The sequence below is a fragment of the Corvus hawaiiensis genome, chromosome 1, assembly GCF_020740725.1.
Source record: "Corvus hawaiiensis isolate bCorHaw1 chromosome 1, bCorHaw1.pri.cur, whole genome shotgun sequence".
Classification (NCBI taxonomy): Eukaryota; Metazoa; Chordata; class Aves; order Passeriformes; family Corvidae; genus Corvus; species Corvus hawaiiensis.
Window position 1 is genome coordinate 93,516,868 of NC_063213.1, and position 131,780 is coordinate 93,648,647.

The 131,780-nt window shown below is 61.4% G+C and overlaps 10 protein-coding genes across 14 annotated transcripts in view; 4 read left to right on the top strand and 6 right to left on the bottom strand.

Moving 5' to 3' along the window:
* Nucleotides 1-1,247: 1,247 nt before the first annotated feature.
* Nucleotides 1,248-5,531, bottom strand: LOC125330881 (somatotropin-like). The gene is made up of 5 exons (XM_048314632.1): nt 5,425-5,531; nt 4,363-4,526; nt 3,603-3,719; nt 3,095-3,256; nt 1,248-1,501 (listed from the first exon to the last, which is right to left on the bottom strand). The coding sequence occupies exons 1-5, from the start codon at nt 5,432-5,434 to the stop codon at nt 1,301-1,303; spliced, it is 654 nt and encodes a 217-aa protein (XP_048170589.1). The 5' UTR covers nt 5,435-5,531; the 3' UTR covers nt 1,248-1,300.
* Nucleotides 5,532-8,251: 2,720 nt separating this feature from the next.
* CD79B (CD79b molecule) lies at nt 8,252-14,812 on the bottom strand. The gene is made up of 6 exons (XM_048314644.1): nt 14,648-14,812; nt 12,827-12,868; nt 11,655-11,963; nt 11,018-11,136; nt 10,699-10,740; nt 8,252-10,374 (listed from the first exon to the last, which is right to left on the bottom strand). Exons 1-6 carry the CDS (start codon nt 14,712-14,714, stop codon nt 10,276-10,278), a joined length of 678 nt encoding a protein of 225 aa, XP_048170601.1. The 5' UTR covers nt 14,715-14,812; the 3' UTR covers nt 8,252-10,275.
* A 2,571-nt stretch (nt 14,813-17,383) lies between these two features.
* SCN4A (sodium voltage-gated channel alpha subunit 4) lies at nt 17,384-60,280 on the bottom strand. The gene is made up of 26 exons (XM_048314655.1): nt 60,204-60,280; nt 50,707-51,005; nt 50,300-50,418; nt 49,264-49,353; nt 48,495-48,623; nt 48,305-48,396; nt 46,428-46,757; nt 44,729-44,792; nt 43,995-44,136; nt 43,026-43,238; nt 40,883-41,038; nt 40,536-40,659; nt 39,158-39,396; nt 37,326-37,499; nt 36,682-37,038; nt 32,977-33,408; nt 28,496-28,625; nt 28,025-28,179; nt 26,699-26,872; nt 25,927-26,049; nt 25,416-25,694; nt 24,152-24,205; nt 22,556-22,693; nt 21,901-22,005; nt 20,956-21,226; nt 17,384-20,523 (listed from the first exon to the last, which is right to left on the bottom strand). Exons 2-26 carry the CDS (start codon nt 50,968-50,970, stop codon nt 19,334-19,336), a joined length of 5,544 nt encoding a protein of 1,847 aa, XP_048170612.1. The 5' UTR covers nt 50,971-51,005; nt 60,204-60,280; the 3' UTR covers nt 17,384-19,333.
* A 4,383-nt stretch (nt 60,281-64,663) lies between these two features.
* LOC125330909 (vasoactive intestinal polypeptide receptor 1-like) lies at nt 64,664-75,341 on the bottom strand. The gene is made up of 13 exons (XM_048314663.1): nt 75,204-75,341; nt 73,310-73,415; nt 70,402-70,509; nt 69,007-69,116; nt 68,725-68,822; nt 68,127-68,259; nt 67,378-67,531; nt 66,813-66,873; nt 66,413-66,479; nt 66,217-66,308; nt 65,893-66,022; nt 65,588-65,629; nt 64,664-65,404 (listed from the first exon to the last, which is right to left on the bottom strand). The coding sequence occupies exons 1-13, from the start codon at nt 75,270-75,272 to the stop codon at nt 65,312-65,314; spliced, it is 1,263 nt and encodes a 420-aa protein (XP_048170620.1). The 5' UTR covers nt 75,273-75,341; the 3' UTR covers nt 64,664-65,311.
* A 6,397-nt stretch (nt 75,342-81,738) lies between these two features.
* On the top strand, nt 81,739-86,353 carry PRR29 (proline rich 29). The gene is made up of 6 exons (XM_048322919.1): nt 81,739-81,856; nt 82,239-82,356; nt 84,253-84,368; nt 85,123-85,259; nt 85,386-85,453; nt 85,998-86,353. Exons 1-6 carry the CDS (start codon nt 81,779-81,781, stop codon nt 86,027-86,029), a joined length of 549 nt encoding a protein of 182 aa, XP_048178876.1. The 5' UTR covers nt 81,739-81,778; the 3' UTR covers nt 86,030-86,353.
* A 2,212-nt stretch (nt 86,354-88,565) lies between these two features.
* Nucleotides 88,566-96,018, top strand: AGPAT1 (1-acylglycerol-3-phosphate O-acyltransferase 1). The gene is made up of 6 exons (XM_048314673.1): nt 88,566-89,224; nt 93,065-93,198; nt 93,874-94,049; nt 94,187-94,282; nt 94,865-94,937; nt 95,118-96,018. The coding sequence occupies exons 1-6, from the start codon at nt 89,043-89,045 to the stop codon at nt 95,345-95,347; spliced, it is 891 nt and encodes a 296-aa protein (XP_048170630.1). The 5' UTR covers nt 88,566-89,042; the 3' UTR covers nt 95,348-96,018.
* Nucleotides 96,019-99,854: 3,836 nt separating this feature from the next.
* Nucleotides 99,855-112,037, top strand: LOC125330928 (alpha-2-macroglobulin-like protein 1). The gene is made up of 36 exons (XM_048314685.1): nt 99,855-100,067; nt 100,420-100,609; nt 100,955-101,117; nt 101,351-101,403; nt 102,032-102,052; nt 102,173-102,326; nt 102,451-102,535; nt 102,624-102,729; nt 102,850-102,964; nt 103,537-103,646; nt 103,759-103,923; nt 104,054-104,281; nt 104,597-104,654; nt 104,901-105,046; nt 105,237-105,386; nt 105,557-105,664; nt 105,886-105,973; nt 106,175-106,334; nt 106,484-106,709; nt 106,856-106,982; nt 107,201-107,322; nt 107,489-107,540; nt 107,734-107,808; nt 107,965-108,141; nt 108,250-108,331; nt 108,424-108,580; nt 108,689-108,763; nt 108,947-109,103; nt 109,544-109,761; nt 109,840-110,055; nt 110,126-110,244; nt 110,337-110,427; nt 110,559-110,627; nt 110,717-110,819; nt 110,977-111,018; nt 111,426-112,037. Exons 1-36 carry the CDS (start codon nt 100,000-100,002, stop codon nt 111,440-111,442), a joined length of 4,293 nt encoding a protein of 1,430 aa, XP_048170642.1. The 5' UTR covers nt 99,855-99,999; the 3' UTR covers nt 111,443-112,037.
* On the bottom strand, nt 112,026-120,412 carry FTSJ3 (FtsJ RNA 2'-O-methyltransferase 3). Of its 3 annotated transcripts, none has more exons than XM_048314698.1 (22): nt 120,309-120,412; nt 119,700-119,826; nt 119,518-119,623; nt 119,311-119,357; nt 119,076-119,155; nt 118,856-118,955; nt 118,374-118,568; nt 117,365-117,480; nt 116,749-116,853; nt 116,573-116,673; nt 116,386-116,466; nt 116,157-116,309; nt 115,819-115,954; nt 115,201-115,397; nt 114,984-115,110; nt 114,632-114,725; nt 114,216-114,372; nt 114,051-114,127; nt 113,711-113,807; nt 113,439-113,622; nt 113,077-113,171; nt 112,026-112,856 (listed from the first exon to the last, which is right to left on the bottom strand). In XM_048314698.1, the coding sequence occupies exons 2-22, from the start codon at nt 119,764-119,766 to the stop codon at nt 112,667-112,669; spliced, it is 2,505 nt and encodes an 834-aa protein (XP_048170655.1). In that variant the 5' UTR covers nt 119,767-119,826; nt 120,309-120,412; the 3' UTR covers nt 112,026-112,666. The 3 variants fall into 3 exon arrangements, with proteins under 3 accessions (XP_048170655.1, XP_048170666.1, XP_048170662.1); XM_048314709.1 differs by having other exon boundaries at nt 120,291-120,309; XM_048314705.1 differs by lacking the exon at nt 120,309-120,412 and having other exon boundaries at nt 119,700-119,969.
* A 266-nt stretch (nt 120,413-120,678) lies between these two features.
* Nucleotides 120,679-124,109, top strand: PSMC5 (proteasome 26S subunit, ATPase 5). Of its 2 annotated transcripts, XM_048314737.1 has the most exons (12): nt 120,679-120,785; nt 121,257-121,328; nt 121,819-121,888; nt 122,081-122,178; nt 122,347-122,403; nt 122,474-122,704; nt 122,784-122,910; nt 122,990-123,180; nt 123,259-123,357; nt 123,454-123,564; nt 123,638-123,724; nt 124,000-124,109. In XM_048314737.1, exons 1-12 carry the CDS (start codon nt 120,747-120,749, stop codon nt 124,051-124,053), a joined length of 1,236 nt encoding a protein of 411 aa, XP_048170694.1. In that variant the 5' UTR covers nt 120,679-120,746; the 3' UTR covers nt 124,054-124,109. The 2 variants fall into 2 exon arrangements, with proteins under 2 accessions (XP_048170694.1, XP_048170696.1); XM_048314739.1 differs by lacking the exons at nt 120,679-120,785; nt 121,819-121,888 and having other exon boundaries at nt 121,264-121,328.
* A 97-nt stretch (nt 124,110-124,206) lies between these two features.
* Nucleotides 124,207-131,780, bottom strand: part of SMARCD2 (SWI/SNF related, matrix associated, actin dependent regulator of chromatin, subfamily d, member 2) — a 16,137-nt gene continuing 8,563 nt past the window's right edge. For both annotated transcript variants that reach the window (XM_048314725.1, XM_048314719.1), the window contains exons 3-13: nt 130,147-130,189; nt 129,591-129,713; nt 129,143-129,262; nt 128,711-128,806; nt 127,855-127,956; nt 127,150-127,311; nt 126,911-127,008; nt 126,248-126,383; nt 126,033-126,155; nt 125,310-125,411; nt 124,207-125,216 (exon numbers count right to left, since the gene is read on the bottom strand). In XM_048314725.1, the coding sequence (XP_048170682.1) occupies nt 125,163-125,216; nt 125,310-125,411; nt 126,033-126,155; nt 126,248-126,383; nt 126,911-127,008; nt 127,150-127,311; nt 127,855-127,956; nt 128,711-128,806; nt 129,143-129,262; nt 129,591-129,713; nt 130,147-130,189 (1,159 nt within the window). In that variant the 3' untranslated portion in view covers nt 124,207-125,162. The remainder of the gene's footprint in view (nt 125,217-125,309; nt 125,412-126,032; nt 126,156-126,247; nt 126,384-126,910; nt 127,009-127,149; nt 127,312-127,854; nt 127,957-128,710; nt 128,807-129,142; nt 129,263-129,590; nt 129,714-130,146; nt 130,190-131,780) is intronic.

Sequence of the window (131,780 nt, forward strand, 5' to 3'; positions counted from 1 at the left end):
CCATTCCCTGGGGAGCCTGGGCAGTGCCCAGGGCTGGCTCACGGCAGGACCAGCTCCAGAGAAGCCAAGGCCACCCTGGACTTGGCTCCTTCCAAGCAGACAAGAAAATGCAACCCCTCCATTTTGTGGGACAGATGGAAGCACCTCAGGGTCTCAGTAAATGACACTGCGAGAGCAAGCAGTGATGGAGCTGAGCTCTGGGACTGAGCTACAACAACTGAGGGGATTTGGGGATGCCTCTCTGTGCCCTCATTTCAGCTCCTTTAATAACAAAACAGGACCCTGCCAGGCCAGGGCTTCCCTTGCTGTCAGCTTTTCCCCCCTTGCCATGAGGTTTGTGTTGAGAAGTGCCTGTACCTGCTCAGGCGAGCAGGCTCTGGGCACAAAACTGCCCAGGGAAGCTGTGGTGTTCCCAAACTCAGTGACAGGAAAATCCTCTGCTCAAGGCTGGCTCGTGCCAAGGCTGGCCCCAGCACCCACCTCGTGAGCACCACCAACCAAGAAAGACCATCTTGGACTCAGCTCCTTCCAAATTCACCTCCCAGCTCCAGATCCACCCTCCTCAGACCCCAAATCCCCTTTCCCAGCCCCAAATCTGCCACCCAGTCCCAAATCTACCCCAAAATCCCTCCCAAGCCACAAATTCACTCTCTTCAGTCCCAACTCTGCCCCAGCCTTAAATCCAAGCCATAATTCATCCTTCCAGCCCCAAATCTGCTTTCCAGCCCCAAATCCATTCCCAAATCCCCCCCAGCTGCAAATCCACCCTCACAGCCCCAAACCCTCATCCTCCAGTTCCAAATCCACCACCCAGTCCCAAATCTACCCCCAAATCCCCCCCAAAGCTGCAAATCCACTCCCCTCAGCCCCAATTGTGCCCCCCCCATCCACCCCATAGCCCCAACTCTATCCCCAAATCCAACCTCCCAGCCCCAAATCCTCATCCCCCGGTCCCAAATCCTCTGCCCAGCCCCTAATCCACCCCAAATTCCTCGCAGCTTCAAATTCAATCAAATTCTCAGACCCAAATCCCCCCTCCCCAGCCCCAAATACACCTCCCAGCCCCAAACCCTCACCCTCCAGCCCCAAATCCCCCTCCCCATGCCCCGAATCCTCATCCCCCGGTCCCAAATCCTCAGCCCCCAGCCTCAAATCCACCCCCAGCCCCAAATCCCCCCATGCCCTGGCGGCACCTCACCCCTCCCACCCCCTCGAACATCCCGTCTCCCCCAAAAGCCAGACTCATGTGGGCAGTAGCGGGTTTTATTCTCCAGTTTTCTCTCGCCAGAGCGGGGCGGGCTCAGAGGGCGCAGTTCCCCTCCCCGTAGCGCCGGCACCTCATCACCTTCAGGTAGGTCTCCACCTTGTGCAGGTCCTTTTTGAAGCACGCCAGCAGCCCGTAGTTCTTGAGCAGCGCGTCCTCGCCGCGCAGGTGGAGCTCGAATTTCTCGTAGGTGGGTCTGAGCACCTGCGCGCCCCGCGGGCCCTGCTCCTCCAGCTCCTGCGGGACAACGGGGACATTCCGGGAGAGGCGGGCCCGGGCAGGGGCAGCTCCCAGGGATAAACCTCCCGCCGAGCTCTGGGAGAGGTCAGGGGGATTCCCCGCCGCTCTTGAATGGGATTTCAGGGGTGGTTTTGGAGGCACAGGTGGAGGGGGTGCCGCGGGTGATGCTGCGCTGGGTGTGCCAGGGACACACGCGGGGCTGCGGGGAGGGAGGAGTGTCCGGGGGGGATTAGAATAAAGGCAAGATCGCAGGGTGTCTGTGCAGCCCCTCCAGCCAAGGAGATGGGCAAGTGCACAAATAATTCTCTCTTCCCCGACTTTCCCAAAGCTCTGAGCCAGCCCCACATCTCCAGCTGGAGAACTTGAATCAGCCTCTCGCCCTGCTGTGCTCAGCAACAGAATGGTTTTGGTGGAGTAAAAAGTGTCATAAATGGGTGAAATAGGAAGATCTGTGTCGTTTCTGCGTGTGGCTTCCCAGTGCCCAAGCACACATGGAATGGAGAGCAAAATCTGCAGTGGTCCTGACTCCTTTGGTGCTTTCTCCAGCACAGAAGGTCTGTGTTTGCTCACAGGGCCTCACTTGCAGGGTTACTGAACTGCTAGGTGATGATACAAATACTGTCCAGGCTCATTTCTCACAGTTCAGCTTCAGGGTGATGCTGGCAGATAAACTTACAGAATAAGCATAACTGAAGGGTGTCCTGGCAGATAATGGGCAACTTAATTTAAAACAACAAACGCAAAATTAAGAAGACCTTAAAAGGGCTTATAGAGGAGAGGGAGAGTGACTTTTTACATGGACAGATTGTGACAAGACAAGGGGGAATGGTTTTAAACTAAAGGAGGGGAGATTCAGGTTAAGCCTCAGGAAGAAATTCCCCCCTGTGAGGGTGGGCAGGCCCTGGCACAGGGTGCCCAGAGCAGCTGTGGCTGCCCCTGGATCCCTGGCAGTGTCCCAGGCCAGGCTGGATGGGGCTTGGAGCAGCCTGGGACAGTGGGAGGTGTCCCTGCCCATGGCAGGGGTGGCACTGGGTGGGCTTTAAGGTCCCTTCCCACCCAATCCATTCTGGGATTCTCTGACAAGATCTTCCTTGGAGAGATCGCCCTCCAGCCCTCAGCTCCCTGGGTGTTGTATTAATGGAAGGGGGAAACATCAGAGCAAGTCCTTCCCTGCACAAAAATGTGTTTGTAAAATGTTGTGAGGTTGCAAACCTTGCAAAATTTGCCCTGTTTCAAAGTACTTTGCCTGGAGATGAAACAAATATTGAGCTGCTGCTTGTCTGGTGGATTCCAGCAACTGGGAATTCTTTGGTGCTGGGTTTGGAAAGATTTTGGATCGGTAAGGTTGCGATTCCTGGTGGGTTCTGCTCCCTGAAGGGCTGTGGCAGTGCTGGTGACACCTGTCCTGTGTCCTGCCCTCCCCAGTGATGGGACCTGTGCACTGGGGGGTCATGATCTTGTTATCTAAAGGGAAGCCAGGTCCAAAGGATGCCCTGTGGAAGGCGGGGAGATTTCTCATGGTCTGTGGATCCCTGAGGGTGCCCCGTGCCTGGGAGATCTCTGTTATTCCACAATCATGCCGGGACTTACCCTCATCAGAGCTTGGATCCCTTCTTCCAGGTCCTTTAGCTTTTCATACACCCTGTCTGAGGTGCCAAAAACCAGGTTGTTTGTGAACACCTTGCTCAGGTACTGCACCGGGGTCAGCCAGGACTGGATGAGAACCAGGGAAAACCGGAGAAGCTCCATGTCCTGAAATTGAGGCAGGAAGGGGTCAAAGGTGAGTAGGTGTGGTGTTTGGTCAAGTGTCCTGCTCCTTCTGGAGCAGCCCGGAGTGACCCAGAGGGGGACACTGCTCCTGCAGCTTCGGTTTGCGGGCTGAGGGCACCCCCAGCCCCATGTCCTGTGCAGACAGCAGTGTTCCCATCCTGCAGCTGGAAATATGATCTGTGGCATAGCCCAGAGGAGTCTGCAGGGTTTAAATAGCAAAGAAGAGAAAGGAGGGCAGAAACACTGAAGGTCTCACAGGTGGAAGCCCTCTGATCCTGCAGTAGGGACTCTTCAAACAGGACTGTGCCTGCCCCAGGTCAGAACTCACCGATTTCTGCTGGGCATCCTCCTTCCCTGTGGGAGCAGGGATGGTTTCCGAGTAGCAATAGGCTACCTGGGAGTTTTTGTTGGTGTGCCTTTGGTCCTCTGGGATGTAGCTGCGTTCCTGTGGAGACATCCCAGATACACTCAGGTCTGCTGCCCATGGACTGGAGAAGAGCACAGAGAATTCCCAAGCTGAATTCCTGCACCATTCCTCTTAGCAAGGAATAAATGGGAGACAGGAGGTGCCTCTGGCCAGGGTGGAGAGCTGGGAAACAGGAGTTTGTGTGTTGGCACAACAGCTGCCCTGAAGGTCTCCCTCTGCCCAGGGCAAGGTGCTGGGCACAGAACACACCTAGGACAGGCTCTCCCAAGGAGGAGATGATCCCCAGGGACAGCCCGTGCCAAAGGGACAGCCCGTGCCAGCTCCTGGGCAGCAGCAGACACTTGGTGGCTTTAAGCTCTCAGACCCTCCCAGGGACAGAGGTGACCAACACAGGGAAGTCCTGCAAAATATCTGTGCCACCTCCCAGCTGCTCCTGTGCAGGGTCTGGACGCAGGTGGGAATGGCCCCAAGGAGGAGTCAGAGGGGGGACAGAGAGGTGACAGTGTCCAGGCTGCTGGGACACAACCTGCCCTATCCTGTTAAGATTCTTTCTCCTCCCTGAGAGGTGGCAAAGACACCAACAGCTGGGAATTCTCTGGGATTCCACAGTCCTGGAGCCATCAGGCAAACAGAGGAGGTGGCCTGAGGCCACAGCACTCACAAACTCCTTGTAGGTCTCGGCAGCCAGGAGGTGAAGGTGCTGAGCCCTCAGCACAGCGTTGGCAAACAGGCTGGAGAGGGGCATGGCCGGGAAGGTGGCAGCTGGCTGTGGCCACTGCAGGCCCAGGGTGATCACGGCAATGGCCAGAGGAGAGAGCCAGGACCCTGCAAAGTGGAGAGGAAAGTGTTGGGAGTCCCTGGGGACTGTTCTGAGGACAAGGTGGCACCTGGGGATTCATTCCCAGCCTGTTCTGCCCATGCTGGATCCACGCTCACCTTCCCTGGTGCCCTGTTGGACACTATGGGTGAGCTCTGCCCTCCCCAAAATCGAGGGAGACCCTTTCACTGGACCTGCCCTCGCGGCTGGGGCTGCTCCCAGTGTGACCAGCAGCGTCTTCCTGGCTGGAATTGTGGTTGCTCTGTGAAAACCAAGGGGTGTCCCTGTGGTTTTCCCTGACACATTCATGTTTTCCCCTAGGCCTTGTCCCTGCCCTCTCTGGGACAAGAGCTGGTGGCATCACCTGTCCTGTGACCAGCTGCTTTTGATCCCTGGGTCACACCTTTAGGATTTGGGGATCTTGGTCAAGCCTCAAGGTTTTCAGCCCGTGACATCCAACACAGGTGCCTCCTGTGCTCACACAGACCACAAAGCTCATCTCAAACAAAGAGCCTTAGGAGGGGGAATGCCCCGGAGCCTGTAGGACTTGGACATAAGCATTAGACATCATCCTCATCCCTGTCTGAAGCTTGGAATATGAGTTTTAATATCCCTGCCAATATTTATAATAATACAATTATTTGTAATAATAACTATTATAACTGGGGCTTGATCTTCAAGCTCTTCACACTCTCCTTACCCACTTTAGGTTAAAGATTAATTCATGGATTAAAGTCACACTGGAGGGAAATGTTTTCTTTTTCATGGATTTAGAAGTTGCCATATTTTAATTTAGGGATGGCAAGGAGTGTGTGCAGCCCACCACAGAACCAGCCCGTCATCATCATCTCCTGTCACCCTACACACCCAGCACTGGGAATCCCTTAAAACGGAAATAAAAAATACCTGGAGCCATTTCTGCTGGTGAGTTGCTCAGGTGTGGCTTGGTTGTGAATGTTTCCTCCTTTCACCTGGTGAAGGAAACTGTGGAGCCCCCCTTATATAGCAGGGGGTCTGTTTAAAATGGATCTGTTTAAAATGGATCTGTGTGTCCATGCTCACAACAACAGCTCTGCACTTTCCCCCTGCATAAATGCACAAGTGCTCACGGTGGTGCTACCTCATCACAGGCACTTTCACAGATGTGCAGCTTGGGGAGCTTTGTTTGCCTCGGGCTGAGACCAGTGCTCCGTGATTTCGCCATATTCTCCTGTTTATTGCAATTAAAAGTTTCCTCATCACGGCAAGACCCATCCCAGATCAGATCATGGTGGAATTGGTTGTGTCCTCCTGATGTTGCTGCCTGGCTCTTCAGCCTTGGCCCGCAGTTCACGGGGCTGACCGGCCAGCTCGGGACATTTCTGGCTCAAAGCAAGTGGCAAGTGGCACCAGGAGAGGTTTGGGTTGGATATTAAGGAGAAGTTCTTCCTGAAAGGGTGTCCAGCCCTGGCACAGCTGCCCAGGGCAGTGGTGGAGTCCCCATCCCTGAAGGGATTTAAAAGCTGTGTGGATGTGGCACGTGGGGACATGGGGCAGTGGTGGCCTCGGCAGTGCTGGGAATGGTTGGACTGATGATCTCAGAAACCTTTTCTAACCTAAAGGATTCCATAATTCTGTGATGTTTTACTCTCTGTTGTTCATGGGGATAGAGCTGGCTGGATGTCGTCAGATGAATCCCCTTTCTGCCAAGGAATTGCTTCCAATTTCTCCCAAAATGTCAGAAGTTCAGCAAACACTTTAGGGGAGCTGGTTTGTCACAGGTGTGACAAGGAGCTCCTGCCCTGGGGCTGGTTTGGATTCCAACCTGCCCAGTGCAAATCCAGAGCTCAGGGAGCTTTCTCTGATCCTCAGCTCGACAAGGCTGTGGGAAAACCTGGTCACGAGCATCTTCCTGCTGCTGCCTGAGATGCAAACGTGAAATACCATGGGATTAAGGAGGGGGATGGTGTGGAAAGGAGATAGGAAGGATGGGGAAGAGGACATGGGGAAGAGAATCAGAGAATCACGGAGTGGTTTGGGTTGGAAAGGACCTTAAAGCCCACCCAGTGCCACCCCTGCCATGGGCAGGGACACCTCCCACTGTCCCAGGCTGCTCCCAGCCCCGGCCAAGCTGACCTTGGATGAGAGAGGACACAGCCCATCCATCCCTGCTTTTGAGAAAAACAAGACAGAACCTGGGATGGGCGGCTCTAGGGAGTACTTAAAGGACTTTTGCTCCCCATAAAGCCCCCCCTCCCCCCGCCACTGCTTTGGCCTTTGTCTGGTGTTCAGGGACTGTCCCGTGTCGGGAGGTCATTTGGCTCCCCCAGGCCCCGCGTTTGCTGTGTGTGGCTCCGGTTTCCATGCAGCAGCATCACCCCCGGAGCGGCTGGAGCTGCTGGAGCCGAGGGTGGAGAGCTGCTCCATAAACATGAGGGAGAGCGGGGCTGTTCCGAGAAGCCCCCGGGTGTTGCTGCTGGAGACGCGGTGGTGTCACAGGGAAATGTCAGTGCCGGCAGCAGAGGGAACAGCGGGTCCTGCCGCTATCAGGTGTCCCGTCACCCCGGAGCGGCAACATCTGGGCGTGTTTTTGTGTTTTCTACTCCAGGTCGTGTTTAGATCTGCCAGCACTGGTGAGGGACGAGCCGAGCCGCAGCTCGCAGCCCAGCCCTGGGTGGCGGTGCTGTGTCACCGCAGCTCCTGCGTGTCCTGCGCAGCTCCGGCGGTGACAGCGGTGCTAAATCCACATAATTTGTGCCGCAGCCAGCACGGGAGGGGCCGGGCTGATCCGGGCCGGGCTCCCCGAGGCTGGGTTTGTCCCCGGCGCTGTCTGGGCAGTCAGTGAGGCAGAAGCGGCGCGGGCAGCGCGTGATGAGCGCCGGGCGGGCACAGCCGCGGGCACAGCCGCGGTTGCATAAGCGGCTCTCAAACCTCAGCCGGGCCATCTTCTGGCTCTCCAATTCCTGCATTTCCAACCCAGAGCATCCCATCTAAAGCAGCGTCACACGCCGTGATTTCCACATTCCTTGGAAGAGGAAGAAAACCTTCAGTTCTCTTCAGGATGGTCCCGTGTCCACCCACCTTTCCCTTGCATTTAAACAAGAGAAACAGCTTTTCCTGGAGGCACCGTGCGCTCCCGGCATCCTGGTGATCCCCAGCCGGGGGGAGTCCCGACCGAGGAGCTGCTGCTGGCCCACAGCCCGGCTCTGCAGAGGGTTCAGGGTGTTGGGGGTTATCTCTCCTAACTCACTGCTCCGAGGGGAAATTCCATTTCAGCTTTACGAGGGTTATTTACCGGAGCTGGAACTGCCGGGTTTCACTGAACTCATGTGGAAAGATGAGGCTGAACCGCCAGGTTCAGTTCCCCAGGACTGCAACCCTGCCTGAGCACCCCAATGGGAAACAGGGATTTTCCCTCCCTACAATTCCCTGCAAGGAGGTTGCAGCCGGGGGGGGGGGGCGATCTCTTCTCCCAAGAACAAGAGGAAGCAGCTGGGCCAGGGGAGGTTTGGGTTGGATATGAGGGAAAATTCCTTCCCTGAAAGGGTGTCCAGGCCTGGCACAGCTGCCCAGGGCAGGGGTGGAGTCCCCATCCCCGGGGGGATTTAAAAGCCCTGTGGATGTGGCACCTGGGGACAGGGGTCAGTGGTGGCCTCGGCAGTGCTGGGGGACACAATGATCTTGGAGGGCTTTTCCAACCTGAGTAATCCCATGATTCTGTGACAGGAATCAGGACAAAATACAGAGCCTGGACTGTAAATCTTGGTATATTTATTTACATTAAATGTGTTTTAAACACAGGCCACTCTCAGTATAGAATGAGACCAAACCCCATCTCCAGGCTGCTTAGAAACTACTCCAAGCATTTCAAATAAACCAACAACAGTACAGAAATATTTATTTACTTCTGGCATTTTAAAGGAAGCCAAAGCCCTGGGCTGAGGGAGCAGCAAAGCAGGACTGGGTTCACCAAAACTGCTTTTGACACCAGGGGTTCCTCACCAGGTGCAAACAGCAAATTTTCTCTATTTTTTGTATCATTCTGTTCAGTCACTTAAGTGAGCTGTTTACACAGATCTGAGGAGTCTGTTGGGAGCTGGGAAGGCCAGAAAAAATTTCCCTCTTCCATTTGGAAACTGAAAACAAGGAATGCAGGGATGAGCTCTGCTAGTCTTAAAATCTTGGCAAACGTGGAAACCAGGAACAGCCAGTTCTTTTCTCTCTGTGTGAATGCTCCTTTTTTTAATTAACCAATTTTATAAGTAAAATATGCCTGAATTACTTATATATATATGTGGCAGAACTAATTTGGGGTAGTTTTATTGAACTAGTAAAAATCAATTTTAAAATGCTGGTTTTGTGCAGTTTAAACTGAATCCCAGTTTTCCACCAAGGTAAACAAGAACCATCCTGTTACTTCTGAAAAGCCCTTTTTGCTTAGAATTTTACCCTTCTCTGGCTGTTTTTGTGGGGCAGAGCAGTTGCAGGAGCTGCTTGGAGCCCAAAATGTCATGAACCATCAGGGCACAGAAGCCTTGGGCTCTCTGAGAGGGGACAGTTTAGCCACAATGCCCTTGTCACCTTTGTCCAGCCAAGCCCCCAACCCCACTGTGCCCCCCCAGCCCTGGTTTGGGTGCCCAGCTGGCCCCGAGCCCACCACCCTCAGCTGCTGCTGCCACACCAAGATAATTTAATTACAAACCCAGTCTCCAGATGTTTTTGAGCTTCTCCTTCGAGACCAGATGTAGCTGAGAGTGGAGCTGCTGGCCCTGGGCCTCATTCTCCTGCTTTGGATCCTGGTGATTGTCTCATCCCAAGCTGATGTTTTGGGACTGTGGAGGTCCCCCTCAGGAGCCTCATGTCTGCTCTTGGTTTTCCATCCTTGCCCGCCCTCAGGGGGAAGTTTGAAGGGGTGAAGTTTGGTTTCTAGCTGAGCTGGACCCTCTAAAAGCTGCTCGTCATTCCCAAGAAATCAGCACCAGGGTTATGGGACACCCCTGGAAGGGGCATGGCAGGATGGAGCAGGATGAGGATTTACCCATTACCTTTATTAGGGCTTCGAAAGCAGTTGGAGGTTTGTGTCCCACAATTTCCAACTTTCCCCGATGTTCTGAGGCCACAGTGTCCCTCACCATGGGGTGACCTTGTGACAGGGGCCAGCTCTTGCCTGGGGAGCAGCAAGCCTTTGGGCGAGACCTTTCTCCCCAGCTTTTCCGTAGTCTTTGGAGAAAAAGAGGTGCTTTTGGAGGATCCTCCACCTCCACCTCTGCCAGCTGGGCCTGTGTACACATCCGTGGCTTTGACAGCTGAAGAGTGGCCCCAAATCCGCTTCTCACAACACCCACACGGTGCTGCTGGCAGCGTCCTTGCAGTGCCTGGTCCTGTCCTTCCCGGGGTGGTGGGCTTGGAGGAGACCCCTCATTCCCAGTCCTTCCATGGCATTGACCAGGCTGGAGCTCAGTGCTGGGCGTGGGGCTGCTCAGGCTGTGGGACCAGCTCGCTACTGGGGGGATCACAGGTGGCTCCTAATTGCTACAGAGGTTTAGGGGTTGGTCAGCGGGGCAGGGACAGCGACAGCCGGGGCGGGGCAGCCTCGGGTACACAGCCCGGACACGTGAGCGCCCCAGGGCAGCAGGGTCCCAGCCCTGAGCTGGGCTGTGCAGGTGTTGGCAGCCTGGGACAGCAGCCCGGGATCCAGGCAGAGCCGTGCTCCGGGGGATCCGTCCCCACGGGGGCTGGCAGGGTGCTGGCAGGGCCTGGCAGAGGGCGCAGGACCCCTCACTCTTCACCTGGGTGCTCCCCCACTGTCCACTTGGCCTTCACGTCCCGGAAAGGAGTGATGTCCTCGTAGGTGGCCATCTGCTCCACCTCCAGCCCCTGCAGCAACCACAAGGAGGGTGAGACACGGGAGGAGGCTCCAGCCACAGCACATCCCTTGGGACACCCAGCTGGGGACCCTCCCAGGCTGTTCCCCCTGAGGCTGGAGCAGCTTCTGACAGGGAGAGGGGATGGAGAGCTTGGATGTTGGATGTGCACGGGGTGCTCCTTGGGGCAGCTCGTCACAGCTGATGGGTAACTCGGGAGGAAGGTGCCCAGATCCTCCTCCCAAGGAGGGGGCCCCAGCAGACACACCCAGCAAGGGCACCACCCCTGTGTCAAGGCTTGCGGTGACGTTAGGGAGGTCCTGCTGTCATTAATTACCTCATAGGTGTGGTCCTCCTCCGGGCTTTTCTTCTCTTCACCCTACAGAGAGGACAGTCACAGGTTGGTGTCAGCGCCCACCAGGATCCCCTGTTCCCAGCCTTGGTCCTCCAGGCCAGGTCCCACCGCTTCCACAGGCAAATCCATGGAGTCCCACACAGCGTCTGAGATGGTTTTTTCCCCACTTCAGACATGCACGTTCCCACCCACAACCCCAACCCCATCCCATGCCCAGGACTGGCGTGCCTGGGATGCACTGTGGGACACTGCTGTGAGTGCATCTGGGGACATCCCCTCTGCTGCAGGCACTGCCACTGACCTTATCTAGGAAGATGAGGATGGGGATGCTGATGAAGATGATGAGCAGGATGGACTGGATGATGATGATGGCGTCTTTCAGCGTGTTCCTGTTCTGGACCTGCTTGATGCTGCTGGTACCTGGCAGCGACAGCACAGGGAGAGCCCAGGTGTCACCTCTGTGCCAGGCTGCAGGGAGAGGGACGAGCTCGCCACGGCCAGAGTGTGTCACCAAGGGGCGATCTGGGGACCAGGGTGACCTGTCCTCTGCACTGGGAGAGACCAGAGCCCTGCAGCTGCCCCCAGGATTGGCATCAGGGATCAGCTCTGGGGTGGGACACCTTGGACAGCACCCAGCAGTCACCAGGAGCAGGACAAACCAGATTTGTTGGAAGAACATGTCCCTGGGGGGTGTTTTTTGCAGGATGGACATGCCAGGGCAGACCCAGGGAGGTTCTCCTGCTCCTTGGGGCCAGCAGTGAGGAACAGAACCTCTGTAGTGCCATGGAGCACCCACAGCTGGGTCTGAGAGGGTCCCACCAGCACAGGGAGGGGAGGGGGTGTGGGAGCACCATATGGGGTTCATATGGAGGGGAAAATGGGAGAGGAGGAGAAAAAGCATCTCCTGGCGCGCAGGAGGACGGGGAGCTGCCGCTCACCCATGACCCGCAGCTCTGTCCCACATGAGTGCAGCTCCTCCTTCTTCTCCAGGTCCTTCCTGTCACACACGTAGATCCCGTTGTCCTCGTAGGTGGCCCTGAAGAGGGTGAGGTTGATGGAGCTGTTTGTCCTCTCGATGCTGTAGCTGGGCGTGCTCTGATCCAGCACAGAGAAGTCATTCCTGTCCTCTGCTGTCTTGTACCACTTCATGGTCTGGGGCTCCTGGGAGTAGCAGATGAAGTGGACGGGCATGTTCTTCCTGATGGCCACGTACCGCGGGTTCTGGTGCACCGGGGGACACCTGTCACCTGCAGGGGACAGGGCTGTCACTGCGGCCACCCCCATGAGAGCCCCCCCAGCACCTCCCAAACAAAGAGCTTCCCATTTCCATGCTGCTTTTGAGCATCCAGCTTGGTTTTGGTGAATTATCCTCATCCCAGGCTCCCCAGGAAATGGTCCCAGCCCCGAGGCTGCCAGAGCTGCAGGAGCGCTGGGACAGCGCTGCCAGGGATGCCCAGGGTGGGGTTGTTGGGGGGTCTGGGCAGGGCCAGGCTGGGACTGGCTGATCCCGGGGGTCCCTTCCAATCAGGATATTCCAGGATTCTATAAAATCTGAGGCTTTTGGTGGAAGTCTGCTTTTAATGGAAACTCCAATTTTCCGTGGGAGTAGCTTCGCTCCAGTACTTCTGCCCTGCTTCCACCCCTCTCTGGGCACATTTAGTTAATCCCAGCTCCAAAATTACAGATGGTGGAATCCCAGCTGGTTTCTCTCTTGCTTCCACTTTTTTTTTTTTTTTGCCTTTTGCTCTATTTTGTATTTTTTTGGCCATGTTTTAGTCCCAGGGTGGTGACTTTGAGAGCCTGTTTGAGTTGCAGAGGTCACCCCTAGAGCACTGTGGGTGGCACAAGGACAATGGCACAAGTGCTGTGGCACAAGCCCAGTGCTGGTCCCAGCTTGGGACCCATGCAGAGGGAAAACCTGTTGGTGCTCAGGAAAGACACAGAGCCAGCCTTGCAGAGGGAGAGGAAGGTGCAGGGTTGGGGATGTCACAGCCTGGGAATGGCCTCTGTGTGGGGCAGGGCCTGTGGGTGGTGGGACAGCGGCTCTGAGGGGACAGGAGGGACCCTGGGGGACACAGGCAGGGGAAGAGCCCAGCAGATCTGAGGGTACCTGTGTTGTTCCTGGTGTTGTCCTTCTCTGCTGAGGTCCCACCTGCAAGACAGGAGAAGGGCCCTGAGATCGTGGCCAGGAGCCCACGAGGGTGTCCCCAGGGGGATGGACATGCCCTGGGCCCTTCGTGCCCACTCCACCTGGGACGGAGCTCTGAGGAGCAGCAACGCAGCCCTGCTCAGAGGGCCTGGGGCAGTGCAGATTTGGGTACAAACCCTTCTGTTTCCATCCTGTCTCCTGAAAGTTTTCCAGGTTGTTTCCTGGTTGATACCCCAGGGAAACCTGCTCTCTATAATGTCCCTGAGGCTGCCGCCTCTCGGGAAGGCTCCAGATACTCCCAGCTCTGCATTTCCATTCTCTGAACCAACCAGAAACCCTTCCCTGCTGGCATTTCCTGGGCTCGGAGCCCTGCAATGGCCAGGGGCTCACAGATCCTGGGGCCACGCAGCCCCCTGGGACAAGGGCTGTGTGTTGGTGCTGTGGGACATGCACTGCAGGAAGCGGGGTGAGGTGGGGACCCCCCCAGCACCCACGGGTGCCCTGCCTGCAGCTCCAGTGCCCCTGGGCCTGGTTCCTCTTGCTGCAGCTGGGCAGGAAGCCCCAGCCCTGTTTACTGCCCCGCTTGAGCGCCCAGCTCCCTCCTCTCGATGGAGATTCACCAAACCTCCCCTGCAAACCTCCCCCTCCCCAGGAGGAGAAGAAGGAACAGAAAAAGAAGAAGAAGAAGAAGAAGAAGAAGAAGAAAGGTTCAATTCCCCAGCCTGTGGTTGTGCCACCCTCCTGCAGATCCCTGGGACTTCCTGGCTTGGACAGGGGCTCCTCTCATTTCCCCAGAGCCACTTCCAGGTCCCTGCTGCCCTGTTCACCTTCGGCACTGACAACTCTGCAGGCAAATCCTCCCCTCCAGCCCCGTTCCATTTTTTTCCAGGATGGGAGATGCCCTTTGTCCTGGCTGTGCATGGGGTGTGTGTCCCTGTCACCCGCAGTGCCACCAGCCAGGTTCTCTTGGTGTTTCTAAAGGAGGACCAGGCTGGTCCCTCACACCCCTCCAAGTCAGGAGTTCCACTGCAGCCACAGGTGGGCTGAACTTCCCCCGTCCTCCCCTGAAGTCGTCATGAGAGCCAAGTTCAAACCCTGCAGCCTCTAATCCATGCTGGACTTGTGTGGCCACTACAGAAACCCTTTAAATGCCCTTTGTCCCGTGGGCACACGTTTCCCTCCGAGAGCGGGATCTTCTGCAGGTTCTCGTGGCTGTCCCTGCACCAGGCAAGAGGAGCTGGAAGGGGATGGGAGCCACGTCCTGGGTTTTGCTGCTGCTTCTCCAAGGGGAACAGCGCAGGGATGTTCACACAGACCCCACAAATCACCCTAAAAGCCTTTTTCCTCCCATTTCTCCTCCGCTTGTGGGCACTGAACCCCACAGAGCAGAGATGTGGCTTGGCCATGGCCTCAGCGATGTGCCAGCCCCATCCCCAGGCCTCTGAGAGCAATAAATGGTTAAAAAAACCTCAACAACCCTTCTTTCCTGCCACCTGCAGCCCCAGCCACGCCGGCGCTGCAGCCGCTCGGCCAAAGCCACCTGCCTGCCCCAGAACGCACCCCGAGGGAAGCAAAACCCAGACCCCGGGCAGGCACTGGGCTCCGAGCCCTGCGTGCCCTGCTGGGCTCCCCGGGAGCCTCCCAGCACAGAGCAGGGCTGGGAGAGACCAGCACAAAGCTTAAAATTAATGGCCCGAGAGGCAGAGCTGGGGCAAGCCCCCGAGCAGGGGACACAGCCCGGGGCATTGTCCTGGCTCCGTGCAAACCCCGTTTGGTGCCTACCTGTGAGCAGAGCCAGCAGCCCGAGGGTCACCGGGAGCAGCCAGAGCCTCGTGCCCACATCAGCCATATTTCAGTGCCCGGGGCAGGGAAACATCCACGCTTTGCTTCTGCAGAAACAGCGGCTGCTCCCACTGCCCTGGCCCAGTGCCTAAAAACGGCAGAGCTGCTGCTCTGTGCACGGCCCCTTTCCTGCTCATGTAAATCCTCCCCGCCGGGGACTTTCCCTCGGGGCTGGTTTTGAATGCGGTGCAGACGCTGGGGCGGCCGTGCCTGAGGGCTGGGCACCATCCAGCCCCGGGTCCCCGGGCACTGGCCATCCTCCTGTCCCTGGGCACCATCCAGCCACGGGTCCCCGGGCACTGGCCATCCTCCTGTCCCTGGGCACCATCCAGCCACGGGTCCCCGGGCACTGGCCATCCTCCTGTCCCTGGGCACCATCCAGCCACGGGTCCCCGGGCACTGTCCATGCTCACATCCCTGGGCACTGTCCAGCCTGTGTCCCTGGGCTTCATCCATCCCCATGTCCCCGGGCACTGTCCATGCTCACATCCCTGGGCACTGTCCACCCTCGTGTCCCCGGGCACTGTCCATGCTCACATCCCTGGGCACCATCCACCCTCGTGTCCCCAGGCTGTGCTCCCTGTCGTGCCAACATTCCCTGGAGGTGGCCAGGACGGGTGTGGATCTGCAGCGGAGCTGGGGGTGAGCCCATCTGCAGAGCAGGGGATGCCAAAGCTGGGCTGAGCATGGGATGTGCCCAGGATTGGTGCTGCCTGGCCACATCCCTGTGGGGACAGGATGGGGGTGACACCCCCAGGGTGTCCCCCCAGCTCCACAGGTCCCCCCCAGGGTGTTTGGCCTGAAGGGGATGGGCAGGGATTGATGCTGGCCCCGTAGCCAAGGGTTGCAGCAGGGATGGGATAAGAATAGGGGATGTTTGTGGGGTTGCTTGTTATGGGGTGCAGCGGGATGGGTCCCCCAGCTCCCATCCCTGCAGCCCAGGGACTCCAGAAATCTAAAATCACAGAAGTGTGAATCAATCACAAAATCATTATGGTTTGAAAAGGCCTTGAGGATCGCCAGCCCAGCAGCACCACCATGATCACCACTAACCCAGGGCCTCAAGTGCCTCATCCACACGTGTTCTGAGCGCTTCCAGGGAGAAGACGAGAGGGGGAAATGGCCAAAATAAGGAGCCCCTTGAGTGCCAGCCATGCCCATCCGTGTTCCACGCCCCATTTGCCACTTCCAAGAGCCTTCTCCATGAAACCCGTGGGCCAGCCAGGCCCCAGGGAAGCGCAAGGAGCCCCCCAAGGTGAGCTCTGGTGCAGAAACAGAAACAGTTTCCCCCAGGCCCTGCCCCCCTGGCTGGGCTCGTTACCAGCTGGGGGTGAGCACTGAACTGTAACTCCAGTGAAAAACACCTTTGGGTACTTCTGCCAGTCGTGTTGGTCCCCAGAGCCCAGTGCCACTGCCCGGGGCCTCCCCAAACCTTCATCTTCTGCAAGCTGGGTGGGTTTTTGCCAGTTCTGAGCATGTGATGGGTGCCGGGAACCAGCCCCAGCCTGACTTTGCATGCAAAGGGACAGGAAGCCAGACAAATAAAGTTTTCCAGAGAAAAAACGGCTCCATCAGGGAAAGATGATGGGAGAGGTGCCTTCTCCTGGTGCTGTACAGGATCCCTGCTGCCACCACCCCTGGGTCTGGCTGGAGGAGCAGAGCCTGGCCCTGGTATCCCAGCAGGGCAAAGGGAAGGGATGCCCACGTGCTTGGCAGGCTTTGCAGGGGTTTTTATCAGGCTCTGGGGCTGCAGATGGGAGCTGGGATGCTGGAGGTGCCCTGTGGGGTAAAACCAGGAGTGGGGCACAGACTGAAGAGGGTTTGCAGTGACAGTGGCCAAATCACCCCCTGAGCTGCCCGTGGGCTCCTTGGCACCCTTGAAAGGCTCAGAGGGGCTCGGTGTCCCCTAAGGCCCCTGTGCTTACAGCACCCATGATGTGGGGTGTAGGGGGACCCACGGGGAGTGTCCCATCTCCCCACGCCTCTTCCCCTGGGCCACTGTGGCTCCACAGCTCCCAGAGCAGAGTCACAGCCGGCAGCAGCGCCTTCCCCACCGTCCCCAGCCCATCCCTATGCATTGGGGTTTGGGTTTCACCCACAGGTGGGTGGGCTCTGCCCCTGCAGCCCCTGCGTGGCACAGGCTGCTCTGCACCTGGATTACGCCAGACCTGGGACGAGCTGTTCCAGCAGCAACAAAAACAGTGGCGAGGCCGAGCCGTGGCCCCTGGGGACGTCAGTGGGGCCCAGGGGCGGCTCCTCGCTGACGCAGAACCTGCTTCACCCACCCTGTCCTCTCCCAGTGATGTTCACCTGCTCCCACGTGGCTGTTGGGGTGGGGTTGGAGCCTGGTGTGGGGCAGCCTGGGGGGATTGAACCTCCTCCAAACCCTCCTCTGTCCTTGGGGGAGCCCACAGCAGCATCTCCTGTGGCTCCTGGAGTCTACGAGCACCGAGGGCTCCAGGGGATGGGAACATGAGCAGAGCAGAAGCTCTGGGAGCTGGGTTGGAGGTCCCAAGGGACAGCCCTGGGGGCCTCCTGTGCAGGATGAGATCCCCAGGCCCTGCTGAGGTTGACAGGTCCAAGGCCAAGCACAGGGAGCAAAGGGAAGGGGTGTTCACCCCTCCCAGTGCAGGGAAAACATTTCCCCCCCAGCACACCCAGTATCGTAATAACAGATCATTTACAGTTGTTTATTGTAAGAAATGTACAAAGAAAAACAGCTTTAGCTCACACAAACCCTGCTCTGGGGCATTTCCCCATCCCCGACGACACAAACGTAGAAGCAGCATCAATTGTGAACCACGATCCGGGCAGGGACTGCTGTGCCAGGGATGCTTCCCATGGAAACACCAGCGACAGCAGCTCCAGCTCCTGCTCCAGGGAGCACCGACATGGAAATGAGAGCACAAGGGCACGGGACGAGCTGAGCATCCCCAGCTCTGCCACCTGGCTGGCGGCTCATGGCTCCGAGCCAAGCTCAGCACCTCTCCTGGCCAGCCTGGCCACGGGGCATCCGTGACAGCAGCGCCCAAAGCAGCCCGGGAAGAGAAGAGAATCATCAGAGTACAAAAAGACGGAGCCTTTGGCTTCAGGAACAGCCCTTGTTTGAACTGGAAGAGGTTTTGGTTCGTTTGTTTTGATCTCAAGAGTGGGGGAGTTTCCCTTTTGAAGGCAGAAAGTGGTCAGAGGTGAACTTGGGGCCTTTTGCATGTTTTTCACAGAATCACAGAATGGGTTGGGTTGGAAGGACCTTAAAGCTCATCCATTCCACCCCCTGCCAAGGGCAGAGACATCTTCCACTGTCCCAGGCTGCTCCAAGCCCCGTCCAGCCTGGCCTTGGACACTGCCAGGGATCCAGGGGCAGCCATGGCTGTGCCAGGACCCTTTTCCTTGATTTACTTTCCTTTCGCTCACCTGTGTGAAGAACAGCAAGTCCCTTTTCCCCCTGGGAAAATGCTCCTCTGCCTGGAGGTTTCCTGGTGAGGACCTTCCTGGCCCGTCCCGAACGTGCCACAGGGGCCTCTCCACAGCCCCAGCCTAGGGAAAGATGCTCTGCCTGAGGATTTTGGGATTCACACCCCAATGGGGTCGTTTATTACATGGAGCCACCTGGGGCTTGGGTGGGATTTAGGGGACCCCTAAAGCAGCTCGTGGAAAAGATCGTTCAAACATCTGCTCCGATCCTTTGGGGTCCATCTCATTAATTAATACTAATGAAGAGGACATTGGGAACGCCAACCAAGAGCGCTCCAGTGGGACCATTCCTCTTGCAACAGGGCTAGAAAAAAAAAACCCTTGAGAGTTTTGTCCCTGGGACTGGGGATTCTTGGAGGACGTTTTCCAAACCCTACCTTTGCTTTCCTGCCACAAACCCTGGATGGAAACGGGAAAACAGAGTAAAACCTGACTATAAATAGTGTTTACATTCGTCCTGCAGAGACCTGAATGATTTCTGGTTTCAATGCATATTCAGAGACCTTGAAAACCTGATATTTAACCCTGAGAACAAACCTGCAGATGCTTTGCTTTGGCTTTGCAAACCAATTTTTAAGACAGAATTGCACTTTCTCTTGTACGTAACAAAAAATAATCATCAAGCTTATTCAGAGGTTCAAAAGAAAGGTGCTACTTTAAGACTTTGAAGATTTTTGTTCACAAAACCTTGTGTTTTCCGTAATTATTCTTAATATTATTTCACTTGGCTCATCTCTCACTGGTTGCTTGGCTGCACTGTGGAAGAATAAAATACAGGAAAATCTCTTAACTGTGAAATAACATTAATAAATAATTACTTTAAGTGAAAGGACAACCATACTCTTCTGTTCGTGTCTGAAAAACATCGTTACCGTGATGAGATCATTTCAAAACTAACTTGTTTCTCTTTCACTGACAGCAGATTTCACATTTGAGTTCTCATAAGAAAAAGAATTAAACTCTTTGCAAGTGCAGTGGGCTTGTAAAACCCAGGATCAGGAGGAGATCCTGCTCTGAAAGTCAAGGTGGTTGCTTGAAATATCTGAAATTAGCTCAATATCTAAGATCTAAAGATCTGTGCATGGAAGAGCTTTGAACAGGAGACACAGATGAAGCCTCTTTGGGCTGGGCCAGAGGTGGAATCTCCTTGTGCTACACCAGCGACTCTTTCACCACGCGTTCCTTATCCCAAGCTCGTGCTTCCTCAGGAGCATCCTGGCGCGTCTCTGAGCTGGGAATGGGCTCGAGGCCCAAGGCAGGGGCTGTCTCCACGTCTGTCCCAGTGTTCCCATAGATCTCCTGCATTTTGGTGGCGATCAGCCCTTCCTTCTCAGGCGCGTCCTCACCCAGGGGGTCCTGGCTGTGCCTGTACATGTAGGACGCCTGCTTCACCGAGCGCCTCAGGAGGTACCTCCGGAAAGCCCTCTGGATCTTGGTAGCACAGACCTCCTCGTGTTTCCTCTTCAGGGTGGTGGTGATGGGTTCATAGGAAACCTTCGAGGGGTTGGCAGCCATGAACTTCTCCTCCATGGTGGCCTTCAGGGCATCCATCTCTCCCGAGTCTCCCAGCACTTCCTTAGTCAGGGCAAAGAGGATGTCTAGGCAGTGGATTTTGTCCCCAGCAACCATTGGTAGATCCATGGTGACGAGTTTGATCTTGTTGGGCTTGGGAATTCTGAGTGGCTCCTGCAAGGTGTCCACAAAGTCAGACAAGGTGCTGTAGGCGATGAACTGGGTGGCGTCTGGGTCAAACTTCTCCCAAGTTTCATAAAACATTTCAAAATCGTCTTCGCAGAGGGGCTCGCTGCTCTCCTCCGTGGCCACGTTGAAGTTCTCCAGGATGATGGCGATGTACATGTTCACCACGATGAGGAAGGAGATGATGATGTAGCTGCAGAAGAAGAAGATGCCGATGGAGGGGTTCCCGCAGTCTCCTTTCACAGAACTCCCGGGGTTCTCCAGCTCAGGGTCGCAGTCCGGGGGGCCGCTGTTGAGGATGGGGTTGAGGAGCCCATCCCACCCCGCTGACGTGGTGATCTGGAAGAGGCAGATCATGCTGTTCCCGAAGGTTTCGAAGTTGAAGATGTCATCGATCCCCGACTCCTTCTTGACGTAGGCAAAGTTGGACATCCCGAAGATGGAGTAGATGAACATGACGAGGAAGAGCAGGAGGCCGATGTTGAACAGGGCGGGCAGGGACATCATCAGGGCAAAGAGGAGCGTCCGGATGCCTTTGGCTCCTCGGATCAGCCGCAGCACGCGGCCGATCCTCGCCAGCCGGATGACCCTGAAGAGGGTGGGGGACACAAAGTACTTCTCGATGATGTCCGAGAGGACAATACCTGTGGAGGGATGAAGGACAGGTGAGTTTGCTGTGCCACCAGTGGGAGGTGAGGGGGAGCTGCTCTGCTCTGTCTGGGCAGACACAGGGAGGTGAGGCCACCTCTGATAGCTCCTCCAGTGACAGGGAAAACATTAAAAAATAACCTCCGAGCACAGGCCCAAGGGTTAAACTCTGGCTGCTCTGTTTCAGAGAAAGAGAACACCAAGGGAAATAACACCAAGAAGGAGCAGAGAGATCCCCAGCCCCTCACCCTGGCCTGGGGTGGCCTCACATCTGTCATGTCTCAGGGTCCTGGGGGCTTGGCCCTGCTCAAAGGGTCGGTGCAAGCAGGGTCCAGTGACAACTTGGTGGCTGTGGATTGGTGAGACCATTGCCACTCTTCATTGTCCAGTGGGATCCCTGAGGGAGTGGTGGGAGCAGCGGGACTCACCCAGGATGGAGAGGATGACCACCACGAAGTCGAAGATGTTCCAGCCCACAGTGAAGTAGTAGTAGCGCAGGGCAAACATCTTGAGCACGCACTCCCCGGTGAAGATGACGATGAAGACCAGGTTTATCTTGTAGAGGACAGAGGTTTTGAGCTCGCTCTGGTCATCTGTTTCCACCATCATGGTCACCATGTTCAGGCAAATCAGGATCATGATGGTGATGTCAAACACTTGCTTGGTAACGAAGTCGAACACCTTCCCTTGGAATTTGTTCTGCCATGAGGGACACGAGGGTGACGATGGAGCACCAGAGAAGAGGTGGGAACACATGACAGACACAGCAAAACAAAAACACAACAGAAAGAGAAGAAGGAACCATATTTGCAAGTGTGGGAAACCTCAGGGTTGTGGCCAGCACAGCCCCAAAAGTTACGGGGGGAGGATTCCCAGCACCTCTCAGGATGGAGCACCCCTGGGAATGCCACGGCCAGGAGGAGTGGGCACAGGGTGCAGTCCTTGGTAATTACACCCACAGCTGATAGGGCACAAATTAACACACGGGAAGGACCTCACTTGTGCAGGGATACAAAACCCAAAGCACAGCTGAGAGTGTTTTGGCTGGACCAGGGTCCCTTCTGGGGAGTTGAAAGCTGAGCTTTCCTAGAGCCCAACTCCCTTCCAGAGAGGAGCTGGGGGGAGCCAAACTAGGAAAAAAACCAAATTCCTGAGAAAGAAACCCCATCACTGCCCTTGCCAGCAGACCCAGGGCTAAAGAGCAGACCCAAGGGAGGTGGCTCTTGTGAAGCCCCAGCTCTTGGCTGGTTCCTGTCTGAAGAGTCACAACGGGGCAAATGGTCTTCCCTGGACCCTTCTTGTTCCCTTTGGGACAGCTGGTGGCTTGCAGTGTTCCCCGCGTGCTCCGCTCCAGGAGGATGAACCCAACGTACCGATGGCCTGGGGATGGGCTTCTGGGGTTTCTTGGATCCCAGCTTCTTCATGGCATTGTAGTATTTCTTCTGCTCTTCCGTCATGAAGATGTCTTTGCCTCCAAAGTACAAAGGGAATCACTGCTGTTAGTCTCGGGAATTCTCCTCTTCCCACCAAGCGTCTCTGAGCACGTCCCTTCGCACCAAGTATCTCCAGCCCCTCAGAGACCCTGCTGGGAGCAAGGTGTCCTCTCTGTGTCCTGCAGACCTCGCTCAGCACCACCAGTGTGCTCAGCTCTGCCCACCCTCCACCTGCTCCCTGCCCTGGGGTGTCAGTCCTGAGCTGCTGGCTTGGAAGCAGAAGTTGAGTCTCAACTTAGTCCACAGAAAAATGATCCCGGGGTGGGAAAAGAAAATAAAAGTGATGGCCCAGGCAAGAGAAAACACAGCCTCCCTTTGCTTCCTCCCTGTGCACCCATAAATTAAGTCCTCTGTAACTGCTATGACCAGGACACAAAGCCCCACATGCCGTTTGTCCAGTGCAGGAAGCCACTAATGGATAAGAATCCTGGGATCCATCCTAATCCAGGGCATGGTGGCCCTGGCCCCATCACCCCACCACTGTGCTGGCCCCCTCCAGCCTAGAGCAGCACCTCAGGGGCCAGGAAATACTCATCTTTTTCTTCTGCTGGTTGAAGTTGTCGATGATGACGCCGATGAAGAGGTTCAGGGTGAAGAAGGCACCGAAGATGATGAAGATGACAAAGTAGATGTACATGTAGAGGTTGATCTCGTACTGCGGCTGCTCTTCAATCTGGCCAGGAGAGACGGGAAAAGTGAGACTGATTCTGTCCCCAGAGGTGGTCCCCAAGCCCCCAGACAAGGGCTTGTGGTGTTTGGAGAGAGCCAGGGGGTGGCTGCTCCAAAACTTTTGGCCGTGTGTTCCCAATGAGAGCAGCCATGGGGAGGGACATCCATGTGACACCGGTTGAGGGCCAAGGACATCCTGACCCCTGATCCCACAGCATGGGCAGGGGAATGGGAAAGGATGTCCTTTGCAGTGATATTAATGAGCAAATGAGTTTCTAATCAGCTGATTATGAATCAACGGCTGAAATATATCTGAGAGGGGAAAGGAAAAGGGTGAGTCCATGGCTGTGTACATGATGTCCAGCACAGCGGGGTGGCACAACCCTGCACAATGCTCCTCATCCTGAGGAGCATCCCTTAATCCTGCTCTCTGACCAGAGACATCCCAAGGTGACCCCATTGACTTCCCCCATTTTGAGGAAAGCTCTTGGCAGAACAGGGAGGATTTTCTCCCAAACCAGCTTTGCCCCAGGTGGGGCAGAGGCCTGAAGGATTTTCAGAGGGCGATGGAAGGATGCTAAAAAAGGCAATGAAAACAACCCTTCAGGCCTGTGGGTGTGTGGGGTGACCCCCAGTGTGATTGGAGAACAGTAGGAAACCCCTCCTGCTGTGGGGACAGTTTTGGGGATGGATCAAAGTAGGAACAGCCTTTGCACAACACTCTTCAAACACCTGGGCTTTTTTAACAACTCACTGAACCCAGTGGTTGAACCCAGTGGTTGAACGCTGGCTGCTCTCTTCTCATAACCCATTACTGCTCAAGGCAAGCCAGGCACTTTCTCCAGGATGGGATGAGCTTTCCCAGCTGGAGGGGTCAGGGAGGACATCAGGTCACAGCAGAAGGAAGGATGAGCCCTCCAGGTTGGAGCAGTGGGGGCAGAGCAGGGATTTTGGCCCCTGGAATTGAAGCCGAGCAGACTCAGCCCCAGCTCTGGGGCGGGGTGGGAGCCCAGTGTGGGGCCTGGACACAGGTGACAATGACATGGGTGGCACAGGGACACGTGGCTGCCCTTTTTGAGGCCGTGCACCTCAGCAGGGGGACGTGGTGGCTGCCCAAGTGTCTGAGGCCAGGTTGGACAGAGCTTGGAGCACCCTGGGAGAGTGGAAGGTGTCACTGCCCATGGCAGGGGATGGCACTGGATGGTTTTTAGGGTCACTTCCAACACAAACCGTCCTGGGATTCCATGAGCTGATACATTTTGGGGGTTTCTCCACCCTGTAGCCCACAGCCTGGCTGAGGTCATGGGTGGGATGCAGGCAGCCGCCAGCACCACAGGGCAGAGCTAGAGGTGATGCTGTAGCCAAGGATCCGTCCCAGCCCCAGTTCTGGGACCCCGATCCCAGTCTGCCAAGGGGAATCCAACCCCTGGAATCAGCAACGTGTCCCTGCGTGTCCCCTCACCTCGCGTGAGTCCACGGCTGCGTACATGATGTCCATCCAGCCTTTGAAGGTTGCCTGTGGGAAGAGGAACGGTCGGACTTGGAGTCTTTTCCAGCATAAAGGATCCTGTGATTCTATGACAGTGGAGAAGAATGGATTTTCTGGGAGGTGTTTGGGGCTGGGAAGAAAGGGAAGGTGATGGGGGTGTGTGGGGTTTAGCTCTGAGCACTCCTGCTTCTCTGTGGGAATGGCAGGAGAGGGACATGGGTTGAACCCACAAGAAAAACGTCCCAGAAATATGGAAATTCACATGTGAATATTCATGGGCCGTTCTGGGGCTGAGGCTACCGGCAACTTCCCAAAACACCACTGCAAACCAAAAGATGAAATTGACTCTTCTCTCCCTTCTCCTCTTGACTTCAAAGTCATTTTCCCAAAGGCAGAGCTGTGCCAGGGCCAGCTGCCTCCTCTCCAGTCCCAAACTGTGCCACCTCCATAGCCCTGACTTCCATATCCTGGCTCTGGTTCTGCTGGATCCCCATCCCAGTGGGGCGGGGGACTACACCAAATATTTTACAGGGTCCTTCACAGCCTTTTGCTGCTGATTTGTTAAACAAAAGGTCTGCACATCTTGTTTCCTGAATCTGATGGAACAACAAGGCTGAAGAGGAAGCTGAATTTAGAAGCAGGGTCATCAGCTGGGGTTATTTTCCGATGCTGCAGCCACCAGTTCCCCTGGATGCGATGGGAGTAGCCCCAGCCCGCCCCATAATGGAGCTCACACCTATATTTTTATTAAAGCTGTGGTGAGCAGTTCCCCTTTGCTGCCCGGCCCAGCTGTGGGGAGTTCAGTGGAACCCGGCTGCCCACAGGGGACACGTGCGCCCTTTTTCCAGTCGTCACCCGCCCCACGCAAAGCCCCACAACCTACGGCTGGAGCAGACTGAACTTTCCAAAGGGTGCAGGGGTGACAGAGCCTCTCCTCCTGACTCCTGCACCCCGTGCTGTGCAGAGGCTGCTCTGCCGCGCCAGCCTTGGTGCTGTCTGCACCCATCTGTAGCAGTTCCCTGGTGACACCTTCCCCTCCCATCTTCTACCCTGTCTCTTTTCCTCCTTGGCTAGGAGAAAACCCCTTCCTAAGGGGTTTTTTTTTTGGTGTTAAAAACCAGCTTTGGAGCTAAGAAGCAGCTAAGAAACCCCATCCCACGTCAGCCCTGATGCTCATCCCACTGCCCTGCTAGGGCTCCACGCGTCTTGGACGGTGACACCGGATGTTGTGACGTACCACCTGCAGCAGGGACAGGTATCCCAAGCCCACGTTGTCGAAGTTGACCTTGACGTTGACCCATCTGACCTCCTTGGTGTGGAGCAGGGCCATGCAGTCGCTCTTGTTGTTGACCACGTCGATGTCGAAGAGCTCGCCTGTGGTGGTGTTGACACACCTGTAGTACTTCCCCGCGAACAGGTTCACCCCCATGATGCTGAAGATCAGCCAGAAGATGAGGCAGACCAGCAGGACGTTCATGATGGAGGGGATGGCGCCCAGCAGGGCGTTCACCACCACCTGCAAGGGGAGAAAACACCTTGGGGGCCTGGATGGGGCCTTCATGTTCCCATGCCCCAACCTTGCCCTTCCCAGCAGCACCGAGCGGGGTCAGACTGGACCAAAGGGACCTTAGCATTGATCCCACCGATCTGGAGGCCCCTGAAAACCAACTGGGATGTCCCTGGTGTAGGGGACTGCTGAAGGCTCTCATGTCCCTGTCAGGGCCAGCAGCACATGGGGACGCACTTACCCTCATGCCCTCAAACCGGGACAGGGCACGCAGGGGTCGCAGAGCCCTCAGTGTCCGCAGGGATTTGATGGCTCCCAGCTCAGAGTATCCCAGCCAGTTTGCTGTCAGGCTGATGAGGGACACCTGGAAGGAGCAGCCCAAGTGATCAGCAGCACCTCAGGTGGAAACACAACTGCAGCTCCTGCCCTTCCCTCTCTCCTGGGTCCCTCAGGCTGGTGGTCATCCTCTAGCCCCAGGACACAGACATCAAGTCCTTGGGGTCCCTGGTGACCAGACACCTCAAGGGTCACAGAATCCCAGAGTGGTTTGGGTTGGAAGGGTCCTTAAAGACCATTCAGTTCCACCCCCTGCCATGGGCAGGGACACCTTCCACTATCCCAGGCTACTCCAAGCCCCGTCCAGCCTGGCCTGGGACACTTCCAGGGATCCAGGGGCAGGGTGACACCTCTTGAGTGTGAGGGTGGAATTGATGTGGACACAGAAAGGACAGGAAGGACAGATTGCTCTGTCATGGAGCACTTGGGAGCCCTTGTGTCCCTTCACAGCTTTACTTTTCTGGTGGAACAGCAGGGACTGTTCTTGGCTTGGGTGTAAAACAGAAGAGTTTGAAAGTGGAATGAAGTGGTCCTTCCTGTCGGGACCATTATTTTAAGTAATCTTCTAAGCTCTCATTCCACAGCCACCCCTTTATCCTCCAGAATACAATCTGGGTTCGTTTACAACAGCCCCCAACGCCCCCAAGCCCCTTGGCTTGGCCCTGCTCATCACGTACATCCACAATGAGGAAATCCAGCCAGCACCAGGCATTGGTGAAGTACACCTTGAAGCCGTAGGCCACCCACTTGAGCAGCATCTCGATGACGAAGACGTAGGAGAAGACCTTGTCTGCGTATTCCAGGATGGTGCGGATCACCTTGTGCTGCTCGATGTAGATGTCCTCGAAAGCCTGCAAGGGGCATGGAGCTACGTGACAGTCATCCTTCCACGGGACCCCACAGAGCTACGGGACAGTCATCCTTCCACGGGACCTGTGGCATCCCAGGGCACACCCCCGCTGGCATCCCCCTGCTTTCCCCAGGGCTCGGGAAGCTGGGAGCCTAAGGATGGCTGGCATTTATTCATGGACCTGATCAACGTGGGGTCCAACTCCTGTTTGCAAGTCCCTGTTGGCTTTGTGGGGTTGGACCCAAAGCGAAGCTTCACTGAAGCCGAAGTCCAGCTGCAGCCAGTTCCTGGGTGTCTCAACTCAAACCCCAGGATGCCTACCCACACCTTGGGATGCTTTGGGAGGTTTGAAAATGCCCTGAGGAGTTTGGGTGAGTGCTACACCCCTGTGTTGGGTAAGCAGTCAGAGGTAGGGGCGTGGTGACCAGGTGTTGCACAGCTGGCGTAGCTCAGCTTTCAATTCCTGCACCAGCTACAACCTCAGACATCCCCAAACCACCTCAGAGCGAGCTGCAGACATGTAAAGTGCGTCTGAAAACCCTCTCAGTCCCTCTGTTCTCCTTCCCTCTCTCTTCACCTCCAAACCTGAAGAGAAGTTGGTGTTTCCTGGGTTAAATCCGGCCCAAACACTTGGCACCAGCACCAGGCCAACACACAGATGATGAATTAGGCTGATTTAATGGAACACCTGGGTTCTGAGAGGGGGCACCAGGCGCTGATGGAGGTGCTGAGCAGCAAAATAAAAACCATGAACTGCTTGTCAAGCACCTCCCAGCAGCCGGTGCTGGCGGTGGTGAAATGAGGACCCACACGAAGATGAATAAATGGTTCAGGTGGTTCATAGTTGGCATAAGAGCAGGAGTGGGGGCTGTAGGCAGTGGCATCCCCTCAAGCCCATGGACCACATGGTCCAGAGATGCTGGGGAGAGGTGACCAGGGCGTACCACGACTCCTGGAGGATGTTTAGATCCCCTCACAAGGCTGTACCTTGGTCTGACCTGAGCCAGATGGAGTTTGAAGTCAAACATCTACCCACAGCTGGGTCACTCGGCACAGGAGATGCCCAGGTCCTGGGCTCTGTCACCTCCCTGGGCTCCCCCAGGCTGGGGAGCTGCTGCAGAGCCCTTGGGACAGGGGGAAAGGTGGCACCTACCAGTGCCCCACTGCTGAGGAGGATCATGAAGACGATGAAGGTCTCGAACCAGTCATGCTCCACGATGCGGAAGCAGGTCTTCCTGAGGTTCCACCAAATCTTCCCCTTCTCACTGGTGATGTCCACGTAGAGGCAGGGAAACCTCTTCACACAGCCTGGGGACACAGGGCCTGGGGGTCACTCCTAGCCAGGGTGGTCTCACTATTCCTTCCCAGTTTTATTGGCATTTTAAACCATCCCTGGCAGAGGTTGGACCAGGATCCTACTGGGCTTAGGTGGGTGCATGAGGGGAGCTCCATGGGGACATCTCTGTGGTGGTACAGGAGGATTTGGAGTTCTGGCTGAGCTCAGGGAGCCTGGGGGTCCTTGTGCTGCAAGAATGGGCTGGCAGTGGCCCCTCCACGCCCTTTTCCCCTCTCCACACCCATCTCCCCCTGCCCACAGGGTCTCCAGCCCTGCTCTGCCCCTCACCTTCGGTGAAACATTCCTCGGGCTCGTTGCTCTCCTCGGCCGCCTCGGCCACCTCCTCCTCCTCGGGCGCGGGGGGTTTGTAATCCACTGTGCTGCACACAGACGAGGCGTTGTCGCTGGACAGGGGGTTCTGCAGAGGGACAGGAATTCAGGCTGGGCTCCAGGGCTTTGGCTGCCTCCAGCCATGCTCCTCCTCCCCCAGAGAGCCCAGCAGGACCAGGTGGGTGCTGGGACCCCCTTGTTTGGAGGATGCTCCGAGTCCCCCTCCATGGACACACAGCCCAGAAGCTGCTGAGTCATCCAGGGCTGCAAACCCTGGAGGATTGGTGGTATCTGAGCTTTGCTTTTCACCCAGGTTCAGAGGAACAGAAGGTCCCTGATCCCAGCCTTCCTCCCAGCACAGCAGCTCCATCTCGCATCCACCCGTGCCACCACCTCAGGCTGATTTTCTCACCTCCTCCTCCTCCTCTGTGTGTCCCCATCCAGGAATTGCTCTGCCAGCCCCCCTTTGGTGCAGAAACCCAAGCAGCCTCTCCTCTCTCCTCCCTCTGGCTCGGCTCGTGCCAAAGGGCCCTCAGCCCGAGGTTCACCCAAGTTCAAAACCTGCATCCCAAATACCTCTCCAGCTCCATCCTGCTCCACAGCTCCGCTTGGCTGCCTTCCCAGACACCACTCAGCAAGGCCCAGAGGGGCTGATAACAAGAGAAAACCTTGGCAAATCCCCTGGGATTCTTTTTCCTCCTTTTTTTTTTTTTTGCGTTCCGAGAAGCCCTCGTGCAGCACTAGAGGAACCAGCAGATTCCCCAGCCCTGCTTCTCCTACCTGGGAGCAGCAGGAACCAGAGGATCCTGGGTGGGTATTTCCAGCACAGGAAGGTGTTGGCTTACACGGGAAGGAGATAATCCTCCCCCCAGGCTGCTCCTGCTTTTGGTAGTGCACAAAGGAGCTGCTCCAGCCTCCAAAAACCAGGGAAAAGCCCTGGGGGTAAACTGAGGCACCGTCACTGCCTGCTGCTTCAGGGGCCACAGCCGCATCTCCGCGAGATGTTGCTTTGGGGACCTTTGGGGACATGCAGGAGAGGACACAGCAGCAGGGGTGGCACCAGCTGTCAGCTGGTGGCTCCCAAGGGCCACGGGGACCACCCTCAGTGAGGCTGGGCGGGAGGGGCAGGAGGGGCAGGGGGATTTGGGAGTCTCAGCACGGAGCCAGGCAAGCTGTGACCCCAGGGAAGGACACACCGGAGCCACCTGCCTCCAGGACAAGCCTTACAAAAGGTCAGGGTGGGGACAAACCAGTGCAACTGCCCTGGAGATGTGGGGGAATGTCCAAAAGGGCCTTGGACGGCTCATGGAATCCAGGAGTTCTGTGGGTGGAGCTCGGGGCAGGTTCTCTTGGGTGGGGACAGGGATAAAACCCATCCCTTGGGGCTCCTGAGCCGTCGCACTCCTGGAACCAGCAGGTTTGGAGGGCAATTTCCATTACACACCCGGTACAGCCTCTCCAGCCCGGCTGGGGCTTTCCCCCAATCCAGAGCTTTCCCATCCTTGGTGCTGGACGCCCTGACTCACCCCAGGACCCCACAATCCACAGCGCTGAGAATCATGGAATTGTTCAGGCTGGAAAAGCCTTCTGAGACCATCGAGTCCAGCACTGCCGAGGCCACCGCTGACCCCTGTCCCCAGGTGCCACATCCACACGGCTCTTAAACCCCTCCAGGGATGGGGACTCCACCCCTGCCCTGGGCAGCTGTGCCAGGGCTGGACACTCCTTTCAGTGAAGAAATTTTCCTTAATCTCCAACCTAAACCTCCCCTGGCCCAGCCTGAGGCCGTTCCCCCTCCTCCTGTCCCTGTTCCCTGGCAGCAGAGCCCGACCCCCCCGGCTGCCCCCTCCTGTCAGGGACTTGTGCAGAGCCACAAGGTCCCCCCTGAGCCTCCTTTGCTCCAGGCTGAGCCCCTTTCCCAGCTCCCTCAGCCCCACTGACAACACCCCTGTGCTGCACCACATCCCGGGACACATCACCCTGCCCTGCAGGGTGGGATCCCCAGGGGAAAAGCCCCTGGAAGAGCCCTGGGCCCCGGCACTGATTCTGCGGAGCCGCAGACCGGGCTGGCGCCTCCTCGCTCCTTTGAGCTGCAAAACAGAAATCCACCGCCAGATTGCGAAATTGCAGCTGCGATGATCCTGCCGCTGTCATTTCCCCGAAGAAGAGCTTTTCCTTGGAAAGGAGCTGCTCTGGAAGCGGAGAGGATTTCCCAGCGTTGTCTGAGCAGCCCGTGCGGAGAAGCCCCGGGGTTTGGGATCGTCACGGCGGGAGCGTCCCCGGAGCGGGCGCTGCGCGGGGCTCTGGCTCCATCTGGAGCTGATTCCCGGTGTGTGAACACACCCGGCTGGCACCGACTCCCCCCGGAACAGCGCAGGGCTCCCAGCAATTAGCACCTGGCTGCTAATTGTCATTTCATCTTATATATACAGGCTGGGAGAGCGGAGGATGTTCAGCCTGGAGCAGGGAAAGGTCTGGGAGAGCTTCGAGCCCCTTGCAGGGCCTAAAGGGGCTCCAGGAGAGCTGCAGAGGGACTGGGGGCAAGGCATGGAGGGACAGGACACAGGGAATGGATCCCAGTGCCAGAGGGCAGGGCTGGATGGGAGATTGGGCAGGAATTGTTCCCTGGGAAGGTGGGCAGGCCCTGGCACAGGGTGCCCAGAGCAGCTGGGGCTGCCCCTGGATCCCTGGCAGTGTCCCAGGCCAGGCTGGGAGCAGCCTGGGGCAGTGGGAGCTGTCCCTGCCATGGCAGGGGATTGGAACTGGATGGTCTTTGAGACCAATTTGTCATTCCATGACAAATCGAAGCCCATCGTTTCCCCTGCCTGGGCTGGGCCCCTGTTTTTAATGCACGCCCTTGGCTCCCACCTGAGTCAGCTTTGACTGAATTTAGGCACCAAACCTGACAGCCCCGATGGGCTGAACTGGTCTTTATGGGTTGAGAGGTGCTCTTTGCCCCCTGCATGTGCCGGGGATGGCTCTCAGAGTTTTTCCATGCAGTATTTCGGAGCTGGTGCCATCAGCTAAACCCAGCCCAGAGCTGTGCCAGGACAGGGCCAATGGCTGCACACCAAGGTTTTCCCACCTGCTGGGAAGCACTTCGTGGTGGCAGGGAGCTGAGGTCCCTGGGGACCCCATGGAGCTGGCAGGATGTGGGGTCCCCCCTGCCATTGTGGCCAGGTTGGCATTGGCATCACCTCTGCAGCGCACCCGCTGTGCTGGGCGCTGCTGCTGTGGGACTGGGGTTGTGGCAGGAAAAATTTGGGGGGAAATGCCAACGCTCAGCCCTCCTGGTGGCAACACTGAGGGAGCTGAGAGCAGCAACCCCCTGGCCCGTACCCTTGAGCAAGGTGCTCCACACGTTTGTCCCCCCTGTGGGGCTTGGCAGTGAATTCGCAGTGACGACGGCCAGCCCCACCTTTCCTCCTGTGCCCCTCCTGCACCCCAAATGCTGAAAACCCCCTCCTTTCCCAGATAACACGAGATAATTGGGGTTGTCTCCTCTGCTTGCCCCACGCTGTTCCAAGCTGGGTCCCTGTCGCTGTGCTGAGCTGTGAGGAGCCCGCAGATGGGAGGGAGGGGAGAGGCTCTGCAGTTTTGGGAGCTCTGCTTCCTTTTCCAGCTTGGAAAAGGCTCCCTGTGCAGCCCCATCCAGGTGTTCAGCAGCACCAGATGTCCCCTGGAGCTGGCAGGGCTGGTTGGGACAGAGCTTCCCAGAGTTCCCTCAGCTCCTGGGCACACGTTTGCCATCCGGTCATGACAAATCCCTGCTCAGAGCTGTCCTATTGTCCATACAAACCCCCTTCCCAGGCTGATCCTGTCCCCCTCAGCACCTCCAGCTGCCCCCTGCGTCCCCAGGACCTTGGAGTGAGCAGTAATTTCCCACCACACCATCACCCTTCTGTGTCCACTTGGGTCTTCCCAAGTTTCTTGTGCCCCTGCCACCCTCCCAGTGGACCCCAGCAGTCCCCTGGAGACCGGGCTCAGCTGTCTCAGCTTTGGATCCCACGTCCCTCGCTTCGTGTTCACCCCTGCTAAGCTCCTCCATCTGGTTCAGGCCCCCCAGGATGATGCTTTCCGAGGCTTAGCAGTGGATCCGATGATAGTGCCATCAGCAGATTTCCAGGCATCGGATTCCTCTGCAACATCTTTAACCCCAAACTGAGCACTCTGACCCTTGCACCGCCCCTGTGGTGCTGTGGGGCCCTCTGGCACTGGCAATAACCCCACAGTCTGACCCAAAACAGCCGAAGCCCTGCTCGGACCCTCCCCTCCCACTCCAGCTTACACTGGGAAATGCCAGCTTGGAAAGCCCCAAGTTTGGCCCTGTGAGGAAGTGAAAAGTGACCCAAACCAACATCATTCCTTGGACAGCGCAGCAGGAGTGGGGCAGTCCCGGTTTTGGGGTGAAACCCTTCCCTTCCCTCCACCTTCCTTACCTTGGTGGTGTCCTCAGTGTCGGACTGGGTGCTGGTCTCCTCGTAGAGGTCGGACTCCTCAGAGGCGATGGGGACCTGCACCGTCAGGTTAGGGTTGTTGATGAAGTTCATGTGGTCCAGCTCATCCATGAAGATGTGCTCCTTCCCTGTGATACCATCCAGGTACCCCGGCTTGGGCTCCGGGGCCGTGTCCACATGGTTGAGCACGGAGTTGTCCCTTTTACTGGGGTCCTGCTCTTCCTCTGGTGCCACCTTCTTGCCCTTCCAGAGCCGGCGGAGCAGCGCGAGCAGCGTGGCCTTGGCGAAGGCGATGCCGTGGGTGATGCGGCCGATGGCGATCTGCAGGTTGTTCATCTCCCCGTCGTCGTCTGACGCCGCCAGGCTGTCGGCACTGAAGGAGCTCAGCAGCAGAGCCAGGAACAGGTTTAGCACCTGGGGGGACGAAGCGAATGCCAGCCCTGAGGTCCAGCAGGTCCTGAGCCTCAGGATCTCCCTCTGGAGCTGCAGGGATCACTCGTGGCTGTGGAGAAACCCCTTCACTGAGCGTCTCACGGGCTCTGCCCTGCCCTCAGCAGCTCTGGGCACTGCAGAGGTGCCAGTCCCAGTTCTTGGAGGACATGGCCATGCTCCTCCTCAACCCCCCTGGGCTTTGACACCCTCAACCTCACCCTGGGCTCCCACGGTCCTACAGATCCCTCTGCAAGTGATGCCAGTCACGCTTTCAGCTCCTTTCAAGCTCTGCTGTGGATCCACGAGTGTGTCCCTTCCTTTGGCCTCCTGGAGCTCCAGGAATCCCATGGGGGATTCCCCAAGCCTCTGGTGCTGGGTCCAGCACCCCCAGGGCTGCAGCTCAGCTCTTGTGGCTGCCCCTGGATCCCTGGCAGTGTCCCAGGCCAGGCTGGACAGGGCTTGGAGCAAACTGGGATAGTGGAAGGTGTCCCTGCCCATGGCAGGGGGTGGATCTGGGTGGGCTTTAAGGTCCCTTCCACCCTGAAACGGTCTGGGATTTCATGATTCTGTGATTCTGTCCCTTCTCTCCCCAGGATGAAATCTCCTGCTTGTCCTCTCAGCTGCAGCTCGTCCTCTCCTCTTCCCTGCCTTTGGTAGCTCCGATGCTCAGCAAGCTCCTGAGGGTCTCCAACACCCTGGAGCCACGGAGGAGCCTCAGCCCCCACTGTGACCTGATCCCTGTCTCCCAGAAATTGCTCTGCTCCATCAGAGTGATATTTCACCTCAGCACGAGCCAGTAAATGCTCTGTGTAACCCCAAGCATGGGCTCTTGTGCTTCCCCTTCTACTTCACCATCCCGAAACGTGACTGGACCCCTCCACAGCCTCGCCAGGCACAGCTGGGGTTGCTGCCTGCCAGAAACCTGGAGCAGCTCGGGAGCCGAGGAGTGGGACAGGCACCCCCACGGAGCGGAGCAGGGACAGAGCCAGCCCACAGCTGTCGGTGTTTGTGCTGAGTTGTGCGGTGCCAGCAGCGCATCTGAGACGGGAATTAGCTGCTATCCAAGGACACTGCTGTTTTCACATGGCTCATGCCATGTGCCTTAAACCACGTCTTTAAATAAATCCCTGCGGGCCCAGCAGTTGAATGCCCTGGTTAAGCACCAGTTACAGTTCACGGGTGCCGCTGGCTCTGGCTTTGTTGGACAGGACTCTGTTACCTTGTCACCCGACTGACTTCCTCCCTTTTCCCTGAATAACCCCAAAGGAAATGCTCAAAGTGTCATCAACAGCAAAGGATGGGTCACCTTCCTGCGCAGGGGAAGCGCGGAGAAACACACACCTCCCTGCACGGGGACACTCGGGAGCCTCTGGGACGGGCTCCAGGACTCGGAAATACCTGAGGCGCGGCCAGGAGAGCCTGGCAGAGAGGAGGAGGAGGGCAGAGAGGGCTCTGGCTGTGTTTCTGCTCCGTGTTTCTCTGCTGGGCTGTAAATGGAGCCCGTGCAGGAGCTGCAGAGCTGCCCCGAGGACTGGGGTGCAGCTCAGGGATGGGGACACCCACACCTCTGGGAGGGGGACACCTGCACCTCTGGGACAGGGACACCTGCACCTCTGGAACACCGGCACCCCTGGGGTGGGGACACCTGCACCTCTGGGACACTGGCACCTCTGGGAGAGGGACACCTGCACCTCTGGGACACTGGCACCTCTGGGAGAGGGACACCTGCACCTCTGGGAGGGGGACACCGGCACCTCTGGGGCACCGGCACCTCTGGGAGGGCTATTGCTGACCCCACCAGCTGAAATTGCTGCCCCCGTGTCTTCTCCAGAGCAGTCTCCTGGAGAGGTGGATGGACTGGGCCACTCCCAAAATGAGCTCCAGACGAGGGAAAGTTCCCAGAGCCCCTTTAGGGAGGGCTTTGCACGGAGCCCCAGCTGGGGTTCCCAGTCCAAACTCCTGCGCTCCCTGCAGATGGTTCTGGAGAGGCTCCTGCTCCTTACACTCCTCACGGGTGATTTTCAGCCTGACCCAGCCTGGAAAGGTGGATCACAAACCACTGCTGACCGGTGGGAGATGGGCAGCCCGGGGGGACACGGGGCTGCTCCCCTCACCTGCCCAGCACCAGCCAGCACAGACCTGGGGCGAGGTCTGCAGCCAGGGGCTCCCCTCCAGAGCCCCAAATCCCCGGCACGAGCCAGGGGCGCCAAGCAGCACCCAAATCCCAACTTTCTGCCCTCAAAGTGGGACACTCCAAGCTGACCCGAGCCGGGGGCTGCTCTGGGTTTCTCCCCGGGCTCCTTTCACAGCCTCCCTGGGAACAGGGGTCAGCAGCTCCCGGGGACAGATAGGTTTTCAAAGCAAATTCCAAAGGGATTACACAACCCCGGCAAGTAATAGGAGCGAGCCGGCGCTTCCCTCCCCTGCCCTGCTCCTCAAGAAGGGAGAGCAGGGCCCACGCAGGCTGCAAAACAAGCTCCAGAGCTGCCAGCGAAGGGGTTACCAAGTTTAGAAAGGATTTCACGCTCGCCTGGAACCCGCGAACCTGTGGCTCAGGCAGCACAGGCAGCCAGGGGAGCGGGGAGGGCGGGGGCAGGACGGGGGTGAGGGGAGCAGGGGGTCCCACAGACACAGGGAAGGAGCTTGGGCATCACCAGAGGCCACCCCGAGCACGGTGAGGACTGGGGGGGTTGGGGACCTGCAGGAGCCTGCGGGGGGGCTGCTCCCAAAAGCAGCTGGAGCAAAGGGTGGGATGGATGGATGGATGGATGGATGGATGAGGGATGGATGGATGGATGGAGGGATGGATGGATGGATGGAGGGATGGACGGAGGGATAGATGGAGCTCTGCCTCCATCCCTCATCAGGAGAGTGGGAAGTGGAGCAGGAAAGCTGGAAAAGCCAAGTGGAGGACACAGGGCAGCTTGAAGCTGAGCTCTGTTTTATCCCAGAGTTGCTCCTGCCTCTGCCTAAAGCCCGTTGTTGTTTTCCGTGCCTCAATTTCCCCCCAGTTCCTGGTCTGGTTTCAGCTGAAGGTCCCTCAGGAATCATTTCCCCCTCTGTTTCACACAGGGCTGGCACAGCCCATCCCAAGGGCCTGTGGAGTGAGGAGAATCCCTGTGCTCCCGTCCAGCTCCCACCAGACCCTGCCCACGGGCACAGCCCTGTGGAAAAGCTGAGCTGGACAGAGCAGTTGCCACCCCACAGCCCCCTCTGTCCCTCCCCCAGCGAGGGTCCCCCAGCCCCCAGGCTCACCACGAGGTTCCCGATGACCATGACCATCATGAAGACGATGAGGCACATGGTCTGGCCGGCCACCTCCATGCAGTCCCACATGGTCTCGATCCACTCCCCGCAGAGGATGCGGAAGACAATGAGGAAGGAGTGGAAGAAGTCGTTCATGTGCCAGCGGGGCAGGGTGCAGTCCACCGAGATCTTGCACACGCACTCGATGTAGCTCTTGCCGAAGAGCTGCATCCCCACCACGGCGAAGATGAAGACGATGATGGCCAGGACCAGCGTGAGGTTGCCCAGGGCGCCCACGGAGTTGCCGATGATCTTGATGAGCATGTTGAGGGTGGGCCAGGACTTGGCCAGCTTGAAAACCCTCAGCTGCAGGGGGCAAGGAGAGAAGGGAGGTGGCTGGCAGTGTCTTTGCCACCAGGTGCCAGCAAGGCTGTGACACTGCCATTTGACCTTCCTGGGGCTGTTTGATCGAGGCAGGAGGGGTTAAACCCCCAGCTGCTCTGACTCTGACTGCCCTAAATATTTAACTTGAATCAGTGTTTGTTTTCTTTAACAGGGGTCGAGATGGTCCCTCCCAAGCTGGGCCTCCACCATGAAGGAGGCTGAAGAAGCCACCCCCACCCTGTCACCCCCCAGGTGTCCCCGGCACGCACCAGGCGGAAGGAGCGGAGCACGGAGAGCCCCTGCACGTTGGCCAAGCCCAGCTCCACCAGGCTCAGAGTGACGATGAAGCTGTCGAAGATGTTCCAGCCCTGCTGGAAATACTCGTAGGGATCCAGAGCAATGAGCTTCAGGACCATCTCCGCCGTGAAGATCCCTGTGAAGACCTGTGGGAAGCAGCACTCTTGGTCACTTGTTTGTAAACCAGGGCTGAGCTGGGGGGTGGGGTGGGCAGCATCCCTCTTTTTTGGTGTATTCCCAAAACATTTCACCCCATTAGGGCCAGTCCCAGTTGGGAACGAGCTCCCCAGATGCTGCCCAGTGTGGCTGGTGAAACCAGACTGGGAGTACTGGTGGCTGATTTCTCTGGAGGGACACAAAGGCGAGTGTTGGCAGCTGGAAATTAAAAATAAAATTTCCTTGGTAAAGAGACGCCTTTGGAATGACTGGGAAGTCACAGATGCCCAGCACTGGGAACTGGGCTGCTACTGGGACGCCCCTGTCCCTCCCTGAGCCCTGTGACAGCTGAGCTGGATTTTGCACATTGCTCCTTTCCGGGACCTCAACAGCACCTGCAGTGTTGTGTCACTGCAGAGAGGGCCCAGCCAGGTGCCAATCGGCATCTCCACTGCAATTCCACGGCACAGCACATGCAGAGGGCCTGGGGGCAGATTTGCCCTGGCTGGGGATGGTGTGGGGACACACAGGGCTGTCCCTTGCTGAGCAGGGAGGCTGCTGCTCCTGCATCCCAGGGTACGGTGCCCATGTGCCCCCAGCATGCCAGCCCACAAATGCCCCCTGTCCTGCTCCAGTATCCCAGGGGATTGTCCCCACGTGTCCCTTCCATGCCAGCCCACAGTGTCCCTGTCCTGCTGCTCCCGGCTGACTCCTACCCTTGTCCTGTACACCCTGCGGTGGCACAGGCAGGCGATGTGCGGGAATCCTGGCTCGGTGGGATCTCCTCCTCCTGCTCCCATCCCCACCTGGCCCTTCCCCAGCAGATCATTCCTCCGGGGTGCACACGCAGCCGGAATCCGCTCCTGGCTCCAAGGAAGGGCTGGAGCCGCCTCAGCCCGGCCGTGCCTTGAGCACCGGCCCATTAATCCCCTTGTATTTCCTGAATGAAACCAGAGCCGGTCCCGCCCGCCCGGGCAGCGGCGTCTGTCACTCCAGGGCTGCGCTGCCAGTGCCCGGCAGGTGCTGGGGCAGGGCAAAGCGGCAGCAGAGGAGAGGGGAGCTCTCCCATTCCTTGGGGCATTTCCCACCGCTGCCAGGGGGCTCCCGGGCTTGTCCCACCAGCAGATCCATCCAGCTCAGAGCCGTTTGTCACCAGCTCTCCGAGCAGGAGCAGCCACTAAATGCACCTATAAAATCAGGACAGCCGAGTTTGCAGCCATTCCACTGGGAAAATGCCTGGTTATTGTTAATTTTGATGCTGCATTGTTGCTTCCTGCTCAGTGGGCACCTGTTTGTTCCCACAATCCGGAGCACCCTCCGCTCTGCCCCGTGGCCTCCCAACATTTCAGGGACACCGTGGTGTCACCCAGGGCTGGCAGCAGGGGTGTGAAGCAGAGGGTGGCTCAGGATGTGCCAAGCCAGGCAGGGACTGCAGCAGGAGGGGAGCAGGGAAGGATGGATCCCAATCCCACATCAATCCCCCTGGTCGGGGCCGTCGCGCAGCCCAGCCCTGTGCAGGGTGCTGTGGGCAGAGCCCTGCGGGGCCTTGCCAGCAGCTGGGATGTTTCACACCCAGCACAGGGGATCTGCCCTCCAGGACGGGTGGTGGGGCTGCCGGGCTCGAAAGGGGAAGGATGGAGCTCCCTACCAGGTTCCCCACGCTCAGCACGTTCTCGAACTCCTCCGTCATGGGATAGTGCTCCATGGCCATGAAGAGGGTGTTGAGCACGATGCAGATGGTGATGCCCAGGTCCACGAAGGGGTCCATCACCACCAGCTTGACAAACTCCTTCAGCTTCACCCACGGAGGGCAGCAATTCCAGACCAGGAATGTGTGGGCAAATTTGTACCACCAGGGTGGGCATTTCTGGTGAGCTTCTTCCAGCTCTGAGGGCGGGAAAGGAAAAGTGTGGCATTATCTTGTCCTCACCTGGGTGGGCAAGTGCTGACCCTCAGAAGTTCTCCTGAGGCCCTGGACCGGCTCTGGACGATCTATGATGTTAATATCGTGGAATATCCTGAGCTGGAAGAGATCCACAGGGATCATTGATCCAGTTCTTGGCCCTGCACAGACCCCCCAACAACCCCACCCTGGGCATCCCTGGCAGCGCTGTCCCAGCGCTCCTGCAGCTCTGGCAGCCTCGGGGCTGGGACCATTCCCTGGGGAGCCTGGGCAGTGCCCAGCACCCTCTGGGGGAAGAACCTTTCCCTGATTTCCATCCCAAACCCCCCTGGAACAGCTCCAGCTGTTCCCTGGGTCCTGTCCCTGTCCCAGGGAGCAGAGATTGGAGCTGCTCCTTGGGAGGAGCTGAGGTCTGACCTCAGGCTCCTCTTCTCCATCTGAATAAACCAAGTGACCTCAGCTGCTCCTCATGTGGCTCCTCCAGATCCTTCATCATCTTCTCAGCCCTCCTTTGGACACTTTCTAGAAGTTTTAGGTCTTTCTTGTATTCTGGCACCCAAAAAATATGGGGGCTAAAAGGAGGAGCCTTCCCGTGCCCAGGCACAGAGATGATGCAGCCATTGCCCTCCAAACTGGAGTGGGATGGAAAGGCAGATCAGGCAGAGAACTGTGGATCCAATCCTGCTCTCAGCCTCTGGGCAGGATTTGAGGTGTCCCTGCTGCCCTGAGATTGCCAGGACACCCAAGGGAACTGCTCTGGGGTGACCAGAGGGTTTCATGCCCGTTCTCAGGGGGGACAGGGGGCATGAACTGCTGCGTTCATGGTGCTTTCTGCTGAAGCTGACCCAGCAGCTCCTGGGAAGCTGCTCAAGAGTTCCCAGTTGGCTCTGGAGACTCCTCTAATCAGCTGCCATCCCATTAATCTGTGTGAGATATTGGATTATTGCTGCCAGGCATCATCCCAGTGAGCTGGGATGAAAAGCCTTGCATGAGCATCACTGGCCCTGTACGGAGACGCCGGGGCTGGAGTCATCCCTCATATGGGGCTGGGAATTTGGGATGGCCACTGTCCCCAGCCCAGGCCCTCCAGCACTGACCAGGACCCTCAGCCAGGGGGACGTACCTTCCACAGCATTGGAGATGACGCTGATGGCACTTCCCACCCTCTTCTCCAGCCCTGGCCCTTCTTGGTTGCCCACAGTGAGGTGACTGAGGTCCGACTTCTCTGGCTCATAGGTGGGGTTGAACTGGGAGGAGAGGAGGGAGGGATGCAGAGTTTTATTCCATGCTCTGAAAGACAGAGCAGGCAGAAAACAGGGAATGGTCTGGAGACACCTCCGGGTGCAAGGTGGGGACCCCAAAAAGGCTTGTAGGACCCAACCCACGGCGAGGTGGGCACAAGCCTGTCCCCTCAGGAGGTCGGTGAGGGCGGGCACCCTCAGGGATGGCAGGGACAGAGCTGGCACCTACATCGATCACGGTGTTGGATCTCTGCAGGGTGATCTTGGGCACCACCTGCCCGTTGCAGTCCTTGGCCTTGTCCTGGTCACTGTTGAGGTCCGAGTCGTGCCCCTTTCCAGCCACGCTGCTGGGCAGGGAATCGCTGCTGGACGTGCGCTCCTGCAACTGCACAACCCCGGCCCCGTCAGCCCTGTGTCCACAGCCACGGGGACATCCCACAGTGGCCGAGGGCTCCAGAGGGTTCCTTCCATCCCTGGAAGTGTTGGATGGATGAGGCTTGGAGCAACCTGGGGTAGTGGGAGGTGTCCCATGGCAGGGGTGGGACTGGCTGAGCTTTCAGGTCCCTTCCAACCCAAACCATCCTGGGATTTCCAAGTCTTTCCCTCTCCCTCTCCCTCTCCCTGCTCCTCTCCCTCTCCCTTTCCCTTTCCCCCCTGCACTGAGCACTCCACAGCAGAGTTAGATCTGTTGGGATTTGCTCAGGGGTGGTAATTCCTAAGGCCAAAACTGAGCAAACCTTGGTTCTTCAAGCAGGAAACTCTGCCCTTTGCAATGAGCTCTCATCCAAAATGGCCAACAAGCAAAATCCTCAAGGCTCTTGCTGAAATGTGGCCTCCAGGAGTTTTGGGCTTGCACTGAATTTGAGAATGTTTGGATCAAAATCTAATTTTTTCCCCCCAAAATGCTGTATTATCACATTTCCATTGCATGTACAATTATTTATCTTTTTTTTTGTCTTTTTCTTTCCAACAGTGCTATTAAAATTTGGAGTTTATTACACCCTCTGGTAGCGCTGAGGATGCCACAGAGGAGTGGGAAATTCTCTGTTCTCACAGCACATTGCCGAAATCCTGGAAATTTTCCACCTTTCATCATGGGATATTAAATAGATCCAAGCCCCCATTTCTTGTGGGTGCTTTGCCCTCGCTCTCAGCCTCATTCTCTCGGTGTTTTCCATTTCTCTGTGTGACTCCAAAGGAAAACATCCCTTAACAAAGCCTTTGGGCGCTGCCCTGGTTGTTTTGCTCAGGGAAGGGGCCTCAGCACCAGCCTGACCCCAGCCCCAGAGTCCCCAACCCTCCGGCAGGGCTGGCTCAGACCCTTCCTGCAAACAGCAGCAGCCAGAGAAGAAGAAGCCACTTCCCAGGGGGTGTTGTGGCTCTGGACAGATAAGAACTGAGAGATAAGAGGCTCTGGAGAGAGTCAAACACTGATTTGTGTCTCTACACGTGAGGGAGGTGCTGTCCTGCCCAAGACAGAGAGATTTCCAGGGATGTCTCCTGCGGATGGTGCTGACATGGACCAAAATGGTGATGAGAGATGGAAAACGGCTGGGCTGCAGCACCAGAGGCTCTTGGCCATGTTTTTATGGGAATGTTGTACTGAAAAACATTCCCAAGGATGGGAAAGGGACGAAGGTAACATCCTGGGACCACAGTGGGACGTCTCTCGTCCAGGTTGTGCTTTGGCCGAGCAGGGTTGGAACAGATGATCCTGGAGGTCCCTTCCCACCTGGTGTTTTTGGAATCTTAGAGTGCTTTGGGTTGGAAGGGACCTGGATTGATTTCCAACCCTCCTGCAATGAGCATGGACACTTCCACCGTTCCAGGTTTCCTTGGCTCCCGTAAGGACACCAGGGCCTCCCTGGTGAGGCTCAGGGTGTCTCGAGCCCTCGGTTTTGTCTCCAAAGCCAGGGTTTGCTGATACGTTGAGCTGTGCTGCAGCTGCCCCACCTTCCCTGGATGCCTCCCTCGTGCCCTGGTGACACCGAGCTGGGCTCCTGCCAGGCCTCCTGCTGTGCTGCAGGAGATCCATTGGGACTTCTGAGGCCTTTTTTGTCCCTCGCCTCTTCCTCCTCTCAAACAACACCTCATCCTTGTGCTGCTCCTCTCTGCTGCCTCCCAGTGCTCCCTGGGCTGGGATTTGGATGTGGAAATTTGATTTTTCAGCCTTTTTTTGTCCCTACCCGTGAGAGTATCTCAGTTTTTTGATTCAGATGTGATGCCCAAAATAGTTCCTCCATTTTTTCTTTACTTGCTATTGACCAAACAGAGTTTTTCTTTGGGTTTTACACCATGCTTGTTGCTGCCCCCATTCCCTCTCCTATTCCCAAGACCCCTCCCTCATTTTGGCCCTCACCCTTCCCACCCACCTGCTTTTCCTGCTCCTCTTGCTGCTTCTTCAGCTGCTCCAGGAGCTGCTGGAATTCCTCCTCCTTCTGCTGCTCCTCCAGCATGGTGGCGTCATTCTGCTCGGCGTAAGCCATGGCCACCACGGCCAGGATGAGGTTGATGAGGTAGAAGGAGCCCAGGAAGATGACCACCACGAAGAAGATCATGTAGGTTTTCCCTGCTGCCCGCAGTGTCTGTGGGAAGAGGTGGCAGGGATGTCACAATGTCACTTTGGTGACGCTCCCAAGAGAAGGTGCCACCCCAGGACACCCTCCCGGTTGTGGCAGGAGGGAAATATTTTGCTCCTGTCTTCTCTAAGGGTTGCCCAATGGACCTTCCTGCAGGCCCTGGCACTGGGTGGGAGGCAGAGAGCAGCCTTGGTTCCCAAGGTTCCCGAGGGTTGGGAGCGATGGAGGTGGGACCAATATTCCATCACTGACTCGCTTTGCTGGGAGGGGCTGATGTCCCTCAGCCCCCACCTTCTCAGGTCTCACCTTCAGGCCAACGTGGTCCTTTTCTGACTCTGATCATCTGGGCACACCTTGCCAGAGGACAGGGGTAGCCTTAGATGTAGGATCCCTTTTACCTGGACAGCCTCTGGAGCCGGGGTCAGCTGGGGTTTTGTGGTGGACAACTCAATGGCCTTGTCCTGGTCACTGGACAAGTGACCTGGCTTCCCCTCCTTATCCCGTCCCTCGGCTCGAGCCAGAGATGCTCTGGATAATCTTTTAAATCCCTGATTTCTGTGATAGAGCTGACAGCACCCTGGGAAATACACTGCACCTTCATGTTAGGGAAGTGGATGGGACCTTCCCCATCTCCACTGACCCTGGCTGGATCCACAAACCACAGGACATGGTCCCACAAGCTTCCAGTCAGTGACTTTTTCCCTCAGGGGCAGCATGGAAACAAGAGGAATGCCTGCCCAGGGACGGAAGGGCGGTGCCTACCAGCTGGAAGAGGTTCTCCCAGTAGTCCTGGGTCATGAGGCGGAAGAGGGCCAGGAAGGCCCAGCTGAAGGTGTCGTAGCTGGTGTAGCCGTAGTTGGGGTTCCTCCCGGCCTTCATGCACTCGTAGCCCTCGGGGCACTTCCTGCCGGGGGTGGGGCAGCAGGGATGAGACCCTGGCACAGACCCGCAGCCAAACCCATCCCTGGAGAGTGGGGGGCAGCGGGGGGACCCCCCCCCTCCAGGATGAGACAAGGGGGATGCCTGGATTGATACACTCTGCCCTCACCTGATCCCTGATACCCCCCCCAGCTGATACAGGCAGGATGCTCAGACTGAGGCCCCTGAAGCTGATGAATTTGGGATGCCTGAACTGATTCCACCCGAAGCTGATGCAGTTGTGATGCCCAGACCGATACCCTCAAGCCGACACCATTGGGATGCTCTGACTGATGCCCCCTCAAGCTGATACCCTCAGGATGCTCCGACTGATAGCCCCAAAGCTGATACCGTTGGGATGCCTGAATCAATACCCCCTCAAGCTGATACCGTTGGGATGATCCAATCATTGGGATGATACCCTCGGGATGCTCCCCAAGCTGATTCATTGGGATTCCCGGACTGCAGAGCCACATTCCCACCCCAACCCTGCCCCATCCCAAGCCCCAGGGGTCCCACGAGCTGTGCCAGCTCCCTGTCCCCTCCCAGGGATCCAGAGGGAGGGGGGTCTCACTCACCCGGCGTCGCTGCTGTTCCCACAGAGCAGCGCGTCGAGGGCTCCCTCCAGGAAGTAGTAATTCCCTTTGCAGGTGGGGAAAGAGCAAGGAATAAAAACAAATAAAAAAACAAATAAGCACAAACATTGATTTCAAATTCCTGGGTGCAACTTCCTGTCAGGGAAATCCCTTGAATCCCAACCCTGCTGACTCCCAGTGTCGGGCATAGGGGTATCTACTCTCTGTTGACTTTGCTGTTTGTCTTGGCTCTGTCTCAGGGAGCTCCTGGGGTTGTTTCATCAATCCAGCCAGGTTCTTCCCAAGCCTGGAAACAGCTTTGGATCTGGCCAGGGCCAGGCTGCCTGGAAAATGGGTTAACATGAGGTCAAAGGATCAGGGCTGGCCTGTTTTCCTGGGAAATCGGGGCATTCCCAGGAAGCACCAAGCATGGGGCACTGCAGGAGTCCCAGAAGAACCTGGGAAAACTGCTCCTGCTCCCATCCCTGGTCCTTTAAGGACCAGGGGTCCTTAAAGCTCCACCTTACAGCTCCAGCACAGATCCAGAGCCACAGGAGCTGCCAAGCAGTGCCACCACAGGTCACCTGCCCCAGGGACGCAGAGGCGCACCTGGAGACACCCACACCTGGATGTGGCAGAGGGCAGCTGGATCCAGTCCTGAACATCACCCAGCACAGCCCTCCCAGGAGCCACGTGGGGGCTTCTGGAGCTTCCTGGACCCTCCCTGGCCCTGCCTGGCTTCTGCCATGAGGCTTTTCTTTATCCCGTGGGGGCTCAGGGAGGAAATATCCTGTTTGTGCAATTCCAGGTTTTTGGCCTGGCCCCAACAGCTGCTCTGCTGCATTCGTGGCCTTGGGCTGCTGCTCTTTGCACGGAGCTCATCAGATCCTATGGACTGAACTTGCCCCCTACCAAAACCTTCCTGTAATGAAGGCCAGAGCTGATTGATGGGCCAAGTAGCTCCACTGAGACCCAACCCAGCCTTCTGAGCTCTGCTGCGTGTCCTGAGATGTGGAACATCCCTGTGGAGCACCCTGACACCCTGAAGCTCTACCAGGCAGATTTGCTGAGATTTTTACATTTTCATGGAGTTTAAAAACTGAAAACTGAAGAACGACCATAAAACCCACCACACTTCGGGCAAGATTTTCAAAGAAGGGGCAGGAAAGGAGCACCTTGGAGACCTTCATGAGGACTTCATGGGTGTTGGTCCCACCTCTCCCTCCCTCCCCCGCTGTGGCTTTTGTGGTGTTGCATAAAGGGTTCACTGGGCACTGTGGTACCTGGGGAAGGATCCAGATAGTGAAAAGTGGGTTAAAAATGTCATTCCTTCATCATTTTCTCTGGTTTTCCACCCAAAGTTCCACCTGCTCCTCAAGGGTTTGGTCTCCCTGCTGTGACCACCCTGATGGGACATCAACCCTCACCAGCAAGTGAGAGAGATGGAGACACTGGTCCATCCAAACCTTCCTGTTGTGAAACCTTCTTGGAAGAGCTCAGCTTGCCCAGTTGGACCCTGTTTTCCCTGCCCAGGGGGATTTGATCTCATCTGTCCCTTCTGTGAGGGTGCATGGGCTGTTCCACCCACCAGCCTTGGCAGGAAGATCCGTGTGAGCAAGCCGCGGAGTGAGCAGGAAGAGCAGGAACCTGAGGAGCAAACCAGGGTGAGGGGCTGGAGGAGAAGGGGCTGCAGGAGCTTTACCTTCGTCGTTGATGTAGGCCTCGAAGTCAAAGGTGCTGTTGCTGGTGAAGTTCCCGGTGAAGTTCCCAGTGAATTCCCCAGTGAAGTTCTCGGTGAAGTCATCCATGAAGTTGTAGAAGGTTGAGTTGACCAAGGTGTTGTTGTCCAATCCCAAATCCTCCAGGAAGGTGATGTTGGGGGGTGGCCACCGCACACACTTCTGCCGGAGGTTGCCCATGAAGAGCTGGAGGCCGATGAGGGCGAAGACGCTCAGGCAGAAAACCGTGAGGATCATCACGTCCGAGAGCTTCTTCACCGACTGGATCAGAGCCCCCACGATCGTCTTCAGCCCTGGGGAGAGGCGTCACCACTGAGCTGAGCGCTCGTTTGTCGCTTGTGGGGAGCAGGCTGTGGTGTCCCCAGAAGGTGCTGGCTCTGGTGGGGACGGGTGTCATCACCGAGTTCAGGCCCCCAGCTCTATGCTCACATCACATCCCAGCTGTGTCCCACACATGGCTGGGCCCCCCAAAACTGTCACCCTAGGTGCTGGTGACTTCCCCATCCCAGCCTTGGGATATCCAAGCCAAAGCCACGCCAGCTGCGCAGCCATCAGTTCCTTCGGAGTTTCTTTTTTCCCTAAATGCCATGATCTGGCAATTTTTGTCCCAAACCACTGGAGTGAACCACTTTAGAGTGGAACATGGAGAAGCTCTTTGCTGGCCCAGTTGGATGATGCTGAGCACTTCTCCCAGCTCCAGAAAAGCCTCCGTGTTCCAACTGCTGTCCCTGGGTGATTGGGAGACCAGCCAGACCCTTCATCCTGATCCCTTCAAGCTGGAAAATCCCAAGTGAAGGTGACAAAGTGACATCTGCATCTCCATTAACTCATCTCTCCCCCCAACACCGCTGTTCCCTCTCCAGAGGGGGCTCATCCACAGATCCTCAGTGAGATTTTTCCATGGAGGATGGATCCTATCAGCCAAGGTCTACATGGATGATGGGCAGTGCTGGGACATCCCAATGTTGATCTTTAGAGCTTCTCTGAGCCCAGAGCTTTCTCACATGGAGATATTCTCCAAGGAAATGATTTTTAGCCCTGTCCTCCTGCCAGCTCCTCGTTCCCCAAACTATTTAGGTAAAATCCTGTTCACCAAGGGCCTGACCAAGGTCAGATATTCTAAACCAGCTTATTTTTGCCACTGCTATTTCTGCAGAGCCCTTGGGGATGTCGTTCCAGAAAGAAGCAGCAGTTTATGTTTTGCTCAGTGCAATTTTTAGCCTGTTTGATGAAGGAAAAAAACATTCAAATGTGAACCCTCACGATCTGGAGCCTGCAGGGACACCACGAGGATTTATTCACCACGAGGAATTTTCATTTTCAGTTCAATCTCAGATTTCTGTGTGCTTGCACCAGGTGTTGAAAGCAGGGTGTTGAAATGGTATCAAATGTGGAAATCAGCAATCAGAGGGATTTGATAAGGTGCTCCTCACACGAGTCTGGATGTTTTGGGTGATGTTAAACCAATACCCATTAAATATCTCAGCCTCAGCACCAGAACAGCCAACAAAACTGAGCCTGTGGCTTCAAAAATGGAGTGATTTGGTTTATCAAACCCATAAACCCACCGGGAGCACAAATTCCCCTCAATTCATCTCCAAGGAGCCTTAAAAACATCACATCTGCCTCTTCAGGGGCTGCCTGGTGAGTGCAGCTGGTTTCAAGATGTAAAATCAGCATGACCTGACCCAAAAGCCGAATTATGTGGAAAATTTATCGAATACCTCATTTCCTCTGTTTTCTCTTGGCACTGCCAAAAGAACCAGGAATTGCTGGGAACGGTGGAAATACCTGAGCTCAGGGGAAGGCACGGAAGGGAGGCCCCTTCTCTAAGTCCCACCTGGTATCACCGTGATGGTTTTCAAGGCACGGAGGACACGGAAGGTCCTGAGAGCGGAGATGTTCCCCAGGTCCACGAACTCGGTAATGTAGCTGTGGGACAGGAGAGGGAAGGGCTCCAGGGGCTCTGCCAGGAACACTCCTCGTTCCTCCAAATTTCCCTCCTGTCCTCCCCATCCCACCGGACTCACGCCATGGAGATGACCATGAAGTCCAGCCAGTTCCACGGGTCACGCAGGAATGTGAAGTCATCGATGCAGAAGCCTCTCGACAGGATCTTGATGAGAGACTCGAAGGTGTAGATCCCAGTGAAGGTGTATCTGAAACGGGACTGGTCACTCGGGGGACGCTCGCCCGGGTCCAAGGTTTTGTCCACCCCTCCCAGGGGGAATATCTTGAGGAGCTGAGTTTGGGGGCTGGTGGGTTTTTGGGGTGCTTCAGCACTGGGAGAGGTTTTCACCTCACCTCGTAAGGTGGGTTGGGACATCTTGAGGTACCAATCCCTCTGGTGACTCTGCTGCAACACCTCTGTCCCTGCTGATGTCCCACCACCCCCACGCTCTCTGTAAAGCCCTGCTGAGATCTGAATGTGCAGAACCACGGCAGAAAATGATGGATTTCCCCGGTCCTGTGGGTCGTCCATGGTCCCTGGACAGGTGGATCAGCTCAGCCTCTCCACACTGTCAGTGCTGGCCCAGCCCAGCCCAACCTGCTCTTCAGGGCTCTCCTGACACGGGCACCCCACCAGATTTTGGGCAGCTGAAATGTTCTCACTCTGCAATGCCCAGTGCAGAGCGTGGACGTCCCTTCTGAGGGCCACCAGCACCGCCCAGTGACACCTCTCCTGTTCTGAAGGGTGCCTGCATCCCCACCCCCCTCTCTCGGCCTTGGTCCTGTCCCTCGTGGGGGACATTGCCAGGCTGGGCTGTCCCCGTGGCTGGAGGAGGTCTCAGGACTCACTCCACGTTCTTGGACCATGCCGGGGGGTTGCTCAGCGTCATAAACACGCAGTTGGTTAAAATGGTGATCATGATGAACATGCTGAATAATTTAAAACCTGGTCAAGGACAAATGCTCTGCATGGTGCCTGGATCCCCCCTTCCCACGGTCAGGAAGCCAAGTGTCCCTGCTCCTCTTGTCCTGGCTGCCACCGTGGTCCCTCACCCTGCCCTGCCCCTCCTGCCGCTCTCCCGCCTCAGTCCTGTGCTCACACTTCCCTCTTTTCCTCTCTGCTCCCATGCATGGTCCCGGCCCCTTCCCTTCCTTTCTGCTTCCCTTCCCAGCTCCATGGTGCTGGCTCTGCCTCCCTTTTTGCCCCCCGTGCTCCTTCCTCTCCATCACCTTGGGATACAGCTTTCCCTTCCTGTCCAAGTCTCTCCAGACCTCAGAAACCTTCAACCTCTTTCTAGAAAGCTCTACCTCTTAGGCTGAGACCCCTCTGCCACAAAGCCTCCCTCTTTTCCTCCTCCCTCCTGGCCACGAACCCCCAGTGCCACTGGAGCTCTGCTGGGATCACTTCCCACCCACTCTGCAGTGCCCCTCGTGCTCTTGGGCTCCTTTCCTGCCTTTCCCTCTCTGTCCTGGTTCTTCTGCTTCCCTCTCCCGAAGCCTCCTTGGAGCTGCCCTGCTCACCCAGTGGGACCAGATCCCCTGACCCATAAACATCTCCCTTCCTTCCCAAGTCTCCCCAGACCTCAAAACCCTTCAACCTCTCCCTGGGAAGCTTCACCGCTTGGGCTTCTTCCCTTCTCCATCCAAACTGATTCCTCCCTTCTCCAACCAAGAGCGAGCTCTTGGTGCCACCAAGGTGCCCATCAAGCACCTACTCCTCAGACTAGAGCACTGGACAGCAGGTCCTGGCTGTGGTAGGGGCCCAGGAGGTTTCCTCACCACACCACCATGGACCCCTTCTCTTGTCCCTCTCCTGGGGCTGTTTGGACTCTGAGCACCAGGATTTGACCTGGCCGTGGAGCAGCATCCCGGAGATCAAGGATATGAATGGATGAGGACTTTGATGGCTCCTCTGCGGATGGGGTGGAAGGGCCCCAGCATGTAGAGGGCAGGGGTGGCCGAGAAGCGGAAGATGGACTTGCCCTTGTTGAGGACTATGAACGTCTGTGGAGAAAAGAGAGGAGGGGCTGGGTTAGTCCTTCTGCACCCCCCAAAACACCACGGACCAAGGGCTGCCTTCAGAGGGGAGATCTCGCTACATGTTTGGAGCTCCAAAGGCTTGGAGGTGCTCTCTGCTTTGGAAGAGAAGCAACCGCAGCAGTCTGGGGTGGTGGATCACCAGGATGGGCTCAGGTGAGCACAGTGGAAAGCACAGGAGGTCCTGCTTGGGTCTTTTGCTTGGGACTTACACCTAAGGCCAGGCCTACCACGGGCAAAGCTCTGCCCCTTTACCTTCTTGTTCTTGTAGAAAGGGTCCAGGTCCTCCAGGGGGATCCCGATGAGCTCCAGGGGTGGGTCACCATAGATGAGGGGCAGGTTCTTGCCGGCTTCCAGGTCACTGCTGGGCTTGACCTCCTCTTCCTCGGGCATCTCCACCTGCTGCCGCTTTATCCGGAGCGCCTCGGCCTCGGCCATGCGCTGCTCGATGGCGGCCAGCGAGGCCGGGGTGAAGGGGCGCAGGTTTTCGGGGCCCGGGATGTGCGGCAGGCCGGCCATCCTCTCATTCTGCTTCTGGGCCAGCCGCGCCCAGCCTGCGGGGACAAGGGGCTGAAATACCAGCCAGGGACATCTTGGGGGCATTTGGTGGCATTTGGTGGCAGGATCTCAGGGGGGTTTTAGCGAATGGGTTTGTGGCTGAAGTTCTGAGCTCGCAGGGAAGGTTATCGCGCATGGATCACAGGGCACCCCGTGTGTTCCTGCTCCTCCCAGACCCCTATTCCCATTTGGAGCTGGGAAAAGGGCTCAGCCTGGAGCAAAGGAGGCTCAGGGGGGACCTTGTGGCTCTGCACAACTCCCTGACAGGAGGGGGCAGCCGGGGGGGGTCGGGCTCTGCTGGCAGAGAACAGGGACAGGAGGAGAGGGAACGGCCTCAGGCTGGGCCGGGGGAGGTTTAGGTTGGAGATTGGCAAAATTTATTCATGGAAAAGTTGGCCAGACTTTGGAACAGGCTGCCCAGGGCAGGGGTGGAGTCCCCATCCCTGGAGGGGTTTAAGAGCCGTGTGGATGTGGCACCTGGGGACAGGGGTCAGCGGTGGCCTTGGCAGTGCTGGGAGAGCAGTTGGGCTTGATGATCCCAGAGGGCTTTTCCAACCTGAAGGATTCTCTGGTTCTGTCTGTTTTAGGGAGAGTTTTGTCCCTGCTGAACGGGGTTATTTAATGGCACAAACTGATTCACGTCACGGCAAAGCAGAGTCCGGCTCCAGCCCAACCTGTGACCGAACTGCCGCAAAACAGAGCCCGGAGCAGGTCCCCCACAGAGGGGGGGATGAACCCCAGAGGTGGGACCTCATCAAAGCAAAGAAAAGGGAATTTTGGCCCCCAGGTGTCTCTGGGTGGGGAAAATGCCCGGGCAGGGCAACAGAGGTGCCGCCAGTGCTGCTTCTCATGGAGTTACTCTGGACTCACACCCAGTTCCTGCTCCACTTGAGCAGCTCTGGGACCTTGCCCTCGATGACAGGGAGCTCAAAAAAGCCTGAAAGCCCAGGGCTGTGTCTGGCTGTATCACCCCAAATCCCACCGGGAATGCGCTGGTGCGTGGGATCGCAGAGCACCTCCAGCTGGAATGGATCCATCGGGATCACCGAGTCCAGAGGGAGCAGCTCCAGCAGCACCCACGGAGCCCATGGGGGCCCTTCCCGCCTCATCTCTGGCAGCTCTGAGGACTCACAGGAGCTCGCTGCTCTGGGCAGCCTCAGTTTCTCTGGAGATGGGGATTTGCAGAGCTGTCAGGACCAGCCCGTGCCCTGGGCCGTGCCACAGCGCTGCTGTCCCACCCTCGCTGCAGGGTCCGTGTTTTCCTGGACCCTCCCGCCCGGTGCTGCCGCTCCGGTCCCCCAGTGCTGTCCCCGCCGGCGGAGGTGGCTCTGCCTCAGCTGCCACCAGCGATCAGCGCCGGGCTCGGGTTTCTGCAGCCCCGTGACTCTGCTCATTCCTGTCCCGGCGGGAGCAGGAGGAGCAGCCCCAGCGCTGCTCCTGCCCGTGTCCCCTCTCTCTGTCGCTGGGCTGGAGCCGCCGAGCCGCTCCCAGGCCGATGGAGCAGCGCCTGGCAGCGCCAGGAGCGGGGCTGGCACCGCCGAGGGAGATGCTGCGGTGGGGCAGCACTGCCTGAGGTCACACTGCGAGGCTCAAAGGGAGTATTGTCTCTGGCACGGGAATTTTTTGTGGCTTTTTGGGGTCTTTTGCAGCTCCTGGTCCTGCTCTGACCCCTTTGGGGCTACCCAGAGAGGGTGGGATGGCTCCAGGGAGCAGCACCAATCCCATGTGCAGATCCCACACACCACAGTCCTGAAGCCACCAGCATCTCTGGGTGCTTCCCAAATTCGGAACCAAAGCCAAGCCCAGGCTCTGTGAGGGGCCCAGCCCAGCAGCCCTCTGTCCCCAGTGAGCCCAGTCCCACAGCAATGCGGGCGGGCACAGTGTGGGGCACACGGGTGGGCACAGTGGGGGCGGGCACAGTGGGGGGCACACGGCCGGGTCCCACCAGCCCAGGGGAAGGGTCCCACCCTGGCACCAGCCCCGGCCACGGGGACAGGAGGAGCAGCCCCTGCCCCTGGCCTGGCACATCCTGGCACATTTTTAGCAGCTCCTATAAATAACCCAGATCAAACTCTTTGCGCCTCCATAGGTAAAGGCAGCTCAGGCCCAGTGACAGGTGCTGCCCTGGGCACAAATCACCCACGAGGCCCCTTGGAGCTCTGGCCAGGCTCTCCAGGACCTGAGTCCTCCAAGAGTCCCTGGTTAGGGAAGATCCCTGCCCCATCAGCTTTCCTGCTGGGAAATCGATCACTTCAAATCTCTCTATGAAGCATTGATTTGTTTGCTTTTGAAATTCTGGTCCCCCAGCTAAGCTGAATGGCTCCTTTTGCTGTGACACAGGTGAGCTGCGGCTTTGGGACACTCTGCCCGTGGCATATCCTGGATGAACACCTCACCTGCCCAGTTCCTGCATCAGGAATTGCCAGCAGGGAACTGGGAGCAGCTCCTGGCTCAGGAGCTCCTGGGCTGCACTTGCAGAGAAATTCAGTTCCCCCTGATACTTTTGCTGCGCTGAGGTCACACAAAGGAATCAGGCTCCAAAATAACAGGGCTGGTTTGGGAGCTCCCCGGAGTGCGGTGTAAGGGGTTCTGGATAACCAGGACAGAGGGTGGCAGGTCCTGTCTGAGTCACCCCATCCAGGCTCTTCCTTCCTGCCCCGAAAATAACCTCCTGTGGGCTGGGGAAGAGGGGGAAGGACGTTCTTGGCTCTGGGGGACACAGGGGGGTTGGGATCTGCCCCCACCCGCCTGACCCAGGCTCCAGCCTCTCCCTCCCCAAGGCATTTCCTGGGAGATCAGCTGCAAACCTGGAGTCTCCTGTGCTCTGGGGGAGCATCTGCAACCCTGGGGTTTCCCTCGGACCCAGCCCAGAGCGATGCAGCTCTTCCCTCAGCGCACTCAGGGCTGGGCTGGTGAGGACGGGCACATCTGGGATGTCCCAAGAGCAGAGGCTGCTCCTGGGAGATCCCAGCCCCGCGGGTATCGGGAACAGCAGTGGGATGCCCTGACCGTCCAAACCCAGCTCAAGGAGCTGCTCGGAGGTGGTTCACCTGCAAACCTGCCCTGAAAAGTTCATCCTCTTGAGACACTCTGGAAAAAAAGCCGGAGAGACCAACCCGGACACGAGCCCGAGAGAGAAAACCCCGGCACGGCCCCGAGCAGGTGTAAATGAGCTTCACTCAGCGGGAGCAGCAGAGCCAGGCCGGGGCTCCTGCGGCGGGGATTAGTGGGACAAGGCACTCGTGTGACCAGGGCGGCCAAGGGGACAGGCGGTGCCAGGCGGGCACGGGGCTGGGCTCGCTCTGGAGCTGTGTGAGCTCAGCGCTCAGGAAACCAGAGCCTGGCACAGCCGCGGCCCAAAGCGGCCCAGCTCAACCCCGCAGCACCCCCTCCGTGCTCCCAGAACCTCCCCGAGGCACCGCTGCCACCCCAGCAGCGCCCAGGGCTGATGCCCGCAGGAAAACCCCTCCTCGGCACCCCGACTGTGCCCAGCAGGGCACCGGGCGGGGCAGGGAGGGGCAGCGGGGCCCGGCTGGGTCCGCAGGGTTTGGGGCTGAGTCACTGCTCAGCCTGGGAGCTCGGGGTTGTCCCCAGCGCTGCCAGGGACAGCATCCCCTCCCCTGCACATCCCCGCTCCGCCGGCAGCAGCTGCGCCTCCCGGTCCTGTCCTGGGCTGCGTTCCCGGGGCAGCAGGGCAAGGGAGGGGGGATTCTGCATCCATCCCGACATCACAGGGATGTGGAGCTGCTGGGATGGGTCCAGAGGAGGCCACGGAGCTGCTCCAGGGCTGGAGCCCCTCTGGAGTGTTCACCTGGAGAAGCTCCAGGGAGAGCTTTGAGCCCCTTGCAGGGCCTAAAGGGGCTCCAGGAGAGCTGCAGAGGGACTGGGGACAAGGCATGGAGGGACAGGACCCAGGGAATGGCTTCCCAGTGCCAGAGGGCAGGGATGGATGGGAGATTGGGCAGGAATTGTTCCCTGGGAGGGTGGGCAGGCCCTGGCACAGGGTGCCCAGAGCAGCTGGGGCTGCCCCTGGATCCCTGGCAGTGTCCCAGGCCAGGCTGGACATTGGGGCCGGGAGCAGCCTGGGACAGTGGGAGGTGTCCCTGCCCATGGCAGAGGGGTGGAATTAAATGGTTTTTAAGGTCCCTTCCGACCCAAACCATTCCATGGTTCTAAGATCTCTGAGCCATTCCATGGGTCGTGCTCTCCCAACCCTGCTGTGTGTCCATGAAAACCCCTCTCCACCCCTGCATGCATTAAACAGGCTTTTAAAACCCCCAAATTCCATGGATTAGGCTGCCAGGAAAACACAAATTTGCTCCAAACCCGGGCACTTGGTGTGGTCAGGGCACCAGGAGCCTGCAGGTGACAGGAGCTGCGCTGGGAAGCCTGAGGGCTGCAGAAAACCCTCCTGGAATGGCCCTGGGGATGCCACAGCCCAAAAAAGCCCTATGAGGTGTTTGTTTGTTTAGTTCTTACTGTATTTCCCACAAGTTTTAGGAAAAAAAGGGAGAAGATTGAAAAAATCTGACGTGAAATGGATTTTTTTATCCACAGGGGGTGGGGAACTTCACTTCAATCCTGCAGGTGGGGCAGATTCACCTCGGGTCCTGCGGTTTCCCAGGGGCGGGACAGGGCTTTGGAACTTTCAGGATTGTGGGAATTTCTCTCAGGAACTTGGACAAACACCCTCAGTCGTGCCAGACAAAATCAACCATTTTATAAACAAATTTCCATCCCTTCCTGTGCCATTTAAGAGCTCAGGGCTTCCATCCCTGGAGAAATTGCAGTCCCTTAATTCCACGCTGTAACTCCGCTACAAAAAACATTTAGAAAGATGCAGGAAATGTCCAGAATTTCCTTTTACACACAGATGGCTCTCAGGACACTGCTGAGGGATGCTGGAATTCCACCACCACGGTGCTTCTGGAGGCTCGCTGGGTTTTTGGGCTGCTTTAAAGGCAGAGGGAGGTGATTTTCACAAGAAAACAACACCATTAAGGAAATTAAGTCATCCCCAAGCCTTTTCCCACCCCATTTTAAGATAGTGGTGGGCTCAGAAGACTGAGAAAGTGAGAAAAAAAATTAATTTTTCATTTTCCAGCATCATCCTTTGAATTCCAGAGGTTTTTAAGCGCTCGGGGCTGCGTGGCTCAGACCCCTCTCACAGCGGTGGCTCCCGTGAGTGACACGTCCCCAGTGCTGGGTCCTGCCACCACCGTGGCTCTTCACCCGGCTCTGGGCGGGGGTTGTTGCTCTGCCTGCAGCGTGGCCCGAGCCGAGAGTGCCAGCAGGAATGTGGAATGTTTCTGAGCGCATCCGTCACCCCGGGGCCACCTGGAATCCACCCCCCTCCCAGCCAAAGGGATGTCTGCTGGAAGCCCTTGGGAAATTATTCCAGAGCCAGCCCAGCACTGCTGGGAGCCTTTTCCCAGCTGAGCAGGGACGCTGAGGTGCTGCAGCAGCTCCTGCTCCTCAGGTGCTACCACAGGCCCCCAGCCGAGGCCACTGTGTGTCACCCACGGGTCACCCAGGGCAGCAGCACAGCGGGGCTGGGGTGGCTGCGTGGGCTGGAGAGGGAATGGGAACAGGGGCAGGACACAGGGAATGGCTTCCCAGTGCCAGCGGGCAGGGATGGATGGGATATCGGGCAGGAATTGTTCCCTGGGAGGGTGGGCAGGCCCTGGCACAGGGTGCCCAGAGCAGCTGGGGCTGCCCCTGGATCCCTGGCAGTGTCCCAGGCCAGGCTGGACATTGGGGCTGGGAGCAGCCTGGGACAGTGCTCACCCTCCCTCTGCCTTTAAAGCAGCCCAAAAACCCAGCAAGCCTCCAGAAGCACCGTGGTGGTGGAATTCCAGCATCCCCCAGCAGTGTCCTGAGAGCCATCTGTGTGTAAAAGGAAATTCTGGACATTTCCTGCATCTTTCCAGATGGTTTTTGTAGCAGAGTTACAGCGTGGAATTAAGGGACCGCAATTTCTCCAGGGATGGAAGCCCTGAGCTCTTAAATGGCACAGGAAGGGATGGAAAGGGAAGATGTCCCTGCCCATGGAATGGGATGGGCTTGAAGGTCCTTCTAACCCAACCCATTCCCTGATCCCATGGTTTTAAGCACACAGAGAATGAATTCCCTGCCGAGGGAACGATGCTGCTCTGCTGCTCTTTTCCCATCTCGAGCAGAGGGGAGACCTCCCAGTGCTCTCCAGCCTTTTCCTGGCAGCAGCCAACTCGCTCCAGCCTCGGGCAGCTCTCTGGGACGAGGACAGCCAGCAGCTGTGCCAGCTCTGGGGGATTTCCATGGCACAGGGTGGATGCACAGTTCCCTGTGTCCCGTTCCAGCAGCACCTTCCCTGGGCTCTGCGCTGCTTTGGGTGCTCTGCACCTGCCAGAACCGGTGCTGCTCCCTCCTTGGCAAAGACTCGCCCAGCCCATCATCCTTTGGAGAGCCAAATCCTCCGTGCTGAACCTCCAAGGGGGCATCAGCCCCTCCAGGGACACCAACCCCAAAAATCCAGCCCTGCAGAGGCGGCTCCGCTCCTGCGCCGGCACCAAACCCACGCGGGAATGAATTCCCGACAGTTCCCGGGTCGCTGCTGCCCGGGAGTTCCCTGGACTCGGTGCCCCGAGGCTGTACCTGCTGTGCTCAGGGCGGGGGTGGCACACACAGCCGGGAGCTGTGAAATCCTGGGATACTCTCCCCGGCCGCAGATGGAAATAGGAGGTTGCACCATCCTGCAGCCACGCACTGACCCGTTCCCGCCTGGAGCCGGGGATGCCACCCCAGCCCCACTGCTGCTGTCCCGGCTGCGGGACAGGGCGTTGCTGGAAAGGGGACACCGGCCTGGGTGGCGGCTTGGGGTTATTTTGGGGGGGGGGGTTGGCAGTGCTGGAGGCTTGAGCAGCCAGGGAAGGGTTAAAGTGGGGACCCTGCGCTTGCCCCCTGCCCACCCTGCACTCGGGTGTCATCCAGAGCTGCGGCTCCTCCCTGCCAGCAGCTCCCATGTCAGGCTCGGAAAAGATCTGAGCCGTGCCGGGAAGGCAGCGAGGGGACAGCGAGGGGACAGCGAGGGGACAGCGTGGGGGAGGGGAGGATGGCGTGGGGCTGGAGTGACCTGCTGGGCCCCCGCAGCCCGCCAGGCTCGGGGGGCACGGGGGGCAGCGGTGCCCCCACCGCCGGGGGATGCCAGGAGCGACAGCAGCTCCCGCAGGAATCCCCAACACAGCACCAGGAGCTGCTGCTGCTCCCGTGGGATTTGCAATATTGGGAGTCCTGCAGCTTCCCGGGGCCTGAGGATGCCCCTTTTCCCACGGTAGCCTCTGGATCCCAATTCCCTGGACCGGACACCTGAACACCAGGACCGGCACGGGGCACCTGGAGCTGTCCCAGATGCTGAGCCTCACATCCCAAGGGATCTCACTCAGTTCCACCTGGAAATGCAGAAGGGGAACCCGAAGACAGGATGTTCCCAGGGATTTATGAATCCCAGGAGGGGGGCAGCGGCACAGGCACAGGCGTGGTGGCTGAGCATCCTCTGCTCGCTCCGGAGCTAAATTGGGATCTTCTCCCTCACAACTCCCGGAAGCATCCCCCACCTTCTCCCCCTTTCTCCCCTGCACCTCATTAATCCAACCTGCTGCAAACAGAACCTTGTGAGTCCAACCTGCTGCGAACAGAAGCGGTCCTGGGCGTCTCCTCAGGGCTCTGCCGCTCGCTCTCCTAGCCCAGATCCAGCAAACTTCCCTGAGTGCAGCTGGAGCTGCCCAAGGGACTCCACTGAGCCCTTTGCCTGAACTGGACCCTTCTGCACGCATCAGAAAATAGAAAATGCTATTTAAATATTAGCACAGCAGAGACAAGGCGGGACTTGGTGCTCGTTAATCAGCTCCTGTAAATAGGCTCCTTCCCCCTCAAACCATTATAAATCCTGCATTTTTCCTGGAAAGGACCACGGGAGGCAGTTCCAGCACTGCATCAGCCCACCCAGGATCTCGCCGGGATAACGGGACTGACGGGGATGTCCTGCTGTCCCCAGGGCTTTATGGAATTGTTGTTCCTCGCTCGTAGCCGCAGTTCCATCCCCTGCCTGCCGCAGGCGGATCCCTGACAGCTCCAGCAGTGCCCGTGCGGGCAGGGCAGGAAATGCTTGTGCTCCTCGGCAAACTTCCCTCTGCAGCTCCGCACCGGCCCGGGAGTGCGGGATAGGGGAATGGGGGGAATGGGGGGAATGGGGGGAATGGGGGCTGAGTGCCCCTGGATAATCCCCAAAACAGCTCTGGGTGTGCACAGCAGGCCCTGCCCGTGCAGTGAGTGATGGGAGCTGGCACAGGGGGGATGCAGCACCCAAAAACCCGGTCTGAACCCCAGCCTGGCACTGCCTGATTCCCACGGGGGATCCAGCCCTGAACCCCACCCTGGGCTCATCCTGGCGCTGCCTGGTTCCCATGGGGAGGATCTGAGCCCTGAACCCCACCCTGGGCTCACCCTGGCACCCTTTGGCTGTGCCTGTGCACCCGCAGCCCGGTGTGGGAACAGCCTCCCGTTCCCTGCCACCCCATCCCCGACATTCCCGCACGGCACAGGGGTCCCATCCCCCCCTCTGCCCTCGGGGTCCCTCCCCGCTGCCCCACGGGGGACGGGGGCTCTGCAGGGACAGGGCCCTTCCCGAAAGGAGACACTGGGAGCACCCGCAGACCTTTCCTGCAACCTTGGCTTGCCCAGGCCGGGGTTTATATTTAGACCTCCAGGAGGAGAAGCCAGGAGAAAGGAGCCTTGCGACTTGTGAGCCCTGCCTGTGGCTCCTTTACTGCAGCAGGGAAGGTGGCTCGGGAACCCACTGCCCGTCACGTCCCCGACTGTCCCCTCTCACCCTGACACAGCTCTGTGGCCACCACGGGCCCACTGGCTGCTGCCACCCTGGTCCCCGTGCTCTGCCTGCAGCCTTGTGGGGACTTTCTCCCCTGTCCCGGACAGTTTTCCATGCAGGGGGGTCCAGCAGGTGCCTCCAGCCCTAAACACCCCCAGAGACAGCTGGGTCTGTCCTGGTCCCATCCACCTCCAGCGCTCGGACCGCAAACCCCCGGACACTGCCGGTGCCACTCCAGGCACAGCGGCAACGACAAACCTGGGGACACCAAGACCCTGCAGCCCCTGCCCGGGGGCCCTGGCAGCAGCCCAGGGCTGACCCCAGTACTTACTGTTGGGTGGAGAGTGCGAATTCCCACGAAGAGACCTTTTAGGGCCCGAATTTCCCTCTCCTTCGGCTCCTGGAGGCTTTGGCTCGGCGAGTTGGCAGCGCAGCTGCTGCTGCTGTCAGATGGTCATGAGTGAAACCTGAGGACATGCGGGGTCCTTCAGGTAGCCTGGCCCGTCTCAGCCGTGGCATTCGTCCCCCGCCGCGCCAATCACGGCTCTGCCGGGCCCGGAGCCCCCGCGGCCCCATCGCCCCCGGCCCCGGCTCCTGCCCGCGGGGACCCCCCTGCCCCGCGCCCGCCCGGGCACAGCGCGGTGTCCCAGGTGTGGAGGTGGCTCTGGGCTGGCTGTGGCGCCCGTGGGACGCGGGGAGGTGGAGGGGAGGTGGGAGCGACCTTGGCCAGCGCCTCCCCGTCGGTGACAGGCGACTGCAAAGAGCAGGGGACAACTGCGAGGGCGGGGGGCACTCGGTGCCACGGTCGCTGCCACCTCTGTCCCCGAGCCCGTGGCTCTGCGGGAGTGGCATTGCCATTGTTCAGCACCCGGGAGCAGCCACGCTCCTCCCCTCACTGGCAAACCAGGGGTGACTGTCACTTCTTTGTCCCCCCGCCCACCCTCCTGCACCAGAACATCCCCGGAGCGTCCGAGGGCCCTGTCCCTCACATGTCCTGCCAACGGGGACCCCCGTGAGCCAGAACTGGGGTGACACAGAAGAAGGGATTTGTCCCCCCTTTTGCCCTTCCTGACAGGGCCTTTGGATGCTCCTGCCAAGCCCAGGCACTTCTGGGGTTGGTAGGGTGCTCGGGGTGCACCCAGGGTCGGGAGGAGAGGCTGGAGGGGCACCCAGCTTGCAGGGTCACCCCTTTTGGGGTGCTCGGGGCCGTGTTTGGGGTGCAGCAGCCACCCCAACACTCAGCCTGGCCAGAGGGGTTTGTCACCTCCCCAAAACCACTGTCTCTGGGAATCATTTCTGCTTTTCCAGCCCCAAAACACCCCGGAGGAGCTTCCCAGTGCTGGGGTGGCTTCAGTGGAGCTGCAGGCCCTGCCCTTCCCAGCCTGGAATCCCATGGGAATCCCCTGCCCCGCTCAGCCCCTCGCCCCTGTCCTCCCCACATCCTCCACAATCCATCCAGCCATGGCTGGGCCCGCAGCCCTGACACCCGGGGACCTGGGAAGTGAAGTTCCTTGGATTGATTCTGCTTCTCCCTCTGTGATTTTCCTTTCCTGTGTGAGGCTGTGGGAATGAGGCAGAGCCGGAGCTGTTTCAGCTCTCCAGGGAAAACTGGTGCAGGATTCGCTCCGTGCAGGGATTCCAAAGGTGTGCTTTGGGAGGCATAATTTGGATTTCTTCAGTTCAAAATCAGGGCTCTTCTGGCTGGCTTGGAGCCCTGAGCAGGCTCGGAGGGATAAAGCCGAGGGAAGGAGGGAGGGAATAGCCGGGATCAGCTCCCAGGGGCGGCTGTGGGACAGGGCTGGCACTGGGAGCCCGCTGGGGGCTCAGCAGCAGAACAGCCACGATCCCTGGGCACGGAGCATTCCCTGCGCATCCCGGGCCAGCAGGCTTGGCTGGGGGGACAGCAGGGACAGGGACAGGGATGGGGACGGGGACAGGGAAAGGGAAAGGGACAGGGACGGGGACAGGGGCAGGGACAGGGACAGGGACAGGGACGGGGACAGGGAAAGGGACAGGGTTGGGGACAAGGACAGGGACGGGGACAGGGACAGGGACACCCTCCTGCTGTGGCTGCGGGGATTTCCACTCCCTCTGTTGGTCACAAGGGAATTCAGGGGATGTTTGGTGGCTCCCAGCAGCTGCCCCAAGCCCAGCCCAGTCACCACGGGAGGACTTTTCAAGCTGTGCAGATCCATTTTTGCTTTTCGCAGACTAAAAGCAAGCCTGGAGTGAGGGTGGAACCCCTGGGATGTGGCTCCTGCCCTGTGGATGGTGGGGACACCCGGGGTCCCCAGCAGGGCACAGGGGCACAGTTCTGTCGGCAAAACCAACTGAATCCCAACGGGAATGGGAGCTTGGAGTATCCAGAGGTACTGACAGCACTGATCCGGGTGGGAAAAATGTGTCCTTGTGTTTCCAGGGTTGGATCAGGGCAATGCTTGGTCCAACCTTGGGGACTGTGGGTGGTTTGGGGTGCCCTGGCTTGCGGTGCTGGATCCACCACAGGGTCATGGAATGGATTTGGTCGGAAGGGACCTTAAAGCCCACCCAGTGCCAGCCCTGCCCTGGCAGGGACACCTCCCACTGTCCCAGGCTGCTCCCAGCCCCAATGTCCAGCCTGGCCTGGGACACTGCCAGGGATCCAGGGGCAGCCCCAGCTGCTCTGGGCACCCTGTGCCAGGGCCTGCCCACCCTCCCAGGGAACAATTCCTGCCCAATCTCCCATCCATCCCTGCCCTCTGGCACTGGGAAGCCATTCCCTGTGTCCTGTCCCTCCATGCCTTGTCCCCAGTCCCTCTCCAGCTCTCCTGCGCTGCCAGCACTGTCCCCGCCGTGGGACTGGCAGCGTCCCCAGGGCTCTGCGGGTCCCTGGGCACAGGCGGAGCTGCCCGCACAGGGAAAGGTGGGAGCTCCCGCTGTGCTGGGACACGGGGAGGGCGAATTCCCCGAGCTGCGAAGGCGGGACCATCCCGGAGTGGGATGAAGGCGCAGATGGAAGCCCAGGGCACCCTGTGCGCCCAGGCAGGGAGCCCTGGCAGCTCCGGAGGAGCGGGGAATGCGGGCACGGACAGCGGCATCAGGCGCGGCGCTCCCAGCCCCCGGCCCCACTCCCGTTCCCATCGCTGGTTAACCCGCACCTGGCCGGGTTGTCCCAGCTCTTCCCGAGTGGCCAGAGCAGTGTGACCCTTACCTCACTCGCTGGGGCTCTCGGGGCCGGGGGTCAGTGGTCGCTGTCACCCCGGGGTGCCCCCGCTGTGCCCGGCGCGCTCCGCGGGGACACCGCGCTCCAGCGCTGCCACCCCGGGCCGCTGTCGCCGCTGTGGAGGGGCCGCAGTGCCACCCTCCGGCTCCAGGCACAACACCCCCGTCCCCAGACACCGCTCTGGCCCCGCGGGGACCTCGTGGGTGATGGGGGTGCCGGGCTGTGGCACTGCCGGCCACGCTGGAGAAGGGATGCGGGAAAGCGACCCTGCTGTGCCCGGGCTCAGCCCTCCCAAACACAGCCTCAGGATCGGTTCCGTTGGGAAAAATCCCTAAGATCGTGAGGATCTTTGGAAGAAATTCCTCCCTGGGAGGGTGGGCAGGCCCTGGCACAGGGTGCCCAGAGCAGCTGGGGCTGCCCCTGGATCCCTGGCAGTGTCCCAGGCCAGGCTGGACATTGGGGCCGGGAGCAGCTTGGGGCAGTGGGAGGTGTCCCTGCCCATGAGCTTTAAGGTCTTTTCCAACCCTTTAAGATCCCTTTCCATGACCTTTTGCAGCTGAAGAGCCTTTGGAAAACCTTCCCTGCATTCTGAGGGTGATTCCCAGTCCCCTCCTGGACCCACACTGGGCTCCTGTCCTGCATGGACGCCAGGGGGTTCAGAGCCCAGCAAACCCCAGAGGGTCCTTTGGGGTCATTTATCACCCCGGAAGCCCCTTTGCAGCTGGAAATAGGTGCAAATCCAGAGTTTTTCAAAGTCCTATGGAAGCAGATGTTCCCAGTGAGCATCCCCCGGCCTGGCTCAACCCGCTGCTGCCCCATCCCTGCCAATCATGCCATCATCACTGATGATGGAGAGAGGTTCTGTTCACCTGAGGTCCCTTCCTGGCTGCAGATGGGGATTTATTTGACAGCTCCTGAGCTCCTCCGGAGGGTTCCCAGTGGTTCAGGATGTGCTGGCTCTGGAGGGTTTTCTAATGGAACATCTCCCATCTCACCCCAAAGCAGCTCTGGGGCTCCGTTCCCCTCTCAGTGCCCTCCCAGATGGGATCTCTGGAGATCCTGCAGTCTGGACAGGGGCCAGCGAGTGGGGTTTATTTAGGGAAGGACACGTGGCACCACGGAGAAATGACAGCCCAGGCAGAGTGAGAAGCGAGGCCGGGATCGGGTGGCTCCGGTCTCGGGAGCATGGGAGAGGCCAGGAAGTTTGGGAAAAGGGCATCTGGGGCCTCTCTCACTCCTGGAGGCGCCATTTGCCAGGGCAGGAGCTCAGTCTGGGAGGACGAAGGATGTTCACAGTGAGGGAACAGGGCCAGGCTGGGGGGTGGTGGTGGCAGTGCTGGCCCAGAGGGGACAGGGTACCCCAGGACCTCTGGGACAGCTCGTGGGGCTCTTCCTCACCTTCCTCCTCCATCTCCTCCCTGTGAGCTTCACCAGGCAGGGCAAGAGCAGAGATTGCCTGGGAGCTACTTCCAGGCATTCCACCATGGGCAGGATTTCCATCCTGCAGCACTCCCAGTCCCAAATTCTCCAGGTTTGTGGAGCAAACCAACCCTCTGAAAAGTGAGGTGGGACTTGAGAACCAGATTTTATTGGCAAAACCCTTCCTATCCCTGGAAAATGAACCCCAGGGAAGCCAGGGGAGTCCCATTCCTCAAGGGCTGTGAGAGCTCTCATGGCAAGGGAACAGCTCCAGCTCAATCAGACACGGGAGGGAGGGAGGGACGCGGGGAGGAACTGAGGCCACTGGGGGCTCCTGTGGAGCTGTGGGGTTTTGCCTCTCTCCATATCCTTCCCCCATCCCCAGGGTGGCTCCTGGCTGTGTTTAGGACTCTTCCCAGCAGGGAAATGATTTTGTAAAGCAAGGAAGGGGGAAAATATCCATCAGTGAATCCCTTCAGTGTCGGGGCAGCTCATCTCCCTTCCAGTGCAAGCAAAACCCACCAGCTGTCCTTCAAAAGAGGGGTTTTGTGTCTCCTGCCCAGAAAAGTGGAGAACTTCCCTTCCCTTTGCCCGAAACTCTGCCCCGAAGCAAGGAGAGCTCCGGGTGGGTGAGATGCCACCACAGGGTGCCAGATCCACCAGCACTGAGCGGGCAGAGCCTCTCCCATGGCTGTTCTCACCACCCTCTGAGGGTGCCAGACCCAGAACTGCCAAAATCGGGGGGTTTGGGTCTTTCTGGGACCACAGCCATGGAGCTGCACCTCCAGCAGCTCCACTCTCCTGGAGTGCCGTGCCAGTCACGCTGTGAAGTCCTGGGTGGCCAGGTTGAAGACGTTGTTCTCCATGGACCTTTGCCACTTGCCCCAGTTCCTCCTGATCTCAGCCCGGACCTGCACCAATGCCACGGGCCGTGCTGGCACCCAGGGACACCGGGCAGCACCCAGCCGAGGGGGCTGGGGGGGTGGGGGGGCAGGGGAAGTGTCCCTGTGCCCATGTGTGGCTTTGGGGCACCCTCAGCGTGTCCCTGTGCCCGCCGTGGTGCCCGGGGCTTGGGGGGGGACACACGCACTCACCTCCCCGTTGAGGAAACAGTAGAGCAGAGCCACCAGGAAGCCCTGGAGAGGACAGGAGGAGCAGTTTTCACTCAGAGGAAGGGGCCAGACCCCTCTGTGCTCGTCTCCCCCCTGCCTTTACCTCCTCCCGCAGCTCCGACCCACCCCAGGGCAGAAATCAGTGCCAGCTTCTCCAGGCCCAGCCCTTGTGCCCTGCCCCAGGGGTTGGGGGACACCCTCTCCCAAAAGGGGCCAAAGCCCCACGTCCCCGGGGCTCCTGCTGGGGTTTGGGGTGGGAGCATGGGGGCTTGCCCTGCCCACCTCACCTGGTAGGAGCCGAGCACCAGCTCGAAGTAGAGCCGGGCGTCCACGCCCACATGCTCGGGGAAGAGTGCGAACACCACGTAGTGCACCCCGAAGAGGGGGATGAGGAGCAGCGTGGACTTGGTCAACCTCCTGTGGGGGGTGAGAGGGGTCTGGGTGCTCCTGCTGCCCCACCAGGCCTCCCCAAAATCTTGGTCTTAACCCCAAGTGGGTTCTGTGTGCAAGGCAGGCCTTGGAGGCTGCAAGATTGTCCTCTGTGCTCCTCCCAGGAGGGTCCCTCTGGCCTGGGAGCCCAGACCCCGGGTGGGCACAGCCCTGCCCCTTACAGGTACTGCTGCTTGTGGGTTTTGCTGAGGTCTGGGCACCGGATCTTCTGTGCCAACATCCTGGTGACATTGAGGAAGATGAGGAAGTTCACCTGGCCCGGGAAGCCACGTCTCAGGCTCTGCACAGCCCCTGGCGGGGCCCCCGGCCATGTGGGACCCCTGGCTCGGGGCTGGGACTCGCAGGGAACACACTCACAAATATGGCCAGGAGGATGGGAGCCTTGATCACCCACCAGTACGGGCTGGAGTAGTCATCCCAGCACCTACGGGACAGGAGAGGTGGCTCTGGCACCCACTGGGACCTGTGTGGCCCAGCTGTCCCTCTGCCACCTCTTTGGCCAGCCCCCTGCCCCCTTTGCACCCCTCTTGCCCTGGGACCCAGCAGAGAACAGAAATAACATTTCCATAAAGTGCTGGCCCCATCCTCCCCTCCTGAGCCAAAGGTTCACCCCCAGGACTTGGACTGGGACACGTGGCCAAGGTGGCCTGGAGAGGGCTGAGGTGGCCTGGAGAGGGCCGAGGTGGCCTGGAGAGGGCCGAGGTGGCCTGGAGAGGGCTGAAGTGGCCTGGAGAGGGCCGAGGGCAGCTGCTCTTACCCGTGGTTGTCGTACTGGAGCCTGGTGATCACCCACACCCCGACTGTGACCATGGGGACACCTGCAAGGACAGGACACAGGCAGGGATGATCCCTCCAGTGCTCTGGGGGGTCCCTGTGCCACCCCTCTGTCCCCAGAAACGCGTGTCCAGGTCAGTTCTGGATGTGGCAGGAAGGTGACAACCTTCCCACCTTCTCCAGGAGAAGGAAATGGTGCCACTGATGGCGCTGTGTCTGTGTCACCTCCCGGCCACCCTCCTGCCCCCGTGTGCTCTCACACCCACCCAGCGCCTGGCATGGGTGTTCCCAGCCCCGGCTGGGTGTGGGATGAAGGGAGGACCTGTCCTGGATCAGGCCACGCTTCCCCAGCAGCTCCAGGGGCTGGCAGGAGTGGGTGGGTGCCCACCAAGGCCAGCCAGGGACATGCTGGGGTGGGGCCGTGCTGGGAGCAGCCCATGGGACCTCAGGCTGGTGACTTCTGGCCAGGTGGGTCTCGGATCTGGCCATTCCCAGGTGGTTCCTGCCCGTGGATGTGCCGGGGGTGTCCGGGGTGTCCCCACGCCCACCCCAGCCGACGAGGACGTAGCCCCAGGTGTAGCTCCTGTCACAGGTGAAGGTGAGCAGCAGCAGCGTCTGCAGGTACAGCCCCTCCACCAGCAGCCAGTAGAAGTTGGCCAGCACTGAGTACTGGAAGAAGGCGATGGCTGCTTTGCAGGTCACCTGCCAGGGGAGGAGGGGGACGCTCAGGGTGCACAGAGCCTGTGCTGGGACACAGGGGGTGTCACCCTCCCCATGCCCCTCCTGAGGACACCTGTGATGACCTTTCAGTGATGACCCTTCAGTACAGCCCCAGGGACTCTGCCCCAGTCCCTCACACCATCTGCACCAGGTTCTGCTCTGCCTGTGCCCCACGGGCAGGTGACCACGGGCTGGTTTTGTGGGACCTTTAAGAACCCCGTGGTTGTGTCCGTGGTGCTCTCGGTGTTGTATCCTCACTCAGGGGTTCCTGTTTTGATTGAAAACCCCAAATCTGAGCAGTACCTGGTGCTGCTGGGGTTGTGCTGAGCTTTGGCCCCACTGGGGACACCACTGGGGACACTCAGCCTGAGGCCAGGGGCAGCTTTGGGGACAGAACCTGTTCCCTGCGCAGACAGAAATGCAGAAATGCTGAACCTCCCCACGGCAGGATTTCCTCCACCTCAGAGCCTCTCTCTCTCCTCTTCCATATAAAATCCACCCCAAGCCCCACCAACCCCTTCCCATGAGCTCCTGCTGCTCTCCCTGCCCCGTTCCCAGGCTGTGGTTTGGGATTTACCGTGGACATCGTGCAGTGGTCGATGGACTCATCCGAGAAGAGGACGCCGTCCTTGATGAACACGGCGGTGGCCCGCAGGATAAAGGAGGTGAAGAAGTGGATGTGGATGGAATTTCTGGTGCAGTGCAGTTTCCTGCAGGAGGGAGGGATGGGCTGTGCCCGAGCAGGGGCAGAGACGGTGCTTTGGTGTCTCCTTCCCTGGCCGGAGCCCAGCCCAGGGGTCACTGCTGGTGATGGTCACAAAGCCCTGGAGAAGTTTTCCTGCTCTAAAACCAGGAAGGACAGGGCTGTGCTGTGCTTGGGGCTGCTCAGGGACAAGGGGAACATCCCAGAAACCTCTGGAGAGCCCAAATCTGCAGCACAGGGAGATCTGCAAACCCAGAACTCGACAGGGCCACCCGAGGGTTTGGTCTGCGCCACCAGAGAAGGACAACGCTGCCATTCCTCTCCTGCCTGTCCTCCTCCTCCTCCAGGTGGTCCTGTCGGCAGGGACGGATCCTGGCTGCTCCGGGAGGGGACAGGCCGAGGGCAGCCACCCCTGTGGGGATTTATCCCGTGTCCCTCCAGCCCCTGGAGCTGGAGCAGCTCCCAGCCCTACCCGAAGCAGGAGAAGATGCCGATGGCCAGGAGCAGCGCTGCCAGCGACGTGGAGTAGCCACAGGTGTAGAGCACCTTCATGGTGACAAAGTGGCCTCTCTGGAAGAGACAGCACCAGCGGAGTGAGGGGACACCGACTGGGAAGGGCTGGTGTGGCACAAGCAGGGAGGTGACAGCCCTTGCCCCCCAAGGATGAGGCCAAATGGGATAACCCTGGGAGCATCTCCGTGTGGGGAAGGGGAACGTGGGGACAGCTCCCCGCAGCCCCAGGGGTCCCACGTGCCGTGGCCTCGGTGTCGTTGTTGCTGCCGAGGGTCTCCAGCCGGCAGGCGCTGTGGTAGGGGGGGCTGGGGAGGCTCCATCCCCACTCGGTGCAGTTCCTCTGGATCAGCCCTGCAGGACAGGGAGGGACCTCAGGGGAGCCGAGGGTGTCACCTCTGGTGGCATCCCCAAAGTGCCCGGCCTGGGACAGACTGGGACAGCAGCGTGGAACCCGAGTGGCCCGGCTGGCCCACCCCCACTGGATCCCATCACTCCCTCCTGGGTCCCATCACTGCCCCGTCCTTCCCAGATCCCATTGCTCCTCCTGGGTCCCATCACTGCCCCGTCCTTCCCAGATCCCATTGCTCCTCCTGGGTCCCATCACTGCCCCGTCCTTCCCAGATCCCATTGCTCCTCCTGGGTCCCATCACTGCCCCGTCCTTCCCAGATCCCATTGCTCCTCCTGGGTCCCATCACTGCCCCGTCCTTCCCAGATCCCATTGCTCCTCCTGGATCCCATCACTGCCCCGTCCTTCCCAGATCCCATTGCTCCTCCTGGATCCCATCACTGCCCCGTCCTTCCCAGATCCCATTGCTCCTCCTGGATCCCATCACTGTCCTGTCCTTCCCAGATCCCATTGCTCCTCCTGGATCCCACTGCTGCCCCATCCCTCCCAGACCCCATCACTCCCACCTGGGTCCCATCACTGCCCGATCCATCCAGATCCCATCTCTACCCCACCCCTCCTGGATCCCATCACCCCCTCTGGCCCCGTGCCTGGAGCTGACAGGAAAACTTCGGGCAGGGTGTGAAAACAAACACGGATCCCTGCAGTGGGAGGGAATTGGGAACTGAGGCTATAAAATTGCTCATTCATCCTGTGAGGGCCCCATCGAGCCTCTCCCGAGCTGTTCCTACCCCAAAGCAAACATTTTCCAACATTTTCCAAATTACAGGAGTAATTTCTTTCTCCGAGGAAGCGCTCGGAGACTGCGGCAGCGCTCGGGTGCTCTGGGTGGGGTCTCCACCAAGAGGGGTGGAGGCAGCTCAGGAGCCCTGGGATGGTGCGTGGGACAGGAGGGCACCAAGCAGCAAGGGAACCGTCCTGGCGTCACCGGGATGGAGGGTGAGGTCCTCCCACAGAGTGATCAAAGGATTTGCGGACTGTCCCGGTGTCACCAGGATGGAGGGTGAGGTCCCCGCGGGCTCCACCCACACAGGGATGGAAGGATTTGGGTCCTGCTGCGGCAGCTCCCTGGTTCTCTGCTTTTCCCAGCCCCTGCCTGGACTGCAGTTTACTCCAAGGACATTTATTCTGGAGGGGCAGGAGCTGCGGGGTCAGGGCTGGGGTGGCACAGGGGTCCCAGGCAGGGTGGGTGGGTCCCGCGGGAGGAGCGATCCCGGCTGGATTCAGACCTTTGGAATTCTTGAAGACGTGCAGGATGTCAGGACAGGCGACAGCTCGGGACTGGCCGAGGGGCAGGGCGGGCCAGCAGCTCACCCCGTCCCACTCCGTCGGGCAGCCTGGGGGGGAGGGAGGGGACAGCTGGTGACACCGGGAGGGGACGTGCGGGTGACCCCGCAGCCCCGGCCCCGCGCGGCTGCAACCGGGACCATCCCCCGATCCGGGGCCGAGCCGAGCCCCGCGGGAACCGGGACCATCCCGGCTCCGGCCCCGGGAACCTCCTCCCCCGCCGCTGGGACCCCCTCTTAGCCCCGGACCCGGCATTTCCCGGGGCTGCGTCCGACCGAGCTCCCGTGGGAATACCCCGGGTATGGGCTGGGCTGGATTTGCCCGTGGCTCCTAAAATAACGCAGATTTATGTTGGGTTTTTGCACCTGGAGGCTCAGCTCAGCTCGGGACGCGTCCCCACGGACAGGAGAGAGCCGTGCAAGGCTCTCTGTGAGTGATCAGCTTAGACAGCTTTTGCTTCCCTCTCCAGCACCGATTTCCTGTTTAAATCACTCTCCAGTTTTCTTGGGAATGAGCACGGCCAGGCAGACTCAGGGCCTGGATGAATCTGTGACAAGGACATCCCATCCCAGGCCAGCTCCTGTCCCAGCACAGCTCTGGACCTGGCAGATCCACATTATCCACCCGGAGCTCACCCATTCCCAGCCACGGAATGTGGAACTGGACAAGGCCCCTGAGTTTCCTCTGATTTCAGCCTGGGGGTGTCAGTCCAGGCAGGGAGGGATTTGCATCCACGGTGCCAAGGTGGGGATTAATTTTTGCTCTGGAGAATCAGGGAAGTGAGCAGAGATTGGGATCATCACTGAGAGCGGTCACTTCTTTTCTTGGGGTTGTGGAATCAGGGAATCCTGGAATGGGTTGGGTCAGAGGGACCTCAAAGCCCCTCCAGTGCCAGCCCTGCCCTGGCAGGAACACCTCCCACTGTCCCAGGCTGCTCCCAGCCCCAATGTCCAGCCTGGCCTGGGCACTGCCAGGGATCCAGGGGCAGCCCCAGCTGCTCTGGGCACCCTGTGCCAGGGCCTGCCCACCCTCCCAGGGAACAATTCCTGCCCAATATCCCATCCAGCCCTGCCCTCTGGCACTGGGATCCATTCCCTGTGTCCTGTCCCTCCATGCCTTGTCCCCAGTCCCTCTGCAGCTCTCCTGGAGCCCCTTTAGGCCCTGCAAGGGGCTCTGAGCTCTCCCTGGAGCTTCTCCTCTCCAGGTGGACACCCCCAGTGCTCCCAGCCTGGCTCCAGAGGAGCCTTTGGAGCATCTCCAGAGCCTCCTCTGGAATTTGTAGCCCCCACAGCCCAGAGGATGCCATGGAAAAGGTGCAGGGAATGGCAGAGCTCTGCCATGAGGAAAGGCTGGGAGAGCTGGAGGTGCTCACCTGGAGAGGAGAAGCTCCAGGGAGAGCTCCGAGCCCCTTGCAGGGCCTAAAGGGGCTCCAGGAGAGCTGGAGAGGGACTGGGGACAAGGCATGGAGGGACAGGACCCAGGGAATGGCTTCCCAGTGCCAGAGGGCAGGGATGGATGGGATATTGGGCAGGAATAAGGAGATCCTAGAGCCCTCCTCCCACCCTGTCCATGGGATCTGAGCCCATCCTCGGGTCATGCTCCCCACGCTGGCACAGGCAGGGAAAGGGGTGGATGCAGCTCGGGTGGGCAGGGGGGCAGCAGGAAGCCCAGGATTGAATCCAGATTTTAATTCTGCATTCCTGCTTCTCGGATATTTTCCTGCAGTGAGATTCCTTCCCCTTGGCTGGCACAATCCGGGCTGCAGAACGGACCTTTTCCAATCACTTTGGCTTTTCCCTGCTAAGCTGAAGGATGAATGAAATCTCTGCAGAGTTACTTCAGCAATTACGCACCTTCTTCTGCATTTATTGCTTAATTTTTCCATTGCTGTGAGATGAAGCCCCTGGAATGACGCATTCTTTATTCTCCAGGTGACAATTTTTGCCCGGGATTTTTGGGCCATTCTGCTTTTGGATGGAAATTGAGACACAATTGAAGAAAGGATGTCCAAAAGCAGCACTTGAAAATTGGGTTTTCAGTGGGTGAATTGGTGAATTGAAAACCCCAGACATGGGAAAATGGAGTTGCTCAGAAAACGTTCGGCAGTAAAATTTCCTGAATTAGGAAGGGGAGCAGGTGTGGGATGGTGACACCATGGAGTGACCCTGGTGCTGGTGGCCACAGCCCTGGCATGTGGGGGTGGAGGGGGCTCCAGCACTGCCATATTCCATGAATCCCTCCCTGTGCGGGTGAGAAACCTCAGAGCCCCTTGCAGGGCCTAAAGGGGCTCCAGGAGAGCTGCAGAGAGACTGGGGACAAGGCATGGAGGGACAGGACACAGGGAATGGCTTCCCAGTGCCAGAGGGCAGGGATGGATGGGAGATTGGGCAGGAATTGTTCCCTGGGAGGGTGGGCAGGCCCTGGCACAGGGTGCCCAGAGCAGCTGGGGCTGCCCCTGGATCCCTGGCAGTGCCCAGGCCAGGCTGGACACTGGGGCTGGGAGCAGCCTGGGACAGTGGGAGGTGTCCCTGCCAGGGCAGGGCTGGCACTGGAGGGGCTTTGAGGTCCCTCCCAACCCAAACCATTCCCTGATTCCCTGAATCCACCAGGACTGAGTCCCTGCTGTTGTTTGTGTCCCTCAATCCCCCCTATCCCATTCCAGCAGCATTTCTGGGGCTCTCCAGGGATTCTCCTTGACCTTTGCCTTGGTGCTGCTCTCCGTTTTCCTGGAAATCCCTGCTTTTCCTCATCCATTCGTGCTCTGCAATCCCCTGCCATGGATCACCCTCCAGGGACCCCTCAGGAATTCCTCCCTGCTCCCGAGGGAGCTGATCCCAGGCTCAGCCTCACCTTCCTGCCCAGGGGTTTGGCTCTCGCTCCGGATCCTCTCCAGACATTCCGCTTCTCGCTTCTGGAAGTGGAGGACGACGGAGCAGTCGGGATGAGTCCCTCGCACCTTGGGAGAGGGGGAAAGGGCACCCAGGACAATCACGGAGCTGTGGGATGGGTTGGGTTGGAAGGGACCCCAAATCCCATCCCATTCCATCCCCCCGCCATGGGCACCGGCACCTCCCGCTATCCCAGTGGGATGTGGGCATGGCAAACCCCGCATTCCCAGTTCTGGTGATGGGAACACCAGGGAGAACGTCCGGATCCCAAAAATGTGAGAGCTGTGGTGGCTCAGTGTGCAGGGATTGGATTGTCTGGGAATCGCCACTTTGGGATTTGCCTCCTCGGCTCCCAGCTGGAGAATGGGAGACTGAGGCTGAACTGAGAGCAGGCCAGGAATTCTGAGTGCCAATTCCCGAGGATCTGAGCCTATTCCCGAGCCTATTCCCACCCGTGTCCATTCCCAAGCATCCCTGCCCAGGGCGATGCAGTGGGGGCTGCACCATCCGGATTCAGGATGTCTGGGCCAGGGATTTGGGGCCCAGACCTGGGACTGGGGTGCCAATTGTTTTAGGTGAGGGGGCAGAGATGTAAAAGCTGGAGAAACAGAGGGATGAGGGTGGATCCATGAACTTCCCAAGGGAGAGGAGCGTGGAACATGGAGCATCCCTTGGCTGAGCCCAGCCCTGCCCTGCCCTGTCCTGGCTCTGCAGCCACTCCTTAGGGTCCCTTCACCTCCCCCAGGAGATTTTGTTTCCTTTTCCTGCTGAACACAAGATTCCAAGGAAATTTCCAGCCTGGAAAAGGCATTTTGGGGATGGCTCCGGGCACAGCACCGGGAAGGCCCAGGAATTCCTGCCAGTGATGGAGGACCTGGATGGGGCAGAGGGGTCTCAGCCCCTTTTGGCTGCAGAGCTGCTGGGTTTGACTTGCTGTTTATGGCAGCAGGGCCTGGATGCTGGAGCAGGAGCAGGGAATGTGCAGGGCTCCTTCCGAGCTCCCTGCAGGGCAGGGAGTTCCTGCTGTGCCTCAGTTTCCCCCCAGAAGGGGCCTGATGCCATCGGTCTCCTTTAAAACCCTCCAAGCCTCCAGTGCTCCCACAGCCCAGCCTTCCCTTTTCCTTTTCCTTTTCCTTTTCCTTTCCTTTTCCTTTTCCTTTTCCTTTTCCTTTTCCTTTTCCTTTTCCTTTTCCTTTTCCTTTTCCTTTTCCTTTTCCTTTTCCTTTTCCTTTTCCTTTCCCTTTTCCCTTTTCCCTTTTCCCTTCCCTTTCCCCCCTTCCCCTGGAGCAGCCTGGGTTCAGGGGTGTTTCCCTCACTCTGGCAGCACACCCACCCCCATGTCCCCCCCATTCCCGCAGGGATTTGGTGCCAGCCGTTCCCACGGCTCTGTCCCAGGATGGGGAACACCCACGGCTGTCCCTGTGCCCTGCATCCCCTGCCACCCCAATCCTTGTGCCTGTGGATGCTCCCCAGGGAGTTTGGGCTCCTCCGAGGGGTGCAGGACCTGGGAGTGGTGTGGGATGGAGGATCCGTTCCCACGGGATCACCCCTGGGATCTGAACCCGTGGGACCTCTGCCCTGAGCGCTGCCCGGTCCTGCGGGGTCCCAGCACCACCCTTGGCACCTCATTGTCCCCAGGAGCTGTGGGAAAGTGCCCAGGGGGGGCTCGGGGCGTTCCCCGGGTCGGGAGCACAACAGATGGAGATGGGATGGGATGGGATGGGATGGGATGGGATGGGATGGGATGGGCAGCTCCCACCCTGGGCAGGAGGACCCGTCACCGCTCCCGGGCCCTGGGGTGGCTGGCGCTGGCGGTCCCCCCGCCCTGTCCCCACGTTCTCCCCAGGGCCACTCACCTGCAGCGTGGGGAGGAGCAGCAGGAGCAGCAGCGAGCGGGGCCGGGGGGGCTGCCAGGGACCCGCCATGGCTGCACCCAGAGCGGTCCCGGCTGTGTCCCCGAGGGGTTGGGGACAGCCCGGCTCCTCCTGCGTGACCCGGGGGTGCCCCAGCACCTTCCTCCCCTCTCCCCCTTCCCTCCCCAGCCCTGCCCCGTGGCCCTCAGGACCCTTCCCTGCCGCGGCTCTCGGTGCCGCCCGGGTGTGGCTGTCCCCTGCCGCTGTCCCCCCCTGCCGGGGCTGTCCGCGAGCCGGGATGTCACCGCTCCGGGATTTGGGATCTGGGATCTGGAGCTCCTCCCTCCGCTCCCCTCCCCACGCCGGGGTTGGATGGAGCAGCTCGGGAGGGACCCCCAGGCTGGTCCTGCCCCCCAGGCTGGCACTGCCCCCCAGGCTGGCACTGCCCCCCGCACCCACCGGCGACACGGGACCCGCGGCTGGGCCCCGGGGCACGCACAGCGGGGACACCGAGCCCTTCCCGGCTCCCTGGGTGCGGCCGGGCTGGAAAAGCGCTGGAGAAAGGCTGTGGGAAGTGGGGGCGCAGCCGGGATGGGGTGAGGGGTGCCAAGGGTCACATCCGTGCCCAGGCGGGGACAGGGACGCTCCTTCCAGCCCTGCCCAGCGCGGCTCTGCTGGCCCCAGGGTGACCGGCAGCGCTGCGTCCCTGTCGCAGCCCTGTCCCCGTGCCCACCCTGCCTCTCCTCCGGGGACACCCCCGAACCCCTCCCCAAAACTCCCCCTTGCCCAGAAAGTCCTGGGATGGGCTCTGGGGGTGTGACAGCCCCACCCGCTCCGCAAAACGACCCCAGCTCTGGGTTTGGGGTCATGATTTTGGGGTTTTGGTGGGTGCCGGGTGCGGTCGGTGCCAGAGCAGAGCAAGGTTTGGGGGACCCCAGGAACAACCTGGGATGGACACAGAGCAGGGAACACCGGGAGCGGTGTTCCTGAATGTCCCCCAGGGATGGGGCTGCCCTTGGATCAGAGCCTCGAGCATCACCTGGGCTCTTCTTACAGAAAAAAATAAAAATATATCTCTGTAAATATAGAAATTTCTATAAAATCCATATAGATATGCGCTGTGGATATGTAAAATCAATGTATTTCTAGAATTCTCCCTGAGGGAGAGCCCCAGCCCCCTGAGCAAGGGGAGTCCTGGCTCAAACGTCACCGTTTTAATGATTTTAATAATGGGACTCCCAATTTTGGGGACATTTTGGGGGTCCCAACCCATATTGTGGGGACATCTCTAGGGGTCCCATACCCAATTTTGGGGACACTTTGGGGGTCCCAACCCACTTTCTGGAGGAGTCTCTGGGGGTCCCGTCCCCAACACTGGGGAGAATTTAGAGGTCTCATTCCCAGTCTTAGGGACACTTTGGGGTTCCCACTCCCATTTTTGGGGAAAGTTTGGGAGGGGTCTCTGGGGTTCCCGCCCAAACTTTAGGGGAGACTTTAGGGGTCCCATCCCCAGTTTTGGGGAGATTTTTGGGGGTTTCTTGGAGACCCATTCCCAATATTATTGGAGAAGTTTGGGGGATCCCATCTCCAGTTTTGGGGGGGGGCTTCTGGGAGTCCAATCCCCAGTTCAGGGGAGACTTTGAGTGTCCCATCCCCAATTTTGAGGAGAGCTTAGGGGTCCCATTCCCAACTTCGGGGGAGTCTCTGGGGGTCCCATTCTCCGTTTTGGGGGGGGTCTCCTTGAGAATTTCTCTGTAAATGGGATCACCCTAAAAGCCGCGGGTGGGAGAAGCGGGCCCGCGGGAATTCCGAGCCCTCGCTTGCCGCAGTGAGGAGGCAAAGGCTGAGCCCGGGGTTAGGCTGACACCAAAGCTGCCGCGGCCGGGCCGGGCTCATTAACATCTCAAATAGAACCACCCTAATTAACCATCTAATTGTCCAGCGGCCCATAAGCACTTGGGACGGAACCTAAAGCCCGAATTAAACCCGAATTAAACCCGAATTAAAGCGTCCCTGCAGCAAGAACCCCGTGCCCTCCACCGGCACCCGCCCCGCGGGGGCTGCTTTGGGGTGGGGGTGACCTCCAGGTACCCCCGGTGTCCCCACAAGGCCAATTTGGGCTGCGGGGTTTGTCCCCAGCTTGGGAGGTGGCCGGGCTGGTGGCAACGCCAGAGGAAATCGGGACAGCCTCGCTGCGGGGTGGGAACCCCTCTCCCCTTTCCCAGGAGGATGGAGAGCCCTGGGGTCCTTCGGGTGATTCCCAACCCTCACATTCCCGAGCTGCTCCCGATCTTCCCGCACCGAGGAAGAGCTGGGACAGGCGCTGCTGGCCTGACCCCCCTTCCCGCTGGGGCAACCTGCCCAGCCCTGCTGGCCTCGGCTCATTGTCCCCTTTGGCAGGAGCCAGGGGGAAAGAAATGAGGAGCTCTGGGCTCCCACCGGGCCGTCCCGTATGCGGTGGCTGCGTCCCTCCATGCGACAGTGACAGGGACAGCGGTGACCGGCGGAGGGGACAGGACAGGACAGGATAGGACAGGACAGGACAGGAGAGGAGAGGATAGGATAGGATAGGATAGGATAGGATAGGATAGGATAGGATAGGATAGGATAGGATAGGACAGGACAGGACAGGACAGGAGGATTTGCCCCGGGCTGCCGTGTGGCAGCACGGCCCCTGTGTGCCGATTGTGTCTCTGCCGGGTCCCCAGGGAATGTCCCCAGGGGCTGCCCCGCGGGCGTTCCCACCCGTCCCGCCGGGAGCTGGGGGTGACTCGGCGTTCCCAAAGCAGAGGAAGGCACTGACAGGAATCTTCCTGCTCTGTGAGGGAGGGCTGGGATCACCGACTGTGCTGTGACAGCCCAGTGGGGTCCACGCCCCGCTCCGGCTGCCCCTGCCTGGATTTTGGGCTCCGTGCGAGGAAACAAGTCTGGGAAGGGAAATTCGGAGGAAGAGGAGCCCTCGATGGCTGGGTGACAGCTTGGGGACGATGAAGATCAAAGCACGGGCAGCGTGAGAGCTCCTGGAAAGGGGATTTTTGTAGTTCTCGTTCAAAATGAGGAGCTTAAACCCGTTCACGGTCCCGGACACACGGAGCGTCCCCGGAGGCGTGTCCTGGGTGCCACAGCGGGATGGGGACAGCCCGGGGACCGCAGCTCCCACACTGCCGCCCGTGGCCGGGGTTTGTCCCCGTGCGCAGTGACAAACTGGTCTGGGACTGGTCTGGGACTGGTCTGGGACTGGTTTGGGACTGGTCTGGGACTGTTTTTGCAGCTCCTGGGAGGCAGCAGGGGCTGGGGGGATGTGTTGCCTCAGCGGTGCTTTCCTCACCTTCGCCGGCTCTTGGGCGTGGCTGCTGATCCTGCCGGGGTTTCCTCACTTTGGGAATCTCTCTGGCTCCGGGTGGTTTCTCGGGAAGGGAAGTCCACAAGGGATGTGCTGTCACCTCCAGGGCAGCTCTGGGTGTCACTGCCGCCGTGTCAGAGCACGGCTCATCCCGGCTCCATTCCTCACCCTCCCGGTGCTCCCGGTCGGACCGGCCACCGTGCCCTGCCTGCCTCTGCTCTCTTACTTTGCCAAAGTTTGTTGATGCCCTGCAGAGAGGGGCTGGATCCGGCTGATCCCATTCCAGCAGCTGGAGCAGCACCCACACGGCCCAAGGGGTGGCAGAGGGTCCTTGTCCCTCCTGGTCCCCGGGGACTGACCCCGTTCCAAGGCCTTGGTCCTGAAAAACAAAATTCGTGGTGGGAGCCACCCGGTGCCTGAGCAGGGCCGGAGCTGAGATCCCGGCCCTGGGGTGGCTGCAGGGGGAGACTTGGAGGCTTTCCAGAAGAGGAAATCCCAGAGCTGCTGTGAGAGAGGGGTTCCAGAGCTTCCAAAGGGAGCAAATCACCTGCTGGGCATCCTCGGGGTGTCCTTGGCACACGGCTCATCCTGGGATTGGGTGGCTCTTCCAGGGGACAGCTGGAATCCTCTGATCCCCGCTGGGCTTTCCCAGATCTCGCCTGGGTTTTCCCAGTGGATGTTTCATGTGTCCCACCAGTCGCTCCGAGGTGGGAACACAAACCGGTGCAGGGCTGCCGCCGTTCCCAGTGTGGGTCCCTCAGATGAGGGGGGCAGCAGAGGTGGCACCTCCGGCTGGAGCATCGTTTCTACCTAGGAGAGGTGACCCGGGCGGTGTCCTGGGGACAGCACAGCTGCCTTTGTCCCCATCCCAGCTGCCTTTGTCCCCATCCCAGCTGCCTCGATGTTGGCACTTCCCTGTGCCCAGGCTCTGCTTTCCTGGCCAGTTCCTGTCCTGCCACTCGGATCCTTCTGGCCGTGGATCCCCCTGCTCCTCCTCCTGCTCCTCCTCCTGCTCCTCCAGAGGGCCAGGAGAGCTCCTGCCCTGGACTGTGCCCACCCTGACCTGCAGCCCCAATTCCGTGACCCTGAGCTTTGAAGAGGTTTGGGAGCTGGGCTGATGGGATGTTCTGGGGGCATTGAAAAGGGACAGGGGACAGGCGGGAGCCAGGCACAGCTCAGAGCCGAGCCCAGCCTGAGCCCGGCCCTGCTGCACAACACACTTGGGCCCAGCCTTGGTGGTGCTTGCTTTGGCTCCAGAAAACTTCCCAAATTCCCATTTCTCCTTCTCCTTCTCCCCTCCCCTCTTTCAATAATGACCCCCCCCCCCCCCCCCGAGGGTCTCAGGCTGCCCTGGGGGGGGCTGAGGACATTCTGAGCAGGTCCCTGTCACCCTTCATGTCCCACCCCTGGCACGAGGCTCCCTCAGACCCCTCATCCCGGTGTTTGAATCCCTCCTGAGGGGAGAGAAGATCGGGATCAGCCCAGCCGGGCTCTGCCAAAACGGGCAGGAAGCAGCACAGTAATTAAATGGGCAAATAATGGGAATTTAGGATGATAACAAAAGGCAGAAAAGCAATCCAGAGGGGGTTGGGAAAATGAGGAACACAGAGGAAAATCCAATCAAGCAGAAAATAGCCCGGACTGGAGCCAAGGGCTGGGGGGCTGAGGCAGCCGGGCTCGGAGCTCCTCCCTGGAGTTTGGGGGGTCTCCGGTGCCGCTCTGGGGCAGAACGAGAGTTTTGGGAGAGATCCGTTCCAAGCAGAGCTGGCCACGCGCTGGAACCCTGGGAAAAGCTCCCACACCGGCGCTGCCGGAGCACGGCAGATCTGGGATGGGATATCCATGGAAATCTCCCGGAGGAGCAGCCCGGGAAGCGCTGCTGGGGGAGGCGGAGAGGAGGCGCCTGAGGCCGGGGGGCTGGCATCGGTTGCGGTCTCTGGGCGGACAAAGTGGATTTTGCTGGAATTCAATGTTTTCTGCAGATTCCCCATTCCCGAGATTTCCTGGGATGAGCTGGGACACGCTGAGCTCTCTGCCGGGGGGAAACAGGAGCCGGCTGTGCCCTGCTGGGCACGAATCCTCTTGGGAATATCCTGGGAAAGACCCGCGGCAGGGGTCTCCGGGGGTCCCATCCCCAGTTTCGGGGACATTTTGGGGACGAGCTCTGTGGTTCCCACCCGCAATTTTGGGAGGACTTTTCGGGGCCTCTGGGGTTCCCACCCAAATTTTCGGGAAGACGTTTGGACGTCCCATCCTCAGGTTGTTTTTTTTGGGGGGGGGGGGGGCAGGGTGGGGGTTCTGAGGATCTCATCCCAAATTTTGGGGAGGCTCCAGCAGCAGGCTGAGCCAGGCTCTGCTGCCGGCACATTCCCGGGTTTCCGTGGGGAATGTCGTGGTCGCTCATCCAGGGGGACGCCGCGCAGGAGCTGCGGGACAGCCCCACGGCGCCTGGCACGGTGGCACGGACAGCCTGGGCACCCCTGGCACCGAGGCTCAGCGACATCCCGGGGACCAGCCCCAGGGTGGGGGTCTCGGGGTCACCACCCGTATTCTGGGGGCGGTCTCCGGGGGTCCCATCCTCGGCAGTGGGGAGATTTTAGGGGTCCCATCCCCAGTTCTGGGGAGGCTTTTGGGGGTTCCCAAAAGTGCCGTCCCCGGTATTAGGGGAGGTGTTTGATGATTCCATCCCCAATTTTACGGGGGTCCCAGGGGGACGCACCCCCAATTTTGGGGAGACTTTTGAGGGTTCCTACCCATATTCTGGGAGGGGGTCTCTGGGGATCCCATCCCCAATTTTGGGGAGATTTTGAGGAGGTTTCTGTGGTTCCCAACCCCAGTTTTTGTTGAGAATTTTGGAGGTCTCTGGAGTCACCGTCCAAATTTTAGGGGAGACTTTGAGGGTCGCATCCCCAATTTTGAGGAGACTTCATTAACCCAACGCCCCTCCCATTCCCTAATGAGGCTCAGATCCCATTAACTGCTCCTTCCACCCCCTCCCCCCCCCCCCCCCACCCCCACGAGGCACAGGGTCGGGGACACGGCCCAGCCCCGAGGGGACACACGGACACCCCAGTCCGGTATCCCCAGCACCTTTCCCGGGGATTTCCTGCCGGGAAAACCAGCCCGGGGACATTCCTGGCCCGGCCGGGCCTCCCTCCGGGCAGGGTTTGTTTCTCCCAGGAGCCCTGGAGACGATCCCGGCTCCCCGCAGCTCCGCTCCCCTCGCACCCGAACCATGGAGGGGGGAGCAGCCGGGGACCCCCGCGGGCTCTGGGGGGACCCCCCAGCCGGGACCTTCCTCGTCCCACACGGGGTGAGCCCCGGGAGCGCTCCTGCTTCTGGGTTTGTGGGATGAGGGTGGGAGATGGGACGGGGCGGGAGGGGAGAGAGGTTGGGCTCGGGGACTTGGGTGCGCACTGGGGCACCCTGCAGACCCCGAGCGGCCATCCCGGCACAGGGACGTGTCCCCCGAGGTGGGGACTCTCCGGGTCTGGAAGTCACCCAGGATGGGAGGGCGGTGTCCCCGGGTAAACCAGGGGAGAGCGACCATTCCCTTCTCCAGGGCTCGCGTCCTGCTCCCCCCGGGCCCCCTGCTCCTCCTGCCACCACCCCTGTCCCCTCCCTCCTGCCACCAGCCCTGTCCCCTCTGTCCTCTCCCGCCCCAGGAATTTGCAATCCCGGGTTTTTCCTTCCAGCTCCGCTCCGTGGGATCCCCCCCCGGAGCCGCCCCCGTGTCGAGGCCGCCGGTTCTGATCCTCCAGCAGCTCCCGGGGCCCGGGGCCGCCCCCGCGGGACCCCCGCCCGGCCGGGGAGGTGCGTGGGGCAGGGCGGGGAGAGGGCAGCGCTAAACCCGGCCTGGCTTCAGCCGCTTCTCTTTCCCAGCCTTTTCCAGGGTGAGAGGGGGCTGAGCCACACTCGGAACGTCCATCCCGTCCTTGGATGGAGTTCGGCCCCACGGGATAGGATTTTGGGGGGTTTTACCGAGTCTGGGCTCCAAGATGCTCCCGGGGAACAGTTTGGGGCTGGATTTTTTTTTTTTTTTTTTTTTTTTTTTAATTCACCCGATTTTGTTCTCCAAAACTCCATTTCCTGTGGGCATCCCCAGGGAAAGGCGGGGTGCCACGGGCTCCTTGGGACTGCGAGGGGGGATTGGAACCCTGGGCTGTGTCCAGAGGGGCTTCACCCAACTTTGTGCCCCCCCAGGCTGCAGCAATCTGGGCTGAGGGGCGACAGCAGGGACAGGGGTTTGGGTCACTGGGGACAGCAGGGACAGGGGCTGTGGTCACCAGGGACAGGGGCTGGGGTCACCAGGGACAGCAGGGACAGGGGCTGTGGTCACTGGGGACAGCAGGGACAGGGTCTGGGGTCACCAGGGACACACCATGGGCAAAGTGACCTCGTGCTGTGGGGAGGGGGAAGGTGGAGCTGCCCTTAAAAATCCGGGGAGGAAAAATGATGCTGAAAATCAGCGTGGAAAGGAAAGAGAGCCCCAGCCTGGCCCCTGTGGGACGGGTGGGATCCACTCAGAGCTGCCAGCGCTCCGTGTCCCAGCCCGGTTCAATTCCTGGCTGCTGGGATGCTCCTGGATCCGGCTCAGCAGAGTCCCAGGATGTGCTGGGATGCTCCTGCTTGAGGGTCAGCCACCTCCTGGTGTCCTGGGGGCCCAGCCTTGCAGCTCTGGAGCCTCTGGGGATCCGGCACATTGGGTATGGGAAGGTCCAAACCCTTCTTTACCCCAGCTCCAGGTCATGGAACCAGGGAATCCCAGAATGGTTTGGGTGGGAAGGGACCTCAAAGCCCCTCCAGTGCCAGCCCTGCCCTGGCAGGGACACCTCCCACTGTCCTGGGTGCTCCAGGTGTCATCCAGCCTGGCCTGGGACACTGCCAGGGATCCAGGGGCAGCCCCAGCTGCCCTGGGTGGATGAAGCCAACAGGATCTCGGGGGAATCCAACAGATTTATGGGAATTTTCCAGGGGGATTTCACACCTGCAGAAAATGGGGATGCTTTTTGGGGATGCAGAGCCAGATTTGGTGTTTCCTCTGTGGGGATTGGCCTCAGCAGCCACCCCCAGTGTGGCCACCCAGCCGAGGGGACAGGGACACTGCCCTGGGCCAGCTCCTCCTGTGGAGCCAGGCAGGGGTGGAGGAGGCTCTGAGCATCCCCACCCTGCTCCTCCCCTGGATCCAGCTCCCAGGAGTGGGGATTGGGATCCAGGGATCACCCCCAGTGGTCCAGCCCCAGCTCCTGCCCCTTCGGGGGGCTCTGAGCCCCTGTGCACAGAGCAGAGCTGACCCTGGCATGCTCAGTGCCACCCAAGGTCACTGCCTCTGCCAGCTGGTGCCAGGGCAGGCGCTTCCCAAGCCCCTGAGCACTTCCAGGGCTGGAAGAATTCTCCCCGGAATGGGTGGAAAGTCTGGTGCCTCCAGCCCCAGTAACCACCCCGTGTGAGCCAGCCCAGATGTTCAGTCACATTTGCAGGGAAGAAAAGGCTCAAATTTGGCAAATTTCGAGCTTTATCCAAGCCAAATAATTTTTAAACATCACCCGGGGCTTCCAGATGGGCGTGGGGGAAGTCTGGCTTTGCTCCCACTGCTTGGGAACAGGGAGGAGCCCCGGGGCCGCCCCATCCCAGGCACTCAGCCCGGGCTGTGCCCTCCTACCCTCCACCTGCTCCCTCTCTGATGCAGAATCTCCAATTCTCCGGCAGATCTGGTGGAGTTGATGCTGATTCAGAGCTCCCAAATGCACCAGCTGCTGATGCACGGCCTGGCCGTGGCAGCTCTGACATCCCCCGGCGTGGGGCCAGCCCCAGCCCCTGCCCAGGTGAGCCTCAGGGGGGCTGGGTGGGCAGAGGGACCAAAGAGGGGGCAGAGAGACCCAAAGAGGGGGCAAAGGGACCCAAAGAAGGGGCAGAGGGACCAAAGAGGGGGCAGAGGGACCCAAAGAGGGGGCAGAGGGACCCAAAGAGGGGGCAAAGGGACCAAAGAGGGGGCAGAGGGACCTTCCCAAGGCTGTCCAGGAGAGCGGGATCCCCACATCCCGCTTTGGGACCCTCTGGGTGCAGCACCTGGGGGGTCCCAGCCCAGCTCAGTGCAGCCCTTTGGGGTTTGGGGCTCTCGGCCGTGGTTGGAGCCCCAGCTGGGACAGCTCAGACCCCGTCCAGGCCCTTGGGCCGAGGTTCAGCCCAGCTGGGAAGGGCCGGGGCCCTCTGGAAGCACAGCCCCTCAGGCAGGGGCTGGCATTTAACCATGCAACTCATCTCCTGGGGGGAGCAGCGCTGCTCCCGGGGCAGGGCCGAGCTCGCTGCCAGCTGGCACCGCCTGGCACTGCCCCCTGCCCCGCAGTGCCACCAGCGCAGGGCCGGCTCAGACGGCTCCCGGGCGCACCAAACAGGCTCTTCCCGCGGCGGTTCGGTCCCACCTGCGGGGCCGCCACCCCCCCTGCCCCCGGGGCTTTGTGTGGCACCGAGCCCAGCCAGGGGAGCAGCCGGGGGTGACCCCTGGGCAGCGGCGCTCCGGGAGCCCCGGGGCCGGCCCAGCCCTGCCCTTGTCCCTCCTGCCCTTGCCCCTCCCCGCAGGCGCCGGCGGGGCCCTCGCAGGGCGAGGAGGAGGAGGCCGTGGTGTTCCACCATCACTACATCCCCTACCCCGGTCCTGCTCCCGGCCCGGCTCCGGTGCCCGTGCGGTTCCTGCGCTCCTCACCTGGGGACGAGCGGTGAGTGACGGGGGCTCGGTGCCACCTGCCACACGCTGGCCTCGGCGTGGCAGCGCTGCCAGCCGCAGCGGGGACATAGGGACACCGTCACTGCATCGCTCACCTGTCCCTGCTCCGCTCCAGCAGAGCTGTGCCCCCCCCGCCGCCCCCCAGCGCCACTGGGACAGTGGGACCCGGCGTCCCCCCAGCAGCGGGTAAGGTCACCATGGGGGCCATCGCCCCCATAGCCCCATAGACAGGAACAGCTTTCCCTCCAGCTTCCATCTCCCCATGCTGAGCTTCCCTTCTCCCTGTCTCCATCCCATCCCACCCCACGGATCCCATCCCATCCCATCCCATCCCACGGATCCCATCCCATCCCATCCCATCCCATCCCATGGATCCCATTCCATCCCATCCCATGGATCCCATCCCATCCCATCCCGCCCCATGGATCCCATCCCACCCCACGGATCCCATCCCATGCCATCCCATGGATCCCATTCCATCCCATCCCATGGATCCCATCCCATCCCACCCCATCCCATGGATCCCATCCCATCACATGGATCCCATCCCATCCCACCCCATGGATCCCACCCCATGGATCCCACCCCATGGATCCCACCCCATGGATCCCATCCCATCCCCATCCCATCCCATCCCATCCCATCCCCATCCCCATCCCATCCCATCCCATCCCACCCCACGGATCCCATCCCATGGCTGGAACCCCCGGCACGCCCCCTTGTCCCACAGAGTTCTACAGCGCGGAGGAGCGGAGGCCGTGAGCTCGGCACCCCCGATCCCAAAGATCCCGGATGGACGCTCCACGACTCCCATCTTTTGGGGTGGTTTCCCCCCGTGAGCCCCCCAGGGCAGGGGTGTCCCAGCCCTGTCAACAACCCCGGTGCCCCCCCGCTCCCAGCTGGGCACTGCCGAGCCGCGGGGCCGGGCTGGCACGGGCTGTGCTGTGTGCCCGGGGGCGGGCACAGGGGGATGTCCCCAGTGCAGGTGGTGCCAGCCCCTCCAGCCCCCTGTGCAGCATCGCCTGCGATTAACTGGCTTTGTTAAGAGAGCACCCTGCTGTCGCTAATTAAGCGCCTGTAATTACACGGGCTGGTGGCTCCGTGCCTGAGGGCAGCGGCTCCCTCGGGGCTGGGGGGGGGGGCGGTCTGTGAGTGCTTGGGGGCTGCCGGGGTGATGAGAGGGGTCCTGGGGGGTTTGTCAGAACTTGAGGGGTGCTGGGGGGAGTCGGGGGGATGCTGGAGGGGTCTGTCAGTGCCTGGGGGTTGCTGAGGGGGTGTTGGGGGGGTCTGTCAGTGCCTGGGGGGTGCTGGGGGGGTCAGGAGGGGTCTGGGAGGGATCTGTCAGTGCCTGGGGGTGCTGGAGGGGGGGTGTTGGGGGGCTGTCAGTGCCTGAGGGGTGCCGGGGGGTCAGGAGGGGTCTGGGGAGGATCTGTCAGTGCCTGGGGGCGCTGGGGGGGGGGGGGGGGGGTCAGGAGGAGTCTGGGGAGGATCTGTCAGTGCCTGGGGGTTGCTGAGGGGGTGTTGGGGGGGATCTGTCAGTGCCTGGGGGGTGCCGGGGGGTCAGAAGGGGTCTGGGGAGGATCTGTCAGTGCCTGGGGGTGCTGGGGGGGTGTTGGGGGGGGGTCTATCAGTGCCTGGGGTGCTGGGGCTGGTGCTGGAAGCTCCAGGGTGGGATCTCCTGGCTGAGCACAGCGAGAGCAGGATCTCGGTGGGGCCGTGGTTGGGAGAGCGGCCCGAAAGAGGAAATCGCGGAGATTCCCGGGATCCAGCGACCCCTCTGCTCCACAGGCAGCAGGAGGAGGAGGGCAGTGGAGGCTTTGGGGTGCCGGGAGCTGTCCCCTGCCTGTGCCACCTCCCCAGCCCCACGGAGGGTCACCAGCCCTGCTCTGCTCTGCCCTAGGGGGTTCCAGGCTTTTCCCTGGAGCAGAGTTCCTGGCAGGAGAGCTCAGCCCGGTGGTCTGGAGCTCAGAGGATGCAGAAGGGCACCTCAAACCCCTCCTTGGGCTGCCCTGCCCCTCCTGTGCCCCTGGAAGGCAGGATTTAGCCTCCCTGTGCTCTGAACGGGCAGATCTCCCCCAGCCTGGCTCCTGGAGCAGCTCCCAGGTGTGGAGCAGCAGAGGCACAGTGCATTCCCTGAGGAAGGTCCAACTCCTCCAGCTGGGAGGGACTGGAGGAGCCATCCAAGGGCAAAGCTGGGTTTGTTGGGAGGGATGGGAGGCCAGGCTGGTGCCCAAAGGTGCCCACACGGACACAGAATGGGAAGGAGGAGGTGAGGAGTCACCTGGGATGGGCTGGACAGGAAGGGTGGGCTCGAGATGTGACCCAATCTTGGCTTTAATATGAGAATAATGAGAGGAATGGGAGGGTGAAGCAATCGATGGGCATTGCAACACCCCTGCTGGACGTAACCCTGGGGTTACTGGTCAAACTGGGGCACCCTCCAGCATGGCCAGAGCCTGGGGACATCTCTGTCACCTGCAGGGGCCGGGGAAGGCGTGGGTGGGAAGAGCAGCTGGGCACAGCGGGGCCAGCGATGGCTGGGCTGAGGGCAGGTCCTGCTGGGGGGGTGGGGGGCAGGAGGGCTGGGATGTCCCAGGGGATGTGACACCTCCCCAGGAGCGGCCAGGGGGGACTGGAGACCCCCGGAGCCCCCGCTGGGGCTGTTTTGGGGAGGCACGAGGGGATCTCGCTGCTCCCAGCTCCTTACTGGGGTCAGGACTGACCCGATGGCTCCGGGCAGCAGCACAGGGATGTCCCTCCTTCCCCAGCCCTGGCAGTGCCCAGGCCAGGCTGGACATTGGGGCTGGGAGCAGCCTGGGACAGTGGAAGGTGTCCCTGCCAGGGCAGGGGTGGCACTGGAGGGGCTCTGAGGTCCTTCCCACCCAAACCATCCTGGAATTCTGTGATTCCCTGATTTGGGCCATGGACCAGCGGGGCTGGGAGAGGCTGCTGGGGGCTGGCACCAGCCCGGTGTCCCTGCTGGGACGAGAACTTGGTGTCCAAAAGCAAGGCCGGAGATTTCAGGGGGCCGGCCTGGATCCTGTGTGCGCAGTGCGAGGCACCGGAGCAGGAGGAGAGGTTAATTACAGCCTGTGCTAATTGCACTGCGAAAACACCTCCTGCACACAGCCCCTGGCTGCCAACTGGGCCAAGGGCTAGCAGCGGGGGCTGGCATAGCTCGGCCCCCAGGCGCTGTGGGGACCTTGGGGACAGACGCTGGGCCCTGGGAGGGGAGGGCAGAGGAGCTCCTGCTGCCCGGACTGAGCGGGGCTGGGAGCGCTGGTGCTGCTCTCCCCGCTGCCACTCCGCGTGGGAGATGCCTGCCAAGAATGCGGTGCTGTGCAGGGGGAGGTTTGGGCGGCTGTGGCCAGCCTGGCTGGGGTGATGGCCACGGAGCAGGAGCAGCTCCTGCTGGCCCCAGCAGCTGGCACTCCCTTTCCCAGGGCTGGCATCCCCGTGGCCAGGAGAGGTTCCCAGGACAGGGGCACTTGTGAGCAGCAGATCTGATCTCGTCAATCTGGAGTCACTGCCATGGCTCCCAACAGCCCGGCGGTGACACCTCGGGTGACTCAGGGTCCCGGTGTGACTCAGGGCCACTCTCCGCCCTTGGGGGGGTGTCCTGCTTCCACCTGAGCCGCTCCATCCCCGGGATGAGATCCACGCTGAGCCTTCCCCTGGGCCAGCCCCAGCCGCCCACGCAGGATGCTCCTGATTCACCTGCCACGCTCCTGGCAGCCGCGGCCACTCGCCCGATCCCCTCCCGGGCCGTGGCACCATGGACGTGCTGCTGCTCCACGGGCTGCTGCTCCTGCCCCTGGCAGCGCTGCTGCTCTACAGGTGCAGCCCCCCCTTCCAGTACCTCCTCAAGGTGGCCTTTTTCAACTGCTGGATCGTGGCCATGGCCACCCTGTTGTCCCCCTTCGCCGCCTTCCGGGGCCGCTCCGTGGAGAACATGAAGTGAGTGTGGGCTGGGGATGGGGGAGCTGGCTGGGGCTTGGCTCAGCTGGAGGAAATCGCGTGGTTTGTGGCCACGGGCTCTGTCCTGCCCTGGATGTGTGACCCACAGCTGGGTCACAGCTGGTGGCACCGCCCCGGGGCCACGGCGAGGGCTGTGGTCACGTCCTGTGGCAGCGAAGGTGCACCCTGTGGTGTGAGAGGTGCTGGCGGTGCCCAGGGAGGGTCAGGCCACGATGGAGTTGGGATTTGTGGTCCCTGAGGGGTGAGATGACATAAAAGGGATCGTTCCTGGCCATGCCAATGTTGGGGTCATCACTGGGGTGGGTGACAGGGGAGTTTGGAGGTGCCATCAGGGCAGGGGGCAAACACACGCCCAGTGCTGTGAGCCTGGCACTGGTTTTCCCATGGGAGACCCGGGAACAGCACTTTGGCAGAGGGATTGAGAGTGGAGAGGCCCCAGCACGTTATTCCATGGCTGCCCCTGGATCCCTGGCAGTGCCCAGGCCAGGCTGGACGGGGCTGGGAGCAGCCTGGGACAGTGGGAGGTGTCCCTGCCTGGGCAGGGGTGGCACTGGGTGGGCTTTAAAGCCCCTCCCAACCCAAACTATTCCATGGTTTTATGATTTTGAGATGCCTTGGTGCCATCAGCTGTCCCGATCCCACCCATGTCCCGATCCCACCCATGTCCCCGTCACACCCATGGCCCCATCACACCCATGTCCCTGTCACAGCCATGTCCCCATCACAGCCATGTCCTGATCACAGCCATGTCCCGACTCGTGCTTGCTCCCGGGGGCGGAAGCAGGGAGATAACATCACTGAGATGAAATCGCTGTGCAACACCGGAGGAAGGTCTGGGTGCTCTCAGGGTGTCGCAATCCCGTTGCTGGATTCCTGGCGGGATGAGCCAGGAGGATGGGTGAGGGATGCAATTATGGCACAGGGAAAATATCCCAGCTCGGGGAATTTAGTGAGGGTTTGTGCGGATGGATCCCGGTGGATCCCGGCCCTCGGCGGGAGCGTGGTCAGAGGTTCGGTGTTATCAGTCAGAGGTTCGGTGCTATCAGAGGAGGTTCGGTGTTATCAGCAGAGGTTCGGTGTTATCAGCAGAGGTTCGGTGCCATCAGCAGAGGTTCGGTGTTATCAGTCAGAGGTTCGGTGTTATCAGTCAGAGGTTCGGTGTTATCAGCAGAGGTTCGGTGTTATCAGTCAGAGGTTCGGTGTTATCAGAGGAGGTTCGGTGTTATCAGCAGAGGTTCGGTGTTATCAGAGGAGGTTCGGTGTTATCAGTCAGAGGTTCGGTGCCATCAGCGGAGGTTCGGTGTTATCAGTCAGAGGTTCGGTGTTATCAGCAGAGGTTCGGTGTTATCAGTCAGAGGTTCGGTGCTATCAGAGGAGGTTCGGTGTTATCAGCAGAGGTTCGGTGTTATCAGCAGAGGTTCGGTGTTATCAGCGGAGGTTCGGTGCTATCAGAGGAGGTTCGGTGCTATCAGAGGAGGTGCGGTGTTATCAGCAGAGGTTCGGTGTTATCAGCAGAGGTTCGGTGCTATCAGAGGAGGTTCGGTGCTATCAGAGGAGGTTCGGTGCCATCAGCAGAGGTTCGGTGCTATCAGAGGAGGTTCGGTGCTATCAGCGGAGGTTCGGTGCTATCAGAGGAGGTTCGGTGTTATCAGCAGAGGTTCGGTGTTATCAGAGGAGGTTCGGTGTTATCAGTCGGAGGTTCGGTGCTATCAGAGGAGGTTCGGTGCCATCAGCAGAGGTTCGGTGCTATCAGTTGGAGGTTCGGTGCCATCAGCCGAGGTTCGGTGCTATCAGAGGAGGTTCGGTGCCATCAGCAGAGGTTCGGTGCTATCAGTCGGAGGTTCGGTGCCATCAGCAGAGGTTCGGTGCTATCAGAGGAGGTTCGGTGCCATCAGCAGAGGTTCGGTGTTATCAGTCGGAGGTTCGGTGCTATCAGCGGAGGTTCGGTGCTATCAGCGGAGGTTCGGCGCAGCCTCTCCCGGGCCGTTCCCGCAGGAATGCTGCGCGCTCCCAGCACCCAGGGCAGCTCCAACGCTTCCGGCTCAGTGGAAATCCCCGAGGGAGGCAGAGGTGACTCCCCTGCCTTATCAGCGCTGCCTTATCTTGTCCCACCGACACCTCGGTGCCCAGCGCAGCACGCCCAGCTCCCTCTCCTCCTAATCCCAAAGCCTGCGGCTTGCAGCGCCTCCCTGTCATTAGTCCTGGCTTTGGGGCACCGCTTCTCCTCGGATCCCCAGGGATCCCCGAGCCCGCGGCTCCCGAGGGATGGGCGATACCACGGACCCGGCGCCTCCTTCTCCCTTCTCACCCCGCCTGGCGCTGAGCCCTTCCCTGTCCCCTGCCCTGTCCCCAGATGTGGGGACCCTGGCACAGACCCTCTGTGGGTGCCCCATTCCAACCCCGGCGCGTCCCGGGATTTTATCTCCGGAATCCCTGGTGCTCCCTGCTCCCTCCGTTCCTCTCATTATTCCCACACTGAGCGAGCGTCACCTGTCGCTGCCATCCCGATATTCCCCTTCCTGTCCAGCCCTGCCGGGGTGTGACACCCCTTTTCCGCCCACATCCAGCTCTTCCCGGCACTTCCCGCAGGTCCCCTGGAGCGGTTTGTGATTCCCCCAAGGAATGTAGCCGGGCTGGTTTTCCCTTCCCCGCTCCTTCCCTTCTCCCCGCAGCACCAAGCTCTGCAGGGGCAGTCCCTGGAGCCACCCGCATCCCTGGGGATCTGCCTGTCCCTCTGTCACCCCTCCCCAGTGCTCAGCTCAGCTCCCGTGCGCTGGGATCCGCCTCTGGCTTTGAGACTCTGGGATCTGATTTCCGTCCCACACACGGATCCAGATGAGCACCTGGGGAGGCTCCTCTGGGCAGAGGCAGTTTGTCCTCGCAGGGATGTGAAGATCCCATCCCCACCCCCATCCCCGTCCCCACCCCCCATCCCCACCCCCATCCCCACCCCCATCCCCACCCCCATCCCCACCCCCATCCCCATCCCCATCCCCACCCCCACCCCCATCCCCATCCCCACCCCATCCCCATCCCCATCCCCATCCCCATCCCCACCCCATCCCCACCCCATCCCCACCCCCATCCCCACCCTCATCCCCATCCCCATCCCCATCCCCATCCCCATCCCCATCCCCACCCCCATCCCCACCCTCATCCCCACCCCCATCCCCACCCCCATCCCCATCCCCGTCCCCATCCCCGTCCCCATCCCCGTCCCCGTCCCCATCCCCATCCCCATCCCCATCCCCACCCCCATCCCCATCCCCACCCCCATTCCCATCCCCGTCCCCACCCCCATCCCCACCCTCATCCCCACCCCCGTCCCCATCCCCATCCCCATCCCCATCCCCATCCCCATCCCCATCCCCATCCCCACCCCCATTCCCACCCCCATCCCCACCCCCACCCCCATCCCATCCCCTCCCATCCCATCCCATCCCCTCCCATCCCATCCCATCCCCTCCCATCCCATCCCATCCCATCCCATCCCATCCCATCCCCATCCCCATCCCCATCCCCATCCCCATCCCATCCCACCCCTTTTCTTTTTGCTTTCCCATCATCCCTGGACATCAAAATCCTGTTTTTTCCCTCCCACCACTTCGTGCTGGTCACTCTCCGTCCCCAGCAGCTCCCTGTGCTCTGAGCCAGGAGCCGGGCTCGGCTCATGTGGGAGCAGCTGCCAATGTGTGAGAAATCCGAGCCTCCCTGAGCCCGAGCCCGGCTCCAGCCTGGCCCAGCCCGCTCCCCCAGGCCGCTGCAGATCTGCTCCCCACACGTGTCCCTCCGCCTTATCTCGTCCCTTATCTCTGGCAGGATCCTGCGCGCCGCGCTCCTGCCCCTCAAGCGCTTCTACGGCATCAGGATGCGGGTGAGCGGCTCCGAGCGGCTCCGGCTGCCCGGGCCCTTCGTGATCGTCTGCAACCACCAGGCTTCCCTCGACCTCATGGGTGCGTGCAGGGCAGGGCAGGGGCGGCCCCTCGGCACCTCGGGGGGCTCCAGGGGTGCGCCAGGATCGCTTTGGGGAGTCAGCACCGGCATATGAGCGGGGATGTGTGGTGGGAGTGGACCAGGAGAGCTTTTAGGACGGGGCTGTGCCACAGGGAGAGGACTGGGACAACGGGAGGGGATGCCACGGGTGGTTCTTGGCGTGGGGACAGCCTAAAGTCCTCTGAATCAAGACTAAAAACACCCAACCTGGTCCTATATTAGGGTGTGAGTGATTAATTAATCCGTGCACTGATGTCATTTGGCCTCTCCAGAGAGTTCCTCCCTGCAGTCATCACCTCTCGGGTCTGGCTGAGCTGCAAAACTTATTCCTGGTGCTCAGCTGGTTTGTCCAGCCTGGGGATTCAGCTTCCAAGCAGTCAATAATCTTCTGAGCTGATTTTTCTGCTTCAAAATGTATTCTTAGTATCCAGCTGGTTTGTCCAACCCGGGAAGTTTAATTCCAAGCACTAAATAATTTTCCAAGCTGATTTTTCTGTTGCAAAACTTATTCCTGATATCCAGCTGCTTTGACCAGCTGAGGACTTCCACCTCCCAGCAGTTTTCCAAGGTGATTTTTCTGCTGGCAGTCCCACGGGGTTGGGAAGATGTTGTTAATGGACGTCATCCGTCCCCAGGAATGGTGGAGATCATTCCTGAGCGCTGTGTGCCCATCGCCAAGCGGGAGCTGCTCTACCTGGGCACCGTGGGCTGGGCCTGTTGGCTCAGTGGCATCATCTTCATCGACCGCCACCGCAGGGACACGGCCATCGAGGTCATCTCCCACACTGCCAGCACCATGCAGCGGGAGAACGTGAGGAAAACTGGGCTTGGGGCAGGGGAACGTGAGGAAAACTGGGCTTGGGGTGGGGAAACACCCGCGGGGTGAGGGGATGGGGGCAGGACGGAGCTGGCTGAGGCCCGGGGTCACCTCCGTCCCTGTCCCTGCAGCTCCGAGTGTGGGTTTTCCCGGAGGGCACCAGGAACCCGGGCAGATCCATGCTGCCGTTCAAGCGGGGCGCTTTCCACCTGGCCGTGCAGGCCCAGGTAAGAGCGTCCTTGTGCTCAGTCAAAGGTTGCTCTCGATGGCCTTGGAGGCCTTTTCCAAAATGATTCCTCCCCTTCGGCTCAGCCTGGATGGAGTGGGGTGGGGTGAACCCTGGGGCTGAGGGAGGGGGGTTTGGTGCCCAGGGATTGGGGGGGGGGGTTGGCCCTCGGGGTTGGGGGGGTTCGGTGCCCAGGGATGGGGGGGTTTGGTGCCCAGGGATGGGGGGAGATTGGCCCTCAGGGATGAGGGGGTTTGGCCCTCAGGGATGGGGGGGGGGGTTGGCCCTCAGGGATGGGGGGGTTTGGTGCCCAGGGATGGGGGGGTTTGGTGCCCAGGGATGGGGGGGTTTGGCCCTCAGGGATGGGGGGGTTTGGTGCCCAGGGATGGGGGGGGGTTTGGTGCCCAGGGATGGGGGGCGATTGGCCCTCAGGGATGAGGGGGTTTGGCCCTCAGGGATGGGGTTTTGGTGCCCAGGGTTGGACATGGTGCTGTGCAGGACCAGGGAGGGACAGGCAGGAGCTGGGGTCCCACCTGGGCAGGGCTCTGCTTGGGGGATGCCCCTGACCCCCCGTGTCCTGCAGGTCCCCATTGTCCCCATCGTGATCTCCCCGTACTGGGACTTCTTCAGCCCCAAGGAGAAGAGGTTCACCTCCGGTAAGGGCCGGGCAGGAGTTCCCGTGGCCGAGGGCAGGGCTGGAGGGGGGTCAGGCCCTGCGGGGTGTCTGTGGGACACTGAGGTGTGGGGAGGCAGCGGGGGGTGGAGATGCTCGGGGGAATACCCAGGTCCTGCCAGGACCCTCTAACAGCATCCCTGGCTTCTCCCTCCTCTCCCAGGGACCTGCACCATCCGAATCCTCCCCAGCGTGGACACGCGGGGCCTGAGCCCAAAGGATGTCCCCAAACTGACCGAGAGTGTCCGCCAGGCCATGGCTGAGGCCCTGGCCGAGATGTCCACGAGTGACCACAGGGACCAGGACAAGGAGCAGCCTCTGCTGGGGCCGGGGGCTGGCGGGGACAGGGGCAGCCCCCGGGGCCAGGGGGACACAGCCGGGAGCAGCAATTAGGCAGAGGGAGCGAGTCCCTCGGGGACAGCAGGGAGGTGTCCCTTGTCCCCTGAGGAGGTGTCCTGCAGCCCTGCCACCGCCCCGGCAGGACGGGGCTCTAAGGGAGCAGAGCAGGGCGGGGACGGGACCAGGCAGCACCCCCAGAACAGAGCAAGGTGCCCCCCAAACCCCTCGCTGTGACAGTGCGTCCCCTGGCTGTCCCTCTGCCAGACCTGGGGCCGGGGCTGTCCCCTGGGATGGCCCCTGCCTGCTCGCTGGGCGGGGCAGGGATGCTCCAGGCAGGGCTGGGGGTCCCAGCCCCATTTTCCACCCCTGATTGTTGGGTTCCCCCATGGATTCTCCTTCCAGAGGCTCCTACAGGCTGGAAATGCTGTTTGGGGCCAGCCAGCGCTGGGGAGGGGCCCGGAGTGTGTGGCCTGGGGGGGACACGAGGACCAGGGGGTGTTGCCGGGTGGGGAGAGTGTCCCCGGTGCTGAGCTGTGAGCCAGGGCTGGCAGATTAAAGAGTCTGGAGCTGGCACCGTGTCCTGGCTGTGCTGAGGGGGCTGAGGGGGGGATCCATCACCTCAGGGAGGCTTCATCCCTGCACAGGGAGCCACATGGAGCATCCCTGCACGGGGAGCATCCCTGCACACGGAGCGTCCCTGCACGGGGAGCATCCCTGCACACGGAGCGTCCCTGCACACGGAGCGTCCCTGCACACGGAGCGTCCCTGCACACGGAGCATCCCTGCACACGGAGCATCCCTGCACGGGGAGCATCCCTGCACACGGAGCATCCCTGCACGGGGAGCATCCCTGCACACGGAGCATCCCTGCACACGGAGCATCCCTGCACGGGGAGCATCCCTGCACACGGAGCATCCCTGCACACGGAGCATCCCTGCACACGGAGCGTCCCTGCACGGGGAGCATCCCTGCACACGGAGCATCCCTGCACACGGAGCATCCCTGCACACGGAGCGTCCCTGCACACGGAGCATCCCTGCACACGGAGCGTCCCTGCACGGGGAGCATCCCTGCACGGGGAGCATCCCTGCACGGGGAGCATCCCTGCACACGGAGCATCCCTGCACACGGAGCATCCCTGCACGGGGAGCGTCCCTGCACACGGAGCGTCCCTGCACGCGGAGCGTTCCTGCACACGGAGCGTCCCTGCACGGGGAGCGTCCCTGCACATGGAGCATCCCTGCACACGGAGCGTCCCTGCACGGGGAGCGTCCCTGCACACGGAGCGTCCCTGCACACGGAGCATCCCTGCACACGGAGCGTCCCTGCACACGGAGCGTCCCTGCACGGGGAGCGTCCCTGCACATGGAGCATCCCTGCACGGGGAGCATCCCTGCACACGGAGCGTCCCTGCACACGGAGCATCCCTGCACGCGGAGCGTCCCTGCACACGGAGCGTCCCTGCACACGCAGCATCCCTGCACGGGGAGCATCCCTGCACACGGAGCATCCCTGCACGGGGAGCATCCCTGCACACGGAGCGTCCCTGCACACGGAGCATCCCTGCACGGGGAGCGTCCCTGCACACGGAGCATCCCTGCACACGGAGCATTCCTGCACACGGAGCGTCCCTGCACACGGAGCGTCCCTGCACGGGGAGCATCCCTGCACGGGGAGCGTCCCTGCACGCGGAGCGTTCCTGCACACGGAGCGTCCCTGCACGGGGAGCATCCCTGCACACGGAGCATCCCTGCACACGGAGCATCCCTGCACGCGGAGCGTCCCTGCACACGGAGCGTCCCTGCACACGGAGCATCCCTGCACGGGGAGCGTCCCTGCACACGGAGCGTCCCTGCACACGGAGCGTCCCTGCACACGGAGCATCCCTGCACATGGAGCATCCCTGCACGGGGAGCATCCCTGCACACGGAGCATCCCTGCACGGGGAGCGTCCCTGCACACGGAGCGTCCCTGCACGGGGAGCGTCCCTGCACGGGGAGCGTCCCTGCACACGGAGCATTCCTGCACACGGAGCGTCCCTGCACACGGAGCGTCCCTGCACGGGGAGCATCCCTGCACGGGGAGCGTCCCTGCACGGGGAGCATCCCTGCACGGGGAGCGTCCCTGCACGGGGAGCGTCCCTGCACACGGAGCGTCCCTGCACACGGAGCGTCCCTGCACACGGAGCGTCCCTGCACGGGGAGCATCCCTGCACACGGAGCGTCCCTGCACGGGGAGCGTCCCTGCACGGGGAGCATCCCTGCACGGGGAGCGTCCCTGCACACGGAGCATCCCTGCACACGGAGCGTCCCTGCACGGGGAGCGTCTCTGCAGGCTCCTCCACAGCTCCTCCAGGGATGGTGTGAGGAGCACGTGGCAGGGTGAGGGTTGCACAGGTCTGGCTGTGCCCCCGAGGCAGAGCTCTCCCTGCCTCAGTACCTGCACAGGAACAGCGTCTGTTAAAGCCCCAAAATCCCAGCAATGCCTGGACTGTGCCCACCTGGACACAATCCCACCTCCATGGCCTCTCGACCACGACCCGTCTGCCAGCTGGATGGTTCCCCGCAGCCAGGCAGGGATTTGGGATCCCCTGGCTCCTTCCCAGCTGAGCAGCTCCTGTGCCAGCAGCCCAGGGAGGCAGCGGGGCAGGGACGGGGCAGGGACGGGGCAGGGACGGGGCAGGGACGGAGCAGGGACGGGGCAGGGCGAGGCTGTGCCCTTGCTGGAGCAGGGTGGGCAAGGCTTCCCCTCCAGCCCAGGATGAAATGTGCGAGGCACGGGCACAGAGCTCCGGTTTGGGATCGTTCCTGCTCTCAGGAGCCGCTGGATTACGGAGGAAATCCTTCAAATCAGTTGCAATCATCTGATACCAAGCAGCAAAGAGGAACAGCCCACGGGATCGGGAGCTGTCACATGGACATGGCCAAGGGCACAGGAAGGTCCCGTGTCCCAGAAAACCCCTTTAATCCTTTCCTGCTTCCCAGGATTCCCAACATGCGGCATCGTCTGGCAGCTCTGAGCAGCCTGGGGGTCCCACCACACCCCCACCACCTCGGGGGTGGTTTGGCTGCCCAAAGTTTGGGTTTGGGGGGGTTAAGGATCAATGGATTCATGGAGCGGTTTGGGTGGGAAGGACCTTAAAGCCCACCCAGTTCTGCCATGGGCAGGGACACCTCCCACTGTCCCAGGCTGCCCCCAGCCCCAATGTCCAGCCTGGCCTGGGCACTGCCAGGGATCCAGGGGCAGCCCCAGCTGCTCTGGGCAAAACCTGGTCCTGCCTTGGGGGCCGGGGCCCAGCCAGAGCCCTCGCTGGGTTTTCCACTGTCGGTGGGAGTGAAAGCTTGAAGAGAAGGAAAAACCTCGGAGCAGGGACTCTGGGAACAACTTGCTTTTCCTGCACCTCCACGGCCTGCCCTGCCCGGCTGCTTTGGGCCCCAGCCCTGGCACAGCTGCCCGGGGCAGGGCTGGGCCCCATCCTGCGAGGGATTTCACAAGTGGCACTTGGGGACAGGGGTCAGTGGTGGCCTTGGCAGTGCTGGGGGAGCCGTGAGCTCCTCGTCCCATCCAACCATCCCAGGATGTCTGGCAGGGCACTGACCCCAGGGACTTGGGCCCCCTGCTGCGGCCTCATGTCCTTGGGGGTGGCAGCTCCAGCCTCCTCTGGCCACCCACAGCCTGTGGGGCTGTTCCAAAGGGCAGGGAGGTGGGCACGGGGCCGTGTCCAGCAAAGCCTGAGCTGGGCAGGTGTGGGGACAGAGCTGTGGTCACCTGAGATCCCATGGGAAAGGCCAGGCCCATCCATGGCTTCCTGTGAGGCCCTGGCACAGGGTGCCCAGAGCAGCTGGGGCTGCCCCTGGATCCCTGGCAGTGCCCAGGCCAGGCTGGACATTGGGGCTGGGAGCAGCCTGGGACAGTGGGAGGTGTCTCTGCCTGGGCAGGGGGTGGAAGTGGATGAGCTTTAAGGTCCCTCCCAACCCAAACCATTCCAGGGTTCCACGGATCCAGCACCCTCCAAGGGAAGGGAACTGCAAGGCCCTGGAGCAGGGGATGTGCTCAGGACACCGTGGGGCTGTCGTGGAGCTCCTCAACTGTCCCAAATTCCCACCAGGACAGAGGGAAGCAGCTCGGCCCTGCCCTGGCAGGTGTCCAGCTGCCACGTGTGGAATGGGAGCAGAGGGAGCGATGCCACATCCCAACACTGCCCTGTTCCTCTGTCCAGATTGGGTAAAACTGGAGAAAACTGGGCAAAAAGCCAGCCTGGGACACGTGATCAGCCCAAACTCGGTTCACTTTGAAATACCTGTAAATTTTCCATTTCTGAGAAGTCACCCCAGCTCCCAGCCTCTCCTTGTGTTGTGCTCCCTGTTTTTGTTTTCCATTTGTTCCTGCTGCCTCCTGACACCATTTCCCAGCAAATCCATGTGGAGGTGGCTCCTGCCCCACACTGAACCTCCAGGAACCTTTCCCAATATTTGCAAAATTCCCTGCGATCCTTGACCCCTGGAGGCCGTGGGCAGAGGGCAAACATTGCCCGGACTTTATCTGCAGGTGCCTGGGGTTCCTCTGCCAGCCCCCATTTCCTCCCTGCACGGGACACAAAGATCCCATTCCCGAGCCTGCAGCAGGGCAGAGGCGGATCCAGAGCGATCCCAGACCTGCAGGAGGAGGCTGTGGCTGTTCCCAGCATCCACATCCAGCTGGAGACATGAGGTCTCCAGCCCTTCCCGTCCTCCTCCTCATCCTGCTCCTCTCAGCCGGGGCCTCTGCAGCACCGTAAGTCCCCCCCTGTCCGTCTGTGCCTGCTGGGGTGGTTTAACCTCGGCTCCTCGGCAGCTCCTGGTGGGACTCAATCCTTCCCATGCCCTGATGGCTGCTCGGCCTGGGGGGTTGTCCCTGCCCAGCATCACCGAGGACATGGCCCTGGTGGCCCTGGTGGCCCTGGTGGCTCTGAGGGGTGGTTGTCCCCTCACCTGCAGAGCTGAGCTGAGGAGCCAAGGGCAGCCCAGAGGCAGAGAGGGGAGGCTCGGGGGGTTCCTGTGCTCCCAGGGGCTTTTCCAGGTCTCTGTGGGGCCGTGCTGGACGTGCCTCACCCCCAGGGCTCTCTCCTGTCACTTGTCCTCGCCAGGAGTTTCGTGGTGGTGTCCCCGGCTGTGCTGTACCACCCCCACCCTGCCACGCTCTGGGTGCACCTCAGTGACCTCCAGGGGCCTGTCCAGGTCCGTGTCCAGCTGCAGGGGAGCAGCGGGACCCCGGCCACCACCCTGCTGAGGAGAGAGGTCCTGGAGCCTCATCTGCACCTGAACGTCACCTTCCCCGTGAGTGTCCCCCCAGCGCCACTCCAAACCAGCCGGCAGCAGGGAGGGGGCCCTGGGTGGTCTCCAGGCCCTTTCCATCAGCTCCACACAGGGCTGGGAGCGGATGTGGCTCCCCTGTGACTTCCCCGTCTTTTGGCAGAGTCTCACCCCTCACCCTGACAGAACTCCAGGCCCAGCCCAGTCATCCCGTGGCTGGAACGATCCCTTTTGCGGACCCGCAGGGCGCTGGGGGGATGTTTCTTCCCAGCCCCTGGCTCGTGGAAGGGGTGGGGAGTGCTCTGGGTCACCCCGAGGGAGCCCGGGCACCGTCCTTGTCCCCACCCCGAGCCTGCTGTTCCCCTGCAGGCTCCAGCCCCTGCCACAGGGAAGGAGGAAATCGTGGAGCTGCACGTCTCGATCCAGGGAGATTCCCTGAATGTCTCCGAGTCGAAGAAGGTGATGCTGAGAGCCCTGGAGCCCGGAATCTTCATCCAGACAGACAAGGCTGTCTACAAGCCTGGGCAGGAAGGTGAGGGCGGCAGAAGGAACCACCCAGCTCTGGGGGACCCCCCTGGTTGGGGAGAGGGGTGAGGAGGCCCAGCCTTGCTCCTGCACTGCCTGGAAATGGGAGGGATCATCCTGGGATGTCCCTGGGCAATGCCGGGGCTTGCCGGAGGCCCTGCTGTGTGAGGGGCTCAGGGAGGATTTCCATCCACCTTCCCATGGGTGAAGCCACTCCTCCATCTCCGCTTCCTTTCCCAGTGAAGTTCCGAGTTGTCTCTTTGGACAAAGACCTGAGCCCCAGCAACCAGAAGGTGAGAGCAGGGCTGGGACGTGGCGAGGTGCCGAGGGCTCCCTGCACTGTCCCAGCCAGCCGTGGGAGAGGTGTGGGAGTCACCTTTCCCCTCGGGAATGCTGCCCCGGCCAGCCCTGCCCGGGGAGCTGCCCCCGGGGCAGGGGTGCCCTGTGCTGCTCAGGGGCACAGCAGGGTCGGGAAGGAGAAAGCAGAGGGCACGTGTGACACGGGAATGTGCCCACGCCAGCTCCCAGCCAGGGATGCAGCCCTGGTGAGTGGGAAGCAGGGAATGCGCTGCTGATATCCATCAAGGCATCAGACACCAGGAGCACCGGCAGGCTCAGCCTCTGGCACCCCTGGGCAGTCCCTGGGGTCTCTGCAAGTGCAGGATCTTCCCAGATTAAAGGGGTTCTGGACTCTTCCTAACGCACTGGGAGATGCCACCTGTCCATGCCATGCTGGCACTGCCCTCGGGCTCATCCCGGCCACAGCCAGGCTCAAAATCCACCCCAAAGCATCTTGAGGGCTGGGAAGTTCACAGCATCCCACAGGAAACCCTCTCTCTACCCCATCCACGGCTGTGCCCACCCCGGTGAGACCCCAAGGGATGGAATTGCTCCTCTGACCATCCTCTCTTTGCCTTCCAGCTGCCCCTGGTGTTCCTGAAGGTCAGTTTGGGACACCCGGGGGTGGGGTGGGCACGGGAGGGCCGGGAGAGGGGACACAGGACGCAGGCAGGGGCTGTTTGCTGGGCTCCCCGGGCGCTGATCCCGCGTGTCCCGGCGCAGGATCCCAGCGGGAATCGCATCGCGCAGTGGCGGGAGGTGACCCCTCGGCAGGGAATCGTGGATTTGTCCCTCCCGCTGGCCTCGGAGCCGGCCCTGGGCACCTACACCATCAGCGTGGAGGGGAAGAGCCATTCCTTCAGCGTGGAGGAATACGGTACATGGGGACTGGGAGGTGGGATCCCACCGTGGGCAGCAGGTCTTGACCCCCTCCAGCCACCCAGGCGGTGTTGGCACTGTCCTCAGAGTGACCACCCTCTGTCCTTGTGCTTGTCCACCAGTGCTGCCCAAGTTTGAGGTGACCATCCATCTCCCCAGCGCGCTGCGGACGAAGGACGAGAAGTTCCCGGTGGAGATCTGCGGGCGGTGAGCTGGGAACAGGGAACGGGGAGGGATCAGGGCGTCCAGCAGGGTGTGGCCACCCCAGCACAGCCTCTCCACTGTCCGCACACAGCTACACCTACGGGAAGCCCGTCCAGGGGAAGGTCCAGGCTGACCTGTGCCTCAGCCAGAGGCTCTGGCCTCTCTACAGGGAGACCTGCACCCAGGTTACTGGGCAGGTGAGCGTGGCGGGACTGGGGCTGCCACTGGGACGCTGGGGGTGCCACTGGGACGCTGGGGGTGCCACTGGGACGGCTCCTTCCCGGGAATGCTGCTGACGGGGTTGATTCTCCCTCCAGACGGGGAAGAACGGCTGCTTTTCCACAGAGGTTTTGTTGGCTGCTTTCAACATGACCACCTTGGAGACGGATGAGAAACTGGAAGTCAAGGCATCGCTGGTGGAGGATGGCACAGGTGGGGACGGGGTGTGGCCACCCCCACGCGCTCCCACGGGATCGGTCTTCTCCAGGAACACCCAAAAGCACTGCTGGGATTTAGGGGTACACACGCAGGGATGGGGTTTGGGTGCAGATGCGAGTCAGGTCAGCCTGGCAAGACTTGGAATTCCAAGCAGAGGAAAAAAGCCTTTCCAGTGCAGGACGCTGAATCCTGGCAGCGCAGAGGGGTTGGGTTCACCCAGGCTGGTGGGGCGGCTTCCTCTCCAAGCTCGTCCCTCGCTCGCCACCTCCTCACACCGGGAGTGCCTGGCTTGGCTGGAGACAAAGGAGAGCAGGGCTTGTCCCTGTGCCCATCGGCCCGGGGTGGCCCCTCACGATGGTGGGAAGTGTCTGCCCCCAGCTGCACCCTGGACCAGGTCTGAAATATTCCACAGGGCTTCTGCTGCTCCTGTAGGAGATGCAAACCGTGCTGGGAGCTGCAGGAGGAAAGCCCAAATATCCAGGCACCCTTTCTGCGTGGGGACAGGGGCACTGGCTGGAGCTAAGCCGTGTCCCTCAGCACCCTGAGCTCCCCCTCGCTCCCCGCAGGGCTGGAGATGAAGAGCACCAAGAGCTGCGAGGTTCTACCCGAGAAGATCACGGTCACCTTTGAGAAACCCGATCACGTCTACAAGCGCAGCCTCCCCTACACCGGGATGGTAACGGGAGCTCCCTCTCCCTGCGGGGCTCACCTGCCCCTGCCCACCCCCAGCCCCGTTCTGCCACGGCTGCAGCCCCAAACCGCGGCATCTCCCCTTCCCTCCCGCACAGATCCGGCTGAAGAGCGCCGACGGCTCCGGGCTGCCCCAGAGGCAGGTCCTGCTCTTTGTCTGGAACCAGGGACAAGAGAAGACCCAAAGCTTCCTGACAGACAGCTCGGGGAGAGCCTCCTTCCAGCTGGACGCCTCTGGCTGGAGTGGCAGGGTCTCCTTGCGGGTAAGGCCCCCACCCGCGCCCCCCCTCGGGGGTCCTTGAGCTGCCTCCTGCAGCGGAGTGGGGCCTTGGAGCTGCACCAGCGACACCTCGGGGGCTGCTGCATGGATTCAGCCCCGGATTCCCACCTCAGGCTCAAGTCAGCAGGACAGCTCAGAGCCAGGACGAGCACTCAGGAGTCACCCACGAGGATGCCTTTCTGTCAGTCATGCCCTTCTCATCGAAGAGTGGGAGCTTCCTGCACATCCGCGACCCGGAGGGGGAGCTGCCCTGCGGCCGTCCCCAGCTGTTCCACGTGGATTCCATCTTCAGCAAGGAGGCTTTAGGCAGTGGGCTGAAGAACCTGGATCTGGTTTTCATGGTGAGCCCCGGCTTGGGGAGGGAGGGCAGCAGGAATCAGCGCGGTTGTGTGGGAAGGGCCACACCTCCACACACGTTCGTGGTGGTGTCCCCGGGGACAGGACAATGAGCAACCAGTCCTGGAGAGCCTGAGGGACCTGTCGGAGGCGGTGGCTGCTGCCACTGTTGGGCCTGCACCCCCATGGGAGGTGTTGGGGGGCTGGAGATTGGGCATGGTCAGAAATCATCCCAGAACGTCCCTGGTGGGTCCGTCCTCCATCAGGGCACTTTGATTCCACACTCAGCACCAGTTTTGTTCTCACTCCCTCCTCTGCAGGTCCTGGCCAAGGGGACCATCACCACCATCTTCAAGAAAGAGGTCTCTGCAGAGCCTGGTAGGTCCCACGGCACGGAGGGGCTGCGCAGGGCTCTGCTCCCTGTGCCTGCTCCTCACAGAACCACGGAATGATTTGGGTTAGAAGGGGCCTCCAAGCCCATCCCATCCCCCCCCTGCCGTGGGCAGGGACACCTTACGCTCTCCCAGGGTGCTCCAAGCTCTGTCCAACCCGGCCTCGGACGCTTCCAGGGCTGGAGCAGCCGCAGCTTCCCTGGGTAACATCCGCCCCCTTTCCATGCTCCAGGACAGAGGGTCTCCATCTCCCTGGAGCTGCCCATCGGGCTGGAGCTGGCGCCCATGGCCAGGTTTCTGGTCTACGTGGTGCTGCCCAACGGCGAGATGGTGGCTGACAGCACCGAGCTCTACGTGGCCAAGTGCTTCCCCAACCAGGTGAGAGGAGCTGGGCTGTCCACGGCTGCTGCCTCGGGATCCATCCCGCTGCCGGTGCATCGCAGTGCCGCGGTCTCTCAACCCATTCCCTGGTCCCCAAACCCTCCAAGAAGAGCTCTCCCGTGGCTCGGTCCTGCCCCTCCACGGGAGGTGACCGCCCTCTGCGCCGTTCCCTGCTGTCCCTGCGCAGGTGACGATGGCGTTTTCAGAGGCCAGGGCCCTGCCTGGGGCGGCGCTGAGGCTGCAGCTGGGGGCGGCCCCGGGCTCGCTGTGCGCCGTGCGAGCCGTGGATCGCAGTGTGCTGCTCCTGAAGCCCGAGGCTGAGCTCAACGCCGAGGCCGTGAGTGCTGGCCCTGCCTGGGGTCCCGGTGCAGCCCCAGGAGCAGCCTGGCTGGGGGTGGGGTGCCACTGGCTCAGGTGTCCCTCCCTCGCAGGGACCCGGTGCCGCGGTGGCTCCCGGGCAGAGCTCTGCGCTCCGAAATTGAGGATTTTGCACATGTTCATTCCCAGGTCTACAAAGCACTGCCCGAATTCAGCTACCCCCCCAGCATCCAGGATGAATCACCCTGTCACTTCTACTGGGACGACTCCAAGATGGAAACCTACAAGTTATTCCAGGTGAAGCTCTCCCCGCCCGGCTCCTCCCCACCCCGGAGCCGCCCGCGCTTTGCCCAAGTGCGGGGAAAGCCACACCTATGGCAAAGGACCTTCCCTTTCCTGCCAACCCCAGGCTCCTTCTCCACGTGTTTTCTGTAGCCCTGGGACTGACTGCTCACTGCTGGAATGGGGATATTCCTCCTGCTGGCTGGAGGAGGTGCCCAACCTCTGCTTTTCCACAGGATGCAGCCCTGAAGCTCTTCACCAATGCCAAGACCAGGGGGGATTGCTTGCCAAGGTTGATAATGTTCGGAGTCCCTGGTCCTAGAGGTGAGCACAGCCCTTGTGCCAAAAAGAGCAAAGAGCCGGTGGCCAGTCCTGGCTGCCGTGTCCTCAGGGAGACTCAGAGCCATCCAGAAAATACCCTCGGCATCAAAGAGGATGGAAGAGGATTTTGGTCACCTTTGTGCTGGCTGCAGGTCAGGTCTGGCTGAGACCTGAGGCCCCCAAGTTCTGCTCTGCCTTTTCCAGGAGAGGTGCTACTGCCCCGTTTCACGGCAGAAAGCGAAGATGTCTCAGTACTCATGAGCATGCCCAGCCCAGCCATCCAGGTCATCCAGGACAGGGAAGAGCCCCCAGCCCCCCGGACGTACTTCCCAGAGACGTGGCTGTGGGACCTGGTCCCTGTGGGGTGAGAGAGGACAGCTTGCAAGGGAAGGGAGTTGGGGACCTCAGGACTCCTTGTCCCTGCGGGATGGCACCAGCAGTGTCGCAGCGGTGCCACTCCGGCGATGCCACCGGCCGTGGTGGGGTGGCCTCATGATGTTCTCCGTGCCGCAGGGAGGGCGGCTCTGCTGAGGTGACGGTGACAGTGCCCGACGCCATCACAGAGTGGGAGGCTGGGATGTTCTGCACGGCCCCGCAGGGCCTGGGGCTGTCCCCTGCTGTCACCCTCACGGCCTTCCAGCCGTTCTTCGTGGAGCTGGCGCTGCCCTACGCCGTGGTGCGCCACGAGACCTTCACCCTCAGGGCCAGCGTCTTCAACTACCTGCGCCAGTGCCTGAGGGTGAGCGGGAACGGGCAGGGGAGCCTGGGGGCTGGCAGGGGCTGATGGAGCCGTGGCCGTGCCCCGCAGGTTCAGTGAGGGCTGGGCAGGTGAGCCTGGCTCTGGGGGCTGGCAGGGGCTGATGGAGCCGTGGCCGTGCCCCACAGGTTCAGGTGACGCTGGCGGAGTCGGCGGAGCTGGAGGTGTCACCAGGCGCAGGGGACAGCTACAGCAGCTGTGTCTGTGCAGACGAAGCCAAGACCTTCCAGTGGGGTGTGAGAGCCACCAGCCTGGGTACAGAGCTGCCACCACCCCGCCCTGCTGCCCGGGGACCCGCTCAGGGGTGGGGAGGGCAGGAACAAACCCCACGGCACCTGGGGAGTTCTCCCTCACTCCACTCCCACCCTTCCGGGGCACCCCCAGCCCAGTCCAGCCCGCCCCAGGCCAAGCCCAGGGGCTACGCTCAGGTTTGGGGGCTCCCTGGGGACTGAGGGCTGCATCTGCACCTGCAGGGCAGGTGAACATCACCGTGAGCACCGAGGCCCTCAGCTCCACCGAGCCCTGTGGCAACGAGCTGCCCCTGGTGCCGGCCCAGGGCCGCGTGGACACCGTGATAAAGCCCCTGCTGGTGCAGGTCAGAGCGTTGTGGAGGAGGAAAATGGGATGGATTTGGGAGCAGGATGCAAGCAGCCCTTGGGGGGCAGTGGGAGAGCAGCCAGACGTGAAGCCAGGGTGACCCAGGGGACAGGGGGACAGGCAGGTCCCTCCTCCGGACTGACTCTGGTGCTGCTTCCTCACAGCCCGGGGGGATCCTGGTGGAGAAGGCTCACAGCTCCCTGCTCTGCCAGGAAGGTAGGACCGGCCAGGGGTGTCCAGCAGCACCGGGGGATGTGGACAGGGGTGCTTGGCCACTGGTCACAAGGGCCACCAGCCCAGAAGAGCCAAGGGCCAGGGTGCCTGGGCGGGAAGAGGCTGGGTGAGGTTGCCACGGGGCAGGCCGGGAGCAGCTGGGCATTCCCACTGTCACAGCCCTGTGTCCCCACAGGTGCTGAGGAAGTCTCCTTGGAGATTCCTGCAAACATCCTGGAGAGCTCCCAGAGAGCCCACGTCACCGTGATGGGTAAGGGACAGGCCGGGGGGCCTGGGGACCGCGGGGACAGGGTGGGTGCGGAGCTCCCCCCGCTCGGCAGGACGTGGCACCAGCCGGAGCTGACACGGAAGGGGACACGGGCGCTGGTGGCAGGGGCACAGCTGATGGCGTGTCCCCCTGGGACAGGTGACATCCTGGGCAACGCCCTGCAGAACCTGGACAGTCTCCTGGCCATGCCCTACGGCTGTGGGGAGCAGAACATGGTTCGCTTTGCCCCCAACATCTACATCCAGCAGTACCTGGAGAAGACCGGGCAGCTGCTGCCGGACATCCGCACCAAGGCACAGGGCTTCCTGCAGAGCGGTCAGTGGCACCCTGACCCCCCGCTGGGAGGGACACACAGCCCCCTCCCCACTGCGCGTGGCTCCCCTGGGCACGGGAAGAATGCCCTGTCCGCGTGTCCTGCCGCAGGGTACCAGCGGGAGCTGCTCTACAAACACGACGACGGCTCCTACAGCGCCTTCGGGAAGAGCGATCGCGAGGGCAACACCTGGTGAGGGCTCTGCAGCTGCACCCGGGGCTCCTCCTGCCCCCCAGGGCACCCCCGCGCTGACCCCCGGCCCTGTGATGTGTCCCTGGCTCCAGGCTGACCGCGTTTGTCCTCAAGTCCTTCGGGCAGGCCCGCGCCTACGTGGCCATCGAGGAGCGGCACATCACGGACGCGCTGCGGTGGCTGCGGCGGCACCAGAGGGAGAGCGGCTGCTTCCGCAGCGTGGGCAAACTCTTCAACAACGCCCTGCAGGTGGGGCAGGGGCTGGCCTGGGGACCCGGAGTGTGGTCTGGGCACGGGGGGGGTCCCCGTGCTGGTGCCACAGCCCGGCCGGACCCGCGTTCCGCTGTCCCCCTGCAGGGCGGGGTCTCGGACGAGCTCTCGCTCTCGGCGTACGTGGCGGCAGCGATGCTGGAGCTGGGGCTGCCCACGCTGGTGAGGACGGGCCCAGTGTCCCCACAGGGGCTGGGGGGTGGGGACGGCTGCTGGGACAGGGGGTTGGCCGTTCCAGGCCACCTCGCAGCCCGAACTGGGCACAGCTGGTCTCGCTGGGCAGCACCGGGGTCTCTGAGCGAGCCCCATGTCCTGGGCCGGCTCCTGACTCCGCTGCCACGGCAGGAGCCGGCGTTGAGCTCAGCGCTGAAGTGCCTGGAGGCCTCTCCCACGGACAACCCCTACACGCAAGCCCTGCTCGCCTACGTGTTCGGGCTGGCGGGGCTGCGGGAGCAGCAGCGGGCGCAGCTGCAGCGCCTGGCCCAGCACAGCGTCAGCGCAGGTACCGCCACCGCCTCTGCGAGCGAGCCCCGCCCGGCCCGGCCCGGCACGGCCCAGATCGGCCCCGATCGGCCCAGATCAGCCCGGCCCAACCTAGCCCAGATCGGCCCAGATCAGCCCAGCCAGGCCCGGCCCGGCCCAGATCAGCCCAGCCCGGCTCAGCTCAGCTCAGTTCAGCTCAGCTCAGCTCAGCTCAGCTCAGCCCAGCCTAGCCTAGCCCAGCTCAGCTCAGCTCAGCTCAGCTCAGCTCAGTTCAGCTCAGCTCAGCTCAGCTCAGCTCAGCCCAGCCTAGCCTAGCCCAGCTCAGCTCAGCTCAGCTCAGCTCAACCCAGCCCAGCCCAGCCTAGCCCAGCTCAGCCCAGCCCGGCTCAGCTCAACTCGGCTCAGCCCAGCCCAGCGCAGCCCCGCTCAGCCCAGCCCGGCCGGGCCCTTGTCCCGCAGACGGGCAGCTCTCCTGGCGCAGGAAGGGGCAGGCTCAGAAGTCCCCGGAGCCGTCCTGGGCCGCGGCCGCGCCGGCCGAGGTGGAGATGACGGCCTATGTCCTGCTGGCCTACCTGTCGCAGCCCTCCGTGTCCCCGGCTGACCTGGGCACGGCGGCCCGCATCGTCCGCTGGCTCTGCAAGCAGCAGAACCCCTACGGGGGCTTCGCCTCCACGCAGGTACCGGCCCGGGGCTCCGAACCGGCCCCTCCTGGGAGCCGCGCTCGGGGCTGAGCCCGGCGCTGTCCCCGTGCCCAGGACACCGTGGTGGCCCTGCAAGCCCTGGCCAAATACGCCGCCCTGACCTACGGCAGCAACGGGGACTTCACGGTGACGGTGACAGCGCCCAAGGGGACAGCGCAGGACTTCGTGCTGGACAGCAGCAACCGGCTGGTGCTGCAGCGGGCGGCCCTGCCCGAGCTGCCGGGCACCTACGGGCTGCGAGCCCGCGGGCAGGGCTGTGCCCTGGTGCAGGTGGGTACAGCCTGGGCTCCCCGGCCCCGGCCCCGGCCCCTGGCTGGCCTCACCCGGTGCTGTCCCCCAGGTGACCCTGCGCTACAACGTGCCCCCCCCTCCCAGCACGGGGGCGTTTGAGCTGCGGGTGCAGACAGAGCCGCTGCCGGGCACACAGAACCCCCAGTTCCTCCTCCGGCTCTGGGCACGGTAGGGACGGGGCTGTCCCGGGTTTGGGGGGGACAGGAGCAGCCAGGGAGGGAGGGAAGCCCCAAGCCCACCCCGGGGCTCTGTCCTTGCAGGTACAGTGGGGAGCGTCCTGTCACCAACATGGTCGTCATCGAGGCCAAGCTGCCATCGGGCTACAGCCCGGACAAGAAATCCGTGGTGGAGGTGAGGAGCCCCCCAGGGTGGTCAGGGGAGAGATACCCCATCCCACAGGTGCCTGCCCCTCGGGCGCTGTGGGACACGGAGGGACACACCCAGGGAGCGGCTGTGGCCCTTCCTGAGCCGTGTCCCTGCAGCTGAAGATGCACAGCCTGGTGAAGAAGGTGGAGGTGCAGCCCGACCAGGTGACCATTTACCTGGAGCAGGTGAGAGGGGGGCAGGAGCAGGAGCCCTGGGACCAGGGGGATTTCCCCACGGTGGGTGGCTGCACCTCCCCCCTGCGCTGTCTCCACAGCTGAGCAAGCAGGAGGAGACCTTTTCCTTCCGAGCCCAGCAGGACTTCCCGGTGAGCAACCTCCAGCCGGCCACCGTGTCCCTGTATGACTACTACGAGACAGGTGAGCCCTGCGGGGCCGTGTCCCCTGGCCCTGCTGCCACCCCGGCGGCCCCCATGGCTCAGTGGGGTCTGGCTGAGCTCCCAGCTCACCCTGATGAGCTTTGGCTCGTTCAGGGAGCAGCTCCTCCTGCCCCATGGTCACCACCCCTCCCTTGCAGGTGACCGTGTGGACGTGGCCTACACCGCACCCCCCAGCTCAGGTAGGGGCTGAGCCTGCCAGGCCAGGGGTCACCCCACCCTCGGGACCCTGATGGGGACCCAGCCACCCTGGATGGCCACCCTGGGCTGTGCTGAGCCCCGGGGGATGGAGGAGCCCATCCTGGAGTCCTGCACTGATTGTTGGGGGTTTGCTAGCCAGAGCTGGGGGCAGAGGCCAGGGAGGGCCCAGGTGTCCAGGCTGGGGGTGCAGAGAGGTGCTGTGCCTCTCTCAGGGGCCCCAGCCCCCATCAGCCCTGGCCTTCCTCCAGCCACCCCCTGGAGCTCCCCACGCCGGGGTTTGGGGTCACACAGGGGATGGGGCTCAGCCAGAGGCTCTGGGGCAACCAAGGGGGGTGGTGGGGGGCTGTGGGGACTCTCCTCTCACAGGACCCCATATTCCATTTTGAAGAGGAGGACAACGTCTAACCCAGCCTGGAGCCTGCCAGCCCATCCCTGCCCCAGCTCCTGCAGCCGCCAAGGACAGCGGTGGCTGAGGCTTTCTGCTCCCACCCTGGCCATGGCCCCGACCCTCCACGGGGCCACGAGGTGGCCCAGCACCACTGGCCCCCAGCAGGGCCCCTCTGGATGGAGCCACAGCTCCCTCCCCCAGGCCCAAGGACACGCACGGCTCCTCCGGCCCCGCCACGTGCCGGACTCGGCTGAGCAGCCACAGCGGGAACTGCACAGGGACAGCCCGGGGCCACCTCCTGCCACCCCTGCACGGGGACTCTGGGGGGCCAGCTCTGGCCTCTCCCCTCCCCACAGCACCTCAAGGGGACCCAGAGCTCCTCCCTCATGCCAGGACAACCCCGGCAGGTCCCCACCACCCCTCAGCCTCCCTGGGAGCCACAGTGCCACCCCAGCCCCATCCCCAGCACTGCCACGGTTCCAGTGTCACCACGAGGGCCTTGGGGACACTGCAAGCCCAGCACAAAGCAGTCAGCAGCCTCGTGGAGAGAAGCCAGGGCCTGGTGCACCCCAGACCCTGCCCTGGGTCCAAATAAAGACATTTAGTCAAGCATTTCTTTACTCTTGGTCTTTGTGTGTGGGGGTCCTACCCCAGGCGGGGGTGGGGACAGAGGGGCCAGAGTGGCTGAGGGGCTGGGCTCCCTTGGCACGAGCAGATGCACAGACCCAGCCAGCAGTGCCCTCTCCGCCTGTCACTCGGCACAAGGGGCCGTGGCAGTGCCAGCAGGGCTCCCTCAGCTCCCTCAGGCGCAGGACACAGCCCCGGGCAGGCTCCCACTGCGGTTAAACGCCGCCGTCCTCGAGCAGCCGCTCTGGGCAGAGGCACCCCTGTCCTGCCACCTGAGCGACAAATCCGGCCCAGGGACGTCCCCCAGAGGCACAGCGTCCTTGGGGACAGCTGGGGCTGGCGTGGATGCTCCTGTGATCTCAGCCAGCAGAGCCAGCCTGGTGACACCTGGAGCTGTGGCCGTGGGCAGGGGGCCGGGGCCGCAGCGCTGGGGCCAAATGACCCCTCCCTGCCCCAGAGCAGGGCACGAGGCACTGCCACAGCAAGGCACGGACTGAGCAAGGTGTGGCTGAGCCCCAGCCCTGTCCCCAGGGCTCCTGAGGTGGCAGTGGGGGACAGGAGCCAGCCCTGTGCCCCGAGCTGAGTCCCTTGCTGGGGATGGAGCCGCTCCCACCTCACTTGTGGCGCTTTTTCTTCTGCTCTTTGCGCTTCTGAGCCCTCACGTCCTTCTTGAGGCGGCTATCCACCACCTTGAACTGGCCCTTGACGCCCGGGGGACGCCGCACCCGGGGTCCCACGCCCTTCTTGGCCACCAGGTAGGTGACCTGGCGCTTCTCCTTGGCCAGCCCGGCCTTCTTGTAGATGCTGCAGGAGAAGGACGAAGGTCAGGGTGAGTCTGGGTGGGACAACAACCAAACCCCAACCAGTGTGGGGACAACATCGACTCCCAGCCCTGCTCTGGGCTCTGCCAGCCCCGCATCAGCCTGGCTGGGGACACAGAGCTGTCCCTGTGGCTGCAGGGACATGGCCCCAGCAGTCAGCCCAGCCCCGAAGGGAGGAGCTGGATCCTGGCTCGGCCACTCACCGGCGCAGCTGGGCCACCTTCTCCCGCTCCGAGATGTCCACGGTGCTCACCACGGCCTCGGCCTTCTTCTTCATCTGCTCCAGCTTCTTCAGCATCTAGGGGACAGCCAGGGGGACAGGGGGTCACAGGGGGCACAGAGGGGTTGGAGGTGGGACAGGGGGTTGGAGGAGGAACGGGGGGGGCAGCAGAGGGATGGAGGTTGGAGGAGGGATGGGGGATCAGAGGGGGGACAGGGGGGTCAGAGCAGGATGAGGCATCAGAGATGGGACAGGGGGATCGGAGGAGGGACAGGGGGTTCAGAGGAAGGACTGAGGCCCTGGGAGAGGACTCAGAGCACCCCTGGGAGCCCACCCCGCACTCACCCTCCGCTTCTTGCGGGCCTTGGCCTCCGCCACCTTCTTGATGGGGCGGGCGTTGATCTCCCTCCAGCGCTGCCGATAGGCCTCGACCGTCTGCTTGTCCACGGGCAGCTGCCGGCGCCGGTGCTGCCGCTCCTCCTCCGTGAACCACTCGGGCAGCTCCCCCTCCTCCTCGTTGTAGGAGTACCTGGGGGGCTCAGGTGAGCTGTGAGCAGGACATGGGGGCCCCACCTCCCCTGCCCTGCTGGGGAACAGCCCCTGCAGCCCCCAGGTACCTGTTGAAGGAGTCGTCGATGAGGTCCCGCCGGGCCTTTTTGGAGGTGACGATGACAGAGCCAAGGGCCAGGCCCTCTGCATCCAGGGCTCTTTTCACTGTGGGACACGAGAAAGCTCAGCCTGGCTGCAGCCCAGGAACTGCGGAGCAGCTCTGGGGAGCATGGTCTGCCCCCTGCCCATCTCCTGTCCCTCCCACAGGACCCCCAGGTGTGTCCCTGCCTCCCATCCCTCCCAAGGGACCCCCAGGTGTGTCCCTGCCTCCCATCCCTCCCGAGGAACCCCCAGGTCTGTCCCTGCCTCCCATCCCTCCCAAGGGACCCCCATGTCCCCTCCACTCACCTGGGTTCTCAATGGGCACCACCTCGAAGCCACAGGGCTCCACACGGCCCCGCTTCCTCCCCACCGGTGCCAGTGGCCTGTGGAGAGGAGTGGGCAGGGCTGGGGTCCCTCAGCTCTCCGGGACTGTGGAGTTGGGGAGGACACCCAGACCCCCCTCAGCCTCACCTCTCGTCTTCACTGCTGCTGTCATCATCACTGCTCTGCTCCTCCTGAGCTGTGCTGGCATCAGGGGCCGTGGCTGCCGCAGGGCTGGGCTCAGCTGCAGCCTCCTCCTCAGCCACTCTCTTCTTCTTCTTCTTCTGCCCTTTTTGTGTTGTTTTGTCTGGGAATGGGAGCCACTGGGTGAGACAGAGCCAAGGCACACCCTGCCGTAGACTCCTCCAGAGATCCTGCTCATTAACACTGCACTCGTTAACGACACAGGCTGGGAACAGCCGCTGGTCTTGTGGGAGCTGGCCCTGCCCATGGCACGGGCTGGAACTGGATGCTCCTCAAGCTCCTTTCACACCCAAACCCTTCCACGCTGCTGCTCAGGACCCGGTGCCCCAGGGCTGTGGGACCGTCCCTCTGCGTCCCCTCACCTCTCTGAGCCTCGCGCTGCCTCTCAGCCAACATCTGGGCCTGCCCCAACTCCAGCTCCTCGTCCGCGTCATCCTCGATGCCGGCGAAGGCGTTCTGGGATGGGGAATGGGGGGGTCAGCCCCAGGGAGGTGGGGTCAGCCCCAGGGAGGGGGGGGTCAGCCCCAGGGAATGGGGGTCAGCCCCAGGGAGGGGTGGTCAGCCCCAGGGAATGGGGGTCAGCCCCACGGAATGGGGGTCAGCTCCAGGGAATGGGGGTCAGCCCCAGGGAATGGGGGTCAGCCCCAGAACAGTCCTGCGAAGCTGCTGGGGCCGAGGCTGCTCCATCATTCCTGCCCCACAGGTGGGCCCCACCTTCCCAAACCACAGGCTGGTCTGTCGCTCCTCCAGCACCGACTTCTCCTCCAGGGGCACCAGCAGAGGATTCTCCACTTCCTGCTCTTCCTCCTCCTCCTCCTCTTCCTTCTGCTTAACCTTTGCCCTGTGACACGGAGCAGCAGGATCAGTGTCTCCTGGAGCTGCTCCCAGGGCAGCCCCTGCCCCAGGACGCCTCTCCCCTCTCCCCTCTCACCTCTTCCCACCCCGCTCCCGCTCCAGCTTCCGCTGCCGGGCCTCGATCTCCAGCAGCTCCTCCGGGTCCAGGTCGCTGGCCAGGGACACGTCGTCGCCTTCGTCGTGATCCGACACGTAAATGTCATCGTCACCAGGGCCGATCTCCAGCAGGGTGTCAGCCGAGGCCATGTCCCCCCGGGACAGCTCATCCAGCAGCTGCAGCACGGCATACACAGTGACACAGTGACACAGTGACAGTGACACGAGTGACACAGTGACACAGTGACATGAGTGACACAGTGACACAGTGACACAGTGACAGTGTCAGTCACACAGTTACACAGTGACATAAGTGACACAGTGACACAGTGACATGAGTGACACAGTGACACGGTGACATGAGTGACACAGTGACATTGGCACAGTGACACAGTGACACACTGGCACAGTGAGACGAGTGACATCAGTGATACACTGACACAGTGACAGTGACGCAGTTACACAGTGACACAGTGACAATGACATGAGTGACACACTGACAGTGACACAGTGACACACTGGCACAGTGACACAGTGACACAGGTCACACACCAGGCCCTGCCCCACCCCGATGTCCCCGGGAGCTGTCCCCACGCACCGGGGTCCTGTGGATGCTGCGCAGGGAGAACATGCTGGTGTCGCCATCGTCGGCGATGGACACCCCGGGCAGGTCCATCTTCAGCTCCACCCGCTCCCGCTGCTTCCGCTGCTCCTTCAGGATCTTCTTCTTCTTCCTGGGGGAGCCAAAGGGATGAGGCCCCACTGTCCCCTCCCCACACAAACACCCCAGAGGCTCAGCCACAGCCACAGCACTGCCAGCCCCGGTGCTGGGACAGCCGCGAACAGCTGCTTGGAGGAGCCCCAACCCACAAAGCCCCCCTGTCAGAGACAGGTTCTGGCACTGCCACCCGCTGTCCCCATCTCTCCTCTTTCTACCTCTTCAGCTCTGCCAGCTCCTCGGCCTTCATCTCTGCCAGGGCCAGCTCCACCTCCTTTTCCTCCTTCGCCTCCTCAGCAGCTGCAGCTTTCGCCTCCATCTTCTCCTTCTTCTCCTCCTCCCTGCCCTCCTCCTCCTCACCGGAGCTCAGGCTGCCAAAAGGAAGGAGCTCAGAGGAGCTGTGCTGGGGACAGCCCCACCCCAGCCTGGGGACAGCCCTGGTCCTACTTGATATCCAACTCCTTCGCCTGCTCCTTCAGCTTCTTGGCCAGGAACCGCCGCAGCTTCGTCCTCCAGTTCAGCAGGGCCCTGGGCGGGGTGGCAGCTGTTAGGGACAGCCAGCAGCCCCAGCTGGGGGGTGGGGCTCTCCCCCAGGCCCAGCAGGGTCGTGTGGCTGGCCCAGTGTCCCCAGCACCTGAGCTCCTTGCGGCCCAGCACTCGGATGTCCCTGCAGCACTGGCGCAGCTCCTCCGTGGTGGAGCTGTGGTTCTCCAGCTCCCCGTCCCCCAGAGTGATCTGGCACAGGGAAAGGGATTTCAATCCCAGCCTCCCCTCCACAGGACAGGGACAAGGACAGGGACAGGCACACACCTCGTTGGCCTTGGAGAGGAAGTCCACGGGGTTGGGAGCCTTGAGGAAGTCCATGAGGGTGAAGCGGTGGTAGAGGGTGGTGTCACCCTCAGCGTAGCCCTCGGCCTGGGGGGAAAAGGGGCTGTGGTGGCCAGGGCAGGGGACAGCCAGGCAGCTGCCACCAGCCCCCAAGGGCGGATGGGGTCGCCTAACTCGTGTCTTGCTGCAGTGGCCACCTGAACGTGTCTGTGGCTTGTACTTGAGGACTTCAGGAATCGTTCCCAGCCTGAGCCTGAGCTAGGACGAGTCACCAGCCCCAGGCCAGCAGCAGCTCCCAGCTCCAGCTCAGACACAGGAGCTGGCAATGACAGGTTTGTGCCAGCTCCGTGCTCAGCTGAGGCCGCCTGACACAGATTCACTGTCCTAAAGCCACCCCAGAGACACAAACCCTGTGCCCAACCCCTGCAGGCTTGAACTGACCCAGCCCCAGCCTCACAATCCCCACTTCAGGCTCCAAGCCTCCCCCAGACTGCCTCTTCCAACACTGCCCATCCCAAAACCTTTCATTTTCCTGACCAGTTCCCATTATCACAACCTCCTGAGGCCCAGTCCCGTGTGTGTCTGGACTTGCTCCTACCTTGGGTTTCTTTTTGCTGACCAGCTCGCTGACAGACTTGGTGGGAACCTCCACGTCCTTGAAGGCGTATTTGGGGTCAAAGAACTTGCTGTCGATTTTGTCTGGAGCCTGATAACCTGGGATGGAGGGGTCAGGGCTGTGAGAGACGTTCCTTGGGGGTGGAGGGATCAGAGACACCCAGAATGGAGGATGAGAGCTGTGAGAGCCGTTCCTCCTGGGATGGAGGAACCACAGCCATTCCTCTGGGATAGAGGGGTCAGAGCCATTCCTTCATCCCAGGAGGAATCTGAGCCGTGGAAACCATTCCTCATGGGACGGAGAGATCAGAGCCACCCAGAATGGAGGAACCAGAGCCATCACAGCCATTCCTCCTGGGATGGAGGGGTCAGAGCCATCAGAGCCATTCCTCCTGGGATAGAGGGATCAGAGCCATTCCTCCTGAGATGGAGGAATCAGAGCCATTCCTCCTGGGATGGAGGGATCAGAGCCATTCCTCCTGGGATGGAGGGATCAGAGCCATTCCTCCCGGGATGGAGGGATCAGAGCTGTTCCTCCTGAGATGGAGGAATCAGAGCCATTCCTCCTGGGATGGAGGGATCAGAGCCATTCCTCCCGGGATGGAGGGATCAGAGCCATTCCTCCCGGGATGGAGGGATCAGAGCTGTTCCTCCTGGGATAGAGGGATCAGAGCCATTCCTCCTGGGATGGAGGGATCAGAGCCATTCCTCCCGGGATGGAGGGATCAGAGCCATTCCTCCTGGGATGGAGGGATCAGAGCCATTCCTCCTGGGATGGAGGGATCAGAGCCATTCCTCCCGGGATGGAGGGATCAGAGCTGTTCCTCCTGGGATAGAGGGATCAGAGCCATTCCTCCCGGGATGAAGGGGTCAGAGCCATTCCTCCTGAGATGGCGGGATCAGAGCCATTCCTCCTGGGATGGAGGGCTCAGAGCCACCAGCAGGTTTTCCCAGCCCCATCCCAGCAGCTCCAGGTCCCCGCGGGTGCTCACCCTGGCACACCACAAAGATCTCGGCAGACTCGTTGCGGGAGGCCTGGGGCTTGGTGGCCTGGACCTTCTGGAAGAACTGCTGGAAGATCCAGAGCAGGGGCTGGTAGTCCCGGGAACGGAAAACCTTGGTGATGAACCAGCCACCCTTGCACAGGAACTCACAGGCCAACTTCAGGGCCATGAGGGTCAGGTTGGCTGCAGCAGGAGAGAAGAGAGAGTGAGGGAATGACCCTTCCCTGGGAGGGTGGGGAGGGGCTGGGCTGGAATTCCCAGAGCAGCTGGGGCTGCCCCTGGATCCCTGGCAGTGTCCCAGGCCAGGCTGGACACTGGGGCTGGGAGCAGCCTGGGACAGTGGGAGGTGTCCCTGCCAGGGCAGGGCTGGCACTGGATGACCTTTAAGGTCCTTCCCAACCCCAGCCAGGGTGGAATTCTCAGAGGGCACTGTGATGTCCCCGTCCCCCCGGGTCCCCACGCAGCCCCACCCTGTGAGTAGGCATCGTGCACCCAGCTGGCTCCCACGTTGGGCGCTCCATCGTTCAGCACCACGTCCACCTTCCACGTCTGCAGCTCCTTGCGCAGGGCCTGTGGGATGGGGACACCCGTCTGTCCCTCACCCAGAGCCCCACCCCACCTGCTGTGCCCCCCCTGCCCCCACAGGGACCTGTGCAGCCCCAGGCCAGCGGGGGACACCTGGGGCGGTACCTGGCGGCACTTCTCGGTGGTGATGTCCTCCTGCAGCGTCACCACGTTGGGAATGGGCTTGATGGGCACCAGATCCACCCCTGGTTTAGGAGAGACACCAAAACCCCCTCAAAAGAGGCTCCCAAGAGGCTTCCCCACCCTCCTCCTCCTCCTCCCAGGATCCCCTTCCCCTGTCACATCCAGGGGCTGGGCTGGACGTCGCTGCCCGCAGCTCTGGCCAAAGCCCAGCACTCACCGATGATGAGGCTGGACACCGGCATGAACTTGGAAGCCACCTGGAGCCTGGGCAGAACAGAGAGGAGCGAAGCTGCAGCAGCACCCCAGGAGAGCCCTCGGCGCTGGGCTGCGCTCCCAGGGGTGGGGCCGAGGACAGGGACACCACAAGGAGCACCCAGGACACCCCGGGGCAGCCGGGGGCACTGAGGGGCCCATCCCCACTCACCACCCGCCGGGGGCCGCACACAGGTCCAGCAGCGCCCGCGCCTTCTGCAGGAACTGGAACTTGCGGTTGAGCTGCAGCAGCTTGAAGGAGGAGCGGGAGCGGAAGCCTGGGGGGGAGCAGGGGGTTATTGGGGTCCCAGGGCCGGCAGCCCCCCCGTCCCCCGCTGCGGGCAGGGCCCTCACCCGTCTCCTTGGCCAGGTGGTAGAACTTGTCCCGCCGGCTCTTGCCCAGTTTGCTTTTCTTGCCCATGGCGGCGGCGGGGCGGCCCCGAGGGGGGGCTGGGATGTGCCGTCAGCCGAGGGCTCGGGCCTGGGGGGGAACAGGGCTGAGGGGCGGCCTGGGGTCCTCGAGGCTCTGCAGGAGAGCCCCGGTGCCCCTCAGGGTCCTCTCAGGGTCCCCTCCAGTGCCCGCTGTGTCTCCTTAGCTCTCTCAGTGTCCCTCCCCGCAGTGCCCCCCAGTTCCTCCCTCAGTGTCCCCCCGGTGCCCCCCCGGTGCCGCCCTCGTGGCTCCCGTCATTGCCCCCCAGGCCCACCCGCACCCCGCTGAAGCCTCTGAGCCACCTCGGCTCCAGGTCCCCCAGCCCTGACAGCGCCGTGCCGCCGTCCCCAGTCCGAGCCGCCGCCCCCGGACACCGAGCTGGTCCCGATCCAGACCCCGCTCCCGATCCAGATCCTGATCCTGATCCCGCTCCCGATCCAGACCCCGCTCCCGATCCAGATCCTGATCCCGCTCCCGATCCCGCTCCCGATCCAGATCCTGATCCCGATCCAGACCCCGATCCCGATCCAGACCCTGATCCCGGTCCTGCTCCCGGTCCCTCCGCGTGCCCGCGCCGCTTTCCCGGCGTGCTCCGCGCGAACCACCCAGCTTCCGCTTCCTCCTGCTGAAGCCGCCATTTTAGGAGTGGCGCACCCCCCTCCCCCCGCAGCCAGCGGGTGGAAGAAGGGGAAGGATAACGGGGCACCTCGAAGATTTGGGAAATAATAACGGGTCCGCTCGGTGCCGCGTTCACCGCCCTTTCCTTCCCCTGCCGTGCTTTACTACACGGAGGAATCACCTTTGACCATTCCAAGATGGCGGCGCAGTCCCGACAGGAGTGACCGGCCATTGCGCACGCGCACTGTGCCCACCCCGGCGGGGCGCGTTTCGGAGAGGAAGTGACGCCATCACGGCGGGCGCGCAGGGGCCGGGCAGCGGAAGGCGGCGGCCGCCATCTTTGTTGGGGCCCAATGCCGGCGGAGAAGATGGCGCTGGACGGGCCCGAGCAGGTGCGGGACCGGGACCGCGCTGGGGCCGCGCTGGGGCTGAACCGGCGGGGCTCGGGCAGGGATCGGAGCGCTCCGTGCTGCCCCGGCTCTGCTGCGGCCGGGGCTGCTCGGGGCCTGGCAGCGCCGTGACTCGGCGGGTCTCGCCTCGGCGGCCCCGGGAGGGCGACGGGGCCTGAGGGGCGGGCCGGGATCGGGAGCGGGGTCTGGATCGGTAGCGGGGTCGGGATCGGGAGCGGGGTCGGGATCGGGGCCGGGATCGGGGCCGGGGGCTGCTGTGGGCGCTGCTGAGAGGGATGAAAAAGGGGGACCCAGGACTGGGCTTGGGGGCGTCGGGAAGGGAGTGAGGGGGTGGAAGGGGCCACTGGGGACCCGGGGCGGGGAATTGGGGCCTGGGGACAGAGGATGGGAGGGTCGGGGCTGCTGATGGGCGAGTTGGGGCTCTGCGGGGGGTGCTGAGCTGCGTTGTTGCAGATGGAGATGGACGATGGCAAGGGCGGCTCGGGGCTCCGGCAGTATTACCTGTCCAAGATCGAGGAGCTGCAGGTGAGCTGCGCTGCACGGCACCGAGGCACCGAGGCACGGCACTCACAGCCCGCGGGGCGCGGCCCTGTCCCTGAGCTGTCCCACGGGTGTCGGCGGGCAGGAGCTGGGGCTGTGCTCGGAGCTGGGAGCGCTGCTGCCCTGCCTGAGGGGCTGTCCCTGTCCAGGTCCCTGTCCCAGTGCCAGAGGGCAGGGCTGGATGGGATATTGGGCAGGAATTGTTCCCTGGGAGGGTGGGCAGGCCCTGGCACAGGGTGCCTAGAGCAGCTGGAGCTGCCCCTGGATCCCTGGCAGTGCCCAAGGCCAGGCTGGACATTGGGGCTGGGAGCAGCCTGGGACAGTGGGAGGTGTCCCTGCCAGGGCAGGGGGTGGCACTGGAGGGGCTTTGAGGTCCCTTCCAACCCAGAGCACTCCGTGGTTCTGTGCTAAAAGCCGTGGTGCTGGGTGTGGGTGAGCCCAGCACAGCCCCCTCAGCAAAGCCTTTGCCCTCCAGCTCATCGTGAATGAGAAGAGCCAGAACCTGCGGCGGCTGCAGGCGCAGAGGAACGAGCTCAACGCCAAGGGTGGGGCCTGGAGCCACCTCTGCTCACCTGGGGCGTGGGCTGGGGGCACTGGGCTGGGCTGGGGTCTCTGGGCTGGACTTTGGGGGTCTCTGAGCTGGGGTCTCTGGGCTGGGCTTTGGGGGGCTCTGAGCTGGGCTTTGGGGGGCTCCATCCCCCGGGGCCCGTGCTGAGCTGTCCCGTTGCCGTCCCCAGTGCGGCTGCTGCGGGAGGAGCTGCAGCTGCTGCAGGAGCAGGGATCCTACGTGGGAGAGGTGGTGAGAGCCATGGACAAGAAGAAGGTGTTGGTCAAGGTACGAGGCCGAGCTGCCCCGAGGGTGCCAGGGCTGCGGGACCTCCCAGCGTCCCCACGGGGGATGGGCCGGCTCTGCTGGGCCTGGGGCTGCTGCCAGGCCCTGTGGGTGTCCCTCGGCAGGGAACCCCCAGGGAAACCACTCCTGGGGGTGTTGGCTCCTTTGCAGGTGCACCCAGAGGGGAAGTTCGTGGTGGACGTGGACAAGAACATCGACATCAATGACGTGAGTGGCCGGGGCTGCGGGGGGTGCCCAGGGCTGGCAGGGACACCCAGCCCTCCGCGTGTCCCCACAGGTGACCCCCAACTGCCGCGTGGCCCTGCGCAATGACAGCTACACCCTGCACAAGATCCTGCCCAACAAGGTGGACCCGCTCGTGTCCCTCATGATGGTGGAGAAGGTCCCGGACTCCACCTACGAGATGATCGGGGGCCTGGACAAGCAGATCAAGGAGATCAAGGAGGTCATTGAGCTGCCCGTGAAGCACCCGGAGCTCTTTGAGGCGCTGGGCATCGCCCAGCCCAAGGCAAGTGCCGCCCTGGGGGGGTCCCTGGGCTGTCCCCGCGCCCCCAGCCAGGCTCTGAGGTGCCACGGGGCTCTTGCAGGGGGTGCTGCTCTACGGCCCCCCCGGCACGGGGAAGACGCTGCTGGCCAGGGCCGTGGCCCATCACACCGACTGCACCTTCATCCGCGTGTCCGGCTCCGAGCTCGTGCAGAAGTTCATCGGGGAAGGTAACGGGGGCGGGGGGTGGCTCTGGGGCACCTTGGGGCTGGGTGGCCCCGGGGCCAGGCTGAGCCCCGTGGCCCCCAGGGGCCCGCATGGTGCGGGAGCTGTTCGTGATGGCCCGGGAGCACGCACCCTCCATCATCTTCATGGACGAGATCGACTCCATCGGCTCGTCTCGCCTGGAGGGCGGCTCGGGCGGCGACAGCGAGGTGCAGCGCACCATGCTCGAGCTCCTCAACCAGCTCGACGGCTTCGAGGCCACCAAGAACATCAAGGTAGAGGGGCCAGCCCTGCCTGGGGCCCTGGCAGCCCCACGGTGCCTGGGGTGCTGACAGCTGTGCCCCCCCGGGCAGGTGATCATGGCCACCAACAGGATCGACATCCTGGACTCGGCCCTGCTGCGCCCCGGCCGCATCGACAGGAAAATCGAGTTCCCCCCTCCCAACGAGGAGGTACCAGAGCCACCCCAGCTGGCCCTGTCCCTGCTGTCCCCACCCTGTCCCTGGGAGCCATTCTGGGGCTCCAACCCTCCCTGTGCCCTGCTCCAGGCCCGCCTGGACATCCTCAAGATCCACTCCCGGAAGATGAACCTGACCCGGGGCATCAACCTGCGGAAAATTGCGGAGCTGATGCCGGGGGCCTCGGGGGCTGAGGTGAAGGTGAGCTGGGGAGCCTGGGGACAGCGGGGCTGGCACGGGGGACATGGCTGACGTCCCTGTGCTGTCCCCTCAGGGCGTGTGCACAGAGGCGGGGATGTACGCACTGAGGGAGAGGAGGGTGCACGTCACACAGGAGGACTTCGAGATGGCCGTGGCCAAGGTGGGTGCCAGGGGCTCAGTGGCACCGGGGGTGACGGGGGCACAAAGTGTCCTGGGCAGTGTTTGCCGGGAGCTGGGAGCTGCAGGGGGACAGACGAGGGGGTTGTCACCATGTGACTGACACGGGAGGGGCTGCTGGGACAGAGCCTGGCTGGCCAGAGAGGCTGCTGAGCCCTCGCTGTGCAGGGCTAAAACGTGGCCTTGGAGGCGTTTTTGGGGTAATTAACACCCAGTCTGGGTGCTCAATGTTGGACCCGGCCCTGTCCCCTCCCCCAGGTGATGCAGAAGGACAGTGAGAAGAACATGTCCATCAAGAAGCTCTGGAAGTAACGGTGAGGCCGGGGCTGCTCTCGCTGTGCCGTCAATAAAGAGCTGCTGTGGCCAGGCCTGGGCACTGACTGGGGACTGATTGGGGACGGGGTGGGGGCTGCAGGACACTGCACCCCCCCAGAGCTGCAGGACACAGCACACACCCCACAGAGCTGCTGCTAACTGCTTTTATTAGAAAAGATCCAAAATAGACAAAAACTGGTTACACAAGAGGCAGAGCAGGCACCCCTGAGCCCGACCCTGGGAATCTGTAAACGCCCCCCCACCTCGGGAGCCTGCAGGGGGGCCAAGGCACTTGAGCAGCAGTGGCATTGGTGGCACTGGTGGCACTGGTGGCACTGGTGGCACCGTGCCCGTGGTCCCCTCCCTCCTCCCCAGTATCTCCAGTTCTGGTGCCCCCACTGCCCGCAGGCTCCTGGGGCACAGCCACCCCCTCTGCCCCCCAGACCTCGTCCAGACAAGTGGTTCATGATGGAATTACGTCAAACAGCGGGAGGGGGGGAAGGAATAAACTGATTGTCACAAACTGAACCCCAATCCCCGGTTCTGTGTGCCCAGAGCAGCCCTGGGAGCCCCCTCGAGCCCCTGCAGAGCCTAGTGCAGGAAGAGGAACTCAATCAATATATATTAATTAGCTCATCAAATACAAACCCACTGTACAAAACGCTGCCTTTTTCTTTTTTTTTTGTTTTTCGTTTGTTTTTTTTTTTATATAAAACCTGTTCACAAAAATAGTGCAAAACGTCGGGGGGAGCTGGCGTTTGGAATGACGAACTTTGGTTGAGAGGGCAGGGCGGGGCCTGCTGGGCTCGGCCTGGGGCTGGCAGCTCCTCCCCCGGGCACGGGCAGCGCTTCCCGGCTCCCGGAGGATTTTTGGGAGCGCCAGAGGAGCGGGAATCCCGCGGGGGCTGCGCGGGGAGGGGCGCGATGCAAAGCGGAGGAGGCGCTGCGGGGGGAGCGGGGACCCCGCTGTGCTCGGCCCGGGGGTCCAGGGGGGCCGGGGGGCTCCCACCCCCCTCCAGGCACGTCGGGTCTATGCAAGTGCTGAGGCTTCCAGTCGGTACCGTGCGGCTCGGGTGGCGGCGCGGGGGCGGCCCGGGCCCCCCGCCTTAGGTGAGGCGGATCCCGAGCACTTGTTCCAGTTCCTGCCGGCGCTGCTGGACCTGGGGACAGCGCGGCCGTCAGGGGGGCACGGGGGACGCTGGCCCAGGGAGGGGTCACTGCCGGCCCAGCGCCGTGCCCAGCCCCCAGCTCACCTTGGCAAAGATGTGCCTGCCCACGGCCTCCTGCGCCCAGGGCTGTTGGTAGAACTCGGCCCGCCGCTCCTCCTCGGGGTTCCCAATCACATCCGTGATGATCTGACAGGAGCACCGGGAATGAGCTCCACGGCGGATCCAGCCCCTCCCTGGGCTCCAGGGACAGATCCAGCCCCTCCCAGCCCCTCCCTGAGCTCCAGGATGGACCCAGACCCCTCCCAGCCCCTCCCTGGACTCCAGGATGGACCCAGGCCCCTCTCTGAGCTCCAGGGACAGACCCAGACCCCTGCCAGCCCCTCCCTGATCTCCAGCATGGACCCAGACCCCTCCCTGGGCTCCAGGATGGACCCAGACCCCTCCCAGCCCCTCCCTCAGCCCCATGAGGAATCCAAACACCTCCCTGAGCCCCAGCATGGACCCAGAGCCCTCTCTGAGCTCCAGGATGGACCCAGACCCCTCCCAGCCCCTCACTCTGCCCAGCCCCAGGGCTTCAGAATCACGGAATTGTTAGGGTTGGAAAAGACCTTCAAGCCTTACCCCAACACCACCACCATGTTCACCCCTGCCCCTGTCCCCAAGTGCCACATCCATGGCTTTGATCCCCTCCAGGGATGGGGACTCCACCCCTGCCCTGGGCAGCTGTGCCAGGGCTGGACACCCCTTCCATGAAGAAATTTTTCTCAATATCCAACCCAAACCTCCCTCACAATTGCTCCCCTTTACCTTGAGGTCCCTCCTCTGGGATTTGATCCATTCCTGGATGAAATCCTGGGGGTTGTTGCTGAAGCTCAGCATGAAATCCCTCTGTGTCTTCAGCTGGTTGATGGACTCGATGGTCTCGTGGATCTGGGGAGGTGATGGGGTCAGAGGAGCTGTGTCCCCACAGGACACGGCCACCCCAGCCCCCAGGGCTGTCCCCTGCCGCTGTCCCCTCCCACCTTGGCATCCAGGGAGGCGATTTCCTGCTGGTTGGTGGTGGAGGCCAGGAAATTGCTCATCTGGGCTTTGAGGGGATCGTCCACCTCCACGTCGATGTCGTAGCAGGCCGTCTTCTTCTGGTCGTTGGGGTCCACACTGAGGGAACGGGGTTGGGGGCACCTGCTGAGCTGCTGGGGCTGGATGGAGCCCCGACAGCAACACAGGGCCCCAAGAAGCCCCAGATTTGGTGGTTCTTCCCCCTCCCAGGTGACTTGTGCTGGTCCTTCAGGCTCCTCAAAGCCTCCTGCCCGCCCAGCCCATGGAGGCCCCCCAAGTCCCGGGGACACTGCCCAGCCCAGTGCCCACCCACGGGGCACCCCAGGACACTGCCCAGCCCAGTGCCCACCCAACGGGGCACCCCAGGACACTGCCCACCCATGGGACGCCCCAGCCCAGTGCCCACCCACGGGACGCCCCAGGACACTGCCCAGCCCAGTGCCCACCCACGGGGCACCCCCAGTCCTGGGGACACTGCCCAGCCCAGTGCCCACCCTATGGGGCACCCCCAGTCGTGGAGACACTGCCCAGCCCAGTGCCCACCCCGCAGAGCCCCCAGGGGCAGTGCCCAGCCCAGTGCCCACCCCGCAGAGCCCCCAGGGGCAGTGCCCACGTCGTGCCCCCACCTGATGGTGTGGTTGATGATGATGGGGTCCGGGTGCTGCAGGAGCCCCGCCAGCTTCATGGGGATCTCGGAGAAGCGCATTCGGACACAGTTGAAGATCTGGGGGGCAGAGCAGAGCCTCTGGCACCCTCACCTGTGCACCAGGTGGGGCATCCCCAAGCTGGTGCTGCAAGCCAGAGCCCGGGGAAGGGGCACAAGCAGAGCCTGGAGGGGCTGTGGGAGGCGGGAACGCGCCGGTACCTGGCGGAAGTAGCGGTTGCAGTTGATGAACTCCTTCTCGTGGCTGTCCTGCAGTTTGTTGTGTTTGATGTAGAGCCACAGGGCCTGCATGATGCTGGCCCTGGTCTGGGTGTGCACGCCCAGCAGCCGCGCCAGCCGCGGGTCCAGCTTGTACTGGGGGGGCTGCGGGGACAGCCGGGCTCAGCCGCGGAGCCGGCCAGGGCTGCCAGAGCAGAGCCCAGCCTCTGCCCCACCCCCACCCCGACAGCCAGCCCGGAGCACCGGGAACCCCGTGGGTCCTGGGACAGAAGGGTGGGGACCCCAGCCCTCCCTGGGCAGCCTGTCCCAGTTTTTAGCCCCCTTTCCATGGAGAAACTCCTCCTGCAGCCCGAGGAAGAGGCGCTCGGAGTGTCCCACACAGCCCCTGTGCCCATGCCCAGAGCTCCCCGTGCTCCTTCCAATCCCTGCATCCCCCCACCCTCACCCGAGGCCCTGTCCCAGTTTTTAACTCTTTCCATGGAGAAATTCCTCCTGAAGCCCAAAGCAGGGGGAGTGTCTGTGTCTGTCTGGCCCTCGGGAGTGTCCCCCACAGCCCCGCTGTCACTGCGGGTCCCTGCCCGGAGCTCCCCCTGCTCCTTTCACTCCCTGCACCCCCAATCCCTCATCCAAGGCCCTGGCTCAGCCCATCCCCACCCCTGGCTGTCCCCAGGTGGCCCCAGGCCGTACCTGGTGGTCCAGCATGAGCAGCAGGGTGCACTTCACATTGACATCCCCGGGACGCTTCACCTGGAAGCCGTCGGTCTCCTGGGTCGTGGGCATCCGGTGCCACTGCAAGGGACAACGGGGACACTGCTCGGGCCAAGGCCATGGTGGCCACCTGCCAATGGGGGCTGTGCCAGCAGAGCTGGGCTGGGGCTCTGGGCAGCCTCTGGCACAGCCCCACAGCCTGGGGCAGCCCCTGATCCCAGTGGGGTCAGCTCAGAGCCCTCCCAGCCCAGCCCAGCCCAGCCCAGGATGTGCTCCAGCACCGGGATGGAGCAGCACTGGGATGGACTGGGGCAGCTCCAGCCCTGGTGTCCAGGGCTCCCACAGCTTCCCATCAACCCTGCAGGGAACGGGCATCAGAGCTGCTCCCAATCCCCCCTGGAACGGGATTCAGCCTCTCCACAGCATCTCCCGGGGGAAAAGCACGAGCTGGGAGCACCCAGCAAAGCTCTGATCCCTCTCCAAGGCACTGCTTAACCCCCCCAGGGACCCTCCAGCTCAGGGGCAGGCAGAGGGCAAATCCTTCTTGCCACAAGGCACCGGGATGAGCCCCTGTGGGATCTGTGCCAGGCTGGGGGGAGCCGCCTCTGGAGCCGCGTCCCTGCCCCTCGCACCCCACAGCTCCGGCCCCGCTGAGGTGAGCTGTGCCAGGGGAGAAAATGCATCCCTAAACTTGGGCTGGGGAAGCTGGAGAGCCCAGCCCCCACCGCCCCTAGCCCCAAAAACCCAGCAGGGCAGGCCCTGGGCTGGGGCTGAGCATCCCGAGGGAGCAGCAGGGCCACGTCCCCATTTCCCAGTGGGACCCTGCCCACCTCACCTCCACCAGGTGATTGTCCGGCCCGTAGAGCTCCTTGTCCAGCTCGATCACGAGGCTCTTGAAGAAGGAGGAGAACTTCCTCTTCTGCTTGCTGGGCTGCAGACAGGGCAGCAGAGATGCCGGATCCCAAATCCAGCCCCAGACCCCGGAGTAGAGCGGGGGCCACCCCAGCTGAGCTCTCAGCACAGCACCAGAGCTCCCAGCACCTCCTCATCCCTCCTGGATCATCCCCACGGACCAGAGCTCCTCCTCCCACCTCCTCATTCCTCCTGGATGGTCCTGATGGACCAGCTCCTCCTCCCACCATCACTCCATCCCTCCTGGATCATCCTCACGGAGCAGAGCTCCTCCCCTCACCACCACCCTCCATCCCTCCGGGATCCCCATGGACCAGAGCTCCTGCCCCATCCCTCCATCCCTGCTGGTCCTCACATCCTCCAGCAGCTTCCCCTCCACACGGAGCTCCCAGGAGGCCACGCGCTCCCCGCCCTCTCCTTCCTCCTTGGCCGGGGTGAAGGTGTTGGAGATGTAAATCCGGAGCTTCCGCTTTTGCTGTGGAACGGGAACAGAGTGAGGCAGGAGCGGAGTGAGGGGAACTGCAGCACCCACTGCCAGGTCAGGGTGAGAGGAACGGCCTCAAGGCACGTTTAGATGGGATATCAGGGAAAATTCATCCCCAGGAAGGGCTGTGAAACATTGGAATGGGCTGCCCTGGGCAGAGCTGGAATCCCCCAGCGCTCGAAGCGTCCAGGAAACTCCTGGATATCCCACCTGGGGCCATGGCTTAGTGTCATGGTTGGACTTGATGACCTTACAGGGTTTTTCCAACCTTAAGAATCCCGTGATTCCATGAATCCACGATTCCCAGCCCCCCACTCACCGTCAGGGGTTTCTTGATGGCCTCCTGGATCTCCATCCTCTTCCGAGCAATGGTTTGGTCCAGCTTGCGCTCAAAGGCCAGGAGGTCCATGTAGGCCTGGGATTCTGGGACCAGCTCCCGGATCTGGACACAGGAATGGTCAATCCCGGTGTGCTGGGATGGGCTGGGTCCCCCCACAGCCCCAGCAGCCAGGGGGACACCAGGTGACCAGTCCAGCACCCAGCTCTTATTTTAAACCCAGCCTGGAGCCCGGCAAAGCTCTGCCCAAACCAGTGTGGAGCCTGTCGCTGTTCCCAGCAGCATTTCTGGTGTCCCAGCATGGAATGGAACCCTGGAATCCCAAGAGGGACTCGGAGGGACCTCCTGAGATCTCCACCCCACCCCATTCCTGCTCCTCGCTTGCTCGGAGTCCAACTTAACCCACCCCAACCCTCCCCTGCAACGCCAAGGGAGAGACAGAAACATCCCAGGGTGCTTTGGGATTGAGCAGAAATTCCCAGCAGGCACAAGGGAACTCGGGGAGATCCCCCCCACCCTGGCATGAGGGGACACTCACCCTCTGTGGCAGCACCTTGTCAGCCATCTTCCTCCTCTTCACCCTGGGAAACAGGGAACAGTCACAGCTCCCACGGGACAGCCGCTCCTGCCCGTGGGAGGATGGGTACTGGGAAAGGCTCTTCCCCCAGAGGGTGCTGGGCACTGCCCAGGCTCCCCAGGGAATGGTCCCGGCCCCGAGGCTGCCAGAGCTGCAGGAGCGCTGGGACAGCGCTGCCAGGGGTGCCCAGGGTGGGGTTGTTGGGGTGTCTGTGCAGGGCCAGGGGCTGGGACTGGCTGATCCCGAGGGTCCCTTCCAGCCCAGGATATTCCAGGGGGAAGGTGTTGGATGTTAGAGCCCGACACCAGGGAAGGAAATCCAGGAAATCCTGGAGCAAGGGGAAGTGATACAAGGCAAAGCCAGGGCCTGCAGGACAGAATTCTCAAATTTCCCCTCTGGAAGCAGCCATTCCATTCTCCCAGTGCTGCCAACCAAAGCCACTGCCAGGAACTCCCTTAAACCCAGCTCAAACCAAACCCTGCTGTGGTGGGGCTGAAATCCTGGGAAAACCCAGCTCAGCTGGGCCCGATCCTGCCCAGTGCAGATTCCCACCATCCCGAGCCCATCCCAGCGCCCGCCGAGCTCCTGCAGAGCCTGGGCACAGCAGGGAATGCCCTGCTCCTGCTTTCCTGCACGGGACACGGGGCCAGGAGCACCACGGGGCCAGGGCACCGGGGAGTCCCAGCTCTCCAGCTGCACGTGGAGCAGCAGGATCACACAGGAGGGATCCAGGATCACACAGGAGGGATTCAGGATCACACAGGAGGGATCCAGGATCGCACAGGAGGGATCCAGGATCACACAGGAGGGATTCAGGATCACACAGGAGGGGTTCAGGGTCGCACAGGAGGGGTTCAGGGTCGCACAGGAGGGATCCAGGATCGCACAGGAGGGATTCAGGATCACACAGGAGGGATCCAGGATCGCACAGGAGGGGTCCAGGGTCGCACAGGAGGGATCCAGGGTCGCACAGGAGGGATTCAGGATCACACAGGAGGGGTTCAGGGTCGCACAGGAGGGATCCAGGATCGCACAGGAGGGATCCAGGATCGCACAGGAGGGATCCAGGGTCGCACAGGAGGGATCCAGGATCACACAGGAGGGATTCAGGATCACACAGGAGGGATCCAGGATCACACAGGAGGGATCCAGGATCACACAGGAGGGATCCAGGATCGCACAGGAGGGGTCCAGGATCGCACAGGAGGGGTCCAGGGTCGCACAGGAGGGGTCCAGGGTCACACAGGAGGGGTCCAGGATCACACAGGAGGGATCCAGGATCGCACAGGAGGGATCCAGGGTCGCACAGGAGGGATCCAGGGTCGCACAGGAGGGGTCCAGGGAACGCTGGATGCTCCAGAAGGACTCTCAAGGACAGCTCAGAGTCCCTCTCTGGAGCAATTCCTGCCCCATCCGACCCTTCCTGCCCGCAGGGTCTGGATACCCCAGAGCAGCTGGCAGCTCCCCTGATCCGCTGGCTGGGAGCAGGGAATGCCAGCCAGCTGAGCCTGGCTGATCCCAGATCCCAGTGCCCAGCCCGGGGTGGCTCTGATGTCCCTGTGGCTGCCAGGCTGCTCCCTGACCCCAGCTGGCTC

Excerpts from the sequence above, each read along its gene's own strand:
- LOC125330881 (XM_048314632.1), bottom strand. Across the intron at positions 3,257-3,602 it reads AGGATGCCCAGCAGAAATCG|GACATGGAGCTTCTCCGGTT; the intron begins GTGAGTTCTGAC and ends CCTCAATTTCAG. Across the intron at positions 1,502-3,094 it reads GGATCCAAGCTCTGATGAGG|GAGCTGGAGGAGCAGGGCCC; the intron begins GTAAGTCCCGGC and ends GTTGTCCCGCAG.
- CD79B (XM_048314644.1), bottom strand. The coding sequence starts at position 14,714 with ATGGCTGATGTGGGCACGAGGCTCTGGCTGCTCCCGGTGACCCTCGGG. Across the intron at positions 12,869-14,647 it reads GCTGCTGGCTCTGCTCACAG|GTGGGACCTCAGCAGAGAAG; the intron begins GTAGGCACCAAA and ends CCTGTCTTGCAG. Across the intron at positions 11,137-11,654 it reads GACAGAGCTGCGGGTCATGG|GTACCAGCAGCATCAAGCAG; the intron begins GTGAGCGGCAGC and ends TGTCGCTGCCAG.
- SCN4A (XM_048314655.1), bottom strand. The coding sequence starts at position 50,970 with ATGGCCGGCCTGCCGCACATCCCGGGCCCCGAAAACCTGCGCCCCTTC. Across the intron at positions 28,626-32,976 it reads ACACTGAGGACACCACCAAG|AACCCCCTGTCCAGCGACAA; the intron begins GTAAGGAAGGTG and ends GTCCCTCTGCAG. Across the intron at positions 25,695-25,926 it reads CCCGGTTTGAGGGCATGAGG|GTGGTGGTGAACGCCCTGCT; the intron begins GTAAGTGCGTCC and ends CTCCCCTTGCAG.
- LOC125330909 (XM_048314663.1), bottom strand. The coding sequence starts at position 75,272 with ATGGCGGGTCCCTGGCAGCCCCCCCGGCCCCGCTCGCTGCTGCTCCTG. Across the intron at positions 68,823-69,006 it reads ACAACGACACCGAGGCCACG|AGAGGCCACTTTGTCACCAT; the intron begins GCACGTGGGACC and ends TGTCTCTTCCAG. Across the intron at positions 65,630-65,892 it reads TGGTGCTCGGCTCCTACCAG|GGCTTCCTGGTGGCTCTGCT; the intron begins GTGAGGTGGGCA and ends TGTCCTCTCCAG.
- PRR29 (XM_048322919.1), top strand. The coding sequence starts at position 81,779 with ATGGAGGGGGGAGCAGCCGGGGACCCCCGCGGGCTCTGGGGGGACCCC. Across the intron at positions 82,357-84,252 it reads ACCCCCGCCCGGCCGGGGAG|ATCTGGTGGAGTTGATGCTG; the intron begins GTGCGTGGGGCA and ends ATTCTCCGGCAG. Across the intron at positions 85,454-85,997 it reads CGGCGTCCCCCCAGCAGCGG|AGTTCTACAGCGCGGAGGAG; the intron begins GTAAGGTCACCA and ends CTTGTCCCACAG.
- AGPAT1 (XM_048314673.1), top strand. The coding sequence starts at position 89,043 with ATGGACGTGCTGCTGCTCCACGGGCTGCTGCTCCTGCCCCTGGCAGCG. Across the intron at positions 93,199-93,873 it reads GGCTTCCCTCGACCTCATGG|GAATGGTGGAGATCATTCCT; the intron begins GTGCGTGCAGGG and ends ATCCGTCCCCAG. Across the intron at positions 94,283-94,864 it reads ACCTGGCCGTGCAGGCCCAG|GTCCCCATTGTCCCCATCGT; the intron begins GTAAGAGCGTCC and ends CGTGTCCTGCAG.
- LOC125330928 (XM_048314685.1), top strand. The coding sequence starts at position 100,000 with ATGAGGTCTCCAGCCCTTCCCGTCCTCCTCCTCATCCTGCTCCTCTCA. Across the intron at positions 105,665-105,885 it reads AAACCTACAAGTTATTCCAG|GATGCAGCCCTGAAGCTCTT; the intron begins GTGAAGCTCTCC and ends GCTTTTCCACAG. Across the intron at positions 110,628-110,716 it reads TGACCATTTACCTGGAGCAG|CTGAGCAAGCAGGAGGAGAC; the intron begins GTGAGAGGGGGG and ends CTGTCTCCACAG.
- FTSJ3 (XM_048314698.1), bottom strand. The coding sequence starts at position 119,766 with ATGGGCAAGAAAAGCAAACTGGGCAAGAGCCGGCGGGACAAGTTCTAC. Across the intron at positions 116,854-117,364 it reads TCAGCAAAAAGAAACCCAAG|GCCGAGGGCTACGCTGAGGG; the intron begins GTAGGAGCAAGT and ends TTTTCCCCCCAG. Across the intron at positions 116,310-116,385 it reads GCGAAGGAGTTGGATATCAA|CCTGAGCTCCGGTGAGGAGG; the intron begins GTAGGACCAGGG and ends TCCTTTTGGCAG.
- PSMC5 (XM_048314737.1), top strand. The coding sequence starts at position 120,747 with ATGCCGGCGGAGAAGATGGCGCTGGACGGGCCCGAGCAG. Across the intron at positions 120,786-121,256 it reads CGCTGGACGGGCCCGAGCAG|ATGGAGATGGACGATGGCAA; the intron begins GTGCGGGACCGG and ends GCGTTGTTGCAG. Across the intron at positions 122,404-122,473 it reads AGAACATCGACATCAATGAC|GTGACCCCCAACTGCCGCGT; the intron begins GTGAGTGGCCGG and ends GTGTCCCCACAG.